Below are 144,179 nucleotides of genomic sequence, written 5' to 3'. Positions count from 1 at the left end.
CAACGCGACAAATATACCCCTTGAAAATTTCCTGCAAACTGCAACTTCCACAGAAACTCTGAACACATTTTCGGGTAGGTTTGTGGGTTTGACTGTGAGAGAAGACCAGTGGGGGATAGATGGCCCGTTTTACATCTCTCCCAATCGTACATTCACTGAAACGATTTGTTTTACTCTATAGTCGCCAAGATCTACATGTATAAACCTGCGCCTCAGATCTCTGTCTCTTCATTCTGTTGATCATTTTGGTTTCCCTGTGTTACTGCACACATCTCTTACAATGTACTAATAATAATCACTTGTTGTCACAAGTAGACTTCAATGAAGTTACTGTGAAAAGCCCCTAGTCGCTGTGGTGATTTGCATCACTGTAGTACACAAGGGGTTAATGCAAATACACTTAGACTAGATAAACACTAGATAAACACTAGAGGGAGCACTAGGGTTGATTGAAACACATCACACCCACCACGTGGATTGTAGCAGACTGGTTAGTTAGTCTGAGTAGCTATAGCAGGATTAACAGGAGAGTCGAATCCAAGTAGGAGAATTGTTAACAGTTTAATAAATGTGTTAAAGCTATCTCCATGTCTGAACCTTCCTTTGTCAGAGTGTACATCAAGGAAGCAGCTTACATCAAGAGCATAACAAAACAGTCGCCACATTCCAGCGCTGGTTCGGGGAGGCTGGTACGGGAATTGAACCCGCACTGCTGCCTTGTTCTGCATTACAAGCCAGCTATTTAGCCCACTGTGCTAAACCATCCCCTAATCACATCATTCTCAGCGTTAACCTGTCATTGATGCAATCGTCCAGCTAATCTTTCTGTTGTAAAAGCAAATATCAGCTTCAATCTTGTGTTATTATTCTTTTTATTTCAATATTGTGTATTGGGCAGCACATAACACAGTGGTTAGCACTGTTGCTTCACAGCGCCAGGGTCCCAGGTTCGATTCCCGTCTTGGGTCACTGTGCAGATCTGCACATTCTCCCCGTGTCTGTGTGGGTTTCCTCCAGGTGCTCCGGTTTTGTCCCACAAATCCCAAAAGATGTGCTTGTTAGGTAAATTGGACATTCTTAATTCTCCCTCTGTGTACCCAAACAGGCGCCGGAATGTGGCGACTAGGGGCTTTTCACAGTAACTTCATTGCAGTGTTAATGTAAGCCTACTTGTGACACTAATAAAGATGATTATTATTTTGTTTTGTAAAATTATCTGCCAATTCACTCTCGTCCATTTTACACTCACCGCCCATTTTACGTTACCTTGCAAGTTCCCCCTAATCAGGCATCTGCTCCAAGTGTGCAGATATTGAGAACACCCTGAGTGTTTGGAAAAGTGTTGCAGCTCTGGATGTTTTCACAGCCATGAAGCAGACACGGAGATCACCACACCGAAACAAAATGTGACAGACGTTGTTGGGGGTGGGGGGGGGGGGGGCGGTGAAGGAGGGTGCACCAGCCTCAGTGACTTCCAGGTACCCCGGGAAGGAGCCTACTTTGCGGATTCCTGCTCTTTCCTAAGCCATCACGGCTCTCCATCCTGGCGAATATGTTTCCAATTGTGCTCCAAATCCATCACGGCCAGATCCATGTGGTTTTACTGTTCCGCGAGCCCCTCATCCAAAATCGTTCTGTTTACAAACTGAATGGTCACGGAACAGGAACAGCAACCCATTGGCATCAGTTCTAATCGCACCATGGAAAAATGGGAAATCCCACAAATGGGAGGCAGCATAATGAAAGTTGTGGGTCGTTGTGAAAACGCAACTGATTCACTAATACACTTCAGGGAAGAAAATTCTCCAATATTTAATTGACCTTAATCCAGTGACTCAGGACAATAATTTTAGTGAACATACTGAGGTAAAATACAAACTTTTTTCTTCTCCAAGGCTAACCGGATCTTAAGCCGCTTTCCTCTGCCCCGCCCCCAACTTTAACTGCGCTGAACAATGGCGTTCATTATTTTGCTATCATCAACTCCCCGCCCTCTTCTCTTCTGCTGCTACTATCACTACACATACAGACTTTGCTCTAATACCACCAATAGTAACAACTTTCCTGACCATAACTTTTATTAATAAGGTTAAATTTCCTCCTCTTTATCTTTTCCATACACCCAGAAAAATTTACACCGAGGAATCTTATGTTTTCACAATTCTCTTTAGGCTGCAAGAGCATATACCTCCATTTGCAATTATGGCCATACTTCCTTCAACTTCATTTCTAATTCTATGCAAATTTGCATGTTGATACTGAAGCGCGGACACTTAAAGCGGGATGGGCAGTTAGAGAGGCTCAGTGAAACAGAGGATGGGAATCGCACACTCACTCATACACACACACACACACATACTCTCATTCACACACTCACACACACAGTCACTCACACATACTCTCACACACTCACTCACACTCACACACACACACTCACACACAGTCACTCTGTCTCGCATACACACTCACACCCCACTCTCACATGCATTCTCTCTCTCACACACACAACCACGTGTAATCACACATACATAAAATCACACACAGAGACAGGTACACACACATACTCAATTATACAGACATGCAAACACGTACATTTACACACAAACACATACTGTTATGGGCCAGGGTTTAGAGAACCCCAAAGTGTATCATGGAGTTCACCTGACCCACAACTTTTAATAGATTGTGGTATGGGGAGCACACGGCCCACTCTACAGGTGTGGGACAGCAGAAATGGAAAAGTATTTTTTAAGAGCAAAACAATGTTCATTCTATGAACTCAAGTTAACCCTTTTAAAACATACAGTGAACCCCCAAAGAATACAACACTAAGTAATGCTTAAGCTTTCCTTTTAACATCCATACGACTTTTTTTTAAAAAAAACTTTAACAGAAGCACATCAGGTTAAAGTCACTACTGAAAACATTTATAATTCTGAATTCACCAAATGATCAAGAGATAGTATTTTAATGGCAGAGAGAACAGCAGTACACCTGCTTGGTCTGGCTTCAGCTCCAACACTGAAAACGAAACTAAAACACACCCTGCAGAAAACAGCCTAAAACGAAAGTAAAAAGCTGACAGGCAGCCCAGCTCCACTAACTCTCTGACATCACTGCAGTAGTAAACACCCATTTCTTAAAGGTACTCTCACTACAGATATTTATATACACCCCCATTTACAAACACCCATTTCTTAAAGGTACTCTCACATGACAATACTCACACACACTCGCACACAAACACACTCGCACACAATCACAAAAACACAGGTGCACACAGACACAATCTCTCGCATATACATACTCACACACAGTCGCACACGTACACACAGACACACTCGCACACAAACACACTCGTGCACACACAAAAATGCTCACACACACATACACACTCTCTCACGCACACACATACTCTCTCACGCACACACATACACACTCTCTCGCGCACACACAAGGGTAGGCAGTTCTCTGATTAAATCGTCCAGACATCACTATCGTCTTTAAACCTGAACATGTTTGTGTTAAGATTGCAGCCACCTCTCAGCGATTACCTTGCTCTGACCGCCGCTCCAAACAATGGACCCTTCATTTAGCATGACTTGCTGTCCTGGTGACGCGGACCCGTCATAGTGCCCGACCGTCAGTACCACAGCTTTGCTCTCGCCATCCAGCTGCCAGTTGACAATATCGTACGTTGCCACCGAGTCCCCATTTTCGTCGAAATTTACCTTTTCTCCAATTTTAGTTGTGAAATTCACTGTTTGCATGTAATGCAAAAGCTTCGAAAAGAGACAGAAAAGTGAAGATTATGTAATTCAATTGAAGGAAGGTGTGCGCAAGTAGTGTTAATTTTCAACCAGAAACTTCCCGAGTGGTTTGTGCTGAGTTGGTTGCTTGATCTACCTACCTGCCATGGCTGAAACTTCGAAATAGTTGCACAGGATTTATTGAGAAAGGGGCCTTTGCCATCTTCACAGGAAAACATATTCTGAAGCGCATGGGCTACAGCATAAGTGGCTTCGTAAACTTTATTGGTAACTCTCAGTTGAGACGCATCTGTATAGGTGTTAGACACTGTCTGTAGATTCTCTCTTCCAGTGCATTGGTTGCTGTGAAAGGCAGATGGTGGGATCCCTGTATTGTTTTCTCTCAGGCTACAGCTGAACGTTTTTTCCCAAAACTCTTCCACGATAGGATTGCCAGGGTAAACAGACGGATGGAGACGCATTAGAAAGTCCCTGAACCCTGGAATGTCCACTGCCCGGATCGCAACCCCAATCGCTCCAGTAACGAACCTCTTATTGTGATGTGGTGGGAGAAGAGAGGTTGCAATCCAGGCCTCACTCCCCACCCATTGGACGCCAGATATATTTTGCCGCGCAATTTCTCTCAATAACATGGCCATATCCCTTTGAGCAAGAAACGCCACCACCACCTTGGCCGTAGATGTTTTTATGATGTGGACAATACGAAGTAACTTTTCTTCCGGGTCCGTCCTGTGGAACGACTGGGCGAAAGCGATGCAAACTCCGAGTTTCTGCACAATCTCAGTGAAGGCCTGCATTCCAAAATTACCGTAATCGTTGTCGCTTTTAACCGTCCCAATCCACGTCCATCCAAACCTCTGGACGAGCTGGGCTAAAGCTTTCGCCTGAAAGTAATCACTTGGAATAGTTCGAAAGAACGAAGGAAATTCCTTCCTGTTGCTGAGACAGGCGCAAGTAGCGAAATAGCTCACCTGAGATAGAAACACATTGGAAAGAGAAACATGGAAATTAATCATATCTTGTTGGGAAAAGATAGTTAAAGGTGTATTTATATCGCGCCAATCATGATATTCGGATGTCCCAAAGTGCTTCGCTGTCATTTCAATCCTTTTGTAGGTGAAGATTAGCACTGCTGTAATGAAAACAGCATTATAGAGCAAACTCCCATTGACATAATGACCAAATGCTCTGCTTTCGTTTTTAAAAATATATTTCAGGGGATATGGGCGTCACCTGCAAGGGAGGGAGTTCCAGGATTTTGATGGGGAAGGAACGGCGATTATATTTCCAAGACAGGATGTTGTGTGGTTTGAAAGGCAACCTGCAGGTGCTGATGCACTGCTGGTTCACAGCGCCAGGGTCCCGCCTTCGATTCCTGGCTTGGGTCACTGTCTGCACGTTCTCCCTGTGTCTGCGTGGGTTTCCTCGGGTGCTCCGGTTTCCTCCCACAAGTCCCGAAAGACGTGCTGTTAGGTGAATTGGACATTCTGAATTCTCCCTCTGTGTACCCGAACAGGCGTCGGAGTGTGGCAACTAGGGGATTTTTGCAGTAACTTCATTGCAGTGTTAATGTAAACCTACTTGTGACACTAATAAAGATTATTATGATGTCCCCATATGTCTGCTGCCCTTGTCCTTCCAGGCGATAGAGATAGCGGATTTGGAATGTGATGTGAAAGAAGCCTTAGTGAGTTGCTGCAGTGTACCTTGCAGATGGCACATGCTGCTGCCACTGGGCATCTGTGGTGGATGGCATGAACGTTTAAGTTGGTTATGGTCAAATGGACTATGTTTCCCTGGATGGTGCCAGGTCATTGAGCTGCACTCATCTCGCCAAGTGGAGAGAATTCCATTACACTCCTGACTTGTGCCTTAGCAGAGGTCAGAAGGTGAGTTAATTGCTACATAATTACCACCTTTTGATCTGCTCTTACAGATGGCTGGTCCAGTTCAGTTCCTGGTCAATGATAATACCCCGGATATTGATAGCAGGGGATTCAATGATGGCAATGCTTTTGAATGTCAAAGGGAGTTTGTGAAGTGCTTTCTTGTGAATGTTATATTCTCGGACCCGTAGCGCAGCATGGAAGGGATCGTGATGCTCCAGAAAGAGTTTGGGGCCTTCTCGGGCTACAAACCCAATCTGAGCAAGAGGGAAATCTTCCCAGTGAACTCGAAAGGGAGAGGGGCAGAGCTGGAGGGGCTGCTGTTAAAGCAAGCCCAAAGCAAATCTGCTACCTGGGGATCCAAATTGCCCACAACTGGACACGGGTCCACAAATAGGACCTGACCAGTCTAGCAGAAGAAATTTAAAAGGACCTGCAGAGGTGGGGCGTATACCCTCTCCCCCTAGCGGAGGTGGGGGGTGGTGGGGGTGCAGATGATCAAGATGGGCCTGCTGCCCAGGTTCCTCTTCCTGTTCAGATCCCTTACGATCTACATCCCCAAGGCCTTCTTTAACACAGTTGACAAATTGATCATGGCATTTTGGGGGAGGGGGGAGGAAAGAATCCTAGGATCCCCTAAAGGGTCCGACAAAGAAAAAGAAGTATGGGGAGCCTGGCCCTCCTAAACCTACAATACTAACACTGGGCAGCCACAGCAGACAGAGTGAGGGGTTGAGTGAAGAAACCAGAAGCAGGATGGGTGAGGATGGAGGAGGATGGAGGAGAGTTCCTGCATAAGGATGTCCCTCCTAGTCCTCCCCACAACAGCACTCCCATCCCTGCCAGCCAAACATTCAACAAGCCCAGTGGTAACAGCCACACTCCGGACCTGGAACCAACTGAGACAACACTTCAGTCTGACTGAATTGTCCACCATGGCCCCCATCTGCAGCAACCACAGGTTCATGCCAATCACAATGGATGCCACCTTTAAGAAGTGGAGACATGACGGAGGGACACTGACAGTCAGGGACTTCTACACGGCCGACCAACTAGTGACCTTAGAGGAACTGACAGAAAGGTAAGAACTGCACAACAGGAGCAAACTGATACACTTACAAGTTAAAAAAAAACTTCCTCTGCAAGGAGACAACATCATACCCACAGACACTGAGACACTCAATGTTAGAGGAACTGTTTGACGTGGGCCACTTAGGTGGGGGGGGACTGCAGGGACTTGTATGGATGACTGTTAGAGGGGGCACGCTGCCCACTGGATGAGGCATGGGAAAAATGGGAGGAAGAAGTAGGGACAGAAATAGAGTGGGGACCCTGGAGTGCAGCACCGAACAGGGCCAACTCCACCTCCACATGTGCAAGGCAAAGCCTAAAGCAACTGAAAGTGGTAACAGAGCACACCTGGTCAACCATACCCGCATATTCTGGGCTTGCCCCAGACTTGTCGGTTTCTGGACAGCCTTCTTTGAGGAAATGTGCACGGTTGTGGTCATAAGGGTGGAGTGAAGCCGAAAGTACATTCTTCAGGGTATCAGACCAGCCAGAACTATTCAAGGGAGGGGGGTGTGACACCCTTGCCTTTGCCTCCCTTATCGCTTGCCGAAGAATCCTGCTCGGCTGCCGATCAGCAGCACCACCCACAGCTGCAGACTGGCTGGCAGACCTGTCAGAATTTCGCAACCTGGCAAAAATCAAATTTGCCATCTGGGGGGGGGGGGGGGTGGTGAAGAGGGTTTCCACAAGGTATGCAAACCCTTCACCAACTAGTTCCAGGACCTGATTGTAGCCTTCAGCCAATGGGGGAGAGGGGGGGGGGCTCCGCCGAGAGGCCACAAAAGCAGAGAGAGGGAGGAAGGGGGGAGGGGGAGGGAGGAGGAGCCAGAAACAGATGGGGCAGGTGACCGGGGGGGGGGGAGGGGGGGGGCGAGAGCAAGGCCATAAAGACAGCACGGTCAAAAGGTCCCAGGTCAGAACGGATGAAAGCACAGGCCGAACTGACCCTGTACAGGGAGGGTCACCACACACCCACCGCCACCCACCTCCCCCCCCCCCCCCCCCCTAACCCAGATGGAAACATGTAAATAAAACCAGCGAACGAGCCGAGCCTTTGTACATCCTAAAGGGGGGACAGGTTAGAGGCGGGGTACCCCACATGTAGCGTCTCCCTCTCCCATCTTTTTTGATGGGGCTGACACATGTAAATAACTAAAACCCTGAAAATATATAATATAGAATGCGACAGGGAGGAAGTTATTCCTGCTATTATAAGTTAATGTATGGTTTTTTTTGTAAGCTTTGGTGAAAAATAATCGTTAAAATCTCAATAAAAATATTTTTTTTAAGTGTATGTTACTTGCCATGTATCAGCCATATCCTGGATATTGTCCATGTCTTGCTGCTTTTGGACACAGCCAGCTTTGTGCAATTATCAGCGGAAATCCCCACTTCTGACCTTATGATGGCGGGAAATTTATTGATGAAGCAGCAGAAGACAATGATGCTGACTGGTGGATAAATGTTGGTCTGCACACAGGGTGAACTCCACTCGTCCATAGTACCAAGTTTCATCACAAATAAACTACTTAACACAGCACAGGCACACGTGTCAGTCTTTAGCCTGTTTAACTTGGTTCGGGGTAAGTATGAGAGCGATTTGTGAATCTGTACGAATGCTGGACCGTGCAAGGAAGTACCATTTTAAAGGGTTGCCGTTTGATGAATGTATTTGTTTCAGGACATAAAACATTTCGCCCAATTAAGAGCACAAGCAATTGCTAAACATCTACCATGCAAGCAATGATAGCAGGCTGGGGACACGTCATTTGAAATTTTTAGCAGGGAACAAATTATTCTTTTGACAACGGAAATTATGGAACGCCTAATCACGTTCCTCTTCAAATGTGAGGAAGCAAGAAGATTGAACAACGCTACAGCCTATTTTGATACAGTGAGAAGTCTTAGAACACCAGGTTAAAGTCCAACAGGTTTGTTTGGAATCACTAGCTTTCGGAGCGTAGCTACTTCATCAGAAGACTCACCTGAAGAAGGAGCTACCCTCCGAAAGCTAGTGATTCCAAACAAAACTGTTGGACTTTAAAGCTTGGTGTTGTATGACTTCTTACTGTGCCCAGCCCAGTCCAACGTGGCATCTCCACATCATGGCCTATTTTGATGTCACTCCATGGCCGTGGTGCCTGAGAAGACTTTTATTTTTTAAATATTTTTTTATTCTCCTTTTTCACGTTTTCTCCCAAATTTACACCCACCAAAAATAAACAATAATCAGTAACAAATATGTCAATCCCCGTATCAATAACAACGATCCCATCCTCCCACCAAACCCCCAAACATTAGCCCGCATGTTCACACAAACAAATGACAAAAAGGGATTGGTCGCCATAGTCGCCAGAAACAAACACAGCCCCCCCTCCCCCCAACCCTCCCACCCACACGCCCCAACTAATGTTCGATGTTATCCAGTTCTTGAAAGTGCCTAATGAATAATGCCCATGAATTGTAGAACCCCTCCATCCTTCCCCTCAGTTCAAATTTAACCTTCTCAAGAGTCAAGAATTCCAACAGGTCCCCCCACCACACCAGGGCACAGGGTGGAGAGGTTGCTCTCCAACCTATTAGGATCCGCCTTCGGTCAATCAACGAGGCGAAGGCTACAACATCTGCCTCCACACCAGTTTCCAACCCTGGCTGGTCCGACACCCCCGAATATGGCCTCCCGGTGGCCCAGGTCCAGTTTCACGTGCACCACTTTAGAAATTATCCTAAAAACCTCCTTCCAGTAATCCTCTAGCTTTGGACAGGACCAAAACCTATGAACGTGATTAGTGGACCCCCCCCCCCCCCCCCCCCCCCGTCCCTCCCCTGCAACGTTCACACACATCTTCTACTCCTTCAAAGAATCGGCTCATCCTCGCCCTCGTGAGGTGTGCTCTGTATACCACCTTCAGCTGTATCAGCCCCAACCTCGCACACGAGATGGACGTGTTCACTCTCCGGAGCACTTCACACCAGATCCCCTCCTCCATACCCTCTCCCAACTCTTCTTCCCACTTTGCTTGATCCCTTCCAGCGATGCCTTCTCCTCTTCCAAAATAGCTCCGTAAACCGTTAACACTACCCCCTTCTCCAGTCTCCCTGTCGTCAGCACCTCCTCCAGCAATGTGGAGGCCAGCTCCACCGGGAAGCTCTGTATCTCCTTCTTGGCAAAATCCCGAACCTGCATGTATCTAAACATTTCCCCCTGCTCTAGCCCATACTTCGCTTCCAACTCCTTCAATCCTGCAAACTGACCCCTAAGAAACAAATCTTTTAGTGTCTTAATCCCCTTCTCCTCCCATTTCTGAAAATTTCCATCCCACCTCCCTGGCTCAAATCTGTGGTTCCCCCGAATTGGCATTTCCCTTGACCCTGCCCCCAACCCGAAGTGTTGGCGAAACTGCCTCCAAATTCTCAATGAAGCTATTATTACCAGACTCCCTGAATATTTCCACGGGGCTATCGGGAGCGGTGCTGTTGCTAGTGCTTTCAATCCCGACCCCCTGCACAAACTCTCCTCCATTCTGACCCACAGGGAATCAACCCTTCTGACCCAGCTCCGCACATTCTCCACATTCGCCGCCCAGTAGTAATACATCAGGTTCGGAAGACCCAAACTCCCTGCCTGCCTTCCCCTCTGTAGCAGCACCTACCTAACTCTGGCCACCTTCCCTCCCCATATGAACAAAGTAATCCTTCCCTCAGTCTCTCTGAAAAAAGCCTTTGGCAGGAAAATCGGCAGGCATTGGAAAATAAACCGAAATCGCGGCAACAAGTTCATTTCAACCGCCTGTACCCGACCCGCCAGTGACAGAGGGAGACCATCCCACCTTGCCAGATCAGCTTTCACTCTCCCCACCAAACTAGAAATGTTGTACCTGCGGAGCACCCCCCCCCCCCCAACCCCACCCCAACCTGCACCCCCAGGTACCTAAAGTGAGTCCCTGCCCTACGGAATGGCAGCCCCCCCCCCCCCCCACCCCCAACCTGGGCCGATACACCACAAAATACTCACTCCTGTCTAGATTTAGTTTGTACCCCGAGAAAGACCCAAACACTCGAAGCAGCTCCAATATTCCCCCTATCATACACTCGGTTCCAACACGTATAACAGCAAATCATCGGCAATTCAGGACACCCTGTGCTCTACACCCCCCGCCCCCCCCCCCCCCCCAACCCGCACTATTCCTTTCCATACCCCCCAACTTCTGAATGCGATGGCCTGGGGAAACTTTGAGGTGATTTATTGAATTACCTTAAACATACCTGGCAGTAACTTGGAAAAATGTCTTACCATGGGGACCCTGAATGGGCCGATTGACGCGGCGACAGCCAAAGACTGTGACGATCCCGATTCGGCAACAATGGCGGGGACCAGGGAGGATTGCTGACACGTCTGGCCCGAGGATGTTGGTTCCTGACCGTTCACCAATTCGAAAGCAGCTTTGACGGAAAAATGAGGCAGGTTGCAGGAGTCGTAAATCCTGTAGCCCAGTGTAAGATTTGGGAGGAGGTCTGGGTTCTTGTTTATCTCTTCTATGGCAAAAATCATCGCCTGTATGAAACGGAGTGCTCGAAATTCAAAACTGCAAAGGCAGAAATATTTGCAGATGATGATGAAAGTGAATCGAATATTTCTCAGCAATTCTTTTCGTTACCATGCATTCTGATTTCATTAATAATATCGTTTTTTGGAACTGAATGCACAAGACGGAGGAGTGACTGCCACTGGAAGTACAATATTTCCAATGACATAAACCAAGTTTCCTGCTTGCTCGGCCTGGAAGGGACCATACATTATTGGGAAAAAAGAGCATTGGAGTTCGCCTGCCGTCCTGGTCAACATTTATCCTTCAGTTCACCCCATCAAACTAGTTAACAGACCATTATCTTGGTGGAATACTGTTTTGGAAATACTGACTACGGCAGTTTCTACAAACCAAGCGATCACACTTCAAAACGAATACATTGACCTCAAAACGCTTTGGGAAAAGCTGAGAATTTGCACGGCTATCATAGAATCTTGAATCCCTACACTTGCAGGAGGAGTCCATTCGGCCCATCTAGCCTGCACCGACCCTCCAAAATAGCACCCAGCACCCCCCCCCCCCCCCCCCCAACCTAACCTTTCAACATGAAGGAGCAATTTAGCCTGGGTCGGGATTGAAACACCTGACCTATGTTTAAATGTAATTCTTCCGGTATCTGTGGAGACTACCCCTTCCAATTTGAAGTTCTAGCGGGGAAGGCAGTTGGTCCACGCGGTTTTACCAACAGCAAGGCGGAAATTTGGAGGTAGCCATCCGTCCAGGACTCTGGGCTCGACTAATGTGCACAGCGACATTGGCAGGAGTTTGGTCCCAAAAACGTAGAACAGCAGCCGCACTCCGAGAGGGGGTCTGATTTGAAGGGGGGCAAGAAGATCAGAGGAAGAGAGAGAAAAACATCTTCTAAAAATAAATCAACAGATGCGGAAATGCCTGTGTTCAAGCTGTGATCTAAAACCAGCTCTAAAAAATAATTTTCAAAAACGAGGCATTAAATTGAAGGAAAATTTCAGATGTTCCAAATCCCGGGAACGCGGGTGGATTTAAAAAAATGTGATATTGGGACCCAGAGGCGCTGTTACTGGCGGTCTCCCACCTGGAAAGATGGACTGTTGTCTCAATGGGCAGGCAGTCTGGCTCCAATAATGCTGTTTAGCTGAGCAGCGGTACAAACAGATTCCAATCGTGTCAACGTTAAAGAGAATTTACACCATATTAAACTCGACCGGAGCCGAGTTTGCCAATTAGTGCAATGTTAGTGGAAACTCAAAATCAGAGCAGCACAGGCTACATTGTTTATTCCGTTCGTCGATCATTTGCGAGATTATCGTGTAGTTTGATATCACAAATATGTTTCCTCGTCGTTGTAACCTGCGCAGCTAAATTGTCTTGTTGAAGGTTGATAATAAGCCATGTTTCGTAATTTTGAAACGTGTGAGCAATGACTGCGTTTACAGCTTTTATTAATGAATTGTTATCAGTAATCATTTCAGCATTTCGATAAGGTACAGTTACAATTTAACAGATATGTCCTTCCATCTACAATTTCAGAAAATAAACTCACATTTTCATCTTCCCTGTTGGTGGGAATCTGGAACTCGCTGCCTGAAAGGGTGAGGGGCGGGAACCCTCACGACATTTAAGAAACATATAGCTGAGCACTTGAGGCGCCAGAGCATACAAGGCCATGGGCCAAATGCTGGAAAATGGGATTCGTGTAGATACCTGCTTGATGGCTGGCACAGACACGAAGGGTCTTTTACTGTGCTGTAAACCTCTATGACTCTATGCTACATATTATTTTTAATCATGTCATTTTCCAAGAACAACCTTATATATTCTATCTGTCCTTCCCCCTCATCCCAAATAGTAAGTAGAATCAATTCAAGGTTATACTGGCACCGGTGAATGAATAAATGGCGATTTAATTGTGTGTTTTTTGAGAGAGGAGGCACCACGGTAGCACAAGTGGATAGCACTGTGGCTTCACAGCTCCAGGGTCCCAGGTTCGATTCCCCACTGGGTCACTGTCTGTGCGGAGTCTGCACATTCTCCCCGTGTCTGCGTGGGTTTCCTCCGCGTGCTCCGGATTCCTCCCACAGTCCAAAGATGTGCAGGTTAGGTGGATTGGCCGTGCTAAATTGCCCTTAGTGTCTAAAAGTGTTAGGAGGGGTTATTGGGTTACGGGGATAGGGTGGAAGTGGGTGGTGCAGACTCGATGGGCTGAATGGCCTCCTTCTGCACTGTATGTTCTATGTAAGTTGGAGTAACAAACAGCACCATCTGTCCAACCAGCTCATCAATACGTTCACAGAACTGACCTTTTACATCTCACTGCTTTGGGCCTCGTTTCAAATGAGAGGCCAAGTTTCTCCACACTGGAGTGCAGAACAAAGATTCCGCCGATAATGATGTCCCCATCCTTCGACAAACTGAACAAATCAAACATTTCCCGGTGTCTGCATGTGAGACTATCTGTTCTCAACATGGTAACAATCGCCGTTAACAACATCCCCCAAAGCAATAGCCCGTTCATAGCGACTGTTACCGGAAACAGACTGTGGGTTGATATATTGCTGCATTTCATGGATGATCGGGCAATTTTGCTCTTCCTTGCTAAAAATATCCATGGCCCTGAGGGCGGGAATTAAACCCCTAAACATTCATCTCTCTCGCGGGACGGAAGAAATGCAATGAATTATCTTCCACCAATCAACATGAATTGCAAATAAATTAGGCCAACCTTACAAGATCCATTAGGAAAAGGTATATTTATTTTAGCATGATTGCTTCTGCGGAATTAGTGGCAACATAATTTTCAGTGCCAAGCTTAAAATCTATTTTTCAATGGTGGAATACTCCTGTTGGCAATGATTTAATTTCCTTGAGACGTAGCCCACAGCTTTCTCAATGCCAAGTTTTTCTTTCTGTAAGGCGGGCCTGGTGGCACAGTGGTTAGCACTGCTGCTTCAGAGCGTCAGGGACCCAGGTTTGATCCTGGTCTCAGGTGCCTGTGTGGAGTTTACACCTCCCCGTGTCTGCGTGGGTTTCCTCCCACAGTCTAAAGATGTGTAGGTTAGGTGGATTGGCCATGCTAAATTCTTGATGAGCAGGCAGGTTACGGGGATGGGAGGGTGGGGGGGATGAGGAAGTGGATCTAGATAGGCGGTCATTCAGACTGGATTGGCCGAATGGCCTCCCTCTGCACTGGAGGGATTGTATGGTCTTTCTGCAGCACTATGGCTCCGGCACTAATGTCAGCATCCACAGCCTGTTTAAGCTGTTAGTTTGTAGGCCGATTTCCAGGCCTCCATCCAATTGAAGTACATGTTCATCTTTTAAGAACTCTGTAAGTGACACAGTGGTTAGCACTGATGCCTCACAGCGCCAGGGGCTCGGGTTGAACACTGCTAAAAGTCGGCGTAAACTTGCAATAGAATCTGCTCATTCCCAGAAACCGTAGAATCCCGTTTCTTGTGCTGGTTTCAAGAAAATCCCAACTGGCGTGGATTTTAGCATCTGATTGGGCTATTTGACCGGTCCCACCTTGAAATCTGGGCTTCAGCAAATGCACGATTTTCTAGATTCATGATGCGATTGGCTAATTTCAGATGGTCAAACAGCGCATGTAGATGGTGAAGATGATCTTGCCAACTTTGACTAAACAACATCAATGTATACTACACGGCCACTCAGATCTTGGATAACTTAATTCACGAGTCTCTGCAAAGTTGTAGGACTATTCTTCATCCTAGGCAGTACGACTTTGATAAAGTCCATTCGGCATCAATAATGCGGAGATCTTCCCCGTGATCTCGGTCAAAAATACTTTCCCTTTAGCAAGTCTATCTTCGTGATGAATTTAGACGGTCCAACTCTTCCCATGCAGTCTTCCAGACGTGGAATAGGAAATTGATCTACCTTGGCAAAAGTATTCATTCTCCTGTAGTCCACACACACTCACTCTCCACCCATGAGAAACTCGTTACAGGCTTAAAATGAGGAGCATCGAAAAACGCGCGATTCTGTCTGGCATGATTGGGTTTAGGAATTTTCAGCCCCCTTCTCCGGTTGATGGTGAATCACACCACAGGAGCCCGGGCACCTAAATTTATTACATTGGCATATCATTAGTAAGCAATCTCTCCAGACCAACCCCCCTCACAGAATATTCACCATGTACCATCGGCGGCATTCACAACAGGCAGGGCCAGGCCTGAGGCAGTCAAGGGGATTCCTCTGGGGACACAGAGGTCAGTATAGCCCCTAGGGGGGGTAGAGGGACCTGCCTGGGCAGGGCGTGGCACTTCTCCCAGGCGCAGGTTGGCACTGCCAGATTGGCAATACCAGATTGAACTGGCATTGCCCACTCAGTACTGCCAACATGTGCCAGGCCAGTGCCACGGACGGACCCCAGGGCGAACCCCATGCGCGTTGCGTAAATGTGTGATGGGCGGAGGAGAGCACACATTTGTGTGTGTGTGTGTGGGGGGGGGGGGGGGGGGGGGGCTGCTGGTGATGAATGTCACGGGGAAGGTTTGCCAATGATGAATGTTGGGGGGTGGGGGAACGATACCCCTGTGATGTGATGTGGGCTTGGTGCTGTTAGCCTGCTGTGCCGGTTAGGACATCCTTTACAGATGTCGCAGCGATCTGTCTGGAGATGGTTCCCGGCTCAAGAGGCTGTCCTTTGCCAAAGTGACACCGTAGCCACGCCCATTCACTTGTTTGACAAAGAGGCTCGTAAATCTGTGAGAAATCGCACCAATCGCCCAGGCAGGACCGCAAGAAACTTCAGAGAGTCGTGAACACCACCCAGTCCATCACACGAACCTGCCTCCCATCCATTGACTCCATCTACACCTCCCGCTGCCTGGGGAAAGCGGGCAGCATAATCAAAGATCCCTCCCACCCTCTTCCAACTTCTTCCATCGGGCAGGAGATACAGAAGTCTGAGAACACGCACGAACAGACTCAAAAACAGCTTCTTCCCCACTGTACCAGACTCCTAAATGACCCTCTTATGGACTGACCTCATTAACACTACACCCTGTATGCTTCATCCGATGCCAGTGCTTATGTAGTTACATTGTATATGTTGTGTTGCCCTATTATGTATTTTCTTTTATTCCCTTTTCTTCTCATGTACTTAATGATCTATTGAGCTGCTCACAGAAAAATACTTTTCACTGTACCTCGGTACACGTGACAATAAACAAAACAAAATCCAATCCAATCCAATTTCCTCACCGGAACTGGCACTTTGTCATGATAATTCACTTCAATAATGACATTTTGGAGCATTCATTCTAATTCCTTTTGTACTTGTGATAACTTTTCTGGATTTAACCTAGAATGGATGTTGCTTTATCAGAACTGCGGCCCGCATCATGCATTGCTTCCTCAGTTCTATCTAATCTATCCCCACGAATACATTTCTAAGACTGCAGTAACTCTTCCAATTCGATCCGGCTCTTAGCTGGAAGATAACTTACCCAGTTCTTTGAATTTTTCTAAACTCCTCATTACCCAAATTAATTTTAGGGAAGTCACTGTCAGGATTTAACCCTTCTTGTCCCTGTTTTATTATTATCAAGACCTCATGCTTGCCCTCATCTCCTCTATCATAATACATCTTACGCATGTTGATACGACAAACACTCTGCAATTTACTTCTATCTAGCGTACCTACCAGATAATTTACCTCGCTCAACTTTCTTTCGGTTTGTCACAGCGCACTAAGTCTGTCTGTCAGTGACTCACCTGGCATGGGTAACAACACAAGCACTTTCTCCCTGCCACAAAACTAGGAGTCTGTGCTTTCCTATCAGCCATTGCTTTCATTCCCTGCTGTGCTGTCTTTAAATGTCCCCTTGCCACCTCACAAGCCCCATTTAGCCTTTCTCTGAAATTTGAGACGTAGTGTAAAAGTGGTCTCTGACTTCTTACTTAATAATTTTTCTTGTATTAATTTAAATGGTCTCCAAACTTCATATCCATAGCCATTTCAAAAGGACAAAATCTGGTAGAATCTATATATAACTATAACTATAATCGCTTATTGTCACAAGTAGGCTTCAATGAAGTTACTAGTCGCCACATTCCGGCGCCTGTTTGGGGAGGCCGGTACGCGAATCATTTGGCGCATCCCTAAAGGAAAATAATAAAAATGGAACCCCTTTGTCACAATCATACGGGTAATCTTCGCTATCGCTCTCATCCTTGCTTTCAAACTTTGATGCCACCTCTCTATTGCTCTTTGACTCTGGATGATATGCCAATGATTTGCATTGTTTTCACGAACACACGTCCCATCCATTGACTCTATCTACACTTCCCACTGCCTTGGGAAAGCGGGCAGCTGGAGGTCCTGAGCTGGTGAGGAGCCTGAATCTCCTCCATGGTGCCGGGATACATTCGCTGGTCGTCACGGAACAGACTGAGGTAAACCACCTAGATTACGCAGTCTCCTGGCAGCATGTTGTGTTATGTACTCTGCGATAACACAGGCTGCAACTGGATGCAGCTTTAACCAAAAGATACTCTAGACCTTGAAGTTAGATTCATTTCATTTGAGAAGGTAGCTAAACAAATGAAATGGCCACAGGACATGTGGATATTACTGATTCAAACAAAGCTGGTAGGTAGGGCTAGTGAAGTGTTTGCATCACTGTCAGAGGAGGTATCTGAGTCGTATGAGGAAGTGAAAAAAATTCATCTTATGTGCATATGAACTAGTGCCTGAAGCCTACAGCCAAAGGTTTAGAAATTCAAGGAAAGAACCTGGTCAAACATACATGCAGTTTGAAAGGATCAAACAGAGTAAGTTTGATAGATGGATAAGGGCTTTGAAAATAGACCAAACGTATGAAGCTCTCAGAAAAATTAAACTTTTGGAGGAGTTTAAAAATTCAATTCCTGAGGGTTAAAACTGAGAGATTAGCAGCAGGAATGGCAGATGATTATGAATTAGTTCATAAATCAAAGTTTGGTTTCCGACATCATTTTCAGCCTGTGAGGGATAGAAACTGGGGACATGAGAAATACGCAAGTGGTAAAGGTAAATGCGATCTGATGGGAGATAATAAGGACAGTGTACCTCAAATTAAAAAAGAAATCCAGGAGGGTGGAAAATAAATAAAAAGTTTCAAAAGTTTTCACTGTAATAAAGTAGGCCATGTAAAGTCACAGAGTTGGTGGTTGAAGAATAGCACTGGGAATGCTGATGTGGTAAAACAGGATAAGACAGTGGGGTTTGCTAAAGTGGTAAAGGAAAGCCGAGGTGAAGCAAAGGAGGTGCAAAAGATTGTACAACCTGATCAAGAGGTGATTGATAAGGAGGTGCCAGATCTCTTCAAATAATTTACTTGTGTGGGTAAAGTTTACTCATGTGTATAAGGAGGTGCAGGTAAAGAAGTCACAATTTTAAGAGATACGGGAGCTAGTCAATCTTAAATGGTAAGAGATGAGGAGTTATGTAGTTTTGGAAGAATATTGCCAGAAAAGGTGGTAATATATGGAATTCAGGGTGAGAGGAGTAGTGTTCCATTATATAAGGTAAGTTTGGAAAGTCCAGTGAAGAGTGGTGAAGTGGTAGTAGGAGTAATAGAGAAACTACCTTGTCCAGGAATACAGTTTATCTTGGGTAATGATATAGCTGGATCGCAGGTGGGAGTGATGCCACCTGTGGTTGATAAGCCAGTGGAAAATCAGACAACTGAAGTATTGAAGGACGAATATCCAGGGATTTTTCCGGATTGTGTAGTAACAAGGTCGCAAAGTCACATGTTAAGACAAGAGGAGAAATCAAAGAGTGAAGATGAAGTTGAAGTGCAATTGTCAGAACCGATTTTTGATCGGATGGTTGAAAAAGAACAAGAACAGGTGGAGGATGAGGCGGATATTTTTAGTTCAGGAAAATTGGCGGAGTTACAACAGAAAGATGTAGAAATACACTGGATGTATCAGAAGGCATACACGGAAGAGGAATCTGCGTGTATCCCAGAGTAAAAGTAATGTCTTGATGAGAAAATGGGAACCTTTACATATGCAGGCGGATGAAAAGTGGGCAGAGGTTCATCACGTAGTATTGCCGGTAGGGTATAGAAAGCAGGTGTTGCGAGTTGCACATGAGGTACCAGTGGGAGGTCATTTGGGAATTAGAAAAACTCAAGCTAAAATCCAGAAATATTTTTATTGGCCTGGACTACATAAAGATGTAGTTACATTTTGCCAATCGCGTCACACATGTCAAGTGATAGAGAAACCTCAAGCAGTGATAAAACCAGCACCCTTAATACCCATTCCAGCATTTGACGAACCTTTTACAAGAGTCCAAATTGATTGCATAGGACCGCTTCCAAAAACGAAAAGTGGCAATCAATATCTTTTGACTATAATGGATGTGTCTACTAGGTCCCCAGAGGCCATTCCAGTACGTAATATTACAGCTAAAAAGATTGTGGAGGAGTTACTTAAATTCTTTACTAGATATGGACTACCCACAGAAATACAATCGGATCAAGGATCAAATTTTACCTCAAGGTTATTCAAAGAAGTTCTGGATAGCTTAGGAATAAAACAATTTAAATCAACTGCGTACCATCCAGAATCACAGGGAGCGTTAGAAATGTGGCATCAGACATTAAAGACAATGTTGCGGGCTTATTGTCAAGATTATCCAGAGGATTGGTATAAAAGAATTCCATTCATACTGTTTGCAATTAGGGATGCAACTAATGAGTCAACCAAATTCAGTCCTTTTGAACTAATTTTTGGTCATGAGGTAAGAGGACCACTTAAATTGATTAAGGAAAAGTTGGTGAGTGAGAAATCGGAAATTAAATTATTGGATTACGTGTCAAATTTTAGGGAATGATTAAATAGAGCAGGTGAATTGGCTGGACAACATTTGAAAGTTGCACAAAATGTGATGAAACGGGTAGCGGACAAGAGATCCAAAGTTTGTAGTTTTACCAGTGGAGATAAAGTTTTAGTGTTGTTACCAGTGGTAGGTGAGCCTTTAAAAGCAAGGTTTTGTGGACCTTATCAGATTGAAAGGAAATTACGTGAGGTGAATTATGTGGTAAAAACACCAGATAGAAGGAAGACTCACCGAGTGTATCATGTGGATATGCTTAAAAGGTACTTTGCAAGGGAAGGAGAGAAAAAGGAGGAGGTTTTAATGATACTAACTCAAAGTGACGAACCAAATCCAGATGACTGTGACTTTGACATACCTAAAATTAAATTGGAAAACGAGGATGTTCTTAAAAATTGGGATAGATTATTGAGTTACCTTCCAGAGGAAAAACGAACTGACCTGAAAGAGTTATTGATATCAAATTTTTGTAGAGATAAATTGGGAAGTACTAAAATGGATATTCGTGATGTTGATGTGGGTAGTGCTGTTCCAATCAAACAGCATCCATATAGACTTACCCCTTTAAAATTGGCACAGGTTAACAAAGAGATTGAGAGTATGCTTAAAAATGGCATAATTGAAGTGGGTTGCAGCCAATGGAGCTAACCCATAGTGATGGTACCTAAACCAGACGGTAACCAACGTTTGTGTGTGGACTATAGAAAGGTTCATGCAGTTCCAAGAACGGACTCTTATCCTATCCCACGTTTGGAAGATTGCATTGAGAAAGTGGGACAATCAGATTTTAGTTCCAAACTGGATTTACGTAAAGGTTACTGGCAGGTAAGGGGCTAGTTTAGCTCACTGGGCTAAATCGCTGGCTTTTAAAGCAGACCAAGGCAAGCCAGCAGCACGGTTCAATTCCCGTACCAGCCTCCCCGAACAGGCGCCGGAATGTGGCGACTAGGGGCTTTTCACAGTAACTTCATTGAAGCCTACTCGTGACAATAAGCGATTTTCATTTTCATTTCAGGTACATTTATCCGAACGGGCGAAGGAGATTTCAGCTTTTGTGACTCCAGATGGTATATACCAATTCATAGTTATGCCGTTGGCATGAAAAACGCCCCAGCCACATTTCAACGGTTAACTAACAAAGTTGTTTCAGGATTACCCAATTATGCGATATTCATCGAACATCTGGTAATTTTCAGCCAGACATGGAAAGAACATTTGAAACATCTGATGGAGTGATTTGATCGACTTCAGGAGGCGGGTTTGGTGAGAAACCTAGCCAAAAGTGAATTTGGAAACGCCCAAGTCACTTTTCTTGGCCATACAATTGGACAGGGTCGAATGGTCATCTGGGATGTGAAACCAACAGTTATTGAGGAGTTTTCAATACCCTCGAGACAAAGGGAAATAATGCAATTTCTTGGCATGAGGGGATTTGATCGAACATTTGTGAACATTTTTTGTAGTGTGGTTGCTACACTGATAGACTTGCTGAAGAAGCGTCAAAAATTTCAGTGGGCAGCGGACTTTCAACAGGCATTTGACTGCCTGAAGCTGTGATAACCAATGCTCCTGTGTTGGAGGATTACAAGGGGCTCTGTGATCAGATTGAACTAAAGTATCTGACTTTAAAGAGATTTTCCAAGGCGTAGAGAAATGGATGGATCGTGCAGAGACGTTTTTGTTCAAAGAGACTGTCAATCGAGAGGGATTTCTGTTGGGGGAAGAAGAACAAAAAAAAATGGACTATATTATTATACCTGTTTGCTTGTGTTGTTTTTGAAACCAAAAAGTATATTTACTGTGTGCATTTCTTAAAGGATAGTGAAAAGGTGAAAAATGAAACCACCTTGAAGTTGATGGTTTATTTTTTTTTCTTGGGGGAGGTGTCATGAGAATGTCACTTTAAGAAATGTTTGGCTGCTCATGTTACTGCAGTGATATCAGAGTGTGGGTGGAACTGAGCTCTGGCTCTGTTTTTTAGTTTCACTTTGAGAAAAGCTTGGGAGTGTGTGTGTTTTTTTGGTTTCGTTTTTTAGTGTTGGAGCTGAAGCCAGACAAAGCAAGTGTACTGTTGTTCTTTCTGCCATGAAAAGACTATCTCTTGATCATTTGGTGAATTTAGAATTATAAATGCTCTCAGTAGTGACTTTAACCTAATGTGCTTCTGTTAAAGGTTATGTTTTTTGTAAGTCTTCTGGATGTTAAAGGGACAGCGTAAGCATTACTTAGTGTTGTATTCTTTGGTGGTTGTATTTGAATTGGTGGTTGCTAAGATGTTCACTGTATGTTTTAAAAAGGTGAACTTGAGTTCATAGAATAAACATTGTTTTGCTTTAAAAAATACTTTTCCATTTCTGCTGTACCACACCTTTAGAGAGGGGTGTGTGCTCCCCATACCACAATCTATTAAAAGTTGTGGGTCAGGTGAACTCCATGATACACATGGCCCATAACAGGTTAAACAGCTGGCTTGTAATGCAGAACAATGCCAGCAGCACGATTCAATTCCCGTACCGGCCTCCTCGAACAGGCGCCTGAATGTGGTGACTAGGGGCTTTTCACAGTAACTTCATTGAAGCCTCCTTGTGACACTAAGCGATTATTATTATTATTATTACGTTGTGTGCCTTGTGTTGCCTATTATGTATTTTCTTTTTATGTATTAAATGATCTGTTTGAACAGCTCCCACAAAAATACTTTTCACTGTACCTCGGTACACGTGACAATAAACAAATCCAATCCAATCGCCAAGTGATGGATAGACTCGTCAAAAGCCTTCTGAAAGTCCAAATATATCATATCCGCTGGCTCCACTTTGTCAACACTACTAGTTACATCCTTGAAGAATTCAAGCAGGTTTGTCAAGCATGATTTCCGCATGCTGACTCTGTCCGATCCCACCATTGTTTTCTAAGTGCTCTGCTATAAAATCTTTGATAATGGATTCCCGAATTTTCCCCACTACCGACGTCAGACTTACTGGTCTATAATTCCCTGTTTTCTTTCTGCCTCCCTTTCTAAATAGTGGAGTTACATTCGCACCTCACACTGTACAGCAGGTAAGTTATCTAGCGTCTTCCACTTCAACAATATTTTCTATTTTGATCTGTGCTCTATCCCCAATATTTTATTTTTATTTCATGCTGTGTTAATGCAGTTATTTGATTACCCAGCTTCTCAAAATACACAGTTATTTTGGGGCATGTTTGAATTGTAGTTACTCAGTCCAGTATTAGTATAATCTATAAATGTTAGTTTGTTTCAGATGCTTGTTTCCTTAGCTACATTTATGCCCAATTTTGATGAACATAATCAACTGCCCTTCCCGCTCTTTGTTTAAGAACCTAAAGTTTGAGTTCTGTGCCACACACAGCACCGTCATTGTTCCAAACTTCCAGTCAAGTTCATCAACAGTTAGCAGGGGTTGGGTACCTGAGCAAAGATTCGGAAAGGAGAAAATCAAAATTAGAAACGGAAGGCAGAAAATTAGTGAGCAAATATGGAATACAGAGGAAACAAAGGTTAAAACAGAGATGGAAACGCATGTTACTGGCTGCATATATTTCAACGCAGAAGGACCCCAATGACTGTCAGGTGAGCTGACGATACAGAGGCACTCGCAAGTATGATGTAACTATTACTGAAACATGGCTTCGAGAAGGGTAGGAAGCGGAGCTAAACATTTCCCATGAACGGGTTGTCAGGTAAGATAGAGAGGAGATATTTTTTAAAGGAGATGGTAGCAATGTTATTTAAGGAAATAATTACAGCTGTGAATAGCAATGCTATGCATCAAGAATCATCACATTCGGTCGTATGGGTCAAACTGAAGAACAAAAACGGAAGCAATGAAAGTGCCAGGAATACATTATAGATGTCCCCACCCCCACCCTTCCTCTCCGAGTCAGAGGGAGATAGAGCAGCAAATACACAGTGCAATATCTGAGAAGTGTAGAATCAATAGAGTGATAATATTAGGGGATTTAAACTCCCTTAACATAAAATAGGGTAGAATCAATGTAAAAGATATCGCGGGCGGAGAGCTCATAAAATTCATTCAGAAAGACAGTGTGCACCCTGCACAGTAAACCAAACAGTCGTCCTGCCAGTGTTTGCAAAAAAATCAGCAAATGTTCCTTGGTAAGAGTCTTACCTGTTGATTTCCTCTGTCCCCGTTTCTTTTCCTTTGTTATTTATTATCCATCCATGGGGCTGGTTTAGCACAGGGCTAAATCGCTGGCTTTGAAAGCAGGCCAAGGCAGACCAGCAGCACGGTTCATTTCCCGTACCAGCCTCCCCGAACAGGCGCCGGAATGTGGCGACTAGGGGCTTTTCACAGTAACTTCATTTGAATCCTACTTGTGACAATAATCGATTTTCATTTTCATTTTTCATTTCATTTTTCATTTCATTTAATCGGGATGTGTATTTAAGCAGAAGAGTGCTACAGGACTACGGAAATCTCAATCAACACTTTCCGATGCCACTCTGAATCAGAGGAATCATAAGAGTATGAGTGTGATTCCTGGCTCACCAAGGTACATCTGCACGGAAAAACCAAACCAAAAGCAATAAAATGAACGGAAAATCTCGTCAAGTTATTCGAAGCGACGGCAAACCTGGGCTATGGAAAAATCAGGATAATTTTAATGCTCGCCTTATTCCTTTCTTTATCCCATCGTTTTCTCTGAATACAGCAGAATGCAACATTTGTTCAATATTCATTAGTTTCTAGATGTTGATGTGAATTTGAATTGACACTTTGACAGCAAAATGTAACCTTCGACCCTCAAGTAAAATGGACGAAGTCAAATTGACCCACCATTAACCGCCAGAATTCTTACCACTTTTATCAAATGAAAGGGAAAAGAAACATACCCTGTGAGTGGCCAAATAAATATCACGCATTTTACATTGTGGCTCAAAGTTAAAATTACTCCTAGAGTGTGGAATGATGGTGAAGGTGGAATTGGTCACACTGACACCAAAGCAACTCATTGCGAATCTTGAATGTACGGATACTTCCTGCTGATTCCTTTATTTCGCTGTTGTCATTGTGATCTGTGTATGCGCAATGGGCATGTAACTTTAAATCAAACAGCAGACAGAATGAGGATTACAGAAGTTCCAACACAGTATAGGTGCTGCTCGCGATGGATAGCAAGACCCAGATGTTTCAGCACCCTGGAAATTCCCAGTGAATGGAGTAAACATACCTTTGGGGGACGATTTGGCAGGAGTGAAGTTATAGCTTTACCCATGATTACAGAGAGTTATAGAATCATAGAATTTACAGTGCAGGAGGCCATTCGGCCCATTGAGTTTGCACAGACCTTGGAAAGAGCAACCAAACTTAAGCCCACATCCCCAACCTATCCCGTAACTCAGTAACCTCAACTAACCTAACCTGTTTGGACACTAAGGGCAATTTTAGCATGGCCAATCCACCTAGTCTGCACATTATTGGACTGTGGGAGGAAACCAGAGTACCCGGAGAAAACCCTCGCAGACATGGGGAGAACATGCAGACTCCGCAAAGCCAGTGATCCAGCGGGGAATCGAACCTGGGACCCTGGAGCAGTGAAGCAACATTGCTAACCACTGTGCTGCCGTGCCGCCCCACCCGCACTTCCAAGGGGAGCACTCCATATAACACATGAGATACCAATAGCGGGGTATTTGGGAATTAGGAAAACTCATTGTGCATTATATGAAACAAAGAGAAAAATGTTGAAAGACATTAATCAAATATCGAATGACAATGGTGGTGGATCTGATTCTGCTGCTACTGACGAAATTACCTCTATGAGAATGATTCCTCACAGAAGTTTGTCAAACATCAAATCTAGTTGGCAACCAGATTGCCAATTTTAAAGGGTTAAGTCTGTATGGATGTTGTTCGATTGGAACAGCATTTCACACATCTACATCATGTATAGCCAATTTAGTACTTCCCAATTTATCTCTACAAACTTGTCCATGTGATATCAATAATTCTTTCAGGTCAGTTCGTTTTTCCTCTGGAAGGTAACTCAACAATTTATCCCAAATTTTAAGAACATCCTCGTTTTCCAATTTAATTAGAGGTATGTCAAATCCACAGTCATCTGGATTTGGTTCGTCACTTTGAGTTAGAATCATTAAAACCTCCTTTTTCACTCCTTCCCTTTCAGAATACCTTTTAAGCATATTCACATGACACACTAGGTGAGTCTTCCTTCTATCTGGTGTTTTTACCACATAATTCACCTCACTTAATTTCCTTTCAATCTGATATGGTCCACAAAACCTTGCTTTTAAAGGTTCACCTACCACTGGTAACAATACTAAAACTTTATCTCCACTGGGAAAATTACGAACTTTGGATTTCTTGTCCGTGACCCATTTCATCACATTTTGTGCAACTTTTAAACGTTGTCCAGCCAATTCACCTGCTCTGTTTAATCGTTCCCGAAAATTTGACAGGTAATCCAATAATGGAATTTCCGATTTCTCACTCACCAATCTTTCCTTAATCAATTTAAGTGGTCCTCTTACCTCATGACCAAATAATAGTTCAAAAGGACTAAATTTGGTTGACTCATTAGGTGCATCCCTAATTGCAAACTGTACGAATGGAATTCCTTTATCCCAATCCTGTGGATAATCTTGACAATAAGCCCTCAACATTGTCTTTAATGTCTGATGCCACCTTTCTAATGCTCCCTGCGATTCTGGATGGTACGCAGTTGCTTTAAATTGTTTTATTCCTAAGCTATCCATAACTTCATTGAATAACCTTGAGGCAAAATTCGACCCTTGATCCGATTGTATTTCTGTGGGTAGTCCCCATCTAGTAAAGAATTTAAGTAACTCCTACACAATCTTTTTAGCTGTAATATTACACACTGGAATGGCCTCTGTAAACCTAGTAGACACATACATTATAATCAAAAGATATTGATTCCCACTTTTTGTTTTAGGAAGCGGTCCTACGCAAGCTATTCCAGGCTATTCGTCCTTCAGCACTTCAGTTGTCTGATTTTCCACTGGCTTATCAGCCACAGTAGGCATCACTCCCCCCCCCCCCCTCCCTGCAATCCAGCTATATCATTACCCAAGATAAACTGTATTCCTGGACAAGATAGTTTCTCTATTATTCCTACTACCACTTCACCACTCTTCACTGAACTTTCCAACCTTACCTTATATAATGGAACACTACTCTCACCCTGAATTCCACATATTACCACCTTTTCTGGCAACATTCTTCCCAAACGACATAACTCTTCATCTCTTACCATTAAAGAATGACTAGCTATCATATCTATTAAAATTGTGACGTCTTTACCTGCTCCTCCTGACACACATGAGTACACTTTACGCACACAAGTAAATTCTTTAAAGAGATCTGGCACCTTCTTATCAATCACCTTTTGATCAGGCTGTATAATCGTTTGCACCTCCTTCGCTTCACTTGGGCTTTCCTTTACCACATTAACAAACCCTACTGTCTTATCCTGTTTTACCACATCAGCCTTCCTAATGCTTTTCTTCAACCACCAACACTGTGACTTTACATGGCCTAGTTTATTACAGTGCAAACATTTGACATTTTTAATTTCGTTTCCACCCTCCGGGATTTCTTTTTTAATCTGAGGTACACTCTCATTATCTGCCATCAGATCACCGTTACCTTTACCACTTGAATATTTCTCATGTCCCCAGTTTCTATCCCTCACAGGCTGAAACTGATGTCAGAAACCAAGCTTTGATTTATGAACTAATTCATAATCATCTGCCATTTCTGCTGCTAATCCCGCAGTTTTAACCCTCTGCTCTTCCACATGAGTTCTCACTACATCAGGAAATGAATTTTTGAACTCCGCCAAAAGTTTAATTTCTCTGAGAGCTTCATACGTTTGGTCTATTTTCAATGCCCTTATCCACCTATCAAAATTACTCTGATCCTTTCAAACTCCATGTATGTTTGACCAAATTCTTTCCTTAAATTTCTAAACCTTCATCTGTAGGCTTCAGGCACTAGTTCATATGCACCTAAGATGGATTTTTTCACCTCGTCTTACGTCCCAGAAACCTCCTCCGGTAGTGATGCAAACACTTCACTAGCCCTACCTACCAGCTTTGTTTGAATCAGTAATACCCACATGTCCTGTGGCCATTTCATTTGTTTAGCCACCTTCTCAAATTAAATGAAAAAGGCTTCCACTTCCTTCTCGTCAAACCTTGGCAATGCTTGGACATATTTAAGTAGATCCCCAACAAGCCTTCGACTTTGACGCTCTTTCTCACTATCCTCATCACTATCATCCAACTGTACGTTTTCTTTTACGTCTGCCAATTTTAACTGACTGGCATGTTTCATGGCCATTTTCTGAAGTTCAAACTCTCTCTCTTTATCTTTTTCACTGATCTGTATCTCCCTTTCTCTTTCTTCTTGTTCTGCTAGGGCTATTCGTTCTGTTTTCCTTTCTTCCCTCTCTATTTCCTCTCTCCCTCTCTCTTTCCTCTCTCCCTCTTTTGTATTCAAGCTGCTTTAATTCTTCCTCATGTTACCATAGAATTTACAGTGCAGAAGGAGGCCATTCGGCCCATCGAGTCTGCACCGGCTCTTGGAAAGAACACCCTACCCAAGGCCAACACCTCCGCCCTATCCCCATAACCCAGTAACCCCACCCAACACTAAGGGCAATTTTGGACACTAAGGGAAATTTATCATGGCCAATCCACCTAACCTGCACATCTTTGGACTGCGGGAGGAAACCGGAGTACCCAGAGAAAACCCACGCAGACACGGGGAGGATGTGCAGACTCCGCACAGACAGTGACCCAAGCCAGAATCGAACCTGGGACCCTGGAGCTGTGAAGCAATTGTGCTATCCACAATGCTACCATGCTGCCCCAAATGTTCAATTTGTTTAATTTGTAACTGAATTTTTGCAATTTCCAATGAGTCAAACTGTATCTCAGGCAACTTTAAATGCTGAGCCACCGCCATAATTACCTCATCTTTTCGCATTTTGTCAGGTAATGTTAACTGCAATGTTTTTGCCAAATCTAACAGTCTGTTTTTAGTCTCTGTCCATAAGGTACTGCGTGTGACCGTCTCCACCCACAAAAACTTCAGAGCCTCTGAAAGAGCCATTGTCCACAACACACTCCCTACTTAAACTATAATACCACACCTGAAAAGCAACCACAATATGCTCACACCTCACCGTCTTTAAGTTCACAAAGCCAATCCAATAGATAGACTTTTATCCCGGACGAGCCCCCAATCCCGGATGAGCCCCCAATCTATTATGGGCCAGGGGTTAGAGAACCCAAAGTGTATCATGGTGCTCACCTGACCCACAACCTTTACTAGATTGTGGTATGGTGAGCACACGGCCCACTCTACAGGTGCGGTTGAGCAGAAATGGAAATGTATTTTTTAAAGCAAAACAATGGTTATTCTATGAACTCAAGTTAACTTTTTTCAAACTTAGTGAACATCTTAGTAACCATTAATTCAAATACAACCCCCAAAGAATACAACATTAAGTAATCCTTTAAGCTTTCCTTTTAACATCCATAAGACTAAAAACACCTTTTACCAGACGCACATCCGGTTAAAGTCACTACTGTTATTAGTTTTAAATCACCAGGATCGATTTACAGCCTTTAGATTACAGAGAGAGATTCATTCACCTTCTGGCTGTGACTGCAACTATCCAGCCCAGAAAACGACACTAAAACACACCCTGCAGCAAACAGCCCAAAACAAAAGCAAAAAGCTGACAGACAGCCCAGCTCTACCCCCTCTCTGAAGTCACTTCAGTAATAAACACCCATTTCTCAAAGGTACTCTCACTACAGATATTTATGTACACCCATTTATAAACACCCATTTCTTAAAGGTACTCTCACATGACAAAAGTCTGAAGGAGATCCTAGAAGGAGGAGTCCAAATTTAATAGCAATAATAGTGATAAAGATTCAGACACGAGTTCTGTATCAGATTTGCGTTCTGATTATGAAGAAATGAAAAACAACCGCTACCGAATAGATCTGTCATTAACTGATCCTAAACTGATGGCAAGTAATTCTTCTAAAGCTAAGGAAGAAGACCACAAATCAGAAGAAGACAGTGAATTAGACTGTTTTAAAAATAACTTCTTAGTCTCTTGCAGTAAACCTATTGCCAGGTGCAAATATTTCCCTGTGCACGTCTGTTTTGAAGGAGAATATACATAATAGCATGGCATCAACTATTCATGAGGACATGAGGACATCAATGACTGTGAAATGACACCAAGCAAATGACTGATTAACCCACATCCTTTTAAAGACCCACAGTGCCTTATATAGAAAAGTTTAAAACTCGGAACACACTATTATTTTGTTGGAGTTTATTATTACAACAGTTCAATGTTAGAACTGTACACATTGCCAGAAAGGATAATGTGATTGTGGGTGCTTTGTTATGGGTTTAAGGACTGACTAGTGACCAGTGTAGAGATTGAAAAGGGAACTTATATCATGGGGATGGATGGATATGTGTTTGTGATTTATGTCTTGCATCCTCGTAATGAAACATCCGTGCCCTGACATTTCATTCATTGAGGGAGGGAGGTGCATAATCCTGTTGATTCCCTTACTCCCCCTTTCTTTATTTTTGCTGTTATCATTTTGATCTATGGATGCTTCATGGACTTTCATCTTTAAGTCAAGCAGCAGATGGATTGAGGAATTCAAAAAATTGCAACATTGCATATGGTGATGCTAGCTTAGCAATAATCTATCTTTTGATTCCTCCTACCAAAATGCATGACCTCACACTTCCCCACAATAAACTCCATTTGCCAAGTTTTTGCCCTGTCACCAAATCTATCTATATCCCATTGCAGAATCACAAAATCCTCATCACAATATGCCTTTCCACCTTTTTTCATATCATTAGCAAATTTGGAAAACTTACATTCTGTTCCTTCCTCCAGGTCATTAATGTAAATAGTGAACAATTGCAGGCCAAGAACTGATCCCTGTGGTACTCCACTCGTTATATCTTTCCACTTTGTAAAGGGCCCATTTATTCCAACTCTGTTTTCTATGTGACAGCCAGCTTTCAATCCATGCTGACACACTTCCTCCAATTCCATGGGCTGTTACTTTATGCACAAGACTCTTATGCAGCATCTTATCAAATGCCTTTTGGAAGTCTAAATACGCTACATCTACAGGTTCCCCGCTATCTACTCTCCCGGTTACATCCTCAAAGAAGTCAAGCAAATTTGGCAAACACGATTTACCTTTCATAAAATCATGCTGACTAGGTTTGGTTATATTCAGCTTTCCTAAATGATTAGCTATTTCCTCTTTGATTATTGACTCCAGCACCTTGCCAATAATACATGTTAAACTAACTGGCCTATAGTTCCCTACCTTCTCCCTTTTTGAACAAGTGAGCCACATTGGCTGTTTCCCAATCTTCTGGTACCCTCTCAGAATTTAGCAAAATTTCAACCACTATCTCTGCAGCCACTTCTATTAAAACCCTAGTATGCAGTTCATTGGGTACTGGCGACTTGTCCACCTTTGAGTTTATCTATAACTCTATCCCTTGTGATTAGGAGTTTTGTAAGACCCACATGTTATTTGAAATCAGCCCATTTGATATCTTAGGGATATTTGCAATGTCTTCCACGGTGAAGACTGATGCAAAAAATGTATTTAGCATATCCACCATTTCTTTGTTTGCTGTTATTAATTAACCAGCCTCATTGAGCAGAGGTCCCACATTTAACTTAGCCGCCCGCTTCCCATTTATATATCCTCTAACTGTTTGTTTTTACACTGTATAAAAGTTTTCTCAAAATTCATTTTCTCCCTTATGAACCCTTTAGTGACTTGCTGCTTGTTCCTTAAAAATGTCCCAGTTCTCTGGTCTACTATTGTCCCTTGCCGCTTTGTCTCCCCTGCTTTTCAATTTAATATGACCCTTGACTTCCTTTGATAACCATGAATTTTGCCTCTTTCTCATTGAATTCCTCTTTTTGATTGGGATAAACTCCTGCTGAGCATTATGGACCAGCTGTTTGATTATTTGCCATTGCTCATCTACTGAGCTGCAACTTAGCTTGCTTACCTAGTTCACCTCAGACAACTCCTCCCTCTTGCCATTATAATTGCCCTTGTTGGACTGCATGGAGGTGCAGTGGTTAGCAATGCTGCCTCACGGCGCTGAGATCCCAGGTTCGATCCCGGCTCTGGGTCATTGTCCGTGTGGAGTTTGCACATTCTCCCCGTGTTTGCGTGGGTTTCACCCCCATAATGCCAAGATGTGCAGGGTAGGTGGATTGGCCACGCTAAATTGCCCGTTAATTGGAAAAAAATAATTGGGTACTCTAAATTTTAAAAAATAATAATAATTGCCCTTGTTTTAGTTGAAGACACTGGTTATGGACCTATGGCTCAAACTGTATCTGGAATTCTATGATATTGTGGTCTACCCTGAGGTGATCCTAAACCACAAGATTCCTGATTAATCTTTCTGTGTGACACAAAACCAAATCTAAACTAGCCGGGTAGGTGCCACAATGTACTGCTCTAAAAAGCATCCCACAAATTCTTCTACGCTACCATTACCGATTCAGTTTGTCCAATCAGTATGCAAGTTCAAATCTCCCAACATAATTGCAGTTCCCTTCAAACATGCCCTTGATATTTCCCCATTTGTGCTCTGACCTCTTGAGAGGTCACATTTTGGGGGTCTTTAGACTACATCCACCATGTCTTCCTTCCCCCTTCTATTCATGATTTCAATGCAAACCGATTCCACATCACTATCCACCGCCTTTATATCACAGCGCTGCTCTGAAACATTTCTTGATGAACAACGCCACCCTACCTCCTTTCCCCTTTGGCCCATTCTGTTGGAACATTGTATACCCTAGAATGTTGAACACTCAGTCCTGGTCACCCTGCAACCACATTTCTGTTATAGCTAATACATCATACTCATATGTTGCAATCTGTGCTATCAACTCGTCTATCTTGTTTCAAATGTTTCATGCATTCCGAGAAACAACATTATTTTACCTGTCACAATTTGACAGTCAAGTTCCCCTCACTTTCCTGTGCTTTCTTTCTCATATACCCCTTTTTTAAATCTTCCATTCTTGGAACCCTCTCGCCTCCGAGTTAGGACTATTGTATGAGTTCTTGGTGCAACATAATGTCCATATGATCTGTCCCTACCTGTTATTTTCTGTTGACTCTCAGACTGAACACTAACCTGAACTCCTACCGTTAACTTTGACTAACTAACTTTCCAAGCAACTGAACCCTCACCCCCACAATTCAGTTTAAAGCCCCCTTTACTTCCCTAGTTATACAGTCCGCAAGAACACTGGTCTCAGCAAGGTTCAGATGTCGGTCGCCCCAACAGTATAGCCCCCACTTTCCTCAGTACTGATGCCAATGTCCCATGAACCAATACCCAATTCTCTCACACCAACCTATTAACCGTGTATTCATCTCTCTAATTTTACTTACCCTTTTCCAATATGCACATGGCTCAGGTAATAATCCAGAGATTATATCCTTGGAGGCTCTGTTCTTTAATTTAGTGCCGGACTCCTTAAACTGCCTACACAGAGCCCTCTCCACCTATGTCGTTGGTACCTAGATGGACCATAACAACTGCATCTTCCCCCTCCCACTGCAAGTTTCTTTCCAGCCCAGAGTAGATGTCCCGAACCCTGGCACCAGGCAGGCAACACAGCCTTGGAGACTCTCGACCCTAACTATACTATCCCCGACTATGACTACATTTGTCATTTCTCCCCCTCACTTGAATGGCTCCCTGGACCACGGTGCTATGGTCAGTTTGCTCATCCTCCCTACAGTCCCGTCTCTTGACCACACAAGAAGCAAGAATCTCGTAACTCTTGGGACAGGGACAAGGGCAGAAGCTCCAGCAGTGCTCTTCTCTGGGTGCCTCTACCTGCCTCACATGCAGTCACACCCTCCTGTCCCTGACCATTGACAGAATTTAAGGTAGTTAATCTAAGGGGAGGGGTGTGACTGCCTCCTGAAACACTGTATCCAGGTAACACATCTCCTCCCCCCGATGTGTCGCAATGTTTGAAGCTTAAGACTCCAGCTCACTAACTCCGAGCCAAAGTTCCTTGAGCAAACAACATTTACTACAGATGTGGTCGCAATGAACCACAATGAGTTCCACCAGCTCCCACATGTTGCAGCTGTAACACAGCACCTGGCCCTGCAACCCTATTTTATTTAATTAGAATTTATTTAATTTAGAATTTCAATTTTTTGCTTATACTAATAATCTGCAAATTCTATTTTCCTACCCAGTCTTCAATTTCAAAGTCAGAAAGGTAGAAGAGAGAAAGAATCACCTACCAGTCATTTAGCTGTGACATCACACAGACATGCTCACTCTATACTGTAGTGCTACTGCAACTTATGCCCCAGCTCCCCTACCCTGTCCCTGCACCTGCCCTCATCGACCCAATCAGCTGCTTCCTTTTGCCCCATGCCACTTCCTGAATCCTGATGTCACCTCAGACGTTCTGCCTCTGGATTCAGTGAATGTTGGCTGTGCTGCTCTTTTTAAGTTTTCCTGCCACTCCGATCAGCTGCTCCCCACCAGGTTCACTCTCTCTCCGGCCTCCGGTGCTCTTACTCCTTTTTTTAAATGCATTTTATTACAAAATGTATCAAAACAGGTTACAACAAATAAACAACACCCCCACCCCCCCCGCGACAAACAGCAGCTCCTCAAACATGGTTACAAACATCCCTCACTTTTTCTCAAATCCCTTTGCAGGGCACCTTAACTCATACTTTATCTTCTCCAACCGCAAAAGTCGGACAGGTCACCCAACCAAGCCGCTAGCCCCGGTGGCAATGCCGACCGCCCGCCACTCCAGCAAAATTCGTTGCCGTGCAACTGAAGAGGCAAAGGCCACGACATCAGCCTTCCTCCTCTCCATGAGCTCCGGCTTCTCGGAAACCTCAAATATTGCCACCAAACGGGCCGGGTCCACCTCCTCCTCTACTATCCTGGCTAAGACCGCAAACACTCCCACCCAGAATCTTCCCAACTATTTGCAACCCCAAAACATGTGCGCGTGATTCACTGGCCCCCGCCCACACCTCTCACACTCATATACTACCCCCTGGAAGAACCCACTCATTCTCACCTGAGTCATATACACCCTGTGCACCACCTTAAACTGTATAAAACTCATCCTTGCACAGGAGGAGGTCCTGTTTACCCTTCGCAGTGCCTCACTCCATACTCCCCAACTGATCTCTCCTCCCAACTCCCCTTCCCATTTCTCCTCTGGAAGAGCAAATGGTTAAAACTGCAAGATTAGCAGCTGATGGCAGATGATTATGAATTAGTTCATAAATCAAAGTTTGGTTTCCAACATCAGTTTCAGCCTGTGAGGGATTGAAACTGGGGAAAAGAGAAATACTCAAATGGTAAAGGGAAAGGGGATCTGATGGGAGATAATAAGGAGAGTACACCTCAGATTAAAAAAGAAATACAGGAGGGTGGAAGAGAAATGAAAAGTTTCAGATGCATTTACTGTAATAAACAAGGCCATGTAAAGTCAGTGTTGAGGGTTGAAAAAAAGCACTGGGAAGGCTGATATGGTAAAACAGGATAAGCCAGTGAGCTTTGTTAAATTGGTAAAGGAAAGCCCAATTGAACCGAAGGAGGTGCAAAAGATTGTACAGCCTGATCAAGAATTGATTGATAAGAAGGTGCCAGATCTCTTTAAAGAATTTACTTGTGTGGGTAAAGTTTACTCATGTGTACTGGGAGAAGTAGGTAAAGACCTCCGAATTTTAAGAGATACAGTCAATCTTTGATGGTAAGAGATGAGGAGTTATGTAGTTTGGGAGGAATATTGCCAGAAAAGGTGGTAATATGTGGAATTCAGGTGGGAAGAATAGTTTTCCATTATATAAGGTAAGGTTGGAAAGTCCAGTGAAGAGTAGTGAAGTGGTTGTAGGAGTAACAGAGAAACTATCTTGTCCAGGAATACAGTTTATTTTGGGTAATGATATAGCTGGATCGCAGGTTGATGCCTACTGCGGTTGATAAGCCAATTGAAAATCAAACAACTGTATTGTTGAAGGACGAATATCCTGGTATTTCCAGACTGTGTAGTAACAAGATCGCAAAGTCACAGGTTAAGACAAGAGGAGAAATCAAAGAGTGAAGATAAAGTTGAAGTTCAATTATCAGAAACAATTTTTGATCAGATGGTTGGAAAAGAACAAGAACAGGTGGAGGATGAGGTGGATATTTTTAGTTTAGGAAAGTTGGCAGAGTTACAACAGAAAGATATATAAATAAAACAGATGTATCAGAAAGCATACACGGAAGAGGAACCTGAGTGTATACCAGAATGTTATTACCTTAAAAATGATGTCTTAATGAGAAAATGAAGACTTTACATATGCAGGCGGATGAAATGTGGACAGAAGTTCATCAAGCGGTATTGCCGGTAGGGTATAGAAAGGAGGTGTTGCGAGTAGCACATGAGGTACCAGTAGGAGGTCATTTGGGAGTAAGGAAAACTCAAGCTAAAATACAAAAACTTTTTTATTGGCCTGGACTACATAAAGATGTAGTTAAATTTTGTCGATCATGTCACACGTCATGTGATAGGGAAACCTCAAGCGGTGATAAAACCAACACCCTTAATACCTATTCCTGCATTTGAGGAGCTTTTTACAAGGGTTTTAATTGATTGCGTAGGACCGCTTCCTAAAAGGAAAAGTGGGAACCAATATCCTTTGAATACTGTCATGGAAATGTCCCTTTAAGAAATGTTTTGTCTTATCAGATCGCTTCAGTGATGTCATACTGTGGGTGGAGCTGGGCTGTGGCTCTAAGTTTTACTTTCATTTTTGAGCTGAGACCTGTTGTGTGGCTGAGTTTTTCTGCTTTTGTTTTCATATTTGGATGCTCGATTCAGACAGAGAAGTCTTGTCTTGTCTCTCTCTCACTGCATGTTAAAAGGTGCTCCAGATCACTTGATAACTTGAAAATAAATAACTGCTTTGTGGAAGGAATTCAAACCTGCTGTTTTGAAAAGAAAACAAGAGCATCTATACAAGGGTTTGAGTGCTGGGCCACACCTTTGAAAGCGGGTACTGGTTTATGGGATGTTGTTATTAAATTGAAACATCCAAGGGGAATTCATTAATGGTTATATATTGAGTACTGTAGCTGTGTGAGGTACTTATGTTTGTAGTTGATAAAATGCTTACTGTGTGTGTTTATAAAAATGTTAACTGAATTTGTAGAATAAACTTTGAATTTGATTAAAAGTGCTTAATGGGTCTGTTGAATAACAGCTGAAAGGTCGCCCCTTGTGATCCTCGTAACCAAAATCTATAAACATTTGTAGGTCAGATGAACTCTGACTTTGGAGTTTTCTAAACCTTGGCCCATAATATAATGGATGTGTCTACTAGGTTTCCATAGGCCATTCTAGTATGCAATATTACAGCTAAAAAGATTGTGATGGGGTTACTTAAATTTATTAGTCGATATTGTCTAGATATTCAAGGAGGTTATGGATAGCTTAGGAGTAAAACAATTTAAATCAACAGCATACCATCCAGAATCGCAGGGAGCGTTAGAAGGTGCACAAACATTAAAGACAATGTTGAGGGCCTATTGTCAAGCTTATCCAGAATATTGGGAGAAAGGAATTCCAATCATACTGTTTGCAATTAGGGATGCACCTAATGAGTCAACCAAATTCAGTCCCTTTGAACTGATTTTTGCTCATGAGGTAAGAGGACCACTTAAATTGATTAAGGAGAAATTGGTGAGCGAGCATTCTGAAACTACATTATTGGATCTGTCAGCACCCGAGGCCTGTTTAGTGGCACAAGGGTGTACATTGTATTCTTCTGCTTGAAGTTTAAATAGTGTGACTCATCTTGTTTAGCTGGGTTCTGGTCAAAACAGTTTTTCAGTTAAATGGTCAGTGTCCAGCTCAGTGTCTGATTGGCTGAAGCTGCCCCCACCCTAATTGCTGAGAGGCAGTTATCTGTCAGTCACCTGAGGCCTGTTTAGTGGCACAAGGGTGTACATTGTATTCTTCTGTTTGAAGCTTAAATAGTGTGACTCACCTCGTTTAGCTGGGTTCTGTATAAAAGACAGACAGAAAGCGCACTCAGTAAGCTTTGCGCAGGTGAAGGAGACACAGCCTGAGAGAGTGAGACACAGCCAGAGTGGGAATTGGAACTTGGTAATTTGGGCAGTGTGGTAATTCGGCGCAGAGTGGGAGGAGGTGGTGTTTCCCTTTTTGTTCTGTTTCCTTTGTTTGGCTTTGTAACTGGTAATCAGCAGGGAGAGATCCAGAGTGCATTCGGGGAAGCATAGAGAAATCCATAGAGTACGCTGGGAAGGTAGGTGATATAAAATCTTACCCCCAGGTTCCAGCGGCCTTCATTTTCGGGAGGGAGGGAGCCGGGGAGCAGCTTGGGAACAGGTAAGTGATAGATATTCTGCTATCACTTACCTTATTCTGAGTGATCTGACTGGCGGGGGGGGGGGGGGGAACGGGGTGCTGAAAAGTGATGTCACAGGAAAGCTGTGACCCGATTGGCTGATAGGGAATCTGTACTAAATTTAAAAATTAAACATTGTTAAACATAATTGATTAATTACTTAATCATAATTTAGAGGGATATCCAAGCCAGAGATCGGAGAGTACTGTATTTAGCTTTTACATTTATAGTAGAAATCTAGTGCTAGGAAACATATAGTTAACAGTAACTTTAAAAAAAAATTATTTAAATTTAATTTACTAATTAATTAATGCAATGTCGATTAGAGGGGTGCAGTGCTCTGACTGAGAGATGTGGCAGGTCCGGGAGGCTTCCAGCGTCCCGGATGGCTTCATCTGCAGAAAGTGCACCCAACTGGAGCTCCTCACAGACCGCATGGTTTGGTTTGAGCAGCAGTTGGATGCACTTAGGAACATGCAGGTGGCGGAAAGCATCATAGACAGCAATTATATAAATGTGGTCACACCCAAGGTGCAGGCAGAGAAATGGGTGACCACCAGAAGGGGCAGGCAGTAAGTGCAGGAATCCCCTGTGGTTGTCCCCCTCTTGAACAGGTATACCCCTTTGGATAGTCAGGGTGAATAACCGATCAGGGGAAAACAGCAGCAGCCAGAGCAGTGGAACCATGGCTGGCTCTGATGTTCAGCAGGGAGGGTCAAAGCGCAGAAGAGCAATAGTAATAGGGGACTCTATAGTCAGGGGCAGATAGGCGCATCTGTGGACGTGAAAGAGACTCCAGGATGGTATGTTGCCTCCCTGGTACCAGGGTCCAGGATGTCTCAGAACAGGTAGCGGGCATCCTGAAGGGAGAGGGCAAACAGGCAGAGGTCGTGGTACATATTGGTACTAACGACATAAGCGGGAAGGGCGATGAGGTCCTGCAGCAGGAGTTCAGGGAGCTAGGCAGAAAGTTAAAAGACAGGACCTCTAGGGTTGTAATCTCGGGATTACTCCCTGTGCCACATGCCAGTGAGGCTAGAAATAGGAAGATAGAGCAGCTAAACACGTGGCTAAACAGCTGGTGTAGGAGGGTGGGTTTCAGTTATCTGGACTACTGGGAGCTCTTCCGGGGCAGATATGACCTGTATAAGGATACGGGTTGCATCTAAACTGGAGAGGCATAAATATCCTGGCCACGAGGTTTGCTAGTGTCACACGGGAGGGTTTAAACTAGTATGGCAGGGGGTGGGCACCGGAGCAATAGGTCAGAAGGTGAAAAAATTGCAGAAGAACTAGGAAATAGGGCCATTATGGCTCTGAGGAAGAGCAGACAGGGAGAAGTTGCTGAACACAGCGGGTCTGGTGGCCTGAAGTGCATATGTTTTAATGCAAGAAGTATAACAGGTAAGGCAGATGAACTTAGAGCTTGGATTAGTACTTGGAACTATGATGTTGTTGCCATTACAGAGACCTGGTTGAGGGAAGGACAGGATTTGCAGCTAAACATTCCAGGATTTATATGTTTCAGGCGGGATAGAGGGGGAGGTAAAAGGGGTGGCGGAGTTGTGCTACTGGTTAGGGAGAATATCACAGCTGTACTGCGGGAGGACACCTCAGAGGACAGCGAGGCTATATGGGTAGAGATCATGAACAAGAAGGGTGCAGTCACAATGTTGGGGGTTTACTACAGGCCCCCCAACAGCCAGAGGGAGATAGAGGAGCAGATAGGTAGATAGGTTTTGGAAAGGAGTAAAAGCAACAGGGTTGTTGTGATGGGAGACTTTAACGTCACCAATATTGACTGGAACTCACTTAGTGCTAGGGGCTTGGACGGGGCAGAATTTGTAAGGAGCATCCAGGAGGGCTTCTTAAAACAACATATAGATAGTCCAACTAGGGAAGGGGCGGTACTGGACCTGGTATTGGGGAATGAACCCGGCCAAGTGGTAGAAGTTTCAGTAGGGAAGCATTTCGGGAACAGTGACCACAATTCAGTAAGTTTTAAAGTGCTGGTGGACAAGGATAAGAGTGGTCCTCGGGTGAATGTGCTAAACTGGGTGGCTAATTCGAACAAAATCAAGCGGGAACAGAAGAACATAGATTGGGGGCAGATGTTTGAGGGTAAATCAATATCTGACATGTGGGAGGCTTTCAAGTGGCAGTTGAAAGGAATTCAGGACCGGCATGTTCCTGTGAGGAAGAAGGATAAATATGGCAAACTTCGCAATCCTTGGATAATGAGGGATATTGTATGCCTCGTCAAAAAGAAAAAGGAGGCATTTGTCAGGGCTAGAAGGCTGGGAACAGACAAAGCCTGTGTGGAATAAAAGAAAAGTAGGAAGGAAGTTAAGCAAGGAGTCAGGAGAGCTAAAAGGGGTCACAAAAAGTCTTTGGCAAATAGGGTTAAGGAAAATCCCAAGGCTTTTTGCACGTACATAAAAAGCCAGAGGGTAGCCAGGGAAAGGGTTGGCCCACTGAAGGACAGGGGAGGGAATCTATGTGTGGAGCCAGAGGAAATGGGTGAGGTACTAAATGAATACTTTGAATTAGTATTCACTAAAGAGAAGGAATTGGTAGATGTTGAGTCTGGCGAAGGGTGTGTAGATAGCCTGGGTCACATTGAGAACCAAAAAGACGAGGTGTTGGGCGTCTTGAAAAATATTAAGGTGGTTAAGACCCCAGGGCCCGATGGGATCTACCCCAGAATACTGAAGGAGGCAAGAGAGGAATTTGCTGAGGCCTTGACAGAAATCTTTGCATCCTCACTGTCTTCAGGTGATGTCCCGGAGGACTGGAGAATAGCCAATGTTGTTCCTTTGTTTAAGAAGGGTAGCAAAGATAATGTAGGGAACTACAGGCTGGTGAGCCTTATGTCAGTGGTAAGGAAATTACTGGAAAGAATTCTTCGAAACAGGATTTACCCCCATTTGGAAGCAAGGGATCGTATTAACGAGAGGCAGCACAGTTTTGTGAAGGGGAGATCGTGTCTCACTAACTTGATAGAGTTTTTCGAGGAGGCCACAAACATGATTGATGCAGGTCGGGCACTGGATGTTGTCTATATGGACTTCAGTAATGCCTTTGACAAGGTCCCTCATGGTAGACTGGTACAAAAGGTGAAGTAACACGGGATCAGAGGTGAGCTGGCAAGATGGATACAGAACTAGCTAGGTCAAAGAAGGCAGAGAGTAGCAATGGAAGGGTGCTTTTCTGATGGGAGGGCTGTGACTAGTGGTGTTCCGCAGGGATCAGTGCTGGGACCTTTGCTGTTCGCAGTATATATAAATGATTTGGAGGAAAATGTAACTGGTCTGATTAGTAAGTTTGCGGACAACACAAAAGGTTGGTGGAATTGCAGATAACGATGAGGACACTCAGAGGATACTGCAGGATTTAGATAGTTTGGAGATTTGGGCGGCGAGATGGCAGATGGAGTTTAATTCGGACAAATGTGAGATGGTGCATTTTGGAAGGTCTAACACAGGTAGGGAATATACAGTGAATGGTAGAACCCTCAAGAGTATTGACAGTCAGAGGAGATCTTGGTGTACAGGTCCACAAGTCACCGAAAGGGGCAACACAGGTGCAGAAGGTAGTCAAGAAGGCATACGGCATGCTTGCCTTCATTGGCCAGGGCATTGAGTATAAAAATTGACAAGTCATGTTGGGGCTGTATAGAACCTTAGTTCGGCCACACTTGGGAGTAGTGTTCAATTCTGGTCGCCACACTACCAGAAGGAGTGGAGGCTTTAGAGAGGGTGCAGAAGAGATTTACCAGAATGTTGCCTGGTATGGAGGGCATTAGCTATGAGGAGAGGTTGAATAAACTTGGTTTGTTCTCACTGGCACGAAGAAGGTTGAGGGGCGACCTGATAGAGGTCTACAAAATTATGAGGGGCATAGACAGAGTGGATAGTCAGAGGCTTTTCCCCAGGGTAGAGGGGTCAATTACTAGGGGGCATAGGTTTCAGATGCGAGGGTCAAGGCTTAGAGATGTGCGAGGCAAGTTTTTCTTTTTACACAGAGGTTATGGGTGCCTGGAACTCGCTGCCAGAGGAGATGGTGGAAGCAGGGACGATAGTGACGTTTAAGGGGCACCTTGACGAGACTTCCGGTTGCGGCTATGCCTAGGTAGGTCGCACGTTTGGCAGCTCCCGCCGGGAACGGACTTTTGGGCTCTCCAGAGGGGCCCCGATGGCAATTGTTCGACAGCTTCCAGTGTGGGAAGGTGACAGCAAGGTCTCCCCCCCCCCCCCCCGACATTATATGGATTGGACCAGGAGTGGAGCGGTGAAAAAAGTGATCTTGGGGCAGCAAAACGTGCGAGGGAGGAAAAGCAAGATGGCAACGGGTAGAGACTAAGCAGCATGGGCGCAGTGGTCGCAGGAGGAGTTTCTTAAACGCTGCTTTGAGGAGCTGAAGACAGAAATGCTGGTGCCAATGAAGGCGGCGATTGAGAAGCTTGTGGAGACCCAGAAGGCCCAAGGGCGGCGATCCGGGAGGTGCAGCAAAAAGCCTCGGAGAACGAGGATGAGATCTTGGGCCTGGTGGTGAAGGTGGAGGCGCACGAGGCACTGCACAAGAGGTGGGCGGAAAAATTCGAGGACCTGGAGAATAGGTCGAGGAGGAAGAATCTTCAGATTCTGGGTCTCCCTGAAGGAGTGGAGGGGCCCGATGCCGGGGCATATATGAGCACGATGCTCAATTCGCTGATGGGTGCGGGAGCTTTCCCGAGGCCCCTAGAGCTGGATGGGGCTCATCGGGTCCTGGCAAGGAGACCCAAAGCCAACAAGCCGCCAAGGGCTGTAGTGGTGAGGTTCCACCGCTTTATGGACAGAGAGTGTGTCCTGAGATGGGCCAAAAAAGAGCAGAGCAGCAGATGGGAGAACACAGAGATCCGAATTTACCAGGACTGTAGTGCGGAGGTGGCTAAGAAGAGAGCTGGTTTCAATCGGGCTAAGGCGGTGCTCCATCGGAAAGGGGTGAAGTTCGGCATGCTGCAGCCAGCGCGATTGTGGGTCACGTTCCAAGATTGGCACAACTATTTTGAAACGCCCGATGAGGCATGGAACTTTATACAGGCTGAAAAGTTGGACTCAAATTGAGGGTTTGTCGTGGGGGGATGTTTACTGTGTTCACTGTGTTTATTACGTTTGGGGAATGTTCTTTTGGTTTGAGTGCTGGGTGGGGATGGGTGAATGGATTTGATGTGGGGGCTGTGGGAGAGTGTGGGCGTCGGTGTTGGAGGGGCAGGCCCCCACGGAGGAAGAGGGGGAGTGGAGGCCCGGGGATGGGGAGTTGGGGTAAGGCCGCAAAAAGGAGCTGCGCCAGAGGGGGCGGGGCTGGCTCAGGAAAGCGCGGGCTTTTTTCCGCGTTAGGGAAGGATGGGGGTGGGGCCGTGGGGGGGGGGGGGGAGGCGGTGCTGGAGAGGAGCGCACACGGACTGCCCAGGGGAGGGGGGATTCTCACACTGGGGGTGTCGATGGAATGGCGGGAGAGGCCGTGGTCAGCAGGAGTCAGCTGACTTACGGGAGTGTTATGGGGGGAGCAAAATGGCTAGATGTGGATCTAGCGGGGGGAGGGGGGGGAACAGGGTTGCTGCTGCATTGGCCAAAGGGGAGCTGGAAGTTGGAGAGGTAGTCGGGGCAGTGGTCCGCCACCTGGGGGACTGGAGGGTGCGGGAGGCGCAGGCACGTGGCTGGCCTAGAAAAGGAGATGGCTAGTCAGCAGGGGGGTGGGGGGGCGAGTAGCCCCCCAATCCGGCTGATAACTTGGAATGTGAGAGGCCTGAACGGGTCGGTCAAGAGGGCCCGGGTGTTCGCGCACTTAAAGGGACTGAAGGCAGACGTGGTTATGCTCCAGGAGACACATTTGAAGGTGTCAGATCAGGTTAGGCTGAGAAAGGGATGGGTAGGGCTGGTCTTCCATTCAGGGCTGGATGCGAAGAACAGAGGGGTTGCAATACTGGTGGGGAAGCGGGTGTCGTTTGAGGCACTGAATATTGTAGTGGATAATGGAGGTCGAGATGTGATGGTGAGCGGTAGGTTGCAGGGGGTGCGGGTGGTACTGGTGAACGTATATGCCCCGAATTGGGATGATGCCGGATTTATGAAACGCATGCTGGATCGGATTCCGGATCTAGAGGTAGGAAGCTTGATAATGGGGGGGGGGGGGGGGGGAACTTCAACACGGTGCTGGACCCAGGACGGGTAAGAGGCCGGCTGCGGCCAAGGTGCTCAGGGGGTTTATGGACCAGATTTGGGGGTGGGGGGGGGGGGGGGGGGGGGAGTGGATCCATGGAGGTTTGTCAGGCCGCTGGCCAGGGAATTTTCCTTCTTTTCCCACGTCCATAGAGCCTACTCCCGGATAGATTTTTTCATTTTGAGTAGGGTACTAATCCCGAATGTGGAGGGAACGGAATATTCGGCCATAGCCATCTCGGACCACGCCCTGCATTGGGTGGAGCTGGAGTTGGGGGAGGAGAGGGACCAGTGCCCGCTGTGGCACCTTGATGTGGGCCTTTGGCGGATGAGGTGTGCGGGCGGGTGCGGGGGTGCATTGAAAGATATTTGGAGGCCAACGACAATGGGGAGGTGCAGGTGGGGGTCGCCTGGGAGGCGCTGAAGGCGATGGTCAGGGGAGAGCTAATCTCCATTAGGGCCCACAGGGAGAAGAGAGAGGGGAGAGGGAGAGGTTGGTGGGGGAGATTTTAAGGGCGGACAGGAGATATGTAGGGTGCAGTCGGTCAAAATGCCGGCCCTCCCGAGGTTTCTCTTTGTGTTCCAGTGCCTTCCCATTATGATCCCCAAGACCTTTTTCAAACGGGTAAGTAGGAGCATCATGGGTTTTGTGTGGGCGAATAAGACCCCGAGGGTGAAGTGTGTGTTTCTGGAGCGTAGTAGGGACAGGGCCCGGGGGGGGGGGGGGGGGGGGGGGTGTTGGGCAGCCAATGTGGCGATGATCCGTAAGTGGGTAATGGAGGGAGAGGGGGCGGCGTGGAAGAGGTTAGAGATGGCGTCCTGTGTGGGCACGAGCCTGAGGGTGCTGGCGACAGCACCGCTACTGCTCTCGCCGACAAGGTACACCACAAGTCCGGTGGTGGCGGCGACGTTGAAGATCTGGGGGCAGTGGAGGTGACACAAGGGCGAGGTGGGAGCCTCGGTTTGGTCCTCTATTCGGGAGAATCATCGGTTCGTCCTGGGAAGAATGGATGGGGGGTTTCGGAGCTGGCATCGGGCAGGGATTAGAAGAATGGGGGGGGCCTGCTCATCGATGGGACGTTTGCGAGCCTAGGGGCGCTGGAGAAGTTTGGGGAAACGCTTTCAGGTACATGCAAGTGAGGGCGTTTGTGAGGCGGCAGGTGAGGGAATTCCCACTGCTCCCAGCACAGGGGATTCAGGACAGGGTGATTTCGGGTATATGGGTTGGAGAAGGCAAAGTTTCGGCGATTTACCAGGAGCTGATGGAAGAGGAGGAGGCCTCGGTGGAGGAGTTAAAGGGCAAGTGGGAGGAGGAGCTTGGGGAGGAGATAGAGGAGGGTCTGTGGGCTGATGCCCTGAGTAGGGTTCATTCTTCCTCCTCTTGCGCCAGGCTCAGCCTAATACAGTTCAAAGTTACTCACAGAGCGCATATGACAGGGGCGAGGTTGAGTAGGTTCTTTGGGGTGGAGGACAGACGTGGGAGGTGCTCGGGAAGCCCAGCAAATCACGTCCATATGTTCTGGTCGTGCCCGGCCCTGGATGCGTTTTGGAGGGGTTTTGCGAGGACTATGTCCAAGGTGGTGAAAGCCCGGGTCAAGCCGAGCTGGGGGTTGGCATTATTTGGGGTAATGGACGAGCCGGGAGTGCAGGAGGCGAAAGAGGCCGGTATTCTGGCCTTTGCATCCCTTGTAGCCCGGCAGAGAATTTTGCTATTATGGAAAGATGTGAAGCCCCCTAGTGTGGAAGCTTGGATCAATGACATGGCAGGGTTCATCAAGCTGGAGAGGATAAAGTTTGCCTTGCGAGGGTCTGTGCAGGGGTTCCTCAGGCGGTGGCAACCTTTCCTAGACTATCTCGTGGAGCGTTAGGAGGTCAGCAGCAGCAGCAGCAGCCTAGGGGGCGGGGGGGGGGGGGGGCTTCCCTATTGGTGCTTTTAAATGTCATATGGGGGGGTTATTGTATATGGGGGAAATCCAATGTATAATTTTTGATTGCTGTGTTCTTGTTTCTTTCTTTGTGTTTGGGGGGGGGGGGGTGTCTGTTGAAAAATTTGAATAAATATATATATATATATATATATTTTAAAAGGGGCATCTTGACAAATACATGAATAGGATCGGAATAGAGGGATAAGGCCCCCGGAAGTGTAGAAGATTTTAGTTTAGACGGGCAGCATGGTCGGCACAGGTTTGGAGGGCCGAAGGGCCTGTTCTTGTGCTGTACTTTTCTTTGCTCTTTGTTCTGATTACGTGTCAAATTTTAGGGAACGGCTAAATAGAGCAGGTGAATTGGCTAGACAACATTTAAAAGTTGCACAGCATGTGACGAAACAAGCGGACAAGAAAGCAAAATTTCGTAGTTTTGGCAGTAGAGATAAAGTTCTAGTGTTGTTATCAGTGGTAGGTGAACCTTTAAAAGCAAGGATTTGTGGACCTTATCAGATTGAAAGGAAATTGAGTGAGGTGAATTATTTGGTAAGAAAGCCAGATAGAAGGAAAGTTCACCGAGTGTGTCATGTGAATATGCTTAAAAGGTATTTTGAAAGGGAAGAACAAAAGGAGGAGGTTTTAGTGATTATGACTCAAAGTGAAGAACCGAATCCAGACGACTCTAAATTTGACATTCCAGAAATTAAATTAGATAATGAGGATGTTCTTAAAAATTGGGATAAATTATTGAGTTACCTTCCAGAGGGAAAACAAACTGACCTGAGAGTTATTAGTATCACATGGGCAAGTTTGTGGAAATAAGTTGGGAAGTACTAAAATGGTTATACATGATGTAGATGTGGGAAATGCTGTCCCAATTTGTACAGCTTTGGTCTCCCTAATGAAGGAAATGCTTGCCTTGGAGGGAGTACAACAAAAGATTCATTAGATTAATTGTGATGGCAAGGTTTTCTGAGAGGGTTGTCTTCCAAGGAGGGATTGAGTAAAATGAGCTCAGTCATATAGAAGAATGAGAGGGGATCCCATATAGAAGAATGAGAGGAGTCCCATGGAAACTCTTAAAGGGCTTGAAAGGGTAGATGCTGATAAGCTGCTTCCCTTAGCTGGAGAGATTAGAAACCAACATTTCATGGGCCCCAATGGCAAGTTGGGAACACATTCACACCTTCATGGAGGCAATACTGTGTTTGGGGGGGTAAATGATGGCAGGTTCATAGGAGACCATTCATGGCAGGTCACCAAGGACCCTCTCCTGATGCTGACTGGATTTTCTAGCCAACATATGAAAAACACATCAACTCAGGAGGCCATCCATCAAATAGCAGTATCCCAGCAGCAGGCCAAGGGATAGCAATGCCTCATGTAATTTTTACCCCACCCTCAATTTCTAGGGTGCCACAGCTGCAGCCAAAAAACATCCTATAATGGTCAGATATCACTGGCGAACTTTAGCTTCAGATATTCAAGTCTTCAGGGGGCACCTCCAACTTGAGGGTCCAGCATTTTTCCAGTTTCGATATTCCGGACTCTGAAGTCGACTCACGGTCTGTAATTGGTCAGGGCTCCCAGAGGAGGCCACTTAATGTCTCCATATCACCCTCTGGAACCCACCACAGGCATTTGGGGTTCCTCATGCACACTTGATCCTCATGGCAAGATTCGGCTCCAGGAACAAATATTCAGTCCTTCGGGTGTAGACTGGGGAGAGTCATAACTCAAGATAAGGGATGGATATTTATGACTGAGATGAGCAAACATTTCTTCCCTCAGTGGGTTAAGAATCTTTGAAATTCTCTATGCAAGATGGCTGTGGATGATCAGTCAATGTTCAAAATTGAGATGAATAGATGCACACCAAGGCGATCAAGGAATAATGGAGATAAAGTGGCAAGTGAAGTTTGAGGTACAAGTTCAGCAATGATCTCATTGAATTGCGCAGCAGACTAAAGGGCTTTATGGCCTACTCTGATGTTCTGCTCGCTCTTGCTCGACAATCCTCCAAGATCTCCGCTCTCCTCCAATTCCAGCCTCTTGCTCATCCCCAATTTTCACCACTCCACTATTAGCAGCCACGCAATCAGCTGCTCAAGACCGAAAGTCTGAATTCCATCCCCAAATCTCTGTGCTTCTCTATCCACCTTTAAGAAATTCCTTTAAACATCTCTCTTTGACAAAGCTTTTGGCTTCCTGCCCCAATATCTCCATACATAGCTTGGTGTGAAACATTGACTACCAGCTCTCCTGTGATGCCCCCTGGGACACAAAGGTGCCATATAAGTATACGTTTCGTCAAAGTTAGTACAAGTATCAAAAGGTTGGGCGGGGATATTGGGTTACGGGTGGTGTGGGCTTAAGTAGAGTGCTCTTTCCAAGGGCTGGTGCAGACCCGATGGGCTGAATAGCCTCCTTCTGCACTGTAAATTCTATGAAACCAATCATAGAACTTGGTCATTAGATGTAAACTGCAGCAAGATTTAAACTAATCGTGGTTCAAAGGCTGCACATTCCTACCTACTAGAAAAAGATAAAGGCTCAAATAACAAACGTTCTCCCAACATCAATGAGCTCAAGCATGCAGTACACACATCAAAAATAATGTCATTATTGACTAGAGTGTAAGACAGCACACATCCACATTTAAATATATTTCATCATGGACAATAAAAGTTAACACCTAAACATTATCCGTGATTGTGGACTATATTGATTTTGTGTGAAGTAACAGTAAATTACTTTTGCCAAGAAATGTACAATTACTAACTTGAAGCGATAGTTTGAGGTTTTTTCATATTTAGTAGAACTCTATATAGTTGATATAGAAAACAAACCATGTAGAAAATGACTACGGATCTAAATATCACTCTTTTGCACTTTTCTGCTGAAAAATACGTGGGGTTACAATCCCATTATTCCATGTCGAGTTCATCTCAAAATAAAGGTATGAAGTCTTCCGAAATTCCTCTGGATTCTTCCTGGATTTCCGGAGGAAATAGGAGCACCTCATTCAGCCCCCCATGTTTTCTCTGCCATTCAACTATATCATGTTGATCTTCTACCTCCCTTAGCCCCTTTATCTAGAAATATATTGATTTTGGTCTTGGACATACTCAATGACTGAGCTGGAGTAGAATTCCAGGATTTCCACCATCCTCTGAGTGAAAGAATTTCTCATCTCAGTCCTAAATGGTCTACCCCTTATTCTGAAACTCTCTCCCCCACAGTTCAAGAATAACCCCTCCCCCCACCCCCTCCCAAGCCAGGGGACATATCCTTCCTGCATCTTTGTCAAGTATATCCTTCCTTAAGACAACCAAAACTGTGCACGGCCCCAGGTGCAGACTCACCAATGCTCCATACAACTGCCTTCCTAACTGCTTGCTGCAACTGCATTTTAGTTTTCAACGACAATGTTCTTTAGTATTTAGCATTTTAGCACAAAACACAGAAATTTACTACTATAGTTATTCAGCAACTTTTAATCATTGTGCTTCAGACTGACTGTTCATGCAGTTTTGTCTGAAATTGTTTTGGTTTCAGATGATTTTTTTTTTAACATGGTTTAAATATGGAATCTTACAAAGGTGAACAACGTACAAAAAATGTAAACTATCGGTTACATGCTCAGCTTCAATCATCACCATTTTGGTTCAGTATGCTGCTTATACAAGATTCTGGAAAATAAATACAACAGACATTTTACATTACAATAACCAGGTACTGTACATCTGTAAATATTTTATGTTTACCACTTTGCAATTATGTTGACAAGACAATAGAAAATCTGCATTGTTTTCATGAGGTAAATACTGGAAAAATGTCCATGTAATAATGCATTGCAGGCAATCACAAGATTACTTCTTCAACAGAAAGCCTCTTTGGGTTAAGGTGTTGGTAACACACACCTTCCATTACTACTTGACAATAGCAAAGAGTGGTCAACATGAATCAACAGTTTGTTGGTTTGTTTTTTCGCAACCCTTTGAGTACCAAATACTTTTTTCAGCTTCCCAGGTACAATAGTCAAAAATCTACTTCTGTACAATCTGATAAGGAAGTACCTGATAAAAGCAAAGATTTACCCAGTTCCAAATCTGTTCTTGACTTTGCCTGCATTGATATAACGATTTCCATTATATACAAGTTTAGATATAAGCAACATAGACATATTGCATATAACAATTTTCTGTACACATCATCTGTTATAGTATCTGTAGAAATTGTGTAAATTTCAAAAGTGGATTATAAAATACAATCACTGGAATCTAAACATGGAATTGCTCTTTATTTCACAGTACTGTATTTTCTAAACTGTCGATAACCTTTTTCGCGGCAGGAACATCACTGCAGATTTCAAAGGTTGAGTGGAACACCTTTCTCAGTTAAGAAGTGCATAAATGGAAGCATTACCTCATTGTGTCAACATGGTATCATGTTTGGATTCATCTTTGTTCATAATGTGTGCGTCAACTGTTCCTAGCTGTGTGGTTCAAATCCAGTGGTCCTTGCATAACATACACATTGGCTGGGATGTCACTGGCCTAACATTGCAGATACATTATCTGATCCCCCAGGCTGCAGTGCTGACACAAACAGCACCCTCCCCCACACCGCTCCCCTCCCAACCCCCAGAATTTAAATGCTTAAAGGCAAGATGTAAATCAATTTTAGGTCATTGTATTACTAAAGTTTGATATCAAAAATTCTCAAAGAAAGCATATTCATTCTTACTTTCCATACGAGCACTGTAACTTGCACTTCAAAGTGGAGCTATGACAGAACAGTTAATGGGATTGGGCCATCACCAGTCAGGGTTTAGATAAATCCAGGCAATCTGAATTTACTGTAACCATTTAAAAGCAAATTTTAAAATGATTTAAAATTTCACTCAAAGCACGTCAATGTAGTTTACAAAATATGTGGAGCTTACGTGCATTAAAATTCTTACCTCAACTCCTACGTGCGAGGAAAGATTCATGAGATTATCTGGGTGATGTTGCATTGGATAAAAAGCGGCAATTTAATTTATTTTTTATAACGTGTCTTTTTTCCGCTGTTAAATTCACAACTTCTGTAACATTGAAAGCTTTCCATTATCACTTCCCATTAATGTCCATTTTGCTGCATATCTTGCTAAGCTGTGGCAAGTTGAGGAGGTTTCCTTGGATATTTACTGAGCACATGCATATTCAAGGCTGAACAAAAGAACAAAGAACAAAGAAATGTACAGCACAGGAACAGGCCCTTCGGCCCTCCAAGCCCGTGCCGACCATGCTGCCCGACTAAACTACAATCTGGGGGAAAATATCTCCTCATATACCATAGGCCTGGCTACCTATTTATGTCATAGTATTTTTATTACTTAGCGACATTCAGATTTTGACTAAATCTAAATGTCCAGTGAATGCTTGGCATTCCAAGTAGATAACGTTGAGAGATCAAAGGAGAGCTAAATAGGATATAAAATACACTGATAGCTACCACTAAATGTCAAAAACTATCCACAAATACAGATTTTTGAAGAAGCGGGAGAACTACTGCAATAACCAATTAGATTCCTCCAACGTTACAGTCCTGAAAATGAGTGCAGATGTGAACTCCTAGTTTTAACATCCTATATCTAACTTTATGCCTGGGACTGAGTATATATTGCATCTTTTTGGAGAATTATGTCTGGAATTATAGCGCATTGTGTAAATTTAAACTGCCTCCTGTACGAAGTCTCACACCTCACTTTGCTCCTTCTGATAGTCTCCAAAATTCTGTTTCCCCCCCACAAATGTTCGCCCAAAAACAATCAATGCAAAAAAAAAAGTAACAGAACTGCTTTTTTACCCAGCTGTTGACAGTTATATTAACAATAGCCACTGCTGGGAACAGATGTGCAGGTTTCAGTCATGCTTTATAACTGCATATTTGGAACAGTGCACCAAGCTTTACCCAACTCACCACATGCAACCCAGACTATCACAGGAGTGCCGGCAATACATACTGCCTAATGGGGCTGGTTTAGCACAGAGCTAAAGAGCTGGCTTTGAAAGCAGACCAAGGTAGGCCAGCAGCATGGTTCAATTCCCGTACCAGCCCCCCCGAACAGGCGCCGGAATGTGGCGACTAGGGGCTTTTCACAGTAACTTCATGAGGGGCTGTTTAGCACAGGGCTAAATTGCTGGCTTTGAATGCAGACCAGCAGCATGGTTCAATTCCCGTAACAGCCTCCTCGAACAGGCGCCGGAATGTGGCGACTAGGGGCTTTTCACAGTAACTTCATTGAAGCCTACTTGTGACAATAAGCGATTTATTTCATTTCATTAAGAAATGACAGGCCCGTAAGCCACGATGGCGGAGAAATTTGACCCAATTGTACTTAAATAGAAAAACAAAAGTAAGTGCTGTGAAATGAAACAAAAAGATGCAGAAGTAAGAACACATCGGATGTGTTTGTGGGCAGTGACATTTTACCAGCGGTAGTTAAAATTTTAAAAAGGATTTGTACCAGCAATGTGTTCCATTAAATTTGAATAAACTATGCATTGTTCTTTCACAGCCCTCCCAAATTATAAGGCAAGTGCATGGTGACTGGGAACATAGAAAGCAAAAAATACAATTCAGATCATGGATTTGAGTTGTTCCAGTCGGAATGTCACATTCCAGGAGCCCTCGTTTCTGAATTGAATACTAAACACAGAACTACTTCAAGTGATGGTGCTGAAGAATTGGAGATGTCTTTCCCTTTCCGAATGGACTGAATCATCAGTTTACCAACAAAATCAAGTCTCATTTAGATAGAATTGTTCACAGGAACGTGAGTATTCACAGTAGTGTAGCATGACAAAGCTAGATCATGGTAGGTTCTCACGCTTAGCTCTAGTATAAATGAAATGTCCAGAACAAGACTTAAAGTGAAACAAGTTAAAGTATACTTATATAATTAAAGGGCAAGATGTCATCCATTTTCTCTATTAGCTATATTTCAAAAATTAAGATATTTCCAAAAACGTTTTTACGAATGCAGTTAAATGTTTAATGGGGCATTAGGTCACTGGAGCAATGAGTTTTCTTCACCCTCAAGTTTTCACATCAGAAAATAGATTTCCACACATGGGATGACTGCCCTAAATCAAAAATATTCTTTTGGTTAGCTATTTATCCATGTATCAACAGTGTAAGATGTAAGCACCATGTGCAACTGCAGGATTACTGAATTCTGATTAGGTACAGTAAAAATACTATTACAGTGCACGGACTCTCTTCAGTGCTCTCACCTCTCTGATTAGGCTATTCTCTAATTACTTTAACTCGACATTAACTACTGATGCTCAAAGCCAAACAAGCTGCCTCGGCTGTATTTAGACACTGGCAAACATGAAGAATATGTCCATCAATCCAACAGAAACATTTCACTTTGTGTTAAGCCAGCAGCAGCAACCTTTATATTTCCTGAAGATTTATTTAATTGAAGGACGTACAGCAGTACCTCTTCCCTGCTTCAATAGAGTTGTTTGATCTGATCCGTCACAAATTTGAGTAAAACCTATTGCACTTTCCTGCTCCAAAAAATTGCAAATATACAAAATGCCTCCTGAAGCAAATTAGCTCAGCATTTGACCCATTCAGGAAAATTATCTTTTTAAACAAGTGAGAATTTTGAATGTTACAAAAATACCATTATATTTTCATTAAATTGCTGAAGTAGCAAGTCAACTTAACTGGCATTTTATATATAGAGGCACACAATTTTCAGCACAACTCATTTTCTACAGAGCCACATTTTCCGTATATGTTGGGTGCAGCCAAATGTTGAATTTTCTTATAAATGAGTTTGTAATTTTGTTAATCTAGCAAACAGCCGTCTCCCACCTGCTCACAACTGATAAAACAAGTCACTGAGCGGCCAATTAGTGTTCAATTACTGCATACATTCAAATCGTCAGGAATACCAAGTTTTTCCAGCATGGCTATTTTAAAACTGAATATCTTTTGACACAAAACCCTGTGTTTACAGAGGACATGTAAATTGCTTAGGAGACTTCCTATTTTTTAAAAGAAAACTGCTCTTGACTATTCCGAAGACGCAGGAGATTCCATAAACGGGTCAAGCTCTTTTGTTTTTTGTCGTGGGGCGAATTAATGACGACAAAACACAAGTGGCTAAAACAAACTGATGCTGCCTATGCATCAAAACACTATAATGGTAGGAAATCATACTGATAGGAGCTCCAATTCTCTCAGATCTCCTGCCATTGACTGTTATATAGATGCTACTGGCATCGCTCAATGCACCACTTAACGTCTGACACTGGAGTGTCAGTAAGTTATTCAATCATTAAGGTGTCACAGTGAACTTTGATTTGTCCTCTTTCACCCACCATGGCTTATTTCTCAAGAAGAGAGAATTCACAGTAATCAGGAGTCAGAACTATGACCGTTCTAATCTGACCCTAATTGAAAGAGACTAATATAAATTGTTGCGCCCCTAAGTTGTCCCTGGGGGCAGGTTTAGCTCACTTGGTTCGTGATTCAGAACAAGGTCAGCAGTGAAGGCTCAATTCCCATAGCGGCTGAGGTTATCCATGAAGGCCCCGCCTTCTCAAACTGGCCCCTTGCCTGAGGTGTGATGATCCCCAGGTTAAATCACCAGCAGTCGGCTCAGCTCTCCTCCTCAAAGGGGAAAGTAGCCTATGGTCATCTGGGACTATGGTGACTTTACCTTTATGTTGTCCCAGCAACAGTAGCTCACTTAGTAAAGCCCAAGAATCCTGTTCCACAGTTACTCCCTTATTTTAATTCAATGTAGACTTCCGCTGTAAACAACAATAAGTATTTGTTTTCTGCAGGGAAAAATTAGATAAAATAAACCAAAATTCATATATCGTGAATCATATAATAGCTATGATTTTTTAACACTGTTTTCCCGACATAATTTAATAGAAATCATGGAAAATGGAAATCTTTGGCAACGAATGAGTACAATTATAGACCCATGCTACGTTTTCCTACTAAAGTCACTGCAAAAGCAAAGAATCCAGAATTTCAAGACTAATCTTCAAGACCACAAGCCAATTGTGATGTGGAGATGCCGGCGTTGGACTGGGGTGGGCACAGTAAGAAGTCTGACAACACCAGGTTAAGGTCCAACAGGTCCGTTTGGAATCACTAGTTCTTGGAGCGCACCTGATGAAGGAGCTGCACTCCGAAAGCTAGTGATTCTAAACAAACATCTTGGACTTTAACCTGGTGTTCGAAGACTTCTTACCAGCTAATTGAGTTGATTTATGAAGTATGAACAAAGTTAGTTCATGTCTAATTCATGTTTATTGTACTATTTTATTAATCTAATCTTCCTTGTCTGTTTTTAAAGACCACATCACTTTCTAGATTTAACTAAGCCCTCACCCACAAGTGAGTTACAAAAAGAATTATAATCGCACATGGAATAGCTACTAGCATGTTTACTAATAGTGTTAACTTTAAATGCTGACGTTGGGATCTCAATGTACAAAAGACCAAGTTTATAATGGTGAAGAAACTGTGAAGTACAGTTATATAAACATCTGCCAGGCAATATTAATTTTCAGTTTCCCATCATGCACTTCTATATAAACAAAAATATGTCGACAAACTGGGATCAAACAAAATATAAAATACAAACAAGATATCAGGTCAACTAGTTCAAATACCAGCCCTATGGTAGCATCAATGTTACGGTTACTTTCACCAGACTTATAGATATTGTTCATGGTGTGCAAGGGCAGATATGCACTATTGAGTAAATGGCTAACAAAATGTTAACAAAGCTACAAATTCTGAACAGGAATTGAAACAATAATTACTCATCTTACCAACAGGATTGTACTGTATGATGCAATACAAATGCACCCATAGTAATTTCACACAAATACTGGGTCTGATGGTGGCACCATTGAATTTACGTAACTATAGCAGCTGAAAGGTCAGTAAAAGAGGTAGATGTGTAACCTCACAAATGGAAATCAAAAGGTCTCCTTATACAAGTTAATAATGATATGGCCTCTTTTTCTGTACCTGTGTGCTATATACGAGCACGCAAGTTGCATCTGCAGTGTAAAGCCAGTGCACCAACAGCTCCTACATCCATGTTATATACAGTTGAGTATTTTAGTCCCCGTTAGTATATTTAGTCCCCATCAGTACTTTTATATCATGTGTTTCTTTCAGAACCATCTCATATTTTAGGAAACTGATCAATCTTTTATTAATAGAACCATATAAACTCTATTAAAATGAATTATTACAGATGTCACATTTTAATTTGCTGTACAGAACAGGAAGGTCTCAGGTTCAATGCCCGATTGATTCTGCAATGGCTGATCTGAACCCCCCCCCCCCAGATTTGGAGGGAAACTAACTGAAAGATAAGGGTTCACTCCCAATTGCTGTCCAATGGCTCCAACTGGAAGATCGTGTGTGTGAGGACATTGATTGAGGACACAATCAGGCTAAAAAATGAATGCTTTAAAAGCCTGCGGGCACTCATTAGGAAAACAGTGACTGTGGGAATGCACCTCAGCAAGGAGTCGTGCCTCAAGAATGAAAGTGGCAAAACAAAAATAGGAGAATTTATTAAATATTCTTATATAATATTAATCAACATTTGGAGGAAACTACAAGGAGCTGTGAGCATGCCTGTTATATACTTTACGTTTACAGAACGTATCTAGTTGGAAGAGGCAATTTAGGCACCATATATCTGCCTTTTGATAAAAGTGAAATCTACCCGACTCAGGACTTTTCAGCTGTTACATTAACAAATCACATCCTTCTGGTCTTTTCAAAATCTAAAGCCCTGGCCGGCCCTGTATATGAGAACTATGAGCTCAAGAGGAGATGTGGGGTAGGAGGACCGATAAGAACACATGCAAATCCAGAAAACAGATTTGAGGTTTTTTTTTGAATTATCAAATGGTAACAAATAACAAAACAAGCTTCCTGCATATCTATGCAATTTAAAGTAAACAAGATTCTGCAATAAACAAAAGGTCTGGGACTGATGCCTTTAACAAAAGCCATTTACAAAGGCAGAAAGAGGACAGAAAGCAGATTATGAAGTTTGACTGGCTCTGCATGCATATAAATTTTTCAACTTTCTGAAATAACATTTTCCCCATGCTGTGCCATTTTGCTTTGTATCCCATGTGTGCATTATATACACAAAACTCAAATGAGTTTAAACCAGGCTTTCAACATTTCGCTCTAAACTGGATTAGTTAAAATTTTAACTCCAGTATCGCCAACTCAGCTGTTATTCAGTTGCACAGATTTCTTGCAGCTGTAGGTTCAAATACCGATCTCATCAGTTTTCCTTTTTAAAGCAATTCTAAAAAATTACTTCACTTCAAATTGCTGGTGCCTCAGAAGAGCGCATGCTGTTATCAGTCCGCTACGAGGTTCACCTCGGTGCCAGCTTTATTCCCAGAGGTTTCTAAGATCTGAAGTTTCAGTTCTTTAACCATGGCTTCCAGTTTTTCTCGAGCTTCACGTTCACATCTCAGTTCCTCTTGAAGTTCTCTGCGATCTGCTTCTGCCCGGTCCAGTCTCTGTCTCAACTCTGATAACTGTACACAGCGTAATGGAAGAAGAGGGATAAAAGCAAACTGAAGTTAAAGCCGGACTCTCATGCGGAGAGATCTATTTCAGAAGCCAGTTTATTTGACAATTGTCTGAAGAATATTCCAGGAATGCTTTACAAAAATAAAAAAATACATGTAAAAATCTGTCAGACTGCATGAACATCAAGGTGTGGAATGATGCACAGCTTTTTGCAGCTCAGCAACCAGACAGCAACTCTCTCCACAAAATGTGACCTTTCACCATGGTTATGATCTCATTGGTGACCAGTAACTTTTAAGGCGTACTTTTGTTTTTCTTTTTATAAATTTAGAGTACCCAATTCTTTTTCCCAACCAAGGGGCAATTTAGCGTGGCCAATCCACCTACCCTGCAACATCTTTGGGTTGTGGGGGTGAGACCCAATCAGACACGGGGAGAATGGGCAAACTACACATGGGACAGTGACCCGGGGCCGGGAACAAACCAGGGTGCTGACCGCCGTGAGGCAACAGTGCTACCCACTGTGCTACCATGCTGCCCTTTAAAGAAAAATTAATTTAGAGTACCCAATTAATTTGTTCCAATTAAGGGGCAATTTAGCGTGGCCAATTCACCTGCCTTGCACATCTTTGGATTGTGGGGGTGAAACCCATGCAAACACGGGGAGAATGTGCAAACTCCACAAGGACAGTGACCCAGAGCCGGGATCGAACCTGGGACCTCGGCGCCATGAGGCAGCATTGCTAACCACTGCACCACCATGCTGCCTGCGGTGCTGCCCCTTTTAAAGAAAGATGTGGAGATGCTGGCATTAGACTGGGGTGAGCACAGTAAGAAGTCTTACAACACCAGGTTAAAGTCCAACAGGTTTGTTTCAAATCAGTAGCTTTCGGAGCACTGTTCCTTCCTCAGGTACAAAGGAGTAATTAAGTGATAAAAATAAATCAAGCAAGTTCACGTTTTAAAGAAAGTACTGCTGACACTATATTTCATAAACAATCCTCGTTTTAAACCTGAAAATCTCAACAGGACACTTCCCTTTCTATTTTTATTACCACCCAATAATTCCCCGACACTTCACAGGATCCTGAGGGTTCCTTCATTTCTCCTGGGATCAAACCAAGGTCTTCCCCAGCTCTCAGGAATTCACTTTAATCCTCCACAGGGTTCCCTCTATTCTCCGCTGTATGAGATTCCTATTCTCCGCTGTATGAGATTCCTTCGGATCTATCCACTAGCATCCAACTAGGTGACCCTCCAACACTTCTTAAGCACCTCTTGATTGTGGACAAGCATTGTCCAAGCATTGGCCTCACTGCATTTTTGTTTAGTGACTCCAAATCAGAAAATACTTTTGGTTTCTTATAACCTTCAGCTCCTGGTTCAGTCTTCAGCTGCACGTCTCAAGCCTGCACCCATGCTGACTACCTGTCACTGTGAGAAATCACAGATAAATCCAAAACAGACAAAACCTGCATGAAAACCACCCCACAGCAAGGTGGCATAACTGGGATGCCCTAGATAGAAACCTAAACTAAGTAACTTTACCTTCAAAGTATCCCTTTGACTCTGGGATCCACATGAATTAATTATATTTCTCATGGAGACAACTGTAATCGCACCAGGCTCGCTGGCTGCCTTATGAAGCTAAGACAGGGACATCTGCTGTTAATTCTTTTAACGACTCCGATTGTAATCCCTCTAGGTAAATATGTTTGGAATTATAATCATTTTATTTACCAATTACTCAAATCTGGTGCTTTCATTTATTTTATATTCCAAAAACACAATAAACTCAATCTTCAAATTAAAAATTATATTCCCATAACACTACTGATTGCATTTCTTGCCATTCTTTTGGGTAGAGGGTTGTCAGGAAAACAATTTGTTTTAAATGATCTAGGTTTGTATTGTTGAATATTAGAAATAAGGTATAGACTTAAGTGGGTTTAATTTAGTGGTTCTGTACAAGAGTAAAACTCAAGTTAGATTCACATTAGACAAAGGTGTTTGCGTGTGTGGGGTTTTGATCAGTTCAAGTTGTGCTTCTAATGTGCTTAGAGAGGTTTACAGCGTGAAAACTAAATAAAATCCTGGAGAGGGAAAGCGTGGTTGCTTAGCAACCAGGGGCACTTTTAGGGTGGGAAGGCTTTTTGTGACTGATTTTAACTGAATTTATAGCAGGTGGTGACAGGCAGAGAGGGAACATCTTTGTCAGTGCTGCTAGAAGAAAAGCCATACAGTGGAGAAATTGTTAAGAAAGCTAGTGCCAGAAATCTAAAGGACAGTTAGTTAAGGAGCATTGAGTAATGAAGAGGAATTTCCAGAAAGCCTGACGTTAAAGGAACAGTGGAATCGGGAAATAGAACGGGAAGACAGACAGCTATTTTAAAATTCATTTACGGGATGTGGGCATAGCTGGTTAGGCCAGCAGTTATTGCCCATCTCTAGCTGCCTTCAGAAGGTGGTGGTGAGTTGCAAGATCATAGATCATAGAATTACAGTGCAAAAGGAGGCCATTCGGCCCATCGAGTCTGCACCGGCTCTTGGAAAGAGCACCCTTCCCAAGGTCCACACCTCCACCCTATCCCCATAACCCAGTAACCCCACCCAACACTAAGAGCAATTTTGGACACTATGGGCAATTTAGTATGGCCAATCCACCTAACCCGCATATCTTTGGACCGTGGGAGGAAACCGGAGCACCCGGAGGAAACCCACGCATACATGGGGAGGATGTGCAGACTCCGCACAGACAGTGACCCAAGCCGGAATCGAACCTGGGACCCTGGAGCTGTGAAGCAATTGTGCTATCCACAATGCTACCGTGCCGATATAGGTACACCCACTGTGCTGTTCCAGAATCTTGCCCCAATGACAGTGAAGGAATGGAGATATATTTCCAAGGTGCTGCGTGACTTGGAGGGGAACCTCCAGGTGGTGGGCTTCACATGTATCTGCTGCTCTTGTCCTTCTAGATGGTAGTGGTCGCGGGTTTGGAAGGTGATGTGTAAGGATCCTTGGTGAGTTACTGCAGTGCGTCTTTTAGATGATACACACACTGCCACTGTTAAGTCGGTGGTGAAGGATTTGAATGTTTCTGGAAGGAGGAGCAATCAAGTGGGCTGCCTTGTCCTGATGGTATCGAGCTTCTTGAGTGTTGTTGGAGCTGCACACATCCAGGCAAGTGGAGTGTATTCGATTATAATAATAATAATCTTTATTGTCACAAGTAGGCTTACATTATCACTGCAATGAAGTTACTGTGAAAAGCCCCTAGTTGCCACATTCCGGCACCTGTTCGGGTACACAGAGGGAATTACACTTCTGACTTGTGCCTTGTACGTGGTGGGCAGGCTTTGAGGGGTCAGGATGTGAGTTACCCGCCATAGGATTCCGAGCCTTTGACCTGTCCTGGTAGCCACAGTATTAATATGGCTAGTCCAGTTCAGTTTCTGATCAATGGTAACCCCCCAGGATGTTGATTGTGGGAGATTCAGTGATGGTAATGCCATTGAATGTCAAGGGGCGATGGCTAGATCCTCTCTTGTAGTAGATGGTCATTGCCTGGCACTTGAGTGGCACGAATGTAACTTGCCACTTGTCAGCTCGAGCCTGGATATTGTCCAGGTCTTGCTGCATTTGGACATGGGCTGCTTCATTATCGGAGGAGTCGCGAATGGCGCTGAACATTGTGCAGTCATCCGCAAACATCCCCACTTCTGACCTGAAAGGAAGTTGGCTAGTCAGAATCCAGAAAGATATTTGAAATGGTTCTAAGATTTGTGAAGTCTTACTACAGTTTGTGAGACAGTAACTGAAATAATTGTGGAGCAATCAGAGACTGGATCCCGGAGTTTGTGCAAAAGCATTCAAGATAAAGGAATCCTGAAAGAAAATCCTGGAAACTAATGCTTAGCAAAACAGTGGAGAGGAAGCTTTGTTTGAAAGGTTAGTTGGAAAATCTGGAGGTGGGTTCTTGATGAAAATAGCTGATGGATAGCATTGTTTGAAAGAAGAATTTAAAGTGATTTTTTCATGTGGAGTTTGGAAACACTCATGTGACAATCATCCGGGGCGAATTTGAGGAGAAATCCACAGAAGACTGATTGAGGGCATTGAATATTTGGTTTCAAAGCGGGGGTGTTATCTTTGAAATCTATCTACATTTGTGAAGCTAAAGGGGGAGTGAAGATGTATTTTATTAAACATGGAAAAGTTTAATAATATGTTCTTTTTCTTGTTGTTAATATCTAACTGGCAGTCCTGTGAATGTTCCTCCAAAGGTTTCTTTAAAAAAGTAAAAAGGTACGATCTTTTGAGCAAGGGTTCCATTCTGGTATCTTCCCGCCCAGTAGTAACGCCAACTGGAATCATAACAGATGGACAATCTGAATCCTTTAAACCCCCAAAATTATCATGATGCCCCTGAACTACTGGCTTCTTCCATTTGGTGCAATAACTACTTCTTAATCTATAGGCATGTCTTACCATTCTTCACTGTTCTCCCTTCACAATTACAACTTGTCCAAAACTTTGCCATTAGGATCGTGTCTTGCACAAACCTCTCGTCATCTTTATTATCACTATCATTGCTGACCTTTACCTGCTTCTTTATCCCAAAATGCATTCATTTCAAAATCTTTCCCCTTAAGTCACTGAGAAATCGAAAGGGCAGTAACACAGGCTGCACACAAGTCTACATTCAGTAGCTGACCCTGCCTTTTCAAATGGTGGCGCCTTGACATTTCACGAGAGGTTTAGTATATGGAGAGCAATAACTGATTCCCATGTCTACATGCTAACATCACTGATTGGTTGGCCAGTAATATATTCAGAAATACATTTTTTTGAATTCTAAACACAACGTGGCAGCTCAGCCTGAACAGTTGTGCGAATGCTTGCCCTCCATGTGAGCAAACAGGCCACATGCTATTTATCCACCCTGTTCTGATATCCCATTATTCTCTTTCCTTCTTGCACTCCGCAGGACAGACACATTTGTTCAAATTCAAAAAGGGCAAGTCGACACTGCAAGCAGAAAGATCATTTCCAGGCATTGCACCTTCTTTAACTCAACAAAAGCATGGGGCAACTGATCCTTGGTGCATTTCCCTCTGTAATGCCTCAACCAGAGTCAACTAGCCTTTTTTGACATTAAATAAAAGCTTGCGGGGACAACTGTTCCCTGGTGCATTCTCCCCCAGAAAAGTAATGACGAAGTCCACTTGCTAATCATTAGTATCCTTTTTCATGCATTACACATCGTTGCGTCATGGGAGTGTCCCTTTAAGAAAGGTTTTTGTCTTATCACATGACTTCAGTGATGTCATTGTGTGGGTGGAGCTGGGCAGTGGCTCGGTGGGTTTTACTTTCGTTTTAAGTTTTGGACTGGTTTGAACTGCACAGGTTGAAAGAAGTGTCTCTCCATCTTCCTTTTAAAAGCTGGTTCCAGGTTACTTGATAACTTAAAAGAGGCAATTGCTTTCTGGAAGGAATTCAAATCTGCTGTTTGAAAAGGGAAACAGAGTATCAATAACGAGTCTTATATCAGTAAGAATGCCATGTGCTGGGCCATACCTTTGAAAAAGGATTTCTGGTTTTACTTGGATTTTGTTATTGAATTGGAACAGTTAAGGGGGAATTCATTAAGAATTATACATAGATTACTGTAGCTGTGTGGGGTCTTTATGTTTGTAGTTGATAAAAATTCTTACTGTGTGTGTTTATACAAATGTTAACTAAATTTGTAGAATAAAGCTTGTTTTTTGATTAAAAGCACCTAAGAACTCTGTTCAATAAAACCTGAAAAGTAGGCTCTTGTGCTCATCTCATCGTAGCCAAAATCAATAAACAGTTCAAGGTCAGGTGAACTCCATAATATACTTTGGTATTTTCACAACTCTGGCCCATAACAGTTGCTACCTTTGAAATTTGGTATTCTGGAATCTATCCTGATAAATGCAAGACAAAAAGCTTTGACAACAATACTTAAGTTCAAAAATACTCAAGTTCTGTACTACCAAGCAACTACTCTCTTTTCCTTCATCAACCTATCCGCTTGAATATTGGCATTGTTTTGCCTCAATCAGAAATTTAGATACACACTGCTGATAGTTTTCAACTATTAGAATTAGTGGTTCCCATCTTCCCCATATGCCTCTTTAGGTTGGAATGAGAAATGTTATTTTAAGTTGCACTGTTTTGCAAGATCCAGAATGTATCTCAGTTTGTGAATTCGCAGATAGCTTCTGGGTATAGTTGGATCTGCAATATAGCCCATACAAGTTTATAAATACCCCCTATAAAATCTTAAATGCAATATCATCTTCAGTTGCAAATAATTCTATATTCCTTTCACCTTAACTGTGAATTTATATGATTTGTTTTCATTTTATTTCTAATGTAGGCAACACTTGCAACAAATATGTACCTGTGCAGTGTACTCAGCCTCTTGGCTCCTTTCTGTTGTGTGGTCGCAAAAACAACCCTGCTTCAGCTGTTCCAGTCGCCACTCTATCTCTGCCTGTTCATCGCAGACTGCATTCATTCGCTGAGCATGCTCAGATTGCAGTGAATTCAGCTCCTGCTGCAACCCAAGCTTCTCTTCAGTCAGTTCTTTGAGTTTCATCCGCTTTGTGACTTGTAATAACTCCACTTCCTGAACAGAAAAGAAGTGAAGACTTAAAATGCGGTCCTGGTAAATTTAGTCACTTAGTCCAGGTATTCTACATCTGTGCTGCAAATTTCTAGCCTTTAAAAAGTGAATGCTTGAAAATTGTGGGCTTGTGTAAACATGAATGGAAAATCCTGATCGTAAATTCAGACCAGTAAATCACAAAATAGGATTTTGCACGTGGTTGAAGATATAATTTTAACAAGTAGGTAAAAAATGGTCACTGCTAAAAACTCAGGGGACAATGAGTATTTGTAGTCTGCTTTAGAAAATCAGCTTCTTTGGATTTTTATGAGACCGTCACACGAGCATGGTAGTAATAATAATAATAATCTTTATTCGTGTCACAAGTATGCTTACATCAACACTGCAATGAAGTTACTGTGAAAAGCCCCTAGTCGCCACATTCTAGCACCTGTTCGGGTATACAGAGGGAGAATTCAAAACGTCCAATTCACCTAACAAGCACGTCTTTCGGGACTTGTGGGCGGAAACCGGAGCACCCGGAGGAAACCCACGCAGACATGGGGAGAATGTGCAGGCTCCGCACCGACAGTGACCCAAGTAGGGAATCGAACCTGGGGCCCTGACACTGTGAAGCAACGGTGCTAATCACTATGCTACCCTGCCGCTCTGTGACCACAAATGTCAAATTATTGATATTCAAATGCAGGGCAGCACCGTGATGCAGTGGTTAGCACTCCTGCCTTACAGCGACAAAGACCCGGGTTTGATCTCGGCCCCAGGTCACTGTTCCATGTGGCGTTTGCACATTCTCTCCTTGTCTGCGTGGCTCTCACCCCAGCAAACCCAAAGATGTGCAGGGTAGGTGGATTGGCCACGCTAAATTTCCTCTTAATTGGAGCAAAGAATTGGGTACTCTAATTTTTTTTAATTGATATTTAAATGCACATTAATAGGCGTAAAATCTCAAAATCAACCCAAAGAAGTTAGTTTTAATATGCTAGAAATTAGGGAAAATTTGCTATCCTGCTTGTTATTATATATCTTTTTTAACATTTGTTAGGGCACCAGACCAGATCCCAATATGTGTTAGGATACTGGAGAAGAACGTGAAACAATTTTTTTAAATATGTAAAACTGTGAGGAAAGGATACTTCACCCTAGGTGTGACCAATCGGTATCTTTTATGTTAAAGCAAACTTTAATTTAAACACAGAATTAACCACATCAATATCAAATAAAATAGCTTTACAATTATCAGTTAAACAATTCTTAAACACTAGGAATAACCTAAACTTACCATCTATACCTGCTACTAACTCCAATTAAGCAACCCAGTACAGCTCAAATGCCACTAGTGGGTGGGTGCCTGGAACGCACTGCCAGAGGATGTGGTGGAAGCAGGCTCATTAGCAACATTGAGGCATCTGGATGGGTACATGAATAGGGAGGAAAGAGAGGGATATGGGCCGAGTAAGGGCAGAAGGTTTTTTTTTAAAGTTAGGACATCATGATCTGCACAGGCTGGGAGGTGGAATGCTCTGCTCCTGTGCTGTACTTTAATTTGTTCTTCGTTCTTATTACTTGCTTAGTTGTGCAGAGATTTGGGGAGAGACCCCCTTCTGGGAGAAAAACTAGTACACTTCTCCTCAAACTAGCAGCATTTGGCAAAACTGCTGTTCAACTTAAAAGCCCTCTACTTCGTCAGACTGAAATCCTATGGTAAACTGCAGAACTACATACAGACCTGGCTCCTCCCATTCATCACATCATATGTATCCTACAAAGATGTTACATGACCTGCTTAGCTAGGACAAAATACAACCCCATATAAATTATCTACTCCACAGGGAATCTCCAGCAATCATTTTTTTTTAAATTTAGAGTACCCAATTCATTGTTTTCCAATTAAGGGGCAATTTAGCGTGGCCAATCCACCTAGCCTGCACATCTTTGGATTGTGGGGGCGAAACCCGGGGAGAATGTGCAAACTCCACATGGACATTGACCCAGAGCCGGGATCGAACCTGGGACCTCGGTGCCGTGAGGCAGCAGGGCTAACCCACTGTGCCACCGTGCTGCCCTATCTCCAGCAATCATAACAATGTTTTAAAATTCATAGCACAGATGTAAACAAATAAATGGTTAGAATCAATCATGACCTCACCTTTTGAGGCTTCTTAATTACAGCTTTAGCAGACACAATCTAGATAACTTAACCTGGGTTATTTAATAATATTACTGTAACATATCTATATCTTGACCAATGCTTTTAATAACATTACTGCTACAAATATGAAATATAACTATTTCTACATTATTAAAAAATTATTAGTCATCATGTTAAAACTTTATGCTGCCATTGATCATCTTCTGTTCTAACATTAGTTACAATACAAAATAAGAGCGAGCTCTGGGAATGAAAAGTACCCATCTATTTTGGGGTTTTCAACAAAGATGGATACATCCAGCATAACCGTTTCCCTGTGCCCATTTGCAATCAGGGGTTATTGACTATCCAAGCATAAAGCTAAAGCTTATTTAGTATAATTCTCAATTTATAATTCTTAGGTTAACCATGAACGTGTTTTTGTTTAAATTGAGGAATTTGACATTCTGCAGGTATAAAATTAGCTGTGCAAATAAAATAGTGAAAAGCATTTAATTTGACGGTTAAACATCAAGGCAAGCTGCCTAGCTAAATTACAAATAATTATTTAAAATTGTTGTTGGTGTTTCATTTGTTGCTACTTTGTTCAATAGGGTAATGCAAAGGGTTGCAAGACAATGATTGAACCCATCTCCAGAAGGTGCATGTTAAGGCACCCCCTATTAATGGGAAATAAATTAACCAGAAACTTGCACTCTTATGCTGTTACTTTCACTATAAAAACACTGGAATAAAGTTGTCGCTTGTTGAATGAGGTGGCGCTGTGTACTTAATAATGTACCAACTTGATAATTAATGCTGTACATCCTACTGGCCCGAGAAACTAATTTTATACCTGCGGAATGTCACATTTCTCAACAACAAAAAAAACACTTTTTAAAAGTTTGCTAATATCTATATTTGCTGTTATCGTAATCCAATCATAATCCCTTATTCATAATCAGATAGTAAGTGCTTCAACTTCCTGGCTCACTGTGAGGGAATAGATCATAAAATTTACAGTGCAGAAGTAGGTCATTCGGCCCATCGAGTCTGCACCGGCCCTGAGAAAGAGCACCCTACTTAAGCCCACACTTCCACCTCATCCCCGTAACCCACCTAAATATTTGGACACGAAGAGGTAGTTTGACATGGCCAATCCACCTAACCTGCACATCTTTGGACTGTGGGAGGAAACCGGAGCGCCCGGAGAAAACCCACGCAGACACAGGGAAAAGGGCAAACGCCACACAAACAGTCACCCGAGGCCGGAATTGAACCTGGGACACTGGAGCTGTGAGGCAGCAGTGCTAACCACTGTGCCACCACATACTTCAATGTGATTGGCTACTTGGTGATATCACTGCTGCCGCATGCTAAGTGATCACCTTGGCTTGGCACCAGATTTAAACTGCCATGAAAAAGGGAAAACCATAGCACGGTGGCACAGTGTGTTAGCCCTGCTGCCTCACGACGCCCAAGGTCCCAGGTTCGATCCGGCTCTGGGTCACTGTCTGTGTGGAGTTTGCACATTGTCCCCGTGTTTGAGTGGGTTTCACCCCCACAACCCAAAAAGATGTGCAGGCTAGGTGGATTGACCACGCTAAATTGCCCCTTAATTGGAAAAATGAATTGGGTACTCTTAAATTTATTTCTTTTTTAAAGGGAAAACCATGCCACAGGGATCGTTCAAATCTTTGTGGACAGCTTTCTTCGCGATCGGCAGCACTTGCACATGCTTTGCCACTAACCCCAAAATCTAGTCAAAAAAAATCAATGTGCTAGTTACATTTATAATTAAACCCGTGATACAGGGATGATCAATGTTTCCCATTAATTTTTCAGTGTTGCAGTATCTGATCACTTAGTAAATACTATATTGAATCCCAGAGGCCAATTGGATCAATTCAAATAGATAGATACATGAAACTGTCAACAATGGTATGTTACAAATGCTCCTTCAAATAGATTTTAAATATTACTTCTAATTCTGAAGAGGAACAACTGAATCACCAAAAAATCTATCTCAGAAGTTTTGTGAGTTGCTTATACAGATTAGTATTGGCGGTTTAGTGCTACAATTTTTTTACTGCTGTTATTTGGTACATGGGGCAACCACCAGATTCAGTTGAGCAGAACCCTCACCTCGGAGTCAGAAGGTTGTAAGTTTAAGTCCCACTCCAAAGACTGGAGCACAATAATCTAGGCTGGCACGCCAGTTCAGCACTGAGGGAATGCAATACTGTCAGATGAGATGTTACACGAAGGCCCCTGCTGCCTTCTCAGCAGCTCAAGTGATGAAATGGTATGATTTCAAAGAATAGCAAAGGCGTACTCTCTCCCTGGTGCCCTATCCAAAATGCATCCTTCAAATTGATATAATTTTTTTAAAGATTATCTGGTCCCAAGCACATATGGCTGGTTTTGGGAGGTTGCTGTGTGCAAATTGACTACTGCGTTCCTTACAACAGTGACTACACTACAGCCGACAAAGGGCTTTTGAAAAGTACTTTGGGGTGTCCCAAGGTATTGAATGGCGCTATATAATTTCTTTCACTGTAAGCTAGAAAATACCCAACCCTGTGGCAGCAGAAGTTCATAGTTTAGATTAATCTGCAACCCTCACATTTTATACAGTAACAATCATAAGCAAATGCATCAATCCATAAGTGTAAAGCATTTTTTTTGTTAAATAGCCAGTTTCACTTCTTTACCATTTGTAGATGTTTCTTCTGCTGAATTGTAGAATTTAGCTTCTCTTGCTGTTTGCAGTACGTTTTCATGATTTGTTCCACTATTTTTTCATTCTCCTCTTCTGTACTCATCCCAATGCGCAGAGGTGAATTCCCAAATTCTCTGTCAGTGCTTGTTGTATTGTTGTTCATTTCCATGGTAATCGCCTGCTTATTTTTGTCGCTGGCATGTTCCGATTTTATGTATTCTTCTATATGTTCAGCAGAAGCCTCTGAGGTTCGATAACCTATGAAGGTGATAAAGAAACAAAAAAATGTAATTCTTCGCCTAGCTGGTCCCAAGCACATACTTAGCAAGGAACTATATATATATATATATATATAAATAAAAAGGGCAATTTAGGAGGACCACAGGATTCATTACTTACAGCAACATATTAAAATATAATTAAAGTTGCATATCCAAGATCTCGAGCAAGCGGTTTCCAAGGACAGTGATCATAAATTAAGTCGCCATTGAAATAGGGTACAGATTTAACATTCTAATAGCAATTTATGCCCCATCGTAGAAGCAGATGTAGACCTTTCAGCCTGTTTTACCATTCAGCCTGTTTTTCCATTCAATTAGGTCATGTCTAATCGCTACTCCAATCCAACTTGGGGTGTGAGTTTCAGAATGTCCCCTTCCCTTTTGCGAAAAAAGGGCTTCCTGATTTCACTCCCAAATGGCTCGTTTCAAATTTTAAGATTATGCCTCCTTGCCCTAGACCTTTCCCCCGCTATCTCTTTATCTCGCCTATTGAATCCCTTAACAGTTTTAAATAGATCATTCTCAACCGTCTAAACTCAAGGGTATACAAAGCAAAATAATGCAACCCATACTCAATTTAATCCTTTAAGCCCTGCTATCGTTCCAGTAAGCTGCATTTTCAGGACCAATATTACCCAAGGAATTTGCTTCAGGAGTTCCTGGAGTAGTGTCCAAACCCAACCATCTTCAATCGCTTTTAATGATCCTTCATCTATCACAAGATCAACATTGGAGATGTTTGCTGATATTCGAAGTGTGCAGTGCCATTCGCAACTCCTCAGGTAATGAAACAGTTCATGCCAGCATGCAGAAAGGCCTGGGCATCATTCAAGCTGATGTTTTGGCTGAATGTTGCTTGTGACTTAAGCACCTGACAATGACCATCTCCAACAGAAGTAAACATATCCACCTTTCCTTGACATTTAACGGTATTACAATCAGTGAAGTCTGACCGTTAATATCCTGGGGTATTATTGATCAATACCTTTACATGATCAGCCTCATATATACTGTGGCTACAAGAGCAATTTATATGCAGGCAATTCTGCGGCAAGCAATTCCCCACCCGACTCATCTCCAAGGCAAAAATGAAGAATATGATGATGTATTCTACACTTGCCTGAATGAATGCAGCTCCAACAACACAAGAAGCTTGACACCATTCGGTACAAAGCAGCCCACTTGACCAGCACTCCATCCAACACATTAAGCAGTCACTCTCTCCACCACTGACGCATAGCAGCAACAATGTGCAACATCCACAAGATGCACTGCAGCAACATTGACAAGGCTCTTCCAACAGCATCTTCCAAACCTTTGCCATGTCGAAGAACAAGGGCGGCAAACAAAACAAAAAGAAACACCTCTACCTGCAATTTCCACTTCAAGGCAATGGGTAATAAATGGGATGATCATGTCCCATGAACAAATAAAAGAAAAATTTCCCAGTAATCCAGTTGGCCTCTGACCAGTTCGGCAGAGATGAAGATTCACTTCTTCACTTTCAAATTCCAACCACCTTGAGCTAAGGCCACCATTCCATTAGCCTTTTTTGCTTACTTTACTTTTCACACCTCTGCACCAAATTCTAGTGACTTAGCCATATGGACACCTAAATCTCTTTTGCCTCCCCTCCCCCACCCCCGAGCCTAGTATCTCACAATTTTTAAAAAATGATTTGTCTTTCGAAGTGCCAACTAGATTTCACATTTCTCTGCATCGAACTTCACCTTCCACAGTTTTGTGCAACCACTTTGTAACTTTTACCTCTCGTCTCCGAAACTTCTGTGTCAACTGGTGTCACCTGCAAACCTGCATGTACAGCACTTCATTTGGTCATTCAAGTTATTATATGACAAAGCTTAAGGGTCTAGCATAAATCGCTGGGGAACACCATTTGGCACATTCTGCGAACCAGAGAATAAAACCTTTATTCCTAATCACCTGCCAGCCAAATGAATATCAATAGGTTATCCCTAATTCCATGCTTTCATAGGAACATAGGAATTAGGAACAGAAGTAGGCGATTCAGCCCTTCGAGCCCTTCTGCCATTCAATCAGATCATGGCTGATCTCGTCCTGGTCTCAAATCCACATCTCACCAGTTCTCCATAATCCTTTAACCTGATTTTATCAGAAATCTAGCTTTTGCGAATAATGCTGTATGTAGAACGTCCTATGTATTGGTCTATGATCAAATTGTGCAACAGTAAGAAGTCTTACAACACCAGGTTAAAATCCAATTTGTTTCAAATAACTAGCTTTCGGAGTGCAGCTCCTTCCTCAGGTGAGTCACCCGAGGAAGGAGCAGTGCTCTGAAAGCTCGTGATTCAAACAAACCTGTTGGACTTTAACCTGGTGTTGTAAACCTTCTTACTGTGCCCAACCCAGTCCAAAGCCGGCATCTCCACATCAAATGGTAGAAAGCATTTTGATGCCAAAACTCATTTGAAACACATTTTTATTTTTTAAAAGCATTGTCAAAGAAGCAAAGCACAAGTTCATGTCCATACTTTTCTTCTTTATTCTTTCAAGGGATGTGGGCGGGGCAATTTAAACGGCCAATCTACCTGCCCTGCACATCGGTGTGTTGTGGGGGTGAGACACACGCAGACACAGGGAGAATGTGCAAGCTCCACACGGACAGTGACCCGGGGCCGCCTCGGCGCCATGAGGTAACAGTGCTAACCACCGTGCCGCTCCATTTCAAAGGGCAGTTAAGAGTCAACCACATTGCTGTGAGTCTGCAGTCACATGGAGGCCTTCTGGATAAGGATGGTAGCTGTGGTCACCATTACCGAGACTATTTTTTAAAATATTGAATTTAAATGTCACCAGCCGCCAACGTGGGATTTGAACTCTTGTTCGCAGAACATTAGCCTTAGCCTTTGCATCACTAGTCCAATGATATTACCACCACACCGCCGTCACCCATAACGTTATAAAAGATCCTGTAAATTATAACATCCAAATGACACTCCAGAAGTTAAAATAGTCCTCCCTGCAAATCATAAAGGAACATCTAATCACCAAGCTGAACTCACAGAGATTGTAGGAATCTGTACTCGGAATGTTATTCCCTTCCTCTTCTGGAGACAATGCAAAACAGGAAATTAACTTCTTATTCACATTATCCCTCTGATGTTTCACCTCCTCTTCCAAGGCTGCTGACGTGCTCATCACAGACTCCTTATTCACCGGTTTAGTGCCATCTCTACATCGTTGTAAAGGTGGAGCCAATGAGACATTTGGAGCTATCACCTTATCGTACATGTACAGAAGACAGCTGCGGAATTTCAAACACAGTTTTTTAGTAAAAAAAGAATCACAAGAATACTTGCATCACATTGTGAAATTTATGTATCTGTCCGAATAATCCTTTATGGGGCTTGCATGTGTATGATACAATAGCCATTACAGGAATGTGGGTGCAAGATGATCAAGTTTGAGATCTGAAGTGTCTACAGGGATAATGGATGACAAATAATGGTACTCAATTTAAGATGAAGATGAGGAATTTCTTCTCCCAGAGGATTGTTAGTGTTTGGAATTATTTTCCACAGGAACAGTGCAGGTTGGGCATTGGATATATTCAAGGCTGTGTTAGATAAATATTGGATTGAAAAGGGAGTCATGGGTTAGGGGAGCTCAGGCAAGAAAATGGAGTTACAGCCACAATCAAATCAGCTATGATCTCACTGGATGGCAGAGTAGGCTTGAAGGGCTGAATGGACTACCCCGTGCATATCTCTTTTGTGTCCATGTGTTAAACTTTGTTTTATAATGCTCTTGTGATATGTTTTGGGATGGTTCACAGTAACTTCATTGCAGTGTTAATGTAAGCCTACTTGTGACACTAATAAAGAGTATTATTTTCCTAAATTAAATGTGCTTTGTAAAGTTGCTGCTGTTGCACGCATCTTTCCAAATGTTGGCAAAACTCTGTGGCAGAGCACAGAGTGCAGCATTTCCGCTGCTTGGAAGATTCGGGCCGATATCTTTGGATCTTGTTACAACTAACAGCCATTGGAATTAAGATAGTTGTAACAAGATCCTGTTGTACTAACAGCCATTGGAATTAAGATAGCACAACATTGAAAATGAGACAATACTTAAGTAAATGCTACCAAGATAACAGATTGTTTGCGACGGTCCAATTTGCCTCCCTGTATGTACTCTTCATCAATGTCATTTAGATTGTAGCCACTAGGTGGTGCTCAAGTGCAACAAACGCCATCTCCAGCTCTTAACTATTCACTTTTTAAAATATATATTTTATTAGATTTTACAATTTTCTTTTTACAAATATCGCAACAAAGAATTTAAAACATTAACAATGCAAAAACAGTCACAGTACAGAAAAATAATTATTGCAAAATAGGAACAAACAAGACATGATAAATTTAGAACAGTATACCTAAGGAACTGGAGCCTCCAGTTTGATACCGGATCAATCCAATAACAAGTTCCAAACAGATTAAGGGGGAAAGGAGGATATGCCATACAAGTACAAAAGGATAACAGTTCAGGTCGCACACTTTCACATATTGCGTGACCAAGACTTAAAATATGGCTCATGTAAAGCCCAACAGGGGCAAGTCAGACAAAGTGGAGCCTATAAAGTTAAGAGAAGAGTCCCACGCACTCTACGGAATACACCAGATTTAGGCCAGATGACAGATGTCAGGAATTCCATTGGAATACATTCCATAATTAATTTATGCCAGTTTTGAATTGAAGGATATGTTACGCTACTCTGGGAGCATAGGATATTTTTACGAGCTGCTAAAGTCAGGGTATTGTAAAGCCTTTTTTCATTAGCATCAGTGATTCTCTCATGTGGGAGACCCAGAATTAGGAACAAAAGATTAAATTCTAAGACTCTGCCAAAGATCTTCTCCATCTCTCTGACAACATCGCACCAACAGGGTTGAATCTCAACACAGGTTCATACGCAGTGTATATAAATCGCCCTCTACTACCAGGCGCTTTAGGCACATTGGGGATATGCAGGACCAAACCTGTGTTGAAGACGAAGCATAATATGCAAGCGGTGTAATAGCTTAAATTGAGTCTCCTTCATTTTATTGCAAACAGAAGTTTTACTGGCACAATCCCACATACTGACACATGTCTCCTCATCAATGTTTGTTGCCAAATCTTTCTCCCAAGACTGCAGGGTACCCAATGTACTAACATAGGATCTAGAACATAAGGTATCATAAAACCTGCTGATTAACTGTTCAGGTTCCACAGAAATCAGATTTTTTCCACCGGGGAAATAGAGGAGTCAAGACTTAAGGTTGTCTTATTAAGGATAAAGTCTCTAAGTTGTAAATACTTTAAAAAGGAGTGTCTCGGGTTGTCAAATTGTTGGCACAGCTGCTCAAAGGATGACAAGGAAGCATCTCTGAACATGTCTCCCAGACAACAAATGCCTCTATCCCTCCATGTATCGAATCCAAGGTCCATAAGACCTGGTGGAAGTCGGGTTGTCCTGGATGGGAGAGAGAGCGGAAGTCAGTTTAGATCTCCCTTCTAGCTGGTGGGTCACTCTCCATGCTCTTAAATGTATTAATAATAATAATAGGAATTATTACATTTAGCAGAACCTGCCTTAATGTCTCCATAAAATAACAAAACCAGCAGAGGGTCTACTTCAATGTCAAGTGAAATAGAGGCAGAGTCTTTCCCAACCCAGCCCCTTATGAACCCAAGATGAAAAGTCAGCCTAAGATTCAGGGCACCTAGATTCCCCTTAGCCCCCAGAGCTGGAGCTTAGTAAACATAAGGTGAGGCTTCTTATTCCATATAAACAAATGGATTATTCCATTGATCTCCTTTAAAACACGAGCAATTCTGGCAACATTTGCAGGGTGTATACCAATCCAGGGATCACATTTATTTTAATCAAGGCAATCCTGCCCAACCATGAAACCGGCATAGATGGCCAACGAGCAAAGTCCCACCTAATACAGGGAAATTGGCCCCATACAACTGCCTAAAACACATGGTAATAGTGACACCCAGATACTTAAACCCAATGGGAACCACCTAAAAGGGAAATTACCACAGGTGGGAGGGGGTCTACCCCTCAGCTCTCTCACTGGCAGAGCCCCTCAATTTGACAAATTGATCTTATAACCGGAGGTGACACTAAATCTATCCACCACATTAATAATATCGGGAACCAAGACATCCAGCTTCAACACAAATAGCAGCACATCATCCGCATAAACTGTACTGCTTATTTCCACACTCCAGCCCTGATATTAGGGGATCCCGCCTAATAGCCTCTGCCAATAGCTCTATGGCCAGCACAAATAACGGGAATGGGGACATCCCTGCCCGGTCGCTCTCTGGAGCAAAAAATCCCCAGACCCGATTCGTGAGCATCGCCGCCACAGGCCTATTGTACAACACCCGGATCCATTTAACATAGTCCTCACCCAGCCCAAATCTCCTCGGCGTGTACATTAGATAATTCCACTCAAACCGACCAAAGGCTTTCTCCCCTCCAAGGAGATCAACAGCCTGTCCAAAGCCTGCTTCTGGAAGGCCTGAACCACATTCAGCAATCTGCTAACATTGTTACTGCAAAATCTGCCCTTAATAAACCCGGTCTGATCCTCTCAAATAATCGTCAGAAGGATGCGCTCCAGGTGTATTGCCAGTACCTAATAATAATAATATATTAATCTTTATTAGCGTCACGAGTAAGCTTACATTAACACTGCAATGAAGTTACTGTGAAAATCCCCTAGTCACCACACTCCGGTGCCTGTTCGGGGACACAGGGAGAATTCAGAATGTCCAATTCACCTAACAGCACATCTTTTGGGGCCTGTGAGAGGAAACCGGAGCACCTGGAGGAAACCCAGGCAGACACAGGGAGAACGTGCAGACTTTGAACAGACAGTGGCCCAAGCCGGGAATCAAACCCGGGTCCCTGGCGCAGTGAAGCAACTGTGCCAGCCACTGTGCTACCATAGTAATACAAAATAATCACAACCACAATAATTCTAAAGGGACATTCCTCAGCAAGTGAGGGCCAGTAGGACTAACCCTATGGCCATACTTTCATTACCAATACGATACAACTCCCTCAACAAGGAGGAGAAGAAGAGAGCCAACAAGGCAATGGGAGTCAAATGTCCCTCCCGCATTTTAAGCCCACCCATGAAGACCTGTACCCTTCACCCAACTTCCAGCAGCGGCACCACCCGATTCTGCCATGATTAAGGTACGGATAATAAGAAAAGACGAGAGATAACTAGCATGAACCACAGCCACCATGCATAATGATAATAAAAGTCCCCCAAAATACTCAAGGACAAGAAGAAGATATTCATTTCAGTGTTCAATTATTAACATCTGCCTTGAAGCTGCCAAAAAGTTCTGGAAAAGGAAATCCCTGCTCCCTTGTGGAGCCAGGTCCCACTATGCCTCGCCATCTCCAGGATCCTCTGGTGACCTTTACAATTGTGGAAGCGAATGATTATAGACCTGGGACATTGATTGTCCCTTGGCCTCAAAGACAGGATACGGTGCGCCCTTTCCGATTTGAAACGTCCAATCTTCACATACAGCCCACGAAAACATCGCAGCCAGTTCTCAATGAACTTAATAGGAGTCTTCCACTCCCTCACAGAATGAAGACTTGGATATTATTTTTCAGATCTCTGTTCTCCAAATCTTACAAGATTTCTGACATGCCACATAACTAGTTTTCCGTAGCGCGAATATGAGCTTCCGCTGAAGAAGCAACATTTGCGACATTCAGGATTCTTTCCTCCGTTTTATCAAGTCTTGCCTGCAGAAAATATCTACGGGGACATGTTGAACTTTTCAAAAAACATGCAAGTTTGTCTAGTTTAGAAGTGCACAGTTTGATGGTGGCTAAGGAAACAAGACACAGAGGCTCACAGCCATTTTGTATCATTAGTCTGGATAGAAAATATGGAAGATGATTGTGAAACAATGCAACTAAGTAATCGAACAATCACGCACTCAACTTTCAATTTCTCATTACATCAGAGTCACCAAGTCCATGCCAGCACTCTGTGGAGCAATCAGGGTGATGGCATCCCCCTGCTCTATCAATAGCTCTGCAAGGTTATTTACCATCCAAGTGTCCATCCAATTTTCTTTTGAAATCAATGATCGTCGCTACCTCCACCGCCCTTGTTAAGTGGCAAATTCTAAGTCATTACTACTCGCTGTGTAGCATACTTCTCCTTCACATCATCATCTCCACCACCCTATCCCTCACCCAAAACCTTAAATCTGTGTCCCCCTATTTCACACTTTTAAACCCAAATTTGGTTAACAGTAAACTTGCATTTGTACATCAGAAAACCTCCAGAGGATCTTTACAAATTTTCACAAAGGAACAGTTGAGATGCTACGAAGGGCAAGATTCTCAAGGCTGACTAAAAGCTTGGTTGAAGAGATGTTTTTTTTTTTAATAAAAGGTTTTTAAAAATATATGTTTATTAAGGTTTTAAATTTTAGAGTGTGACACAACAAAATCACAATGATACATCACCAAAAGCAAGGGGAAAAAATGGCTCAAAAGAGAGGAATAGAAAGAAGGACAGAAGAACAAACCACTGGCTTGACGGGAATGATTTGCCTCACTCGGCCACCTCCAACACCTCATGACAAACATCAAGAACAGAATAAAATAGGACCAGTGGTCAAAACGGCCAAACCAGCCAAACCAACCCCTGGCCTGAAAGACCAGATGGGTTGTGGTCCACCAAATCTGACCAAGAAAGGTTTTTGTTTGATTGATTGATTTGGTTTATTGTCACATGTACCGAAGTAAAGTGAAAAGTATTTTTCTGCAGCCGAGGGAACGTACACAGTACAGACATAGTAGACAAAAAGAATAATCAACAGAGAACATTGACAAATGGTACAAACAGTGATTGGTCACATTGTGGAACAAGGGGCCAAACAAAGCAAATACATGAGCAAGAGCAGCATAGGGCGCCGTGAATAGTGTTCTTACAGGGAACAGATCAGACGGAGGGAGGGTTGTTGAGGAGTCTTGTAGCTGTGGGGAAGAAGCAGTTCCTATGTCGCGATGTGCAAGTCTTCAGGCTTCTGTACTACTGAGGTGCTCTCACAAGTGCAAGAATTCTCTCCATGTGCCTCCACCATTCTCCTAAAGATACCTCGCAAATCTTCAAAGTGAGCCCCAACGACCTGCACCACAGAGCCGAGACCTACGCCCAGAACAGTGCTTTCAAAGGCGGCCATCACCCGGACGCACACAGCACTGTCAAAATGAGAACCCGCTCGGCAGCAACTGCGCCACTGCAAGTAGACCCCACCCTAGCCCATTCCAATCACCACAAACAGACAAAGGTTTTTAGGATTTATCTCGGCTCTTCTTCGCAAAATACAAATCAGGATCCATGCCATGTAACCCAAGCAAATATGAAATGTCATCCAGGAAAATGAGCAGACCCAGAGGTCACGAAAACGCTACTGCTCTCGCACTCACGCCCTTAAAAGGTTTTTTAAAATGTGGAGCAGCAGAGAAACGTAATTTTAAATTGCTGAACTATGGCAGCTAAACACCCTGCCACTAATGGTTGAGAAATGGATGCATCAGACACCAAAGCCAAAGAAACAAGGCATTAAGGAGATAACAGAAAGCTCCAGGAGGTTGTGGGAATAGATAGGAGTGACATCACCATGGAATTTATAAAGGAAGACAAGGATTTTGAATGCAACACATTGTGGATGGTCAGGCTGTATAAATCAGCTAGGATGGGGTGATGTGTGAACGGAACAATGCGGGACAGGATATGAGTAAAAGCATTTTGCACAAGCTGAAGTTTATGACGGGTGAATCACAAGGCAGCAGTAAAGAGCTAATGTGGCTAAGTTCGGACATGACACGTCCAAAGGATCAGCAGTGGAGGGGCTGAATTATCAGCAACGTGAGGCAAATCTGTAGAGTTGGAATCAAGCTGTCGCGGCAGTGGAAAGGATGTGGGGTTTCAAGCTCAGTTCAAGGTTGAACAGAATGCTAAGAATGCACACGTTCTGATTTAATATGAGACAAGTTGCAAAAAAGGGAAATGGGCAGTAAAAGTGAAAATTCACCCCCGTCTTGATGTGGGGAAAACTGAATCAGTGAGAAGGAAGCACATTTTGCGATAAAGGCTGTAGGCGATGATTTTGGTCTATGTGCTACAGTCTAGACTTGCGAAATCCTGTTTGATTTGCTATTCCACTCCTGTATTTTTGTAATGGTATAATGCTCTGCAACTTCAGTAGTGACCCCTGACATTTAAGGTCAAGTGTTGCATCAAATATGCAATGCCAGCATCTCACTTTTACTGACTTTATTACTTTTTTTTTTTTTTAAATAAATTTAGAATACCCAAGGGGAAATTTAGCGTGGTCAATCCACCTACTCTGCACATCTTTGGGTTGTGGGGGCGAAACCCAAGCAAACACAGGGAGAATGTGAAAACTCCACACGGACAGTGACCCAGAGCCGGGATCGAACCTGGGACCTCGGCGCCATGAGGCAGCAGTGCTAACCACTGCACCACCGTGCTGCCCTCTGTCTTTTTTACTTCTACTTGGCTTGTTATTCTCCACTTCTTCTTCACAAATTTGCACCTTCCAAACCAAAATCAAACTGTAGCCAAGATGAAAAAGAGGGAAGCAGCAGGTCAGTCACCATTAGCTTTTGGTTAAGGTGTCGAAATCCGCTTATTTGACTTAACAGCCAGTATTCAAAGACAGACTGTTGGGAGTACACGATGAGAAACTGCTTCAGTTTCCTGCTTACTTTCCACAGCTTAAAATATGGTTCTAATTTTAGCTGCTTTGGAAGAATAAAGGGATCCAAAACCCTTCCAGCTTTGATTCAAACCAATTGATTTCTAACAACACGAGCAATAGAGGCAGCTTTAAACAACTTTATGCAGAAACGGGGTGGCACGGTGGCCCAGTGGTTAGCACTGCTGCCTCAGGGTGCCGAGGACCCGGGTTCGTGTCGGCCCCTGGTCACTGTACATGTGGAGTTTGCACATTCTCCCAGTGTCTGCGTAGGTCTCACCCCCACTACCCAAAAAGATGTGTAGGGTAGGTGAATTGGCCACGCTAAATTGTCCCTTAATTGGAATAAAAAATGGGTACTCTTAAATTTTTTTTAAAATATAATTTTTTTAAACTTGCACAAAGGGTGGATATGGAACTCAGCACTACACAGAGTAGTTAAAGCGAACAGTACAGATGTATTTAAGAGGAAACGGGACAAACATAGGAGGGAGAAGGGAGCAGAATTTATGAATGATACATTTTGATGAGGAAAAACAAGAGGGCACTCAAGTGGACCATGATCGATGGCACAGGGGTTAGCTCAATGACCTGTTTCCATGCAATATATCCTATGTAATATCTGGACACGGGTTTACTTAATGTATTTGTGGAAAATTAATCAAAGCTGTTGTAATTTAACAATAAATAAAAATAGCTTATTGTAAAATTACAACAGATTAGATGGGTCCATTGTTATAACAATTTGAAGTATAATATATCACTGCCAGCAGCCAATTTGGCATCATCTATTTCCAGAGAAAGAAAATAAGTCAACAAAAAGTATCTTTAAAGTTTTCAAGACATCATTTTAGTGCAAGCTGTACTGAATAAATCTGTTCATATGGTCTATACCTTGGGTGGATAACTGAAGCATGTTGCGGAGTCAGATGATCCATTTCTTGCTTGATGACTGGATACCAGTGCTGGAATTTGAGAGTATGTTGGGACTCAGCCTGCAATAAAAGGGGCAAAAAAAAAGAAAATCCACAAATTCAGTTACCATATTAAACCTTCCTTTAACTGGGGTGCCAATCCTTTTGTGAGACCAAATTGAAAACAGCTTTCATTGCACAAAAAATGATACCCATCTATCAGTAATTCACACTAGAACTAAATGTTACAGCATATGATAACTGAACAGCTCAGCAGCCACAATAATGATGCTTTGATAAAGGGAAGAATGAATACTTTAGCGATTTAATGAAATGACAATTCAGGTCAGTGAAAAACATTAATTATCCATAAAAGCTGCTGTATTTTAAGGATCCCTCCTTCGAACATACAAAACAAACTTATTCAGTTATAAAATTACACATTTATGTTAGTTTAAAAAGCATTCACAAATTGTTGCTGAGTACAATGATAATTCCAGTCAGGCATTCAACACCTGGGCATTAATTTTCCGGCCGTTCTTGTCAGCGGGACCTTCTGACCCAGCCGACGGTGAATCCCTGCTGTGGGTATCCCAGCAACGGGCGTGCACAGAAGGGGAAACGCAATTGACAGCGGGGCCTCTGCCGCAAAACACGCCGCGGGGAGCGGGGAAAATTCCGCCCATAGAGAGAGCACTGCTTTGGAAATCACAGGGCCACAGTGATTGAGTTTCTTCCTCCAGCATATTTATTTCCAAAATTGCAAAATAAAGCAAACAAAAATTGTTGCAGTAAGCTAATGTTCAAACTGTTGAAATCTCCCTTTCCATTCCCTCCAACCCCACCACCAAAATAAAGCACGGTGTATTGCATTTATAAAGTACCTTTCTATCAAAACTTTTCTCCAGCAGCTCATCCTGGAGATCTGTGCGCTCCACCCGTGTTTTCTTCAGCTGATGTTCCTCGGGGCCATACTGCTGCAAAAGTAAAAAGTAATTAAGTTTGAAACATTCTTTAAAAATCAAAAACTTGCAACATCTGCACTTTGTGACCAAAAAAACCCAGTAAGAATATCAGGGAAAATTTTAATTTAAACATTTTTAAAAATACCGAAAAGATAATATCTAATCAACCATGATTTTATTGGCAAAGACTTGCTATGGTAACTTCCCTCCCCCTCCACCAAACCTGTCAAAGCAAAACTGGTCATCTTCAAATTCTGTAACGCCATTCACTGAGTCCTCGTGAAGCACTCAGCACATAAGACTGGATAGTTCAGAGCTCCCAGCCCCCACCACCTCCCCTTTGCTCATGTTAGCCAATTATTTGTTTATTCTTTCATGGGTGGTGGGCGTCACTGGCTAGGTCAGCATTTATTATCCATTCCTAAATGCCCTCAAGGAGATGGTGAGCAGCCTTCTTGAACCACTGCAGACCACATGGTGTAGGCACACCCATAGCCCTGTTAGGATGTTCCAGGATGTTGTCCCAATGACAGTAAAGGAATGGTGATGTAGTTCACACTCCGGATGGAGTGAGGCGAATTATGTTATATTCATAAAAGTAATAGATATCAGTCAGAGGGATGGAACGCTTTTTCTATTTTGGGCATCCAATGTCAACATCAAATACTTGCAGAACAACACTAAAGCAGTCCGTCCTTTATCTCAACAATACATCTTAAAAGTCAGAAGTCTGCTTGCTCCTGTAAGGATATTAAAAGTGGGATTTTCCGGGCAACCCCCAGCATGTTTCATGGCAGAGATGACAGCACACCATTGGCCAATGCGGGATCCTCTGGTCCCACTGTTGTCAATATGGTTTCCCGTTGAATGCACCCCTCACTTCCGGGAAACCCACGGTGAGGGTGAGCCATCAGCCAGGCCAGAAGATCCTGCCGGCAAGAACAGCAGGAAAGTTCTGGCCAAAAGTTTTACATTTTTCATAACATCCTAATGGCTTCTCCTTGTAATATTTTCAGAAATCTAGGTCTAATGTATGCCCAGTTTACAATGTGGTGCTGCACCCATCAGAAACTGCACTGAAAATAGTTTAAACTCTTCCACATTGGGTTGTTGAAATCACTGGACAGGCAAGCCTTCTATTATAGCGATCTGGCCTCAAATTGACAAGAGATTATGCTAACCAATACATGAAGCAGTTCTCCAGTTTTGTGTTTTTCATCCACTAGAAATACTTGAAACACAAAGTGAGGATTCTTTTCTGAAGGGGAAATTGAGCAGAAAACATATGCATATGTAGCATTGCACTTTACAGACCAATACAGAAACTAATTCCCCTGTAGCCGAACCAGATAACGTGATGGGAAATTTGGTCAAGTACTACCATAAAAAGTGAACAACGATGTAAACCACAGGTGTCCAGACACAAGATCTGCTTTGGTGAACCATAAGGTAGACATAGAACATTACAGCATAAAGATAGCAACTTCGTAGCAAAAGGAGGAAGAGAATTGGAGCTAGACAGCCACAGACATTTGTAAACCCTGAGCAAGAGGGTCATCTGATTTTCGTGGTTGAAAAGGACTGTTAAGGTGGAAGCTGCATAAGGAACATGAGCAGATGTGTCCTGTTTACCAGACATTGGGAAGATTGACCTCAGACACATGAGGGTCATGCACATACGTCATCGAACATTCGAGAAGGCTGAATAAACTGGTATAAAGGAGATGGGAATTTAATGAACCAAAACATTACAAATAGCAATTTGGAAAATTAACAAGAGCTTATATTTAAATAGTGCCTTCAAAGTAATAAAATGTCCCAAAGTAGCCTTACAGAGGCAATATAAAGCAACATTTGACAGTGAGACAGATGGGGCAGATGAGTAAAAGAGTTAGATTTTAAGGAGTGTCTTCAAGAAACGGGGAGAGAGAGAGAGAGAGAGAGAGAGAGAGAGATAGCGACAGAGATTTAGGGGGTGGGGGTGGGGAATTCCATAGCTTAGGCCATAGGCGACTGAAGCCCAATGGGCTGCTCATAAGGCCAGAAGTAGACCAGGGAAGATATCGGAGGATTGTGGGACAGGAGGAAAGATGGAGAGGGGAGACACTACAGAGGGCTTTGAAGATGGATGGGAATTTCAAATCAAGGTGTTTCTTAATTGGGAGGCAATTGAGGGGGAAATGGGGGGACGGTAAATATAGCAATGGTGACCTGAAAGTTTCATGGAAAATATTCACTCTTAAAATTCTAGCCATTTTCCTTGCAGAGGAAAAGAAACTGCAGATAGTCATCATCAAGCTGTTCTTACTCACTCTCCTAGCAGAGAGTTTGAAAGTCCCAAGAGTTATCACCTGTGTGTTCTCTTGGTTGCAGGAGGTGCAGGGCAATTAGGAGATGGGAAAATATTTGAGGGCACTAAATCTTTATTATAATAATAATTATTATTATTATAATAATAATAATTATTATTATTATAATAATAATTATTATTATTATAATAATAATTATTATTATTATTATTATTATTATTATTATTATTATTATTATTATTAGCAATACCTATGGAATTGACCATAATGACCAAACAGAACTATACTGTGACTCAAATATTCTGACATCATACAGGTTTAAATTAATGATTACTGTGGGCACAGGTGAGCAATACAGATTTTATTTCAGGTGATGAAAGGTAATTAAAATGTTACGTATCTTTTAAAATGCAAGGCCACCTCAGATTGTCAGCAATCACAGGAAGTGATTCAATATTAAAGTAGATAATGCTATAGATCTGCCATGAATCCATGATCAGGTTGTTCCATTACCTAAAGCGTGTTTTAAGTAGCTCTGATCCAAATATGCCCACAATTTCCTCCAATGTACTAAACACATTGCCATGGTTACCGAACCAGCAAATACTCCAAAACATAGTGAAGGGAAATATATGCACATTTTATATTCCGACTTACTTAACCTATCATCCTGCTTTAGAACGTCTGGTGAGTGGGAACCCAAGAGCAAATGAGCTGCACGGAACTCCCACTTGTGCAACAGTGAATTGTGGAAGAACTCCCTAACCATAATAGAGCAGCATTTCACAATACAACAGGAAGCTCATAACTGTCAGTTGAAAGCATGACATTGACCACAAGGTGGCAGATTTCTCTTTAAAACTTTTAAGATTATGCAATAATCAAAAAGCTGTGCAGTCCATGGTATCACAATTTATGGATGTCTGGATTGCTATTTACGAGTCTCAGTCACGCCTAATTATGTTTAATCATTAAAACTGATTAGAAACAATCTAGAATTACACAAATATTGTGCTGAAGAGAACTTTTGCTGTATTTCCCAAAGCTCAGTACCCCCAACTCATACAAGGTGAGAAAGCCAAAAAGGATGGCATGGAGAGTTCCAAATAAGATGTCTGGACATGTTGGCATTTTATCCTTCATTGTGAAGCCTAATGGCCCTCTCTGTTCCAATCAAAACAAACTACTGCCTCCATGAGCTTCTCCATTGAACTGAGTAGAAAGATATATCACATACCATTAGACAAACTTGCTCAATCAACCTATAAAGTTAGACTTTAGCCAAATTCAGAAAAAGAAGTCTTGCGACAGCAATACTTCCATGGCAACAGCACATCAGCTGTTGTTCTTGCATTACTGTTTCTACGGAAGTAATTTTACTGAACCTATTCAGAGCTGTGTATCTAAATACAAAGTCACCACAGGCAGATTTAGCCAGACTGCCATTCATCTTCATTTAATAATAATAGTAATCTTTATTGCCACAAGTAGGTTTACATTAACACTGCAATGAAGTTACTGTGAAAAGCTCCTAGTCGCCGGCACCTGTTCAGGCACACGGAGGGAGAATTCAGAATGTCCAAACTATCTAACAGCACGTCCTTCGGGACTTGTGGGAGGAAACTGGAGCCACCCGGACAGAGGGCGAACCTGCAGACTCCGCACAGACAGTGACCCAAGCGGGAATCGAATTTGGGAACTTGGTGCTGTGAAGCAACAGTGCTAACCATTTGGGAATATTCATCTAGATCACAGAATGTTTACTTTAGAGAATGCAATCAAATTAACACAAAACAGCCTACTATAAACACCTGATGAACTCTCAGGAATTCAGCTCAATTAAAAAAGGTATTTTATTGCCAGCTTTGATGCAAGTTTTTTTTGTCAATAATCTACCCATTTAAAGCATCTTGACCAAGTTTTAATTCTTTCTAACATATGCCCAGTAGAAAATTGAATTGCCCTTCTGCAATATGCATTTAACTAGGCTTTACCTCCTTGTCTTGAACATGATCAGCATGCAGACGTGTGAAGGATTACAAATTGTCATGTAAAACAAATCCACTGCAGCTGAGGCTCACAGCCTCACCTTGATATTCAGTTTTGGGCCGCTAAGTCTGCCCCTCTGTAGTGGTACATATGATAGAGGCCTTCTACAGAGTGGAAATTAGAGTTTCCTTCACATACGCCGTGCAATGATCACTTCTACCAATTCTATTAGACAGGCACACATCTGCGATAGGTAGATTAATGAGGTTGAGGTCAAGTATGGTACTTTCTCATATTGGTATCTTCACCAGCTCATGTAAACCCAGCCTTTCAAAAAACTAGAATTGTTGATAATTTGTCGCACCATGTTATGCACAAGTAGGCATATTGCCCATCTTCTGCATCAAAAATAGAATTAATGACTAACCAAGGTGACAAAAGAGCACTCAATCCACCATATGTCATTAAACATGACCTACCCAGTGGAGTAAAACTGTTAAAATCATCTAAATTAGATCTGCCCCACAGAGCAACTTCTAGACTCATGTAATATTTGTTTAACTGTCTCCGCTTTCACACTTACTAAAATTCTGCAAATGGAATTTTGAAGATCCAGGGAGGAAGCAATTTTATCAAATTGGAATGCAAGTGTTGCTTCGGTACACTGGCATCATCCAAGATCAACTCAGTGATTGCACCCAGTGGCCATTATAACTTGTCACATTATTGGCATTTTTAACATTTCTATGCGGGTGCTTAACCTGTTGAAACAAACCAGCCTCTTAATAGGCTTTTCTTTAAAGTACAGCTTTATGGCTGTCTGTGGTGGCTAATGGATGATATTACAATGGCACGCACGTCTTCATTTCCTTCAGTTTAACTTAAAAATAAAGATTTGAATATTTTTCTTTTTTTCTTTAATGTAATTGCAAATTCCTGAATTTAATTCTTTATCAAGTAGCCTCATCATGTACTTACTGTGTTATGGGGAAAAAAATTACTTCAATATGATGTTTTTGCCATGCGATGTAGTGCTTTTTATTGCTGTGACACCTACAGGGCAAATTCAACTTAACTTGATAATGTTGCAAATAAACAACGTCCCTAAGGTGACTCACACTGCACAGAGTACAAGACTGAAAATTACCGACTGGGAGAGTACTTTGAACAAAGATGTCCCTTCTAAATTTCAGTATGAAACAAAACTATTCCAGAACGTCAAAATAAATATATTCAACAAACTAAGATTTTATTTTAAACAGATTGCTTCTTGCAATTATAATGCATGCATTCTTGAATTCTACTGCATATCAATCTTACCTACTGAACAAAGCATTCTCATGGCTAAAAAAGGAGCATTAGAGTTAGCTGTCGATCCTGAAAGTTAAGTCAATCCAAAGCAATGTAAATAGTTTATGCATATTTGCTCCTCACCGCCAGCTTCTGAATTCACAGAAGGCTCTCATCGGAACATTGGAGCAAGCCATTCAGCACATCGGATCTGCTCCGCAAATAATATCATGGCTGATCATCCATTTTGATGCCTTTTTTCCCTACACTATAACCATATCCCTCTGTGTCAGTAGCATTTGGAAATCTATCAATCTCTGCTTTAAACATACTCCATGTCAGAGCTTCCACAGCTCACTGGGTAGAGAATTCCTCACAACCCAAGAAAAATGTTTCCTCATCTCAGTCCCAAAAAATCTAGCCCCTTCATTGCACCTCCTATATGGCAATAATATTGTTCCTACGGTAGGGGATCAAAATTGCACACAGTAATAGTCATCTTTATTATTGTCACAGTGGGCTTACATTAACACTGCAATGTTACTGTGGCGTAACCGTGCTACTGTGGTGTGGTCTAACAAAGGTTCTATACAATTGAAGAAAGAATTGTTACTCCCATATTTCAAATCCTATTGCGACAAAGGCCAACATACCATTATTCTTGTCAATTGCCTGTTGAACCAGCATGTTGGACTTCAGTGCCTTGCTGATGAGGGCACTCAGATCCTTTTGTACATCTACACTTTTTAATATCTTACCATTTAAGAAATACTCTGCACATCTGTTCCTCCCACCAAAGTGGGTAAGTTCACATTTTTCCACATAATATTCCATCTGCCATGTCCTTGCCCACTCACTAAGACTGCCCAAATAATAATAATCTTTATCATTGTCACAAGTAGGCTGACATTAACACTGCAAAGAAGTTAGTGAAAATTACCTCGTGGCCACATTCCGGCGCCTGTTCGGGTACACGGAGGGAGAATTCAGAATGTTCAATTCACCTAACAGCACGTCTTTCGGGACTTGTGGGAAGAAACCAGAGCACCCGGAGGAAACCCACGCAGGCACGGGGAGTACGTGCAGACTCCGCACAGACAGTGTCCCAAGCCGGGAATCGAACCTGGGATCTTGGCGCTGTGAAGCAACAGTGCTCACCACTGTGCTCTTGAAGCTGCTTTATATCTTCTTCACAACACACATTCCCACCTAGATTTGTGTCATCCAAATATCACATTTGGTCCCATCCAAATCATTGGTATACATGGTGTCAATAGCTGGGTCCCCAGAGTACGGATCTCTGCAGCACCCCCCTAGACACACCCTGCCAATCTGTTTTCTGACAGTTAACCAATCCTTAATCCATGCCATTGTATTACCTCCTATCCCATGTGCTTGAATTTTGCAGTTTAGGCACCAGATTCTCTACCAAAGAAAACGTCCTACATCCTCTCCTCCCACCATCATAATTCCCACCATATTGCCAGAGAGAGGGAGAGAGAGAGCGAGAGAAAGAAAAGTATTTTGAAACAGTAGTGGGCACAAGTTCAAGAATACGTAGAGAATGCAATGTCACTAGCTAATTGGGCAGCACGGTAGCACAGTGGGTAGCATTGTGGCTTCACAACACCAGGGTCCCAGGTTCGATTCCCAGCTTGGGTCACTGTCTGTGCGGACTCTGCATGTTCTCCCAGTGTCTGCGTAGGTTTCCTCCGGGTGCTCCGGTTTCCACCCACAAGTCCCGAAAGATGTGCTGTTCGGTGAATTGGACATTCTGAATTCTCCGTGTACCCGAACAGGCACCGGAATGTGTTGTCTAGGGAGTTTTCACAGTAACTTCATTGCAGTGTTAATGTAAGCCTACTTGTGACAATAAAGATTACTGTGACTAGTCTTTCGGTCCTTCATGTTCAGAGTAGAATGGACCATGGGACAAAAAAATAAAAGCAATGCAGTTTTACATATAGAAATTACACCAAGTAATATAAATTCATTTTTCACATTACTGTGGCGGATATCTGGAAAAGAAAGTCTTACGGACAGGCCATTTATAAACAACACTTAGAGTAAATTAGGTTCAACGATTCAAACAGTTTGTGTGCTACAATAACAACCTGATATTATTCAGTACTTTTAATGTTGCAAAATGGCCCAAAGCACTCCAAAGGAGAAATGAAGCAAATTTACAGTCATTTGTTGAAATATTAGGACAGGCAAAGTAACTTTTAAGGAGGAGAGAGGTGGGGAGATGCTCAGAGGGGGGGGAATCCAGAGCTTAGCACTAGGCAGCTGAAGGTACGGCCACCAATGTTGAAGTGAAGAATATTGGTATTGCACGAGAGTTCAAAATTGGAGGAGCACAGGTATCTTGGAAGGTTGTAGGCTGGAGGTTATGGAGGTAGGGAGGGGAGAGGCCTTGGAGGAATCTAAAAACAAGGGTAATTTTCAAATTGAGACATTAGTGGACTGGAAATCAATGTAGGTGAGCAATGGTGATGGATGAATGGGATTCAACGCAAGTTAAGAAACAGGCAGGCAGCTAAGTTACAGAGCATGCAAGGTGAACATCAGTCAGAAGCGAACTCAAATAGCTGAGTTCAGATAGCAAAGGTTTTAATGGACGTTTCAGCAGCAAATGAACTGAGGCTGTGGCAGAAACAGGTGGTATGAAATGTTAAGGGCCTATAGCTAACACCACCTGTCTGACTTTATCATAAATTTGATCATAAAGGCATTTTCCTAGGATGCTGCAAAATTAGCAGTAAAATCATCAACTGAAGTAAGCAGTAAATCGAAACGAACAAGATTAGTTTTGGTTTACATTACAGCAGGAAATAGGATCTGGTCAAATTTATCTCAGCATAATATTTAACATATTTACAATTACTTCCGTTTAATTCAAGCAGGATCAGTATCACTGATCATTTGCCAAGTCTAGTTTTCATCTCGATTTATCCATAGGCAAACACAAATTATAAGGGAAGCATGTGCATCATGGCACTCTGTTATTTTCAAAATGTTTTTCTCAATGGTTAGAAGTCAAGGTAATTAGGGATAAAGGAGACAAGACACAGGCTCACCAAGGACAGGTGAAGGATTTATAGTGCAAAAACAGGCAACAGTCCAGAATAAGAGTAAACCAGCTGAAGTGGGAATATAACCGGAGCAAAGGTCTGTCCTGTGTTTTCAGTCAATGAAGCCTGAACAGCCATTATACAAATAGCACGTTTAATTATTTCCCTACTGTCACTGAATACACAAACCTAATAAAACTTGCTTCTATACCACCTTAAACACATTGAAATAACCCATGGACAATACAGAGAAGGTCATGGAATCAAAGCTTGTAGTTAAGATTGATCAGAATGTTGAGAGCATACATACAAAAACAGGCACAGTCCTGTGGGCAATGATTCCAAGGAACAAAGGCAATAAGTGACAAAGAATAGAATCTTGGACACTGATATGAACAGGCGAGGAGAAACGAAAACATCAATGAAGATGCAGTTGACTCTAATTACCACCTGGACAACTCGGGATGGACATTGCTAGTTTTCCCCACATTGTCAAAGATGTGCTGGATCTTCTGGGACATGTTGGAGTAGAAGGTACTATAGAGAGTAGAGGAGGGTAGAACACTGACAATAATGCGTATGAGGAGATTGTGTTATGTTTCCAGTCACAATTTGTTTTTAAATTCATGACTTTAACTAGAACGGGTTTGCAATGGTGGACAGAGTGAAACCAGACTGAAATAATCCAACAAGGAAGTTTTGTGAAGTGTCATCATAGGCCTGTGAGGAAATCCTGGACAGAAAAGTTTAGATATAGCTGCAAAGGATAAAGGGGACAAGGATGAGAATTTTCCATAAAGGGCAGTTGACAATGGTTTCATAGGGCAGCAAGGGATGTAGTTGATGATATAGTTTTAAACCAGGGCAGTATGGTGGCGCAGTGGTTAACACGGCTGCCTCACGGCACCAAGGACCCGGGTTCAATCCTAGCCCCGGGTCACTGTCCGTGTAAAGTTTGCACATTCGCCCCGTGTCTGAGTCTCGCCCCCACAACACAAAAAAATGGCAGGGTACGTGAATTGGCCACGCCAAATTGCGACTTAATTGCACTAAGGGCAATTTAGCATGGCCAATCCACCTAACCTGCACATCTTTGGACTGTGGGAGGAAACCGGAGCACCCAGAGGAAACCCACGCACACACAGGGAGGATGTGCAGACTCCGCACAGACAGTGACCCAAGCCGGAATCGAACCTGGGACCCTGGAGCTGTGAAGCAATTGTGCTATCCACAATGCTACCGTATCTTCAGATAAATACCTTATAATTCACTATACCGCAAGTACAATAAGGCATTCACCACCAAACCAGAGAATAGGTAATTGTACCATTGTAGCTGAAACTGTTTGCCATTACTGCCCCAAAATATTTATCTGAAAGCATTTACATGGTAACCAATTTGTCAGATTCTACAATCCACCTCTTCAACTCAGAATCTATGTGGGAAAATGAAATCAATGCAAGTATGAAAACAAAAATATATAAACAAACTGCATAAAGATTTTTATTTTCAACAAATTACTTAAGCAGCAGACGTCCAAAGTTAGTAAACGACAAGGCCATTTGCAGACATTCAGAATCATTCAGCATTTATATAGTTATTACATCACCTGAGATTCTGACAGGGCTGGGAGTTATGCTGCAAATTCAAAACTCAGCAACCACCACCTTGCTGTTACATAACACCATAAGTGAAGAAATAACTACTCACGCGCTGTGCAGAGAAGCAGACATTGAGCAAAAAATGAAGAATTAGCAGCAGCCAAAAAAGGCATGGTTGGCTAAATAGAATTTGAGGTGGCATTTAAAGGCATATCGAAAAGCTGTCTTGGTAGATAGATCCTTTCTGTGGAACATTACTGCTCTGCACCACTTGTTCTTTCCATTCCCATACTGCAGCGCATATTGGGTTATTAAACTGTGCGTTATAACATATGTAAACAGCAGGCTGCAAATTCATGTGCAAGTAGCTATCTCCTAAATTAATAGTGGGACGATGCCAGAAAGAAAGAAAAAGAGCTAAAGGTTCTGCAGTAAACACTTGATAAAGTAGATGCACACCAGAAGCTAACCTTTATGGTTAGCTGACCCCTCAATAAGCACATGAATTCCAGAAGGGCATGTCGGGGAATTGCCCAGCTGCTGGTTTCTGAAAAATCACTTGATATATAAAAAATATTTGACTAATTCCTAATCTAAATGTTTATTTAAAAATATGGCAAATTATCAAAATCGTATTGACATCTGATGTTCCAAATCAACTAGTTTGTTTCACAGACAATAGATACGATAAAAGATTTTGTAGTTAATCATTTAAAAAATAATTGAAATCTCAAAAGTATGCAAATTTATTGTCCATTAATTATTTTTATTTCTTTTGAGTACCTTTCCAAATTGTTTTGTTCATTTCCCAGGTTTTTTTAAAAAGACAGAATTTTCTATTTCCAATTCTTTATTCTCCCCACCCCCATAAATTCACTGCTTTTTTTTGTTCTTGAACACAGGATTAATAGTAACAACCATAAAACAGTCGAGTACTGAAGGCAGAAAATTAGATGCAGAGAGGGAGAGTTTCATGAGAATACAGAAAAACAAAACTACCTAAAAACAAGACCAAATTATTAAACAGCTAAACTGAGAGGAAGAAGAAAGGTGACCCTCAGGAATCTGGCACTTGGGGAGGGATTCAAATTTAATGGTGCAGATCATTGCTTGAATGGTATTTTTATCATTGCAGCTTATCCATTTTAAGGCAGAAGCATGGTGCTGTGGATTATAAGACCATAAGACATAGGAGCGGAAGTAAGGCCATTCGGCCCATCGAGTCCACTCCACCATTCAATCATGGCCGATTTCAACTTTATTTACCCGCTCTCTCTCCATAGCCCTTAATTCCTCGAGAAATCAAGAATTTATCAACTTCTGTCTTAAAGACACTCAACGTCCCGGCCTCCACCGCCCTCTGTGGCAATGAATTCCACAGACCCACCACTCTCTGGCTGAAGAAATTTCTCCTCATCTCTGTTCTAAAGTGACTCCCTTTTATTCTAAGGCTGTGCCCCCGGGTCCTAGTCTCCCCTGCTAATGGAAACAACTTCCCCACGTCCACCCTATCTAAGCCATTCATTATCTTGTAAGTTTCTATTAGATCTCCCCTCAACCTCCTAAACTCCAATGAATATAATCCCAGGATCCTCAGACGTTCATCGTATGTTAGGCCTACCATTCCTGGGATCATCCGTGTGAATCTCTACTGGACCCGCTCCAGTGCCAGTATGTCCTTCCTGAGGTGTGGGGCCCAAAATTGCTCACAGGATTCTGAGAACATCCCTCCCAACGAAGGTTAGTAGATTGCTACGAAAGCTGCAAGATTAATATGTGATCCCTAATTTATGCTAGAGATCAAGACTGATCTTAAACCAATCACTTATTGCATTTGAGGGGGAGACGGTGACGTAGTGGTATCATCACTGGATTAGTAATCCAGAGGCCCAGGGTAATGCTCTTGGGTTCAAATCGCACCACAACGATTTGTGGTGGAATTGGAATTCAATCAATAAAAATAATAGAATTAAAGGTCTAATGATGACCATAAAACCACCTGGTTCATTAATGCCCTTCAGAAAAGGAAATATGTCATCCTTACCCGGTCTGGCTGACACCATAACAATGTCATAAATACCAAGCAAGCCTCTTGTTGCTTCAAAACGCTAAAAAGCCTATAAGGAATGAAATTGGATGGACAACCCAGTCTCAACTGACTCCCCCCCCCCCCCCCCCCCCCCCACCCCCCCCACCCCCCGAAACTGGATGGACAACCCAGTCTCAACTGACTCCCCCCCCCCCCGACGCCCTCCTTAGAGAGCTGCCGGTCAATTTAATTGGCCAGCAAGTCTCTATTTCATGCAACACCAGAAGCTGCAGTGACTGGGACTGCAAGTAATCTCCAGTGCCAAAATCTTAAGATTCTAGGAATAGCACAGTTTTGAAGCTGGATTGTGGGGGATTGTCATGGCAGTGGAGAGTCTGCGGGGGAATGGAGAGGGGCCTTCTATAATTACTGGACCTTGAGGGAGAAGGCTGAGGTTCAAATATTGCTGTTGATGGAAGCACCCTCCTTCCTGCCGGAGGCTTGATCCAATTTATTTTTAGGCTTCTCCCATACCCTGGAACTCCTCCTGACAGTCTGAAAATTGAGCCTGGACATGAAGTGGCCTGATGGTGGTAAACAATTGGCCACTTGAGGACCTCAATTGGGAGAGGAGCAGGTGGCACAGCCAAGGTCTTGCATGCCAGTGTAAAATTGGTGTCACGGCAGTTCAGCTAAGGGAAAGGGATTTGAGGCCCACCCCACCCACCCACAACCCCACTATGTTGTTCTCCCACTGCCAATTTGAGCAATTACCCATTATCCCCACTCTGTCGCCTGCCACTCAACTAGTTTCCTAACCATGTGCCCACAACTCCAACCCTTCAGATCTTTGAACTCTTTTGCAGGTTCCTCCATCATCCACCACTGGCAGCTCTGCCTTCAGCTTTCTCAGCCCAGTGCTTTGGAATTCCCTCATAAATCCTTTCCCTCTCCAAATGATCCTTTAAGCCCCTCCTTAAAACCTACCTCTTTGACCATTACCCAATCCAGTATCTCCGTTCCCCAGTTTAGTGCCATTTTTGTCCAATTATGCCTGTGTACAGCACCTCATTTCAAGATGTTTTCTACAAAGTTGCTGCATGCGTGGGTAATAATATACACAACTGCTTCACTCTGTTTTAATTAGCTCTCTGTTCTTTATCTAAAATAAGACCTTTAGGAGTACACAATGAGTGAGAAACAACCCAAGTGGCTGGGTTTAGTAGTGGGCTAAACAGCTGGCTTGTAATGCAGAACGATGCCAACAGCGCAGGTTCAATTCCCGTACCTGCCTCCCCGAACAGGCACCGGAATGTGGCGACTAGGGGCTTTTCACAGTAACTTATTTGAAGCCTACTTTTGACAATAAACAATTATTATTATTAAGTGTTATCAATGTATTGTGCAGAGTAACACTTAAGAGACCTACAGTTTCAATCATTAAAATAATTAGAAAAATGAAACGGCAGAAATCAGTCTATCAACAAAAATATACAACAAAAGTGGTTTATGCAATCAGTTGCTTTAAATCTTTAAATACCATATTCTGCGAAGGGTAAAAATCGAAGGCATAAAAGTATTCATTCATTCTTTCTGTTTTTAAGTTGTCCTCCGTAGACATGCAAGACTTCCCTCAATCTCCCCATGAGTAGGGGTAGTTCACACTGTCCCTTTGTGAAATCTCACAGGATGTGAGGTAGCACCTGCCCCATCTCTGGTGATTCATAGACCCCGATATTTACTGTGAGGTGAGGAGGGTTGTGCAACAACAGAAAACTAAAATGTGGGTTTTCTGGAGTTCCTGCCCAATTTCTCAGCAGAACATCACATTTCTTTTGACTTGCCTAACCAGCAGCTAGCTAATATTCAGAATCTGACTAATGGTTTGCTATTGAGTGGGAAGGCCTTCAGCATCAGGGGAGGCAAGAGTTGGCGGAGCAGGTGTTGGCCGGGGAGTGGCAAAAGAGGAAGCGCTGGTAGTGAACTGGAGAGGACATTTGGATAGTTCAGAAGAGCCATCAAATCAGGATAGAGGCAGAGAGGTGATCTGCGTGCAGACTTGGGGCGGGTGGGGGGGGGAGGGGGGGGGAGAGACCCGGACTCAAGAGGAGATTGCAGCATTGAGTAGATGAGTCAGGTGAAGGGACCTGTGTGTGGTGGGGGGGGGGGGGGGGGGGGGGGGGGGGGTTAAACATAGAACATACAATGCAGAAGGAGGCCATTCAGCCCATCAAGTCTGCACCGACCCACTTAAGCCCTCACTTCCACCCTATCCACGTAACCCAATAACCCCTCCGAACCTTTTTGGACACCAAGGGCAATTTAGCATGGCCAATCCACCTAACCTGCACATCTTTGGACTGTGGAAGGAAACCGGAGCACCCAGAGGAAATCCACGCAGACACGGGGAGAACGTGCAGACTCTGCACAGATAGTGACCCAGCGGGGATTCGAACCTGGGACCCTGGCGCTGTGAAGTCAGTGCTATCCACTTGTGCTGCAAATCATCACAGGTCGTGAGTAGATTGTCGGTGGGTTGGGCGACTGGTGAGGAGATCATAGGCCAGGAGCAGCTGCAGGTGACATGGAAGAGATTTGGATCATTGGTGTTTGATTGAACAGAGGGATGCAGGTTAGCATTGTGTAACCAAGTCAAAGCTCCTGCTCCTCCTGGTCCATAAGTAATGCTGTAACGGCAATGAACTGTTTTACCCAGCAATTCCTTTCAAGCAGACCAAGAGAATTCTCTTCAGCTGCCAGGTTTCGAAGTCTAGAGAGACCCATCCTGTACCACTAAATTTAAAACCGTCCTAAACAGCTTCAATATTTAAACATCTGAATACCTCTGGAGAGGTTAGTCACCCACCACCTCCCCAGTCTCCATTAAAACCAGACGTTGGTGGGTGGGAGGTGGGTTGAGTCAGGTCTTATTTTGGAGTTTGTGTACCTACCTCTTGAAATCCCTTTTCCCCATCATGGACAAGGCGAATGGGGTGGGGGGGTGGAGTTGCAGTTTAAAATCCTCCTCCCCCACCCCCGTCCTAAAGTCTCAGATATTCAGTTTTGCATCTACAGGAAACAGCTCGACCTATAGGACCACTCAAACAGATTCACACCAAAACCCATATTACACAGCAACTGTTATATTCAAACAATAAAAAGAGTCATGTCAGCACCACGGCTGATGATGTTTCCAGTGAATGAAATTGAAATCATCCTCTGATCTTTAGCTTCATCAAACTCCTTTTACTTTAGTTAGAAAATATGTGGGTGAAACCACTCAATCCCTGAAAGGTCAAGGATCACAGAAAATTCCCAGTCCTCAATTATCCAGATAAAGAAATTCCAAGTCACCTTCCTGCAGCCAATTAATGCCCAGTGACTAATCTCCCCCGCCTCTGCCTCGCCCTAAATCAACCTAAACCGCAAAGATACAACCTCAACCTTTGCAATATATAATGCCCAGCCGACTGGTCCTCTGTTTATATGCACCAGTCCTGTGACATCATTTACATTTTATAGGTGACAAAATTGTTTCAAATTACTCCCAAAAACCTGCTTTTTGTAACTATTTTAATAATCGCCAATAGACTGAAGCTGTAAGCAGTTTAGATATGAAAAACAAATAGGCAGTATTCTTAAAGTACCTGATAAAGTACAAAACAGCAAAGTGAGAATATATTGCTCAAAAATGTTAATGGGGCAGCACGGTAGCACAGTGGTTAGCATTGTTGCTTCACAGCACCAGAGTCCCAGGTTCGATTTCCACTTTCGCCACTGTCTGTGCGGAGTTTCCACATTCTCCCAGTGTCTGCTGGGTTTCCTCCGATGCTCCGGTTTCCTCCCACAAGTCCCGAAACAAGTGCTTGTTAGGTGAATTCTTCCTCAGTGTACCGAACAAGTGTGGCGACTAGGGAATTTTCACAGTAACTTCATTGCATGTTAATGTAAGCGTATTTGTGACAATGATAAAGATTATTAGATTATTATTAATGATGGACAGCACGATAGCGCAGTGGTTAATATTGCTGTCTCATGGCAACAAGGACCCGGATTCGATCCTGGCCCCGGGTCACTGTCCATATGGAGTTTGTACATTCTCCCCGTGCCTGCGTGGGTTCACCCCCACAACCCAAAAAGATGTGCGGGGCTGGATTGGCGACGCCAAATTGCTCCTTAATTGGAAAAAAAGAATTGGGTACTCTAAATTTATAATGTTAATGATAAATTAGGCAAATTTGAATTAAACAAATACCATAAACTGAAGCAGCAGATTAAATGAATAATCTGCAGCCACCTTCCTATTCTAACACAGAAGCTCGTCACTCTATTTCTTCCTTTGGCATCCTCTCATCTTCCACAACAGTACAGCAATCTTAATGAGGACTTCTCATCCTCCAAAATACCTGTCCTGCGAGTCAAATACACTCGCAACATTTAAAATATCCTGTTATGTGAGATTCTGCTCATCAGTTTATTTTCAAGTTCAGCCCTTCCTGCATTGTACTGTCACAATCTCTTCCTGGGGAATGGAGCGAAAACCTGGGGCGAAATTCTCCGGAAACGGCGCGATGTCCACCGACTGGCACCCAAAACAGCGCAAACCAGTCAGGCATCGCGCCGCCCCAAAGGCACGGAATGCTCCGCATCTTTGGGGGCCGAGCCCCAACCTTAAGGGGCTAGGCCCGCGCCGGACGAATTTCCCCCCCACCAGCTGGCGGAAAAGGCCTTTGGTGCCCCGTCAGCTGGCGCGGAAATGACATCTCCGGGTGGCGAATGCGCGGGAGCGTCAGCGGCCGCTGACGGCATTCCCGCGCATGCGCAGTGGAGGGAGTCTCTTCCGCCTCCGCCATGGCGGAGACCGTGGCAAAGGCGGAAGGGAAAGATTGCCCCCACGGCACAGGCCCGCCCGCGGATCGGTGGGCCCCGATCACGGGCCAGGCCACCGCGCCACCCCCCCCCCCCCGGACCCCGCCCGCGCCGCCTTGTCCCGCCGGTAAGGTAGGTGGTTTAATCTACGCCGGCGGGACAGGCATTTTAGTGGCTGGACTTCGGCCCATCCGGGCCGGAGAATCGCGGGGGGGGGGGGGGGGGGGGGGGCGTGGCGCGATTCCCGCCCCCACCGAATCTCCGGTGGTGGAGAATTCGGCAACCGGCAGGGGCGGGATTCACGCCAGCCCCCAGCGATTCTCCGACTCGGCGGGGGGTCGGAGAACCTCGCCCCTGATCTCCATTTAAGATCTAAAAAAATTAAGAAACACCAGATAGATGGGAATTCTTGAAAGAAACCATGAGACTATCTATCTGGAACGTGTAAGACTCTGTGAGAGGAAGTCTCCAAAGTTGTACAACATGAAAACTAAAAATGATTGTGTCAAATAGTACCCGATTCATTTTTCCCAATTAAGGGGCCCAATCCACCTACCATGCACACCTTTGGGTTGTGGGGGCGAAACCCACACAAAAACGGGGAGAATGTGTAACCTCCACACAGACAGTGACCCAGAGCCGGGATCAAACCTGTCCAACTGAATACTCGAACAATGAGAAATTAACTTGGAAGTTACCAGTAAACCAAATTTTAATCGAATTTACAAATAAGAGGTTAAATTTCTGTAGGCATTTTGATATTACGTGCTACGGTGACTCAGTGGGTAGGTAGGTAAATGTGTCAGTAATTGACTGGGTTGCTCAGTCTACATGGGTGCCTGAGTGGGAGAGCAACGAGCATTGATATACTTTACATATTTGATGTAAATACCAAATTTGTTTTTGGTGGCATTTATCCTGGGCACATGAACACAAATTACTCTTGCAAAATTGAGGTCTTCAAATTATTTTTTTTAAAACACACCAGTCTAAAAAGCAACAGAATTTCACAATAACCATACACATATTAAAAATACTATCCAAGTGAAATATTGTTATCACTCAAGAGACATTAGTTGTTATCCACAACTAATCAAAAATGTCGCACACACACAGGTTCAAGACCTGACTGCATCAAAATTGGATTCTCACAATATGCAGTACTGCAGTACTCAACGTACTGATGAAATAATGTCACCACGGTTCCAAAGAACCATCGGCTGCTCTCCCCTTTTGAGAGAGAGCTGACTGGTGGTGATTTAACTCAAGGATCACCACACCTCAGGCAAGGAGCAAGGTTGAGAAGTCGGGACCTTCATAAATAACCTCAAGGTCAGTATAGGAATTGAACACGTACAGTTGGCGTCGCACTGCATCACAAACCAGCCGTCCAACCAATTTACTATAAAATCATAGAATCCCTACAGTGCAGCAGACCATCAGGCACAAGACATTGGAGCAGAATTAGCCCAAGTTCGGCCCATCGAGTCTGCTCCACCATTCAATCATGGCTGATATGGGGCAGCACAGTGGAACTGTGGTTAACACTGCTGCCTCACGGCGCCGAGGTCCCAGGTTCGACCCTGGCTCTGGGTCACTGTCCATGTGGAGTTTGCACATTCTCCCCAAGTTTGCGTGGGTTTCGCCCCACAACCCAAACATGTGCATGGTAGGTGGATTGATCACACACAATTGCCCCTTAATTGAAAAAAATGAATTGGGTCTCCACAGCCTTCTGCGACAAAGAGTTCCACAGATTCACCGCCCTCTGGCTTTAGAAATTCCTCCTCATCTCAGTTTTAAAGGATCGTCACTTCAGTCTGAGGCTGTGCCCTCGGGTTCTAGTTTCTCAGACTCGTTTAAACATCCTCTCCACGTCCACTCTATCCAGGCCTCTCGGTATCCCATAAATTTCAATAAGATTCCCCCATCATCCTTCTAAACTCCAATGAGTACAGACTCAAGAGTCCACAACTGCTCATATGACAAGCTCTTCATTCCAGAGAAGCCATTCGGCCCATCGCATCTGACCAATCCTCTTAAAGAGCTCTCTACCCAAGCCCACTCCCCACCCTCTCCGAATAACCAAACCTATACATCTTTGGATACTAAGGGTCAACTTAGCATGGCCAATGTACCTAATTTGTACATCTTTGGATTGTGGGAGGAAACCAGCGCACCTGGAGGAAACCAACACAGACACTGGGAGAATGTGCAAACACCACACAGACAGTCATCCAAGTATTACAATACCCTGGGCTAGTGTGCGGTAAATACCAGCACCGCGTGCCCCGGAGTCAGAACACAAGTGAATTAACCAGCCCTTGGCTGCGCAATAATCAGTCACCAGGTTTGTAAAAGTAAACACGATTACTGTTATTTATAACAAAGACTATAATGAAATATACAGCAAATACAACTGGTTAACTGAAGTTAATTCCTAATCCCCACTTTAACGTGCCCCCACCCTCAAGATACACACACACACACATAAGACAGACAAAGGCAGAGGGGTGGAGAGGGGTAAAACTCACAAGTGAAAGGAAGAAAGGGTCTTTGTTTCAGATGGTGGTTCTTAACACACCTTTCTTCACAGAAGTTTGCAGATTAAAGCAATTGGTTTACAGCCTGTAACTATCTTCTCTGTAGATTAATTTGTTCATTCATGTTCCCTGCAGTTCAGAAAATATAGTATCACAACTTTCTGGGGCGGGGCCTTCGTCTGTTAAAACTTTGCTTTCAGTTTGTGGTTTGTATTCATGCCTCTCTTTCTGGAGACAGAGTTGGTAGGTTCACATCAGTCTTTTCTGGAGAGAGTTTGCAGAGTGTGGACTTTGCCTGAACAGCCAGTAATGGTTCTCCTGTAAATAGATTCATCCAGGCTCTCTGCCAGTTCAAAGAACAAAGAACAAAGAAATGTACAGCACAGGAACAGGCCCTTCGGCCCTCCAAGCCCGCGCCGACCATGCTGCCCGACTAAACTACAATCTTCTACACTTCCTGGGTCCGTATCCCTCTATTCCCATCCTATTCATGTATTTGTCAAGATGCCCCTTAAATGTCACTATCGTCCCTGCTTCCACTACCTCCTCCGGTAGCGAGTTCCAGGCACCCACTACCCTCTGCGTAAAAAACTTGCCTCGTACATCTACTCTAAACCTTGCCCCTCTCACCTTAAACCTATGCCCCCTAGTAATTGACCCATCTACCCTGGGGAAAAGCCTCTGACTATCCACTCTGTCTATGCCCCTCATAATTTTGTATACCTCTATCAGGTCTCCCCTCAACCTCCTTCGTTCCAGTGAGAACAAACCGAGTTTATTCAACCGCTCCTCATAGCTAATGCCCTCCATACCAGGCAACATTCTGGTAAATCTCTTCTGCACCCTCTCTAAAGCCTCCACAACCTTCTGGTAGTGTGGCGACCAGAATTGAACACTATACTCCAAGTGTGGCCTAACTAAGGTTCTATACAGCTGCAACATGACTTGCCAATTCTTATACTCAATGCCCCGGCCAATGAAGGCAAGCATGCCGTATGCCTTCTTGACTACCTTCTCCACCTGTGTTGCCCCTTTCAGTGACCTGTGGACCTGTACTCCTTCAGAAACATAGCCCACACAGCTGTTCTGGAGAAAAACATTCACCTGAGGAAGGAGCTGTGCTCCGAAAGCTAGTGATGGAAACAAACCTGTTGGACTTTAACCTGGTGTTGTAAGACTTCTTACTGGAGAAAAACAGGGAAGTTCTTGTCTTTCTGCTGGCAGGAGTCAAACTGAAACCTTGGAACTCTAAAAACCATCCCAGTGGGGTAAGATCTAATCACCACCTGTATCAGTTTGATCGATTTGGTTGGTGACCAGTGAATTTGTCCAAAAGGCTGTGCTCTGCCCGATAACAGGTGGTGATTAGATCTTACCCCACTGGATGGTTTCCAGAGTTCTTTCTTGGTTTATACTATGCCCCACTTTGGAAGTATTGCTTCTGGGTCTGTAAATTACTTGCACCAAGGAGTTTTTTCTCGTTTTTTATTTCCACCCAGATTGATTCAACATTTTGCTCTTATAGAGTCAACATAATTTAGCCTTGATGTCATCTTTAACCAATAAAGCAATTCCACCTCTTGCACCATCTTGTCTATCCATTTGGAATACGGAGTACCCTTGGATATTTAACTCCCAGTCCCTGTCCTCCTGCAACCATGTTTCAGTAATCCCCACCAAATCATACCCATTTGTCTCGCTTCATGCGGTCAGCTCATTGACCTTATTCTGAATACTGCGTGCATTTAAGTACAAGCTTTTTAAATATTCCTACTGATTTGTCCTTCCTCTGCAGGATTTTCAAGTGCACTATGCTTTTCACACAATCTGACCTCCTTTATTAATATCTGCTAACACTCAGCCTCATCCCCAATTTTCACTCCCAGTCACCTTACATTTTGATTTTTTAAACCTTATCCTTTCCTCTCCGTAATCATTAGACTGGCTCTCGTTTGTTCAGGATCCAAAACAAGTAGACCCAGAACTTCAAGCCAGCTGAATGATTTTCCATCCAATTTTCCTTCTTTACATCCCTCTTTCTACTGAGCTAAATGTAAAGGAATTGGTTCATGAATCCCACCACTCTCCAATAACTTACAACAGTGCTTCAACACACAATGTCCAGATTTAAGCTCCCTCCTTAACCCGGGAAAGGATTAACATTCAAAAATGTAACCAAGACTTTTCTTTTATTGAATTTTAAAACAGAACATTTTATGGTTTGCTGCACTTCTCTAACTTTGACTCAAGATAAACCAAATAAATTTACAGCCAGTTTTTTGATTCATCCGAAGAATGTGGGTGTCGTGTGTCGCTGGTAAATCCACCATTTATTGTCCATCCCTTAGGGCCCTTGAAAAGGTAGTGGTGAACTGCCTTCTTGGATAGAATCAAGTGGCTTTGTAGGCTATTTCAGAAGTCAGTTAGGAGTCAATCGCATTGCTGTGGGTCAAGAGTCACATACAAGTCAGGCCAGATAATGACAGCAAATTTCCTTCCCTGAAACTTATTGGTGAATCATATGGGGTTTTACGACAATTGGTAGTTTCACTGTCACCATTAACTGATACCAGTTTTTAATTTAGGTTTATTTAATTAACTGAATTTAAATTTCCCAGCTACAGGGGCAGTACTGTGGTGCAGTATTTAGCAATGCTGCCTCATGGCACTGATGACCCGGGTTCGATCCCGGCCTTGGGTCACTGTCCGTGAGGAGTTTGCACGTTCTCCCCATGCCTGCGTGGGTCTCACACCCATAACCCAAAGATGTGCAGCATAGGATGGTATGGATTGGTCATGTTAAATTTTCTTTTTTTTTTTAATTTAGAGTACCCAAACATTTTTTTCCAATTAAGGGGCAATTTAGCATGGCCAATTCATCTACCCTGCACATCTTTTGGGTTGTGGCGGTGACACCCACGCAGACACGGGTAGAATGTGCAAACTCCACATGGTCAGTGACCCGGGGCCGGGATTGATCTGGGATCTCGGTACCATGAGGCCGCAGTGCTAACCATGGCACCCTTGGCAATGTTAAATTGCCCCTTAATTGGAAACAAAAAAGAAATGGGTACTTTAAATTTAAAAATATATAAATTCCCCAGCTGCCGTGTAGGATTTGAATTCTATTCTCCAGTCATTGATTCAAGTTTCTCGATTATTAGTCCAGTAACACAACCACTATGTTACCATATCCTAAGTCATACTTCCTACTGTTATTTACAGCAAGATTTACAAATTATAAATAGCTTGATATGAAAGGTAAGCCCACAGGATTATCTTTGAATCAGAATATTTCAGTTTTCAAAAAATTGCAAAATGCATTTTGTGCACATCTATTTCAAAATACATGGTATTTACGGATGTTCCTTGCATAATAAATTAGGAGTAAATATTAAACTAATTTGTAATCATATTACAATTTGGAAACACTACTGGAATGGCTGCTGGAGATGAATTTACCAGAGGCAAAATGCTGCCAAAGTTACAAATTCATTGTTTTGCGCTGTGATTCAATTTCTCCCACCATGTCCACGGCTAGGCAGAAGTAACAGAAGGTTACAGTAGGTCACAAACAACTGTGCTGCAATGCGAGAGGGTGACGTAATCCCCAGTGTATAATAAAGGTCAGCTGTTGTACAATGGGAGTATATCACCTGCGCAGATTGTGCTGTGAAATTGCTGCAATCGTGAATTTTACAGGATAATTCACAATGTAATTTTATAAGCAGGTATATGCTGGATCAGAAAGTACTCAACAGATATAAGAAATCCAGAATGTGATAATTATAGCAAGATTACTGTCTTAACACTTTAATTGTGAATTTCTAAATGCTTTGCGAAAACAGAAATGTTATTTTAAAGAGACAACATTGTTCCTCTGTCCCAGTAACACATTGCATGATTAGTCAATAAACTCAAGAGTCCAGGTGCTATTTAGAATGCCTGCGCATTCAAAACTGCAAGCTACCACATAGACTGAAACATCACATCAACAAGAAAGTTGTTTGTTTCTCACCAAGATATCATCCATCCAACTGCGCTGAGCAACTCTCATTCTCGGTGACTTCAACCTCACCTTGCTCTCTCACCTGTGTTCACCACATTCCTACCCTCCCTTAACCTCTTCCTCTAATTAAACTCAGCATTTACTACCTCCAGGAAAGTAGCAGATTTTGTTCATCAACTAAACTACCCATGCTAGCCAACATTGTAAATGTACGTTTACACTTCTGCGAATGCCTTTTAATATATTTTAAAATTGCAATCTAAACAAATAGAATTGTCCATTATCAACAGGTCAGAAGTGGGTGATTAATTATGCTAAGTTAAGACAGTTCCCAGAACTCAACTCCGGTTTCCGACACTTTGAAAAAATTGGATATCAAGTGCAATTGAGTAAATATTTTTGATCAGCCCCTCTTTAGGTTCATGCATCTTGGCAGTTACAACATTTAACTATGGATTGGGAATTATGAGCTGGATCTGGGAATAGATTCAAAATCTTGGAAAAAGCACATATCAATATATTTACAAGCATTACTACTAACCTGACCATTTTCCGACTTAAAGATCAAAGCCAAAGGCTCAGCAATCTCCTCCCTAGCTTCCCAGAGAATCCTAGGATAAATCCCATCCGGCCCAGGGGACTTATCTATTTTCACACTTTCCAGAATTGCTATCACCTCCTCCTTATGAAGGCCTTGAGGTTCACCACAGTTACTAGTGGTGTACCACAAGGATCTGTTTTGGGGCCTCTGCTGTTTGTCATTTTTATAAATGACCTGGAGGAGGGCGTAGAAGGATGGGTGAGTAAATTTGCAGATGACACTAAAGTAGGTGGAGTTGTGGACAGTGCAGAAGGATGTTACAAGTTACAGAGGGACATAGATAAGCTGCAGTGCTGGGCTGAGAGGTGGCAAATGGAGTTTAATGCAGAAAAGTGAGAGGTGATTCATTTTGGAAGGAATAACAGGAAGACAGAGTACTGGGCTAATGGTAAGATTCTTGGCAGTGTGGATGAGCAGAGAGATCTCGGTGTCCATGTACATAGATCCCTGAAAGTTGCCACTCAGGTTGAGAGGGTTGTTAAGAAGGCGTACGGTGTGTTAGCTTTTATTGGTAGAGGGATTGAGTTTCGGAGCCATGGGGTCATGTTGCAGCTGTACAAAACTCTGGTGCGGCCGCATTTGGAGTATTGCGTGCAATTCTGGTCGCCGCATTATAGGAAGGATGTGGAAGCACGGGAAAGGGTGCAGAGGAGATTTACCAGAATGTTGCCTGGTATGGAAGGAAGATCTTATGAGGAAAGGCTGAGGGACTTGAGGCTGTTTTCGTTAGAGAGAAGGTTAAGAGGTGACTTAATTGAGGCATACAAGATGTTCAGAGGATTGGATAGGGTGGACAGTGAGAGCCTTTTTCCTCGGATGGTGATATCTAGCACGAGGGGACATAGCTTTAAATTGAGGGGTGATAGATATAGGACAGATGTCAGAGGTAGGTTCTTTACTCAGAGAGTAGTAAGGGCGTGGAATGCCCTGCCTGCAACAGTAGTGGACTCGCCAACACTAAGGGTATTCAAATGGTCATTGGATAGACATATGGGAATAGTGTAGATGGGCTTTAGAGTGGTTTCACAGGTCGGCGCAACATCGAGGGCCGAAGGGCCTGTACTGCGCTGTAATGTTCTATGTTCTAAGTTAGGGTTGAGGCATCTCTTCAACAGACTTCTAATAAAATGGTCTATAACATAAATATCACAGCATACAAAACTAATAACTTTCCACGCGAAGATCCTGTATAGATAGAAGTGGAGATTGTACAGATCTAAGTGGAAATTTTTAAAAGCTACATGAGATGGTAAATTAAAAGCTTCAGTTAATAAGAACATTTAAACAATTAAAGTGTTATTTCTTGACTTCCAGTTGCGGCTATGCGGAGCTAAGTCGCACATTTGGCGGCTCCCGCAAAAACGGACTTTTGTGCTCTTTTTAGGGCCCCAACGGGACTTTTTCGACGTTTCCCGGTGTGGGAAGGAGATTACAACAATTCCCCGATAGTATATGGCTTTTACCAGGAGCGGGGCGGCTAAAAAGGTGGTCGAGCAAATGGATGAGGAGTTCAAGAGGTGGGACGCATTGCCGCTGTCCTTGGCGGGTAGGGTGCAGTCAGTCAAAATGACGGTGCTCCCAAGGTTTTTGTTCCTGTTCCAGTGCCTCCCAGTGTTTATCCCGAAGGCCGTCTTTAGGCGGGTCAACAGGAGTATAATGGGGTTTGTGTGGGCGCGAGGGACTCCGAGGGTGAGAAGGGTGTTCCTGGAGCGGAGGGGGGGGCTGCCGCTGCCCAACCTCTGGGTAGTACTGGGCCGCCAATGCGATGATGGTGCGCAAGTGGGTGATGGAGGGGGAGGGGGCTGCATGGAAGAGGATGGAGACGGCGTCTTGTGTGGGTACGAGTCTGGGGGCGCTGGCAACGGAACCGCTGCCGTTCCCTCCAAGGAGGTATACCACGAGCCCGGTGGTGGCGGCTGCCCTCAAACTCTGGGGGCAGTGGAGCCGGCACAGGGGGGGCAGTTGGGGCCTCGGTGTGGACCCCAATACGGGGGAACCACCGGTTCGTCCCAGGGAGAACAGGTGCAGGATTTTCGGGGTGGCACAGGGCAGGGATACGAAGGTTGGGGCACCTGTTTGTGGACGGGAAGTTCGCGAGTCTGGGTGTGCTGGAGGAGAAGTACGGGCTCCCCCCGGGGAACACCTTCAGGTACTTACAGGTAAGGGCGTTTGCCAGGCGGCAGGTGGTGGAATTCCCGCGGCTGCTGCCACACACAGTACAGGACAGGGTGCTCTCGGGGGGTGGGTGGGAGTGGGGAAGATCTCGGAAAGTTATCAGGTCATGCAGGAGGAGGAGGAGGCCTCGGTGGTGGAGGTGAAAGGTAAGTGGGAGGAGGAGTTGGGAGAGGAGATTGAGGAAGGGACGTGGGCAGATGCCCTTGGGAGGGTGAACTCTTCCTCATCGTGTGCGAGGCTCAGCCTCATACAGTTTAAGGTGCTGCATAGGGCACACATGACCGGGACAAGGATGACCCGGTTTTTTGGGGTTGAGGACAGGTGTGTTAGGTGCTCAGGGAGCCCAGCAAATCACACCCATATGTTCTGGACGGCCCAGCGCTGAAGGAATTTTGGAAGGGTGTAGCGAGGACAGTGTCGAGGGTGGTAGGATCCAGGGTCAAACCGGGCTGGGGGCTCGCAATATTTGGGGTCGCAGAGAAGGAGGGGAGGCAAAAGAGGCTGGTATTCTGGCCTTTGCATCCCTGGTAGCCCGGCGAAGGATTCTTCTTCAGTGGAAGGATGTGAGGCCCCCAAGCGTGGAATCCTGGATCAACGATATGGCAGGGTTTATTAAGTTGGAGGGTGAAATTCGGCGGTACAAGGGTTCCTTAGGCGGTGGCAACCGTTCTTAGACTTCCTGGCAGAACAGTAGACATTGGTCAATGGCAGCAGCAACTGGGGGGGGGGGGGGGGGGGATGCAGCTCCGTGCTTCTAGAAGCCTGGTTTAAGGCAGCACATTTTCTAACATTGTCTTAACTTTGCCGTCACAGTGGGGCTGGTTTAGCACAGGGCTATATAGCTGGCTTTTAAAGCAGACCCAGGCAGGCCAGCAGCACGGTTCAATTCCCATACCAGCCTCCCCGAACAGGCGCCGGAATGTGGCGACTAGGGGCTTTTCACATTAACCTCATTTGAAGCCTACTTGTGACAATAAGCGATTTTCTTCTTTCCTTTTCAGTACTTGATACAAACTCACCTAAATTCTGAAGAAAAGATTATACAACAAGGCCATTCTTGTATAGGTTAGATTTGTTAAAGGCCTTGCTGTTTGCCAGTTATCCGACTCCCAGTGATGGATGTGGCATTTCATGGGTAGGATAGAGGACTTTCCTTGTGACCTCAAGCATTTGGCCAGAATTGTGCAAAGTAACCCAAGAAAATACTTTTAATTTAAATTTTGAAAATTTAGAGTACCCAATTATTTTTTTCCCAATGAAGGGTCAATTTTAGCGTGGTCAATTCACCAACCCTGCACATCTTTTTGGGTTGTGAGGCGAGACCCACGCAGATACAGGGAGAATGTGCAAACTCCACACGGACAGTGACCTGGGAACAGGATTGAACCTGGGACCTTGGCGCCATGAGGCAGCAGTGCTAACCACTGCACCACCGTGCCGCCCTAACCCAAGGAATCACAACGGGGGGGGGGGGGGGGGGGGGTTCAGATCTGTTGTGTTACACATCTTTTTGGGTATAATTTATCTAATTATTGTGAAATATTAAAAGAAAGACAGCTATTAAAATGTCAAGTGGTTTCAGAATTAAAAACATGCCAACTGCCTTCCATAAAGGTGTCTGCATGCTCACATATTACATGAACACGTGTTCAAATGTATTTAAGCCACACATCAATATCTGAGTTACTATGACATGAATATTTAAAGGAAGGGTGCTGGTGTGGTTGAAAAGACCAGCAACACAGGCTTAATGGGAGGAGCTCATTAACACTTTTTAGCTTTTGTTTCCAATGCAGCAGGCAGCTAAGCAAACAATCTGGCCGGCTGGTGGGAGGGAGCATCAGTGTCAGAAGTCACAGCTAGTGCCCCTTGGAAATATTCCCCAGCAAAATGTCTGACAGGCCCAGATACAGATATGTGAAAGACAAACAGTGGTCATAAAATGAGATTGACTACAAGTTGGGGGCAATTGGGAGGTAGGACGGGTGAGCTGGCACCCAGAGGCTGGGTTGTGTGAGCCAATAGAGTAGCAATCCTTGAATAAGTGCAACATCTCCACCAACACCTGGGAACCCCTGGCCCAACATCACCCCAAGTGGAGAAAAAGCATCCAGGAAGGAACTGAACAGAGCTTCATTGCCAAGAACAAGCTGAAGCCAAGGATCGACAGCAAAAGGAGCGTGTGGCGACCTGGGCACCCCACCCACCCATTCTTCTAACCACCGTCTGCCCCACTGTGTCAGAGACTGTAGGTGACGCATTGGACTCTGTCACCGGAGAACTAATTTCTAGTGTGGAAGCAAATCATCTTAGACTCCAAGAGACTGCCTCAGAAGACAACGACTCCTGCTCCTCCTGGCCAGCAAAGAGTGCTGAAAAAGGCACCTTTCTTATGGAGTCAGCAGCATCTGCCTCCCTTTCACTGCTGGGGCTCTCAGCCTCCAGGAAACCTATGTAGCCGTGGTCAATTTTGAATCCGGCTCTGCAGAAGCCCAACTCAATTATGATAATTAATCGTCCTTGCTCCACATTAGCCTAATATCAACTCAATTGGCGTAATATCACTCACCGCCCACCACAAAAAAGCAGTGGGCGAATGTGAGGTGCGGTAATATGCTCAGACCTGTATTTAACTCTTTAACACTAATATTCTCTTGCCTTCACATCAAAGCCGGTGTTGAGTTCCAACACATTTGCTTCCTCTAAAAAAGATTTTGGTACTTTACCACAGAGTGCAACGAGCAGTGAGTGGAGTTGGCTGTTGGTGAAGTGGGGGAGGGAGGTTTTCTTTTATTTTTTGCTGACTTGTTTTCCGAACTGCTTTCATAGGTCAGAAGAGGCAGTTGCAGACCAAGATCCAAAAAGTTGGAAGATTATTAAAGGATTAATTGAGAAGTACCAGGGATAAGAAAAAGGTCAGAGACTAAGAGAAGGAGTCTAAAGTTAATGTAAAGAGAGTACCTTCAAGATTAAATAATTAGCAAAATTAGCCCATAGGACTCACGTTTAAATCATGGCAGGTGAAGTTAGCCAAGTGGAATGTGTGACCTGTCATATGCGGGAAGTCATGGCCCCTACCAGCATCCGAGATGACCATGTGTGCATGAATTGCTCCCAGATGCAGAAACCTGAGCACCAGTTGGAGACATTGGCACATCCACGAGGCTGAGAGTTACGTGTCTAGCCCATTTATACAGGTGATCACACTGCAGCTCATGGGCCTTGAGGTGACCGGCAGTCAAACAGACAGCTTGTGCAGGAGTCCCCTGGCGTCCCACTCACAAATCGGTTTTACATTATGGAAAGTGAGAAGCTGCTCCAGGGGAGTGCAGACAGAGCCAAGCTTCTGGCATCACAAGCAGATTGCCTCTACAGGAAAGAAGGAAGAAGAAAGCAGAAGGAAGATAGTGGTAGGGGATTCATTAAATAGGTGTTTCTGCTGCCGCAGGCGCAACACCAGAATGTTGTGTTGCCTCCCTGGTGCCAGGGTCAAGAATGTCACTTTGTGGCTGCAGATCATCCTGAAGGGGGAGGGGGAGGTTGTTGTACACATTTGTACCAAAGATATAAGTAAAATGAGGGCTGAGGCCCTGCATCAAGAATTTAGGGAGCTAGGCAATAGACTAAAGAGCAGGGCCTCATAGGTTGTCATCTCTGGAAATGAAAAGAAATGAAATGAAATGAAAATCGCTTATTGTCACAAGTAGGCTTCAAATGACGTTACTGTGAAAAGTCCCTAGTCGCCACATTCCGGCACCTGTCCGGGGAGGCTGGTACGGGAATTGAACCGCGCTGCTGGCCTGCCTTGGTCTGCATCAAAAGCCAGCGATTTAGCCCGGTGTGCTATACCAGCCCCAAATGAGTTATATCCTAGGCTGCCCCACGGAGTTAAGGGACAAAATTACAGGAGCTCGGACTCCATTTTTTAATTTCTCCCTGACCACAGGAGAGGTACCAGGGGAATGGAGGACAGCTAATGTGGTTCCACTTTTCAAGAAGGGTGATAGAAATAAGCCAGGAAATTACAGACCAGCGAGTCTCACATCTACACATCTGTCAGAAAATTCTGAAGTACAGAATCAATCTCCACTTGGAGAGGAAAGGTTTGCTCAGGGATAGTCATCATGGGTTTGTCAGAGGGAGGTCATGCTTCACAAATTTGATTGATTGATTTTTTTGAGGTGACCAGGTGTGTAGATGAGGGTAGTGCAGTTGATGTCGTTTATATGGATTTCAGCAAAGCCTTTGACAAGGTCCCACATGGGAGAATAATAAAGGAAAAAGCACATGGGGTCCAGGGTAACATGGCTGGATCTTTTATTCTTCATGATATATACACAAATGATATAGAAGAAATGCAGGGGAGTGGGGGGGGGGGGGGGTTCACTGATAAGTAGGTTTGCAGGCGACACAAAGATTGGCCAGATGTTTGACAGTGAAGAAGGTCTTAGCTTACAGGAGGACATACACGGTCAGCGGCAGATGGAATTTTTTTTTTTTTTTTTTTTTTTTTTTTTAATTTAAAATACCCAATTTTTTTTCCAACTAAGGGGCAATTTAGCATGGCCAATTCATCTACCCTACATATCTTTTTGGATTGTGGGGTTGAGGCTCACACAGACACAGGGAGAATGTGCAAACTCCACATGGACAGTGCCCCAGGGCCGGGATTGAACCCGGGTCCTCGGTGGCGTGAAGCAGCAGTGCGAACACGGCAGATGAAATTTATCCCTGAAAAATTTGAGGTGATGCACTTGTAACTTTGGACCAAAGTGACACATAACAAAATTGCTAATACTAGGGCGAGTCCCAGAAGTGACAGCATTCTTATTCACATGGCACATTTTACTAATTCCCATTTCAAAGCTGCCACTTTTGTCAGCAAAGACAGCACAACAGTAGGAAATTGATTCAGCCTAGGACACATATGCATACTGTTTAACTTCCTGGTGTCTGACTAATCAACATCATTTTAGAAAAGGAGACGCTGAGACAGGAAATATCATAACAGGGAGCAAGGAAATGGCAGAGACATTATTTATTTTGTCTGCTTCATATAGTAGAAGACACGAAAACATGAGAAATAGTGAGGAACCAAGGGTTTGATGACAATGAAGAACAAGTAATTAATATCAGCAAAGAAAAAGTACTGGAGAATTTAATCAGACTAAAAGCCATCAAAACCGTTGGAGCCGATGGCCGACTTATTCAGGTTCTAAAAGAGGTGGCTGCAAAAATAATGGCTACATTCGTTGTGATTTTCCGAAATTTCTTGAATTCCCGAACTGTCCCTGGGGATTGGAAGGTAGTAAATGTAACATATCTATTCAAGAAAGGAGAGAGAGAAAAAACATGGAATTGCAGGCCAGTTTGGCTGACATGAGTCAGGAAAATAGCAGCTTCCACTAAGGGGACGATGGGTCTTGGCATTAGGGCCTTCGGGTGGGAGTCACCACGCTAGCAAGAAATAATAGTGAAAGTCAAGAAAGAGTAGGCTGCTAAAATCCTGGCTGTTGCTGGTAGATTAATTGAGGATAATGCACAAGAGGCAAAAGTCGAACGGTCGGACAGTTTCGGAGGTGTGGGTGAGAGTGGGGAATCATTCGCCAGATAAACATTCACCATTAGGAATGGTATCTTTCTTAAAATGGCCCATTTTCAAAGAACCATGAACCATTGGCAAACATACTCCACATACGAAACATTGTTCTGACATGTATTACTCCATCAAAGCTGTTAATAATTTTTTTTAAAAATGCTATTACATCTTTCTTAGATTTCTCCACTCTAATGGAAATAACCCATCTGTTTTCGCAAGTCTTTCCTCATAAATAAAGTTTTTCATTCCCAACATCATCCAGGTGAATTTATGCTGTATAATCTCTGTGACTTTAATGGCCTTTCCTATAATGAGGTAGTAGCAGCCTGACAATTGCATATTCAAATTGGCTGGCACACTGCAAGCTATCCTGCATAATTGTTTCAGAATACTGACTGCAAACTGTAAGAACCCTTCCTTCGGATTCCCTTATTCCCTCTATCCTTTTTATTGCCGTTATCATTTTTGATCTATGGAATCTTAAAGCACATCTATCTTTAAGATAGATGTGCTTCAAGCAGCAGAGAGAAGGAGGAATTCAAGAAGTTACGATATGTATATGATGCTACCAATAATAATTTTTTTAAATAATCTTTATTGTCACAAGTAGGCTTACATTAACATTGCAATGAAGTTACTGTGAAAATCCCCCAGTCATCACATTCCGAGGCCTGTTCGGGTACACGGAGGGAGAATTCAGAATGTGCAGATTACCTAACAGCACGTCTTTCGGGACTTGTGGGGGGAAACCGGAGCACCCGAAGAAAACCCACACAGACACTGGGAGGACGTGCAGTCTCCACACGGACAGTGGCCCAACCCAGGAATCGAACCTGGGACCCTGGTGCTGTGAAGCAACAGTACTACCCACTGTGCTGCCGTACTAGCTTTGGATAGTAAAACTCAGACTCTGTGGCACTAGAGAGATGGGGTGGGACTCCGTTCGATTGGCCAAAAGACAGTATTCTGCCCGGTAACAGGTGGCGATTGGATCCTGCCTAAGTGGGAAGATTTCCAGAGACCTAGGGAAAGCAGAATTGAGAACCATTCACACAGGAAGAAGGACCTGCTCGCTCTCTTTTCTCTCTCTCTCCAGAAAGGCTGTGAGTTGATGTATTCCCGAACCTACAGAGAATCTGAATGAATGAATCTACAGTGACACCATTAAGAACTACAAAGAGAGACTTGGATCTGAAAGCTTTGAAGGAAGGCATGCATAAAGACAACCATCCGAAACAAAGACTCTTTTTCCTTTTACTTATTATTTTCACCCCTCTCCTCCCTTCTTACGTTTGTCTGGACACGTGTGTGTGTGTGTGTGTGTGTGTGTACGTGCGCCCCCAACTTAAAGTGGGGGGGGATTAGGAATAAGATACTAGTTAACCAGTTGTATTTGCAGCATATTTCGTTATAGCTCTTGTTAGAAATAAAAAGTAAGTGTGTTGAAATTTACAAACCTGGTGACTGTAATTATTGGGCAGCCAAGGGCCAAAGACTTTGGCTATTTTTCTAAGAAAAATTGGTAAATTCAATTGTGTTACGACTCTGGGTCAAGGGGACTGGAATTGACCGCACCCTAGCTTAGGGTGTCATAACAAAACATACATCATATGGCTGGTTAAATTACAATTCTTCGTGTCATGGTCAAGAGGTGAAGGAAACTCCTGCCTCACGGTGCCGAGGTCCCAGGTTCAATCCCAGCTCTGGGTCACTGTCCGAGTGGAGTTTGCACATTCTTCCTGTGTTTGCATGGGTTTCGCCACCACAACCCAAAGATGTGCAGGGTAGGTGAATTGGCCATGCTAAATTGCCCCTTAATTGGAAAAAATGAAATTGGGTATTCTAAATTTTTTTTTAAATAAAAGAGGTGAAGAGAAACTAAACATATATTCGTCTGCTGGACTACTTCATAGTCCTTTTTTGCGCTTTTCAAAATGGACAATTGCTAAGCAGACAAGATGGCTCCAGCTGGTAACATGCTAAGTTCCAGAAGTTCCAAAGTTAACAAAGGCTAGGACTTCAAACATCTGAAATGCAACACTTCTTGCACAACATAAATCCAACCCAGCCAACACAAAGACCCAGCAGATGGTCAGTCTGCTGAAGCTAACTTTAAACAAAGGCAACCCTTCACATATCCTAATATCTAATAATGGTGATAATGGCCTAAGCGTTAACTGTACTAACACATTGGTTTCAAGAGGGGCTCATTTAATAACTTGGAACCAGTATCACCTGACAGAGGCTTGGGCCGGCTGACCTCCTTTAAATATACAGCCTTAGGACCTTATGGGCTGTTATTGTTCTGAACTCCATGAGAACAGAACTCCAGGCAATAGCCTGTGCTTTCTACCATCAAGCCAGTGGCAGCAAAAAAACACTCGTCAAAAACTACTAGATCCTTGGAACTCATGCGTCTGTAACAACTCAAGCATCCTTCCTTCGCCCATCGTAGAAGTCTCGCCCTGGAAAAACTGATCACCCTAGAATCAGCCACCTCCCCTCAGAAGAAACCATCCATTAGACCCGATTCCGGACTCTGGACACATGTGAAACCCGAATTGTATATCATTATGATCTTGCCCTCAACCAGCTTCCTTTTTCTTCATCCCCCATTTATTGTGCGAGTGCAAAAGGAGTGGACATTGGAATCCTCTTCTCTCAGGTGTGTAAAAATAAACCAACTTAGGAGCTGGGGAACTTTACACAAACTCAATCTGACGCGGCTGGTGGAGCAGATGGAGGAGGATTTCAAGAGGTGGGATATGCTGCCGCTCTCATTGGCGGGCAGAGTGCAGGCGGTTAAGATGATGGTCCTCCCAAGGTTTCCTTTTGTGTTTCAATGTCTCCCCATTTTGATCACCAAGGCCTTTTTTAAGAAAAATCTGAGTGTTATGAGTTGCGTGTGGGCAGGGAAGACCCCGAGGGTAAGGAGGGGGTTCCTGCAGCGCAGCAGGGACAGAGGGGGACTGGTGTTGTCGAATCGGGACGATTATTACTGGGCCGCCAATGTGGCGATGGTTTGCAAGTGGATGAGGGAGGGAGAGGGGGCGGCGTGGAAGAGGCTGGAGATGGCGTCCTGTAAAGGAACGAGCCTAAAGGAGCTGGTGATGGCGCCGCTACCGCTCTCCCCGAAAAGGTATACCACAAACCCAGTGACAGTGGCAACCTTAAGGATCTGGGGGCAATGGAGGTGACATAGGGGTGTGACGGGTGCCTCGGTGTGGTCCCCGATCAGGAACAACCATAGGTTTGACCCAGGAAGGATGGACGGAGGGTTCCAGAGCTGGCATTGGGCAGGAATTAGGAAATTGAGAGATTTGTTTATTGACGGGACGTTTGCGAGCTTGGGAGCGCTGGAGGAAAAGTATGAGTTGCCCCCGGGGAATATCTTTAGATACATGCAAGTGAGGGCGTTTAAGAGGCAACAGGTGAGGGAATTTCCACTGCTCCCGACACAGGGGATCCAGGATAGAGTGATTTCAGGGGTATGGATCGGGGAGGGCAAAGTGTCCAAAGTATATCAGGAGGTGAGAGAGGCGGGGGAGGCGCTGGTGGAGGAGCTGAAGGGAAAATGGGAAGAGGAGCTGGGGGAGGAGATTGAGGAGGGTCTGTGGGCTGATGCCCTAAGTAGGGTAAATTCCTCTTCCTCGTGTGCCAGGCTTAGCCTGATACAATTCAAGGTTCTACACAGAGCACACATGACGGGAGCGAGGCTGAGCAGGTTCTTCGGGGTGGAGGACAGGTGCGGGAGGTGCTTGGGAAGCCCGGCGAACCACACACATATGTTTTGGTCATGTCCAGCACTGGATGAGTACTGGAGGGGAGTGGCAAGAGTGATTTCAAAGGTGGTGAAGGTCTGGGTCAAGCCAGGTTGGGGTTTAGCTATATTTGGGGTAGCGGATGAGCCGGGAGTGCAGGAGGCGAAAGAGGCCGATATTCTGGCCTTTGCGTCCCTGGTAGCCCGGCGAAGGATCTTACTCATGTGGAAGGGAGCAAAACCCCCCGGCGTGGAGGCCTGGACAAACGATATGGCAGGGTTCATAAAACTGGAACGGATGAAGTTTGCGTTGAGAGGATCGGTTCAGGGGTTCTCCAGGTGGTGGCAACCGTTCCTTGACTATCTCGCGGAACGTTAAGGGGAAATAGATCGTCAGCAGCAGCAGCCCAGAGGGGGGGCGGGACCTGTTTTGTTCTGGTTGGGGTGGAGGGGGGGGGGGGGAAGCACTATTGTTTTATTACTTTGTTATATCACTATTTTATTTAAATTGTGTTATTTATTAGTTATTGTGTTCTCTTTTTTTTGTTGATTTGTAAGGTGGAAAAATTGTGTTTGAAAACTTTAATAAAATATTTTTTTTACAAATAAATAAATAAACCAACTTTTATTTCATCTTACCTCAAGTTTGTTGTGCAAGTTATTCATAGAGGATTGGAACACTCCAAATTTGAGGGTTGGGGAAAATACACCACCATTTATAAAAAAGGGGAAATCAGGAGGAAAAAACCCTTTCCGTTTACAGACTGAGAAAGGCAGGGAAATCGGGGCCGTTTGCAATGGCACCAACAGAGGCTTAGTTTAGAATCTGTACTGTATAAACTACAGCAACGCCAAAAATTACCTCCCGTTATTTGTGGCTCCCATCTTGTCCGCAAATCATTAACTCTTTAAAATTTGGGGAAAACACCATGAATTAATCTCTGCACAGGTTCAAATATGTGGTCAAAAAATACTTTTAAATGGACTTCCGGTGGCGGCTATGAAGGAGTAAGTCGCACATTTGGTGGCTCCCGCTCGGGTCGGACTTTTGGACCTTTCCCCCGATTTTCTACCGGGCTTGAACTGTAAAACTGAAGAGTAAGAAGTCTTACAACACCAGGTTAAAGTCCAACAGATTTGTTTCAAACACTAGCTTTCGGAGCACTGCTCTTTCCTCAGGTGAATGTAAAACTGAAGACAGAGGCAATTGTGTACTGAATTCCCACATCGGTGCATGGAGAGAAGTGCTCGTAAAGGCAGAAACAGAAAGACAGAGAAGGCTTGGGCTGAAGCTGCAGCGAGAGACAGCATGGCGGAGGACCGGACCTCTGGTTTGTCGACCCAACAGTCAACGGAGCAGCTGATGCAAAATATTCAGGAAGGCTTTGATAAGCAGAAACGGGACTGCTTGGACCCGATAAAAGAGTCGATTGAGCGGCTGGAGCTTAGATTGGATGCCCAAGATCGGGCGATCCAGAATGTGGAGAAGGCACTGGCTGAGCAGGAGGAACATCAAACTGCGGTGGAGTTGGAGGTGCGGATGCGGAGAGACCAGCAGAAGAAGCTCCTGGAGAAGGTGGAGGACCTAGAGAACAGGTCCCGCCGGCAGAACTTCAGAATCGTTGGGCTCCCGGAGGGGTCCAAAGGAGCGGACGCTGGGACATACATCGCAGAAATGATTAAGACGTTGCTGGGGGATGGGGCATTCTCCCAACCCTTGGAGGTGGACAGGGCTCACAGAGCACTCACGAGGAAGCCGCGAACGGGAACTCCCCGAGGGCAATGGTGGTGAGATTCCACAGGTACTTAGATAAGGAGCGCATTCTACAGTGGGCCAAGCAGACACAGAGCTGTAAGTGGGACAATAGTATCCTGCAGGTCCACCAAGACCCAAGTGCAGAGGTGGCCAGGAGAAGAGCAGGCTTCAACCAGATAAAGTCGATCCTTTTTCAGAAAAAGGTGAAGTTTGGACTGTTGAATCCGGCCCATCTCTGGGTCACGTACGAGGAACAGCACTTTTATTTCTAGTCGTCCGAGGACGCGCTAGACTTCGTGAAAAGGAAAGGACTGGTGGTGGACTGAGGACTTTTGAACGTTGCTGCATGTTTTTGTTTTCTTTTTGTTTCTCTGTTCTTTAAAAAAAAAGTTTTGTTTTTCGCTTTGTGGAAGCTGATTGTAATGCCTTCTGTATTGGTTTGGGACCAGTGGCAGAGCTGAGTGAGTTAGGTTTTAATTTGCACTGTTGAGAGATGGAGGTGTGCTTGTTTAGGTTTTGGTGCTTTTTCTGTCGGGCAATTGTGTGGGGATTGTTTGATGTTGAAGTATGTTTGTATGAGCGGGGGGGGGGGGGGGGGGGAACGATAGGTGAAAGACTATCCGGCGCCAGGGATGGGGGCCACCAAGCTAGCTGGGCGGGCAACCTCACAGAAGCGGTGAATATGTTCAGATTATCAAAGTGGTTGGGTTACAGAGTGTTGTTAGTAGGGGGAGGGGGGGGGGGAATGTTCGGCTGACGAGGGAGGAATTTGGGCCAAGGGACAGAGAGGTGGTTGGAGGCGGAGGCTGCCTGAGGGCAGGCCGGTGGAGGCGCGGATCATGGGCTGGAGGCGGGCCCAAAAAAGGGGATGGCTGATCGGCGAAGGGGGGGGGACAATGAGCCCCCCAACCAGGCTGATCACCTGGAATGTTCGAGGGTTAAATGGGCCGGTCAAGAGGGCACGTGTGTTCGTGCATCTTAGGGGACTGAAGGCGGACGTGGTAATGTTGCAGGAGACGCACCTTAGAGTAACTGACCAGATTAGATTGAGGAAAGGCTGGGTCAGTCAGGTCTTTCACTCGGGACTGGGTTCAAAGACTAGAGGGGTCGCGATCCTGATCAATAAGCGGGTGGTGTTTGAGGCGGGTAGAATAGTTTCGGATGTTGGAGGTCGGTACATTATGGTCAGTGGGGTGCAGGTGGTATTAGTAAATGTGTATGCGCCAAATTGGGATGATATGGAGTTTATAAAAAGGATGCTGGGGAAGATATCGGACCTGGACTCGCACAGGTTGGTCATGGGAGGGGACTTCAACACAGTTAGTGACCCTGGCTTGGACCGGTCAAGCTCAAAAACGGGCAGGGTGCCAGCAATGGCAAAGGAACTAAAAGGGTTCGTGGTCCATGGAGATTTAGGCAGCCAAGGGTGAAGGAGTTCTCCTTCTACTCACACGTGCATAAAGTGTACTCCCGGATCGATTTCTTCATTTTGAGCAGGGCCTTACTGGCAGGGGTGGTGGACATGGGGTACTCGGCGATCACAATCTCACACCATGCTCCGCACTGGGTTGACCTGCAGGTTAGTAAAGACAGTAACCGGCGCCTGCACTGGAGGTTAGATGTGGGGCTTTTGGCTGACGAAGGAATGTGCAAGCGGCTGAGGAAATATATTCAGAACTACCTGCAGGTCAATGACACGGGCGTAATTTCAGCAGCAGTGGTCTGGGAAGCACTGAAGGCGGTGGTCAGAAGGGAGTTGATCTCGATACAGGCCCATAGGGAGAAGGTGGACAGGGTAGAGACGGACCGACTGGTTAAGGAGATACTACAGATCCATAGGAGGTATGCGGAGACCCCAGACGCAGGGCTTTTAAAGGAACGGCGGAGGCTACAGGCGGAGCACGGCTTGTTAACCAAAGGGAGGGCGGTGGAGCAGCTGAGAAAGGCGAGGGGGGCAATCTAGGAGTATGGAGAGAAGGCCAGCAGAATGCTTGCATAGCAGCTTAGAAAGAGTGAGGCAGCCAGGGAGATAGGGAAAGTAAATGACAGAGATGGGAACCTGGTTGGAGATTCAGCAGGGGTGAATAAGGCGTTTAGGGATTTCTACAGTAGGCTGTATAGGTCGGAACCCCTTACGGTGCCAGAGGAGATGAGGCACTTCTTGGGGGGCTGAATTTCCCAAAGGTGAACGGGGAGCTGGTAGAAGGGCTGGGGGCCCCGATCAGGTTGGGAGAGATAGTGGAGGGTCCGAAGGCCATGCAGGCGGGTAAAGCCCCGGGACCGGACGGGTAACCAGTGGAGTTTTATAAAACGTTCTCTGGGATATTCGGACCGGCTGCATAAATTAAATCTGGCCCAGCAAGTCGACCAAATGAAGGACGATTTTCGGAGATGGGACACGCTCCCGTTGTCATTAGCTGGGAGGGTGCAGGCGGTGAAGATGACGGTCCTCCCGAGATTCCAGTTTGTGTTTCAATGTCTCCCCATCTTTATTCCGCGGTCCTTTTAAAACGGGTCAACTGGGCGATCTCTGGCTTTGTTTGGGCAGGCAAGACCCCGCGGGTAAGGATGGTAACGCTTGAGCGGAGTCGGGGAGAGGGCGGGCTGGCGCTGCCAAACTTTTGCGCCTCTGCCGTTCCCGCCGGCACGGTACTCCACCAGCCCCTTGGAGGTGGAGCCCTGAGAGTCTGGGGGTGATGGAGGAGAGGGAGCATCGGTCTGGTCCCCAATCTGTAATAATCACTGGTTTGCCCTGGGAAGTATGGATGGGCGGTTCCAGATATGGCGGAGAGCAGGGATTGAGAGGATGGGGGGTATGTTTATAGAGGGGAGCTTTCCGAGTATGAGGACGCTGGAGAGGTTTGCGTTGGCAAGGGGAAACAAATTCAGGTATCTGCAGGTGCGGGACTTCCTACGTAAAAAGGTGTCAACCTTCCCGCTCCTACCGCTAAGGGGGATTCAGGACACGGTAGTTACCAGAGGGTGGGTAGGAGAAGGGAGCATCTCGGATATTTACAAGGAACTTATGGGGTCAGAGGAGACTCAGACCGAGGGGCTGAAGCGCAAGTGGGAGGAAGAGCTGGGAGGAGAGATAGAGGATGGTCTATGAGCGGACACGTTGAGTAGAGTCAACGCGTCCGCAACATGTGCCAGGCTCAGCCTGATACAGTTTAAGGTCATTCACGGTCGTTCACCGGGTTCACATGACAGTGGCCCGGATGAGCGGATTCTTTGGGGTGGAAGACAGGTGTGCAAAATGTGCGGGAGGACCAGCGAACCATGTCCACATGTTCTGGGCATGTCCGGAGCTTAGGGGATTTTGGCAGGGGTTTGCAGATGTCATGTCCACGGTGTTAAAAACAAGGGTGGCATCGAGTCCAGAGGTGGCGATTTTCGGAGTGTCGGAAGACCCGGGAATCCAGGAGGAGAAAGAGGCAGACGTTCTGGCCTTTGCTTCCCTGGTAGCCCGGAGACAGATACTATTAGCTTGGAGGGACTTAAAGCCCCCAAAGTCGGAGACCTGGCTATTGGACATGCCTAGCTTTCTCTGTTTGGAGAAAATAAAGTTTGCCTTGAGAGGGTCACTGTTAGGGTTCACCTGGAGGTGGCAGCCGTTCGTCGACTTCTTCGCGGAAAATTAATCGTCAGCAAGGGGGGGGGGGGGGGGGGGAGTAGTTTAGCTTCGAGTAGGGGGTTAATAAAGGTGGGACCTGTAAGGGAGGGAGACGGCTTTTGCTCTATGTTTATAGTTTCATGTACATTGTTTATTGTGTTGTTGTTATAATACCAAAAAATACCTCAATAAAATGTTCATTAAAAAAGAAAATACTTTTAAATAAACACTGACATTTTAGTGATCCTGTAAATGTTACCAAAGTTACAGTAGGTTTCCCACCACTTTTAACATTTGTAAAACTGCAAAACTTTTGCGCTTTGAAATTCTTGTAACAATCCCTTTCAATAAAAGTTAGGTATAATACTTCCATTACTACTAAACAGCTCACCTCATTTTTACACAGAAAATAAAAAATTTTGCTTTTATCGGAAAAATTTAACTCCTTCACGGAAAGCTGCCCTTTACCTGATAGAACGCCGACTGGAAAGTACTGGTGACGACAGTAGTGGAAAAAATGATCAACAGCCCTGAAATAAAAGTGCTGTGATCGGTGATAAGCACCCGATTTAACCAATACAGAGACAAAATAATTTATGTATTCATACATGTGAGCATAAACGCAAACTACTTCTTGTGCAGTACAGCAGGGCCAATGATTAACACTTGAAACATTATCCATCATTCTACCCAAGCCATCAAATTCTTTTGCCCTCTTGGGCATTCCACCATTTCATTCCTCCACCCCAACCAACCACTGATGGCTCTTCCTTCAGCCGCCTGGGTCCCATTCTCTGGAACCTTTCCATATCCCTCTGCTCTTTAAGACTCTCCTTAAAACTCATGTCTTTAATAAAACTTTCTTTGTTGCTCCCAATTGAAATTCCATTTCAAATACAAATGTGTGATTGCTTTATAAAATACATCCATGGCAGCTGCATACAACTTTCACGGAGACAAAAGACAGAAATTTGAAACTCTCTAGCTTAGACAACCAATTTGTTTTCAATTTTAAAGATGATGACTTAACCCTTCAGCACTCTTAACTGCTCGGCTAGCACTGCGCATATGGATAAGATTGGTTCTGGTTTTGATCCTTGCTTTGTAGTGATTTTGCATGTCTCAGCAAGAGTTGCTACAACTATCCTCAGTTTCCCAGGTGATTAATTTCTCGTAATCTTTGCTGGAAAGTACCTACATGCATATATCCTTTTAAGAAAAAGTAGACTCATGTATAGAAACAGAAAATGCTGGAAAAGCTCAGCAGGTCCGGCAGCATCTGTGGTTGTGGACTGAGCAATGGTATTCTGCCAGTTTAGAGCAGCATAGTGGCACAGTGGTTAGCACTTCTGCCTCACAGCATCAGGAACCTGGGTTTGGTTCCAGCCTTGGGTTACTGTGTGGAGTTTGCACGTTCTCCGCGTGTCTGTGTGGCTTTCCTCCGGGTGCTCCAGTTTCCACCCACAGTCCAAAAATGTTGAGGTTAGGTGAGGAGTGGGCCTAGGTAGAGTGGTCTTTCAGAGGGTCGGTGCAGACTGGATGGGCCGAATGGCCTTCTTCTGTCCTGTGGGGATTCTATGAAAGTAGTGAGCCAATCTTCATTTAGTCTCCCTACTGTAGGGAAGGCTGCATCGTGAGCACTAAATGCAGTAGACTAAATTGAATAGTGAATCACTTGTCCTAGAATTTACAGTGTAGAAGGAGGCCATTTGGCCTGAGTCTGCACCAGCCCTTAGAAAGAGCACCCCACTTAACAATAATCGCTTATTGCCACAAATAGGCTTCAATGAAATTACTTTGAAAAGCCCCCAGTCGCCACATTCCGGCCCCTGTTCAAGAAGGCCAGTACGGGAATTGAACCTACGCTGCTGTCTTGTTCTGCATTACAAGCCAGCTGTTTAGCCCACTGTGCTAAACCCACACCGCTACCCTATACCCGTAATCCAATAACCCCACCTAATCTTTTGGACACTATGGGACAATTTAGCTTGGCCATTCCACCTAACCTGCACATCTTTGGGCTGTGGGAGGAAACCGGAGCACCCGGAGGAAACCCACGCAGACACAGGGAGAAAGTGCAAACTCCACACAGTCACCTGAAGCCAGAATTGAACCCAGGTCCCTGGAGCTTTGAGGCAGCAGTGCTAACCACTGTGCCACCATGCCGCCCCACTTCTTCACCTGCAGTGTTTAAGGCCTTGGATGTAATGGGACAGGTGCTACACTTACTGAGACTACATGTGCAGGTGCCGTGAGAAGGGGATGAGGTGCTGGTTGTGATGGAGGAATGGACCAATGATCACAGAGGGAACGGTTCCTATGGAATGCTGACCGGAGAGGTGAGAAAGTGATGTGTTTAGTCGTGGCATCATTCTGGAGTTGGCAGAGAACGATCCTTTGAATACAGAGGCTGGCGGAGTGAAAGGTGAGGATATGTGGAACCCGATCATAGTTTTGGGAGGGAGGGGAATGGGTGTGGGAAACCCTCGGCTCAGAAAAAAAGCAAATGTCAGAAATGCCATTTTGCAAAGTAGCATCATCAGAACAGATCTGACGGCGGCAAAGAAACTGGGAGAATGGAATCTTTACAAGAAAGAGGGTGTGAGGAAGAGTAGTTGAGTTGCCATGAGCGTCGGCGGACAGGTAATGAATATTGGGAGACAGTCTATCACCAGAAAAGGAGAAGTGTCAGAGTTGGATGATGTGAAGGTGAGGAAGGGGGGGGGGGAAAGAGAGAGAGAGAATTGGAAGCAAAAATAATTAATTTTTCCAGATCCGGTCAACAGCATGACGTGATACTGATACAGTCATCGATGTAATGGAATAAGAGTTGCGGGAGGAAGCCTGAATAGGACTGGAACAAGGAATCTTCTACACACCTCACAAAAAGACAGGTACAATGAGGGCCCATGTGGGTATCCATAGCAAAACCTTTTATTTGGAGGAAGTGAGACAAGTTAAAGGAAAAATTGTTAAGTGAGTGAACATGTTCAGCCAGACAGGAGATGGCGGTAGATGGGAAGGATTCAGACCTCTTTTCAAGGAAGATGGGGAGAGCCCTCAGACTGTCCTGGTGAGGGGTGGAGGTGCAGAGGTGTGCAGGATTGAACATCCAACTGAAAAGGTGGTGTTCAGACCAGGAAACTGGAAACTGTTAAAATGTCACAGGGAACCAGAGGAATCACGGGTGAGGGTGGGTTAGGTTCAGGTATAATGTTCAGCAGAGTCAAATTGTCTGCTAATAACTTGCTGTTTCAATACAAGTATGAAGAATGACCATTTTGGAAAGTAGTGCTTATCAAGGACTGCCTCTAGAATGTGAATACGAGACAGCATCTTGAAAGAGATCGGAGAGGAATTTGAAAAATGGGGATGAAATCCTTGTGTCTGGAAGTCTAACATCCAAAACTGTTTCATAAAAATTCACACTTGAATTTAAACATTTGGTGAAAATGAACTGAATGTATGTCCCGCGTGGTGATTTCTTATAGCTTTACAATAAGGTCAAACCAGCATTCAATGATTAGGAAACACCTCCACACACAAAGGGTGATAGAAGTTTGGAACTCTCTTCCACAAACAACAAATGATGGCCAATCAATTGTTAATTTCAAATCTGAGATCTATAGATTCTTGTTAGCCAATAGGTATTACAGGACAAGGGCAAAGGCACGTATATGGCATTAGGACACAGGTGAACCATGATCGCACTGTCTAGAAGGACAGGCTCAAGAGGCTAAATGGTTTCCTCCTATTCCAGAGAGGTGATATAAAACTTTAGAACATTGAGATCCATGTTGTTGTAAGCTTGAACCTCAGGATGATACTAACTTTAGAATTTCTCCACAATTATTTCTCTTTGCATGATTAAAATGTACATTGCCAGTATATTCATTAACATTTAGCAACTTAATAACTGGGCTAAGGGAGATGGAGTTAAATCTTAAGCAAAGCACTGTGAATGCTGGCAAACTGAAATAAAAACAAGAAGTGCTGGAAAAACTCAGCAGGTCTGGCAGTAACTGTGGAAAGAGAGTTTGCCTTCTGAATCGAATATGGGTTCTTCAGAACACTCCAGGGATTAAGCACTAGCTCAATGGTGTGGTGTTGTCGTCCAGGCATCAAAAAGATACTGAGTAATTACACTTTTCCTTCTGAAAAAGTGGCCACACAATAATTTAAAGTCATGGCACAGTAGTAAAAATCTGGACCTTTTTCAGTAAAAATGGTGCTGCAGTATAAATAAACCATATTGGAAAAATTGGTATTTTTTAAAACTATTACATGTCCAAGTCAAACAAATAAAACTGGATTTTAATTGTTTAATTGCAGATAATTTAAGTAATTCTAATTAAAAGCAAATGCATGGGAAGGTTTTTGTAACAAAAGCATGAACTATTGCTCATCTCTTACATGGCTGCCAATCGTTCAATAATCTACAAGTTAATTACCTACACCAGGCACACTGGGGCTGGTTTAGCACAGGGCTAAATTGCTGGCTTTGAAAGCAGACCAAGACAGGCCAGCAGCACGGTTCAATTCCCGTACCAGCCTCCCCAAACAGGTGCCGGAATGTGGCAACTAGGGGCTTTTCACAGTAACTTCATTTGAAGCCTACTTGTGACAATAAGCGATTTTCATTTCATTTTTTCATTTCAAAGTACCATGGGATGGGGAGGGGAAGGGAAACACTTGAAACAATCCCCTTTTATGAGCTGGAAATGCCAGTGATGTCAGCAGAGCCTGTATGGGTGGGGTGGAGAGGACAAATTTCAGGTAGGAGTGGGAAAGGACAGTAATGACTCACACTGTTCCACGTAAAAGAAATAAAAACTGTGGTTGTCACAGCCCTAACCACTGGATACACATTAGGCCCACAGAGATTACTTATTGACACTTGTGCTTCCTGTTCTTTTGTACTGTCAACCACAAGAACTTTTTTAGAATACCTTCAAACATAGAGAATTACGGTATCTTCAACCAGAACTTCAAAAGCGCCCATTAAAATGCTTCGTGACCTAAGATTTTGAAAGGTGCTATGCAAATACAAATTCTCTCTTTAAATAAAGTTCAAAATTAATTAAACTGATTTAATCATCACGCATTCCTCTCCACCCCACTGTGTAAAATTGAACAGCTCTAATAATTTCACTCAGTCTGTACTTCTCAAACAAGAAAAAGGTGTGTGTTTTCATAAAATCTACCAATGGCTATTATCTAAAGAAAAGAAAAACTTACTACCTTTCGTGACCATCAGATGTCTCAGAGCACTTTACAGCTACTAATACTTTTCAAGTGTAGTCACTGCTGTAATTTAGGAAATGCAGCAGCCAGTTTACCCACAGCAAGCTCCCACAACAGCAATGTGATGATGGCTACACAATCTGTTCTGGGATGTTGTTTGAGGGATAAACATCTATCAAAATAATGTCATATGGTCATTTACATCCAGTGGAGAGGTCAGACAGAGCTTTGGTTTAATATCTCATTTAAAAGACAATATCCCCCGACAGTGCAGCACTCCCTCCTAATTGCACAGGAATATCAAATTTGTGGGCGGCACATGGCGCAGTGGTTAGCACTGCTGCCTACGATGCTGGGGACCAGGGTTCCATCCCGGCCCCGGGTCACTGCCTGTGTGGAGTTTGCACATTCTCCCCCTGTCTGTGTGGGTCTCACCCCCCACAACCCAAAGGTGTGCAGGGTAGGTGGATTGGCCACGCTAAATTGCCCCTTAATTGAAAAAAATTATAATTGGGTATTCTAAATTTAAAAAAGGAATATCAAATTTGACTTTTGTGCTCAAGTCGTTGGAGCGAAACTTAAAAACCACGACCTTCTGACTTGGAGACAACAGTGCTACCCAATGAGTCATGTCTGACACAGACGACAACTGTGGTCAAAATTATAATTGTAACCTTATGCCAAGTGTTCTTACTATCGATAGGCATCCACACCTCACCCCTGACACTAAACCCTGCCCCCATTTCCTCTTCCTGCTCCCATTTCCTCCTCCAAGATTGTAGTTCTTAAAACAGTGCAAAATTGCTAATTTTATAGTAACTATAGGGAAAATAAAGAAGTGATGTACTTAATGCTGTGGTCAACGGCTGTGCCTTTCCTATATGCTTTGTTGCCCCAACTTGCCTAAACTTCCACTGCCCACAGGTCTTGCTCCCTACCAGGATTGTCCTTACTGACCTGGATTGGCTCTCCATCTCCAATTGCATTGGGGTACATTTTCAATTTGCCATGGTTTCTGCAACGGGCACCTGAGCAGCAACAGCATTTTTTGCACCACAACACTAAATTGAAAATCCATTCCACGGAATTTAAAACTCTTGTTCCTATTTCTAATCCCTTGCATAATCTTTGCCTTTCTACACCTGCAGCTTTCACCTCTATATCCCATTGTGTATCCTCTATTCTTAGAAAAAAAATGTCTCCTTTTCATTCCTCCTCTCCTTCCCACCACTGGCAGCTGTACTGTCAGGCGCATAGGTCCTATGCTGTTTTTACATTGTTAATCAGGTCACAGCAGAGTGGCTCATGCATATCATTCTCAATACAACTGCTAAAAAATAAATCCTCGTATTCAGAGGGTGCACACACTGGTTGTGACTGTCCTTGCACCAAGTACTCCCGCCATGATAGCAGCACTTGTGCGGCAATGCATGGCCAAAAAACATCACACTAAACCATTGCGTGTGCCAGCATGTTGATATAATGACATCAGATCAAAAAGGACTGCACTGCACCTGAAACAGTGCATTTACTGAAAGCACATGGTACAGCAGCAGTTGGGAAAGCCTGGCAAAAATTGGCTCTCCTTATTACTGCTTTTAGATTGTACCAGCTGGTAGCCATAGGTTTGCCCTGACAAATAGACAATGCTGAAAGAAAAGTGTCACAATCACATTGTTCAGGATTTGTAATACCAGTGCGCCAAATATTATTCAAATGCTTACAGTGGAATACAAAGCCTGAACAGAATCAAATAATCCCTCTCAGAACAAATCCCAAACATAAAGGCTTGAGTCAGCAGTTTGACTTCAGTGAGCAGGACTGACCTGGAAGGCAAAGGTCACTCAAGGCCAAAACAACATTTTCCACTTTGCAGATGGAAATGTTTGTAAAACAAGGTTTTTTTATAAGCAATCTTCAGTCGAACAACTCTAAGGGCGTGTACAATTGTCTATATTGCCTAGATGGGGGATTTTCACAGTAACTTCATTGCAATGTTAATGTAAGCCTACTTGTGACAATAATAAAGATTATCTTTGTACCTAGTCCTAACATTTTAGCTAGCAGCTACTGGTTTCAAAAACAGCTGACATATTCAGGCTTTCATAGGCAGAGCTCAAGCGTAACATGGCAAATGCAGCATAACACCTATAATGCTGTCAAAGTTAGCCCAGTTCAGACGTTTATGGAGCCAGCCATCACAATCTAAACATTCTCTCCACTTCTCAATGCCAAATCCATTCCCCCAATTATCTCTGGCCAAATCTATCTTTGGGAAACTTGGCCAAAAAAAATTCACCAAAACCAGGATCACTGCTGAAGTCCATGTTTTGCCGAGCCAGAACCAAGTACCTCTTACACAACAAGGACATTAAACAGGTTACTTAAATCAAAGCTCCTTATACAGGTTGGCAATAATGAAACAACCATTTCTTGTCCACATGATTAACTACACAGTTTAACAGCAGAAATAATTGCCACAAAGATGAAACTCAGTCCACATCAGTAATTTTTCTTTTTTATACGTTATGATTTAATGAGAAAAATAGACAATAAAATCACACTCGTTTAGCACACTGGGCTAAATAGCTGGCTTTTAAAGCAGACCAGGGCAGGCCAGCAGCACGGTTCAATTCCCGTACCAGCCTCCCCGAACAGGTGCCGGAATGTGGCGACTAGGGGCTTTTCACAGTAACTTCATTGAAGCCTACTTGTGACAATAAGCAATTTTCATTTCATTTCATTCTGGCACCAGTGATCAAGATTACATTATACAATCAATGTTTCACCATCCAAGTGGCACCATGCATCTTATCCAAGCACCAACGCAGGCCTAAAATTTACTCCAAAATCCATTCCCCAGCATTGGTAATATCTTGTTTTTGTATCACTCTGCACCACCCCAACATACCTCAGCCCCAACATCAATGGGCACCTGCAGTGTGACATTTTGTCTCCCAGTTTCCAAACCAGTAATCAGATGGCCTGAATGAGATTGTCAATCAGTGACAAATTAGGGTGAGTTTTGTTTCAAAGCTCAGCTCACCAAACTGGTGTAGGAGTATCCAAGCTCTTTCCACTTACAGCCACATTTAGGCAGCACATTTTGTTCCATCAACCTGGGCTGAATTTGAACTCTATCTGAAGTGAAAATAAGTGTCAAACTACTCAGTTCACACAGTGCAGATTTATGTTATCTTAAGAAAAAGGAAACAATTTACATTGCTACAGCCTCGCTTCAGCCTCGCTTCACAGGGTCAAGCCATCCCAAAGCACTTGACAGCCAATGTAGTATTTCATTTAAAATGGAGGAAACTACCACAAAGTGAGGAGATTCGTGTCAGATCACCTGTTCAGTGATTTGGTTGAGAGATAAACATTGACCAGAAAATATTTGCTCATTGGAACTTCTATCATTGACAAAGATAGCCTTCAAGTCAATTTTGGAACTTACCTTTGCATGCATTCGTTTTCGCTGGTTATTGATGTTGAATCTCGCTTTCATTTCTTCCAGATATTGCTGCAGGAACTTTTCATCAGAGGTTTCTGCATATTTACGGCTCAGGTGCATATAGCAGCGCCATTTGGCGGAATCAAAGCCCCAGTGGCAGGTTCTCTTGTCTGGAGACCTGTGCGAGTGCAGCACAAACTTCTGGGGAGAAAACATCATGTGGCAGTCCAGGCACTGAATACAGGCAGCATCAGGATGATTGTAGAACTGCGGCACGAACAGACCTTGGCATTTCCCAAGACACCAATGCTCCACCTCAAAGCTGGAACCAGTGCTCTGTAACTGGGAAAGGTATGCTTTGCCAGGGAGTTTGTTGACATCTGGAGGCAGGATGCCTGGGTGAACCAGGGCATTACATAACCTCTGAGCATCAGTTTGGGTTATAAGTCCACAAGAGGGAGCATTGAAAGGCAAGATGCCCAGGACCTTGAGAATTTGTAGCTGTTCTGCTGTACATCTTGAGCAGTAAATATACAATTCATCACAGACAGTATTGATCTGTTGAAGAGAAAAATCACGAAGCACTGAATTTAGGACCTGTGGCAAACACAGCCTCTTCTCCCCACCAACCATGAAGCATGAGATGGTCTCTCCCTCCAGTAAAGTATGAGAGAGATCAGTTGAACTGTCTGAGGGGATAAACAGTGGTCCTGGGAGCACGGGGGGTGATGCCATGGGTACAAGTCCTCCTGGTGACAGACATTCTTGGGTACAACGGGCTGAGAATGCTGCTGGCCCACCCAGTGAGCTCTGACTGCTCAAGTGAAACTGTGCCAATGTGTGTTTGAGGGCAGGGTTAAGATCCAATGGGCGAACTCCTGACAGCAGGCAAGCTTTGGACACACCCATGTCTATGTGTGCTGTCTCCTCCAGTCCAAGTCCATGCCCACGTTCCTGTTTTACTCCTGGGGTTTTGAATATATTTGTAATTCTATCAAAATCCTTTGCTGCAATGCTTCTTTCTCCCACTCCATCACATATTGGCTCTTTTTTCACCATTACTTCACCCAAGCTTCCTGCATCCACCACTCTCAAAGCTCCTTGTACATTTGCCATCGTTGCTGGGAAAACTGCCAGATGATTTTTTTTTTCCCAAACACAATTTTTAGATTAAATTACTAAAAAGAAAATCAGCACAGAATGGTCTTTCTCGCGCATTTCAACACATTCTGGTCACATAGCATTGACAAAGAGTAGAATGCTGCCAACAAGGGTCTGTATCACCAAAGCTACTCAAGGCAAAAGGCAAGTTTTGATTGCCTCCACATTTGTACTTCTTTACCGAATTAATGCCATGTACACAGCGCCGAGTTGTGCAGTCCCATTCCACTGCCAATATTCAGCCGAGTACGAAGAACCACACAGACGCGCACACTTGTCTGCTCAGCAGGTGTCGAGCCAGCCTCTCCTTATTTGAAATTTCTCAGCACTGATTTGATCATTGGCCAGATGGGGAGGAAGTACACCTTTCTAACCAGAGAGAGCACTTTGGATCCAAACCACCGTTTTCACGTGGGATGTGCCAAACCCCAGGGCAAACCTTCCTGCCCGTTTCAATTCAAATGTCCTCCTCACGACTGAAATGTCGGTGCGTTTTCCATCCGAGGGCACGTCTGATGGGGCCTCAGGGGGAGGTTGTCATTGAGGGGGGTTGCTTGCTGACTTTGGGGGGGTGAAGAGAGTGAGAGAGAGGAAGGGAAAGGAACAAGAGCCGCCGCTGAACTCGCCTCACACGAGACGACGATTTTTCCCTCCGCTCCCTCCCCCCCCGCCCCGGGGTCAGCCCGGGGCTGCTGATAACCGCGGCGGCGAGTCTCTTCCACAGAAGCTTCAAATGGAGACGTGGGGGAGGGGAGGTGCTGACAGATCCCGGGGCCGCTCCCAATTTAATTCCCCCCCTCTGTCCGTCTGGAGAACATGTCACTCATCAATCAATGAGGGTCCCGGCGGCCGGGGTTCGTTGACAGGCCGAGCGAGGGGGGGGGGCTTGTCCGGGGACCTGTCAACACTCGAGCGGCCTCTCCTCCTCCTCCTCACACACACACACACACACACACAGGCGCTTCTCCCGCTCTCGGTGATCGGCGGTATCCCCTCTTCACCCGCAAGTCTCTTGTACAATGGCCGGGGCCCCGGCTCTGTGACAGTGTGTCTGACTGACTCGGCTGGCTGGCGGACTGTCTCCTCCTCGGCGGCTTTCTCTCCCCGCGGGCAGCCCCGGCTGTTGACGTCACCGCCGCACAGAGAGCGTCGACGTCAACACCGCCCACGCACGAAACGCGTACGTCACCCGGCGAGACGGCGCGCGCTGACTCACAGGCTCCGGCCAGGTGCGGGCGCCCAGTCACGTGCCCCCCTCCCCCTTCTCTCTCTCTGACCTGTTTAAAGGGACACCGCCGGAAAGAGTCGGGAGGGGAGGGGAGGGGAGGGGGGACTTCCCCATTTATTGTGGTGACAATTCAGAGGCCCGCCCTAATGCAGCACGGTAGCATCGTGGTTAAAAGCAAATTACTGCAGATGCTGGAATCTGAAACGAAAGAGAAAATGCTGGAAAATCTCAGCAGCTCTGGCAGAATCTGTAGGGAGAGAAAATAGCTAATGTTTCGAGTCCACTGACTCTTTGTCAAAAGCATAGTGGTTAGCACAGTTGCTTCACAGCTCCAGGATCCCAGGTTCGATTCCCGGCCTGGGTCACTGTCTGTGCGGAGTCTGCACGTTCTCCCCGTGTCTGGGTGGGTTTCCTCCGGGTGCTCCGGTTTCCTCCCTCAGTCCAAAGACGTGCGGGTTAGGTGGATTGGCTATGCCAAATTGTTCCTAGTGTCCAGAAAATGTTAAGTGGGGGTTATTGGGCTAAGGGGATAGGGTGGATACGTGGGCTTCAGTAGGGTGCTCTTTGAAAGGGCCGTGCAGACTAGATGGCAGAATGGCCTCCTTCTGCAGCCCTTCTCCTGTTTCAAAGTCCTATGTTCCCAGGGAGCCCAGAGTCTGGTTCCAGCCACTGCTCCTCAGTCCAGTTGACACAGGCTCTTCTCGAGTCCAAGACTGGTTCCTCTTCAATGGAATTACACAGGAGTGTGTAGCTGGGGACTAGCCGAGGACTTTGAGGATGGGCGGGTAGGAGTGTTTTTGGAATGGGGTAGAACTATGGTCACCGAGTATGACCTCTGCATGATATTCCACTGTGAATATTCTTCTGATTAATACTGTGGCATAATACTGTGGACACTGGAAATCTGAAATAAAAACAAAAAATGCTGGAAAAACCTGGTGCTCCATAACGTGATCAAACAGGTTGACTATTAACCTGCAAATTCTTCCAAAACTGCCCACGGTAAAAGCATGAGAGTCTCCTGGTCAATCAGAACCTCCAGTAGGTAACAGCACACCACTGCAGTACTTTGTCAAGCACAAGCAAGGACCAACACTGGAGCCCGAATCTTCCATCCTTGTTCGCGGTTGGGATTTTCCGGTGCTGCCAAACGTTAATGGAGTTTTGGCTGGAATGCTAAATTTTCCATCCTCACTCACAACAGGTCCCGCCACGGTCAAGTCTGGAGAACCCTGTCCTCGAAGTCCATGGGTGCTAATGCTCTCTTGGTGCAGGTACCGACAGAGAAGGAATAAAAAAGCAAACAGTGTGTCCAAATGGCTACATAAAAAAACATCTGAATGAAACGTGAAGGCATAAAGAAAGAAACAAGACAAAACCAACCAGCAACACAAAATAGGAGAGAAGAAATAGGTGGGGTTACGGGGATAGGGTGGAGGTGTGGGCTAAAGTAGGGTGCTCTTTCCAAGGGCCAGTGCAGACTCAATGGGCCGAATGGCCTCCTTCTGCACTATAAATTCTATGATTTTATGAACACATAGAACAAGATGAAGGCAGGGGTTATGATCTTAGGACTAGACTTGTCGTGTTCAGATGTTTCTTCTGTAGTCATTGACGCCTCATTTGGTCACAACCTGTGTTTTTTTGTTAACTATACCCATTACCATCCTCGTTTGGATTATGAAATCTTTTGCTATTAAGTCCCCCGGCCTCCATCCTATAACAGACCTTCTCCGTAGCATTTCCTGTCCCCTTCCCCTTGCTTAAATCTCTTACATATCTATTTTCTTTCCGTTCTGATGAAAACTCATTGATCTGATGCAGAAAAAACTCAGCAGGTCAGGCAGTGATTTTTGTTTTTTTATTAATCCTTACTATGGTACATGTCTTCTACCTGTTAACTAATTGGCATTCCTCCAATGCCACCAATCCGAATCCACCATGCCACACAATACCCACTTTATTGATTGACTGTAGAGAGCTTGCAGTCATGTTGGGGGCAGCACGGTAGCACAGTGGTTAGCACAGTTGCTTCACAGCTCCAGGGTCCCAGATTCGATTCCGGCTTGGGTCATTGTCCGTGCGGAGTCTGCACGTTCTCCTCCGGGTGCCTCCCACAGTCCAAAGATGTGCCGGTTAGGTGGATTGGCCATGGTAAATTGCCCCTTAGTGTCCAAAAAGGTTAGCTGGGGTTACTGGGTTACGGGGATAGGGTGGCGGCGTGGGGTGAAGTAGGATACTCTTTCCAAGAGCTGGTGCAGACTCGATGGGCCGAATGGCCTCCTTCTGAACTGTAAATTCTATGATTCTATGTGGTTCCTGCGTGACTATTAATTAAGGTATTGATTATTCATCATATTCTCTCTTGGCATTCCGGATGGCTTTGTGGAGGTCGTACCTGGATTTCTTGTATAGGTCAGGGTCGGCTGCCTTGAACGCCTCAGATCTGTCCTTCAGTAGGGCGTCAATCTCGCGATTGAGCCATGGTTTCCGGTTGGGGAACGCACGTACTGCTTTCTTTGGCACGCAGTGGTCCACACATTTGCTGATGAAGTCTGTGACGGTGGTGGCATACTCATTTAAGTTGGTCGCTGAGTTCTTAAATATGGACCAGTCCACTGTCTCTAAGCAGTGCCTCCATGATGACCGACCAGTGGCCCTGACTTCAGTCGTAATGAAGTGCTTCGAGAGGTTGATCATGAAGCGCATCACCTCCATACTCCCAGAACGCCTTGATCCACTGCAATTCGCATACCGCTGCAACCGGTCCACATCAGACACCATTTCCCTGGCCCTACACTCATCCCCAGAGCATCTCGAAAACAAGGACTCCTACATTAGACTCCTATTTATTGACTACAGCTCCGTCTTCAACACCATAATCCCAGCCAAGCTCATATCAAAGCTCCAAAACCTAGGACTTGGCTCCCCACTCTGCAACTGGATCCATGATTTTCTGACCAACAGACCACAATCAGTAAGAATGAACAACAACACCTCCTCCACAATAGTCCTCAACACCGGCGCCCCGCAAGGCTGCGTAATTAGCCCCTTACTCTACTCCCTGAACACACACGACTGCATGGCAAAACTTGGTTCCAACTCCATCTACAAGTTTGCTGACGATACGACCATAGTGGGCCGGATCTCGAATAATGATGAGTCCGAATACAGGAGGGAGATAGAGAACCTAGTGGAGTGCTGTAGCGACAACAATCTCTCCCTCAATGCCAGCAAAACTAAAGAGCTGGTAATTGACTTCAGGAAGCAAAGTACTGTACACACCCCTGTCAGCATCAACGGGGCCGAGGTGGAGATGGTTAGCAGTTTCAAATTCCTAGGGGTGCACATCTCCAAGAATCTGTCCTGGTCCACCCACGTCGACGCTACCACCAAGAAAGCACAACAGCGCCTATACTTCCTCAGGAAACTAAGGAAATTTGGCAGGTCCACATTGACACTTACCAACTTTTACAGATGCACCATAGAAAGCATCCTATCAGGCTGCATCACAGCCTGGTATGGCAACTGCTCGGCCCAGGACAGCAAGAAACTTCAGAGAGTCGTGAACACTGCCCAGTCCATCACACAAACCTGCCTCCCATCCATTGACTCCATCTACACCTCCCGCTGCCTGGGGAAAGGCTGGCGCCAACCCGCGCATGCATGGTTGCCGTCCACTCCGAGTCCGCCCCGCAAGAAGATGGCGGACAGATCTTGCGGGGCTGCGGACGAAAGGAGGTCCTCCTTCAGAGAGGACGGCCCGACGATCGGTGGTCACCAATCGCGGGCCACCCCACATTTGAGGTACCCCCCGGTGCAGGATCTCCCCCCCAGCATTCCTGCGCTGTTCCCGACGGCAGCGACCAGGTGTGGACGGCACCGGGGGGAACCCGCCGTTTTGGCCTTGGCGCTAGGCCCATCTGGGCCTGAGAATAGCAGGGGTGCCGGAGAATCGCCATTTTGGGTGTCTCGGGCGATTCTCCGGCCTGCGGCCCGCGGAACTCGACGGGGCCGTTTCCGCCGCTTGGGAGAATCGCGGGAGGGCATCGGACCGGCGTCGCGGTAAATTTTGGAGGCCCAGGCGATTCTCCCAACCGGCGCGGGAGTGGAGAATCGCGCCCATGGTCTCTGAAGGGCACTAACAACATCGGTTCAGTCCCTATACCAGCTATGGTAGTTCATGGAGGTGTTCCATGCTTGCTGTGAAAGGGTGCATATCAAGCTATATATCCAATTGTCTCAATCTGATGGAGTGAGCTGCCTCTGAATTTTCTTGCGAACAATGGCTAATTATCAATTAGTCATAACCATTCATTAATTAGAGGACCAATTTTGTGAACATTATTTGCAAGGGCCTAAAGCCTCAGGACCTCCGAAAGAGACTATCTCCGGAAAACAGGCACATTTGGTCAACCCAGCGAAACAACAATGTTATAATGATCAGAACATTTCTTTGAGGTATTTTTATTTTTTTCACTCACTGGTTGGCATTGCTGGCTAGGTCAGCATTTATTGTCCACCCGTAATTACCCTTGAGATGGTGATGGGTGAGCCACCTTCTTGAGCCGCTGTTGTACTTGTGAGTATTGAAGGGGGTTCCAGGACTTAGACCCAACAACAGAGAAGGAATGGCGATATATTTCCAAGTTGGGATACTGAGTAACTTGGGAGGCAAAATTGAAGGTTGTGGTGTTCCCATGTATATGTTGCTCTTGTCCTTCTAAGTGGTAGTGGTTGCAGGTTCGAAAGGTGCTGTGGTAGGAACCTTGGTGAATTCCTGCAATGTATCTTGTGGGTGGCAGTGGATAGGTTACCAATCAAACGGGCTGCTTTGTCCTGGATCATGTTGAGCATTTTAAGTGTTTTTGGAGCGGCACTTTTCCATCATATTCTTGACTTGTGCCCTGTAGATGGTGGCTTCGGGGAGTTAGGAGGTGAATTACTCACTACAGAACTCCCAGTCTCTTACCTGGTCTTGTACTCAGTATTTATATGACTGGTGCAGTTCAGTTTCTGGTTAATGGTAACCCCCCAGGATGTTGATTGAGGGATAAATAAGAATTCAAAATGGTGCCACCTGAGAGGGAATCAAGTCCTCTGATGGAGGTCTTGTTCAAAAGACTGCACCTCTGTTGTGCTCCCAGTACGGCACTAGGAGCATCAGCCTGAGTCATGTGCTCAAGTCTCTGAAGCATTTTTAAAAAATGCTACCAGTAGGCAGAGTACAAGAAACAGACCTTTCAATTCAACCTTGGGTCTTTTTCCTTGGTTGTCAGGATGTGGGAAACATTGGTGGGGCCACATGTATTACCCGTTACTCAGAAGATTGAGTGTAAACCACATACGGCGAGGTTATAGAGTCATACTGAGAACACGGGTCCCTTCCCTCAAAAACATATATAGAGCAGTTTGGGTTTTACAACAAAATGCAGTATCCATTCCTGGTACCAGCCCACAGATTTGTAAAAAAAAAAATTTAGAGCACCCAATTATTTTTTTTTCCAATTAAGGGCCAATTTAGTGTGGCCAATCCACCTACCTGCACGCAGACATGAGGAGAATGTGCAAACTCCATACAGTGACCTGGGGCCTCAGCACCGTGAGGCAGCAGGGCTAACCACTGTGCCACCAAGGGGATGTGAGGAAACATGTTTCCCCAGAGGATGGTGGGAGTCTGGAAGTCGCTGCCTGAAAGGGTGGTGGAGGCAGAGACCCTCTTAACATTTAGGAAGTATTTAGATGTGCAAATGCAATTCCAAGGCATACAGGGCTATGGCCAAGTGCTGGAAAATGGGATTAGAATTCTTTGGTGCTTGCTTTTGACCAGCGCAGACGCAATGGGCCAAAGGGTCTTTTCTGTGCTGTAGAACTCTACGACTCTATGACTCTATGACAAATTAACTCTGTGCCTCACGGCGGCGAGAACCCGGGTTCGGTCACTGTCCGTGTGGAGTTTGCACATTCTCTCCGTGTCTGTATGGGTCTCACCGCCAGAACCTAAAGATGTGCAGGCTAGGCGGATTGGTCACGCTAAATTGCCCCTTAATTGGAAAAAATTAATTGGGTACTCCAAATTTAAAAAAAAGACAAATGGGACTCTAGCATACCTCAACTGGAAATTCAACTTCCATTCCAGTTCCATATTGCCTTTGTCTGCTCCAATTGCTCCAGCACCTATCAATGAAACCTTAATTTACACCTTTATCACCTGAAGAATACATTACTCTGATGTTCTCTCTGCTGGCCCTTCCACTTGTGTTCTCTGCAAAGTACAATCTGCACAAAATGGCCCAAAAAAGATGCCATCTTGTCATTAAATTGTTTGTGTGATCCTGATGATGAAATTATGCGGTGAAATCCAACATCAACTCCAATGCACCAGTGCAGTTTTCCGATGCCTGAAGTGTTCGAAGACCAAGACCTCAAACCCAGCACCAAGTTCATGGTCTACAGAGCAGCCGTGGTCCTCGCAGTCCTGCAAGCATCAGATACATGGACAATGTACAGCAGGCACCTCAAATCGCTGCAGACATAACACCAATATTGCTTCCACAAAATCCTACAAATCCATTGGCAGGACAGGCATACCAACATGAGCGTCCTCTCCCAGGCCAATATACCCAGTATCGAGGCACTGGTCACACTTAACTGCTGCGATGGGTGGGTCACATTGCCCACGTGTCCGACACAAGACTCCCAAAACAAGTGCTCTATTCCGAGCTCCGCAATTGTAAGGGATCACTAGGAGAGCAGAGGAAACACTACAAGGACACTCTGAAAGCCTCTCTAAATAAATGCAACATCCCCACCGACACGTGGGAATTTGTAGAATCCACTGAAACAGCATGCATTGACCAGGCAAGTAGAAAACAAAGATTATATTTACTTATGATATTACACTCGCCACCCCCCAAAGGGTCTCCCTTCCCGACCTGCTCCCGGATCGGGGGTTTTTATACTAGAGGTCTGATTCCCACAGTTAAGAGGGAAACCCCGCCACCTTGTTACCGGGGTGCTCATATTCAAAGGAAGTCACCTGGAATTTAATTGTCCTGATAGCATGACCTCCTTGAGGGTCATAACAGAATCGCTTGCCTTAGAATGCACAAACTGGAGAAAAAACATCCGCAAAGGCGCCAATCTCCTCGAGCATCGTAAGGTGGAGCACAGGGAGGCAAAGTGTAAATAATGCAAGGAGAGCAGAATCCAGAGCGTCCCACCACCCATCTCATCAAACACCATCTGCCAAACCTGCAGCAGAGTCTGCGGATCAAGGATCAGACTATCCAGCCACCGAAGAACCCACCTCCCCGGAGTGGAAGCAAATCATCCTCGACCCTCAGGGTCTGCCCGAGAGAGCGAGTGCAATCTTGCTACGTGAACATTGGCAGCTGTGTTCCCTACGTAAACACTTGATTGGCTGTCAAGCGCATTGGCACAGAGATCATGAAAGATGCTATATAAATGCAAGCTTCTCCTTTCATTTTATTCCTTCAGCAGATATCCACTAGCTGGCTTCATCATTTCCCCTAAGGGAACACCAACCAATTGTAAAGCTCATCCATCATTCAGGCTGCAAAATACTGGTTATTTTTATTTAAAAAATAATTGCAACTTTACAAAAAACTTCACTCAAAATTTCCCCAGTGACAGAGAAAGATCTGTGGGTGCAGGTGAAAGCAAACACCCTGCATTAGATAGGCTTAAAATAAAAGGTGAGGGGTGGATTTATAGGTATGTCAGAGAAAAAGATAAATCTCTCTGGCAAGTCGAGGTGCAGGAAGGAGAGCAAGTGAATGATTCTTCCAGAATGTCCTGCATAGAAATAAAAAGAAAGACTTCACAACAACCAGAGATCTCAAAGCGCTTTTCAATCAATTAAGTATCTGTAAAATGTAGTCACTGTTGTAATGTAAGAAGTGCTCAGCAAATTCGCACAAACAGCAATGTGATAATGACCAGATAATCTAGTTTTACTGATGCTGATTAGTGGGTAAATATTGGCCAGGACACTGGGGTTAACTCTACTTTGCAGTAACGCCAAGCGATCTTTTCCATCCACCTGAGGAAGGTGGTGGGGTCTGAGTTTACATCTCATCTGAAGACAGCTCATCTGCAGCTCTCCCTCAGTACTACAGGTTCAGCATTTATCTTTGTGCTGAAGCCCTGGAATGGGACCTGCAACAGCGCAATTAGTTGGCATGCCGCAAGATCTTACAAGATGCTGCAGATCCACTGTCAGTGTTCTCACTCAGGCCAACACCCGCCTGCATTGACCACACTCCATCAGCTCCGTTGGGTAGGCCACATAATAATAATAATAACAATAAAATTAATCGCTTATTGTCACAAGTCGGCTTCAATGAGGTTACTGTGAAAAGCCCCTAGTCGCAACATTCCGGCGTGTTCGGGAAGGCCTCTACGGGAATTGAACCTGCGCTGCTGGCATTGTTCTGCATTACAAGCCAGCTATTTAGCCCACTGTGCTAAACCAGCCCCTAAACATAGTTTGTATGCCTAACGAGAAGCCCAAAACAAGTGCTCTACTCGGAGCTTCAACAGGACAAGCAAGCCCCAGGAGAGTAGAGTAAACGCTTCAAGGACACCCTGAAAGCCTCCTTGAAAGAGTGCACCATCCCCACCAATACCAGGGGATCTCTGGCCAACGGCCACCCAAAGTGGAGACAAAACATCCAGGAAGGAACTGAACACAGAGCTTCATTGCCAAGAACAAGCTGAAGCCAAGCGTCACCAGTAAAAGGAAGGAACACGAGGCGACCTGGGCACCCCACCCACCCGCTCCTCCAACCACCGTCTGCCCCACCTGAGAGAGACTGTTGGTCACGCATTGGACTGGGTCACCCAAGAACTCATTGTTAGTGTGGAAGCAAGTCAGCCTCAACTCTGAGAAGAAGGAGAAGAAGAAAATGACCCATGCAGTAAGTGTTG

At 44.3% G+C, this 144,179-nt stretch overlaps 2 protein-coding genes across 3 annotated transcripts in view; both read right to left on the bottom strand.

Moving 5' to 3' along the window:
- Positions 1–11,307, bottom strand: part of LOC140389259 (extracellular calcium-sensing receptor-like) — a 12,525-nt gene extending 1,218 nt beyond the window's left edge. Inside the window, exons 1-3 of the mRNA XM_072473438.1 lie at positions 11,022–11,307; positions 3,911–4,741; positions 3,555–3,782 (exon numbers count right to left, since the gene is read on the bottom strand). Coding sequence (XP_072329539.1) covers positions 3,555–3,782; positions 3,911–4,741; positions 11,022–11,279 — 1,317 coding nt within the window. The 5' untranslated portion in view covers positions 11,280–11,307. The remainder of the gene's footprint in view (positions 1–3,554; positions 3,783–3,910; positions 4,742–11,021) is intronic.
- Positions 11,308–50,320: 39,013 nt separating this feature from the next.
- LOC140389558 (ski-like protein) lies at positions 50,321–135,146 on the bottom strand. Of its 2 annotated transcripts, none has more exons than XM_072473784.1 (7): positions 132,842–135,146; positions 82,846–82,938; positions 81,942–82,042; positions 73,283–73,524; positions 69,950–70,215; positions 64,880–65,107; positions 50,321–58,451 (listed from the first exon to the last, which is right to left on the bottom strand). In XM_072473784.1, the coding sequence occupies exons 1-7, from the start codon at positions 133,952–133,954 to the stop codon at positions 58,269–58,271; spliced, it is 2,226 nt and encodes a 741-aa protein (XP_072329885.1). In that variant the 5' UTR covers positions 133,955–135,146; the 3' UTR covers positions 50,321–58,268. The 2 variants fall into 2 exon arrangements, with proteins under 2 accessions (XP_072329885.1, XP_072329886.1); XM_072473785.1 differs by having other exon boundaries at positions 82,846–82,935.
- Between the last annotated feature and the right edge of the window lie 9,033 nt (positions 135,147–144,179).

The sequence above is a fragment of the Scyliorhinus torazame genome, chromosome 14, assembly GCF_047496885.1.
Source record: "Scyliorhinus torazame isolate Kashiwa2021f chromosome 14, sScyTor2.1, whole genome shotgun sequence".
Classification (NCBI taxonomy): Eukaryota; Metazoa; Chordata; class Chondrichthyes; order Carcharhiniformes; family Scyliorhinidae; genus Scyliorhinus; species Scyliorhinus torazame.
Note: the sequence above shows the minus strand (reverse complement) of the source record. Positions and strands in the feature narration are given on the sequence as shown.

Coding starts and splice junctions, on each gene's coding strand:
- LOC140389558 (XM_072473784.1), bottom strand. CDS start 133,954: ATGGCAAATGTACAAGGAGCTTTGAGAGTGGTGGATGCAGGAAGCTTG. Junction 82,939..132,841: donor GAAAACGAATGCATGCAAAG/GTAAGTTCCAAA, acceptor TTACTTTTGCAG/CAGTATGGCCCCGAGGAACA. Junction 73,525..81,941: donor GCTTCAGTTATCCACCCAAG/GTATAGACCATA, acceptor GAAATTCCGCAG/CTGTCTTCTGTACATGTACG.